General features: G+C 42.2%; 12 protein-coding genes across 16 annotated transcripts; 7 read left to right on the top strand and 5 right to left on the bottom strand.

The window, feature by feature from the left end:
* The first annotated feature begins 2,501 nt into the window (after positions 1-2,501).
* On the top strand, positions 2,502-11,282 carry scrn2 (secernin 2). Its single transcript, XM_078793083.1, has 9 exons — positions 2,502-2,631; positions 4,873-5,035; positions 5,295-5,476; positions 7,572-7,771; positions 7,896-8,111; positions 8,200-8,365; positions 9,421-9,601; positions 10,669-10,870; positions 10,985-11,282. The coding sequence occupies exons 2-8, from the start codon at positions 4,874-4,876 to the stop codon at positions 10,819-10,821; spliced, it is 1,260 nt and encodes a 419-aa protein (XP_078649209.1). The 5' UTR covers positions 2,502-2,631; position 4,873; the 3' UTR covers positions 10,822-10,870; positions 10,985-11,282.
* A 435-nt stretch (positions 11,283-11,717) lies between these two features.
* Positions 11,718-18,363, top strand: LOC131136396 (uncharacterized). The gene is made up of 4 exons (XM_058083158.2): positions 11,718-11,905; positions 12,971-13,613; positions 13,703-13,795; positions 14,369-18,363. Exons 2-4 carry the CDS (start codon positions 13,011-13,013, stop codon positions 15,518-15,520), a joined length of 1,848 nt encoding a protein of 615 aa, XP_057939141.2. The 5' UTR covers positions 11,718-11,905; positions 12,971-13,010; the 3' UTR covers positions 15,521-18,363.
* A 697-nt stretch (positions 18,364-19,060) lies between these two features.
* LOC131136360 (uncharacterized) lies at positions 19,061-27,069 on the top strand. 5 transcript variants are annotated; one of them, XR_013628123.1, is made up of 7 exons: positions 19,200-19,735; positions 19,807-20,162; positions 20,246-20,386; positions 20,585-22,015; positions 23,003-23,060; positions 25,967-26,320; positions 26,402-27,069. XR_013628123.1 is itself a non-coding variant. In XM_058083156.2 (6 exons), exons 3-6 carry the CDS (start codon positions 19,827-19,829, stop codon positions 23,051-23,053), a joined length of 1,959 nt encoding a protein of 652 aa, XP_057939139.2. In that variant the 5' UTR covers positions 19,061-19,084; positions 19,618-19,735; positions 19,807-19,826; the 3' UTR covers positions 23,054-24,826. The 5 variants fall into 5 exon arrangements, 4 of the variants coding, with proteins under 4 accessions (XP_057939139.2, XP_078649583.1, XP_057939138.2 ...); XM_058083156.2 differs by lacking the exons at positions 25,967-26,320; positions 26,402-27,069 and adding an exon at positions 19,061-19,084 and having other exon boundaries at positions 19,618-19,735; positions 23,003-24,826; XM_078793457.1 differs by lacking the exon at positions 25,967-26,320.
* LOC131136409 (group XIIB secretory phospholipase A2-like protein) lies at positions 22,766-26,707 on the bottom strand. The gene is made up of 4 exons (XM_058083166.2): positions 26,391-26,707; positions 25,974-26,062; positions 24,524-24,689; positions 22,766-24,455 (listed from the first exon to the last, which is right to left on the bottom strand). Exons 1-4 carry the CDS (start codon positions 26,632-26,634, stop codon positions 24,337-24,339), a joined length of 618 nt encoding a protein of 205 aa, XP_057939149.2. The 5' UTR covers positions 26,635-26,707; the 3' UTR covers positions 22,766-24,336.
* A 117-nt stretch (positions 27,070-27,186) lies between the features above and the next one.
* LOC144894415 (uncharacterized) lies at positions 27,187-32,376 on the top strand. The gene is made up of 9 exons (XM_078793455.1): positions 27,187-27,459; positions 27,568-27,640; positions 27,746-28,054; positions 28,114-28,218; positions 28,298-28,412; positions 29,275-29,384; positions 29,469-29,617; positions 30,616-31,901; positions 31,977-32,376. The coding sequence occupies exons 1-9, from the start codon at positions 27,383-27,385 to the stop codon at positions 32,057-32,059; spliced, it is 2,307 nt and encodes a 768-aa protein (XP_078649581.1). The 5' UTR covers positions 27,187-27,382; the 3' UTR covers positions 32,060-32,376.
* A 212-nt stretch (positions 32,377-32,588) lies between these two features.
* LOC144899790 (sodium channel and clathrin linker 1-like) lies at positions 32,589-44,228 on the top strand. Its single transcript, XM_078793217.1, has 7 exons — positions 32,589-34,160; positions 34,894-34,999; positions 35,168-35,290; positions 39,255-39,320; positions 42,384-42,454; positions 43,323-43,413; positions 44,157-44,228. The coding sequence occupies exons 1-7, from the start codon at positions 34,075-34,077 to the stop codon at positions 44,226-44,228; spliced, it is 615 nt and encodes a 204-aa protein (XP_078649343.1). The 5' UTR covers positions 32,589-34,074.
* Positions 44,229-45,312: 1,084 nt separating this feature from the next.
* On the top strand, positions 45,313-48,378 carry LOC131126530 (sodium channel and clathrin linker 1-like). Its single transcript, XM_078793458.1, has 8 exons — positions 45,313-45,516; positions 45,976-46,050; positions 46,530-46,669; positions 46,881-47,073; positions 47,139-47,335; positions 47,667-47,745; positions 48,027-48,122; positions 48,313-48,378. The coding sequence occupies exons 1-8, from the start codon at positions 45,508-45,510 to the stop codon at positions 48,376-48,378; spliced, it is 855 nt and encodes a 284-aa protein (XP_078649584.1). The 5' UTR covers positions 45,313-45,507.
* A 1,080-nt stretch (positions 48,379-49,458) lies between these two features.
* On the bottom strand, positions 49,459-74,455 carry LOC131126519 (integrin alpha-X). Its single transcript, XM_058069150.2, has 30 exons — positions 74,353-74,455; positions 71,286-71,403; positions 71,088-71,179; positions 70,819-70,901; positions 67,803-67,917; positions 65,223-65,353; positions 64,982-65,124; positions 62,453-62,600; positions 62,159-62,371; positions 59,860-59,977; positions 59,641-59,783; positions 59,385-59,531; positions 59,117-59,314; positions 58,505-58,635; positions 58,238-58,395; positions 56,971-57,131; positions 56,784-56,900; positions 56,632-56,702; positions 55,305-55,452; positions 54,880-54,978; positions 54,611-54,690; positions 54,443-54,520; positions 53,271-53,346; positions 52,238-52,345; positions 52,123-52,164; positions 51,923-52,048; positions 51,746-51,856; positions 50,355-50,417; positions 50,183-50,293; positions 49,459-50,102 (listed from the first exon to the last, which is right to left on the bottom strand). The coding sequence occupies exons 1-30, from the start codon at positions 74,393-74,395 to the stop codon at positions 49,917-49,919; spliced, it is 3,558 nt and encodes a 1,185-aa protein (XP_057925133.2). The 5' UTR covers positions 74,396-74,455; the 3' UTR covers positions 49,459-49,916.
* A 1,029-nt stretch (positions 74,456-75,484) lies between these two features.
* On the bottom strand, positions 75,485-79,994 carry LOC131120991 (nicotinate-nucleotide pyrophosphorylase [carboxylating]-like). The gene is made up of 5 exons (XM_078793459.1): positions 79,691-79,994; positions 79,051-79,307; positions 78,585-78,895; positions 76,998-77,129; positions 75,485-76,921 (listed from the first exon to the last, which is right to left on the bottom strand). The coding sequence occupies exons 2-5, from the start codon at positions 79,304-79,306 to the stop codon at positions 76,700-76,702; spliced, it is 921 nt and encodes a 306-aa protein (XP_078649585.1). The 5' UTR covers position 79,307; positions 79,691-79,994; the 3' UTR covers positions 75,485-76,699.
* Positions 79,995-81,635: 1,641 nt separating this feature from the next.
* On the top strand, positions 81,636-95,332 carry ppp1r12c (protein phosphatase 1, regulatory subunit 12C). Its single transcript, XM_058065269.2, has 20 exons — positions 81,636-81,996; positions 82,775-82,949; positions 83,026-83,156; positions 88,403-88,521; positions 88,594-88,753; positions 88,932-89,076; positions 89,158-89,232; positions 89,296-89,375; positions 89,575-89,687; positions 89,765-89,832; positions 90,616-90,752; positions 90,895-90,982; positions 91,080-91,197; positions 91,618-91,730; positions 91,863-91,915; positions 93,001-93,034; positions 93,134-93,238; positions 93,345-93,395; positions 94,007-94,057; positions 94,697-95,332. The coding sequence occupies exons 1-20, from the start codon at positions 81,788-81,790 to the stop codon at positions 94,781-94,783; spliced, it is 2,112 nt and encodes a 703-aa protein (XP_057921252.2). The 5' UTR covers positions 81,636-81,787; the 3' UTR covers positions 94,784-95,332.
* Positions 95,333-95,606: 274 nt separating this feature from the next.
* On the bottom strand, positions 95,607-110,039 carry LOC131121017 (rho GDP-dissociation inhibitor 1-like). The gene is made up of 6 exons (XM_058065272.2): positions 109,923-110,039; positions 105,262-105,450; positions 104,088-104,171; positions 99,700-99,776; positions 98,858-98,921; positions 95,607-97,540 (listed from the first exon to the last, which is right to left on the bottom strand). The coding sequence occupies exons 2-6, from the start codon at positions 105,446-105,448 to the stop codon at positions 97,341-97,343; spliced, it is 612 nt and encodes a 203-aa protein (XP_057921255.2). The 5' UTR covers positions 105,449-105,450; positions 109,923-110,039; the 3' UTR covers positions 95,607-97,340.
* A 2,089-nt stretch (positions 110,040-112,128) lies between these two features.
* LOC131139821 (THO complex subunit 4-like) lies at positions 112,129-116,190 on the bottom strand. The gene is made up of 6 exons (XM_058089727.2): positions 115,869-116,190; positions 114,776-114,934; positions 114,553-114,700; positions 112,775-112,838; positions 112,523-112,700; positions 112,129-112,446 (listed from the first exon to the last, which is right to left on the bottom strand). Exons 1-6 carry the CDS (start codon positions 116,052-116,054, stop codon positions 112,432-112,434), a joined length of 750 nt encoding a protein of 249 aa, XP_057945710.2. The 5' UTR covers positions 116,055-116,190; the 3' UTR covers positions 112,129-112,431.
* Positions 116,191-117,501: the final 1,311 nt, after the last annotated feature.

The following is a 117,501-nucleotide window of genomic DNA, read 5'->3' on the forward strand; positions in this document are numbered from 1 at the left end:
CTTATCCTCAAGAGGGTCGCGGGGGTGCTGGAGCCTATCCCAGCTGTCTTCTGGCGAGAGACGGGGTACACCCTGGACTGGTAGCCAGCCAATCACAGGGCACATACAGACAAACAACCATTCCCACCCACATTCATACCTATGGACACTTTGGAGTGGCCAATTAACCTAGCATGTTTTTGGAATGGGGTAGGAAACCGGAGTACCCGGAGAAAACCCACGCATGCACGGGGAGAACATGCAAACGGCGCACAGAGATGAGTGGAATTGAACTCAGGTCTTGTAGCTGTGAGGTATGCACGCTAACCACTTGACCGCCGTGCAGCCTAGTTACCAATTATACGCATTTCAAATTGTTTTCCATCCGTCAAACTATAGTTGCAAACTACAAAAATGTGAGGATTAATTGTAGGGATGTCTGCTAATTATCGGTACCGATAATTATCGGCCTGATATCAGCATAAAAATGCGTTATTGGTTGATATTGGGATCTGATTTTGAGAGCTAAGTTGATACTAATAATTGGCTTTTTCACCTATACCATCAAGCTGAGATGCATATATTGTGGCCCTTGGGCCCTTTCATTGTTCACTATGTGGCCCTTGCTGGAAAAAGTTTGGACACACTTGATGTGGATATACAGTGCAGTTCTTGGCGATTTCCTTTGTTGTTTCTTGGTTTTAGCAGGGGCTTTCTAGTCTTTGTTGGTGAACTTGATGTTGCTGTTGTTGTTTCTGCCATCCCTTTTGTCAATGTTTGTGGCTTCAACACAAAATGTGCATCTTTGTTCAACGCATCGGTGGATTTGCGTGTTTGCTAGTGTTGTGCGTTCCTGCGTGTGTGCGTGATCTCATCGAGGCGTGTTTGCGCCTCGACTCAGGTGGGTGTTTACTTCCCATGGTGTTTTTGACTGTTTGTGTGTACGAACAGACAGGATGTGTGGTGTCTGTCAGCACACTCCAGCAGATGAAAGGCCGACAGGGGCGTGTAAGTGGCTGAGCGCCATTCAGGTAACACGTTGTCTCCTCAAAAACCTCTCAAGAATTCATTTCAGTTGCCTCCAGCATTCCGAATGTGCCAACAATCTGGAAACAAAAGACTGTACCAAATGTACACGTCATATGTGTCATTCGGCTTCTCATAAACTGACTAATAAGTGAAGCGTGAGTCACCATTTTAAATGTGTCTATTCACTTCAATGCATTCTGGTTTGGACGGCGACAAGGACATACAGAGAATGCTGCAATGCAGTCGGACAGGTAGATGCGATTACACGTGGAATTCTTTTTCTCTTTTCTATTGTCAGCACAGATTGAATTATTGTTTGGAACCTCACGCATAAAGAAAATCCACTTCACATCCTCTCCTCTGTATCTTCTATTTGTCTGTTTTACTCATCTTAGTTTCAGCTTATTGTTTCATCTTATTGCTTTTACTATTTTATTATTTATAAACACTGTTTGTAAAATGTGCTATATAAATAATATGGATTGCATTGAAAACATATTTACAACCTTCTAAATAGGGTTTTATTAGAGCCCTGTTATTAGAGCAATATTAGAGCCCTCTAGACATGAAATAACACCCATATAGTCACTCTTACACTTGGATACCCAATATGTGTATAAGTATAATATAAGTAGACATAATAATCGAAAATATGACATAACATGAGGCTGCATGGCGGTCGAGTGGTTACCTCACAGCTAGGAGACCTGAGTTCAATCCCACCCTCGGCAATCTCTGTGTGGATTTTGCATGTTCTCCCCGTGCATATGTGGGTTTTCTCCGGGTACTCCGGTTTCCTCCTCCTCCAAAACATGCTAGGTTAATGGGCCACTCCAAATTGTCCATAGGTATGAATGTGAGTGTGAATGGTTGTTTGTCTATATGTGCCCTGTGATTGGCTGGCCACCAGTCCAGGGTGTACCCCGCCTCTCGCCCAAAGAAAGCTGGGATAGGCTCCAGCACCCCCGTGACCCTCATGAGGATAAGCGGTAGAAAATGAATGAATGAATGAATGAATGACATAACATTGACTCACACATGTTACTATTGGGAGAATTCCTTCTCATTGTTCCTTTTTTACTTCCTGTTTCTGGACAGTACTTCCTGTGGTGGCTATTGTCTCAACAATGTAACATTGCAGCCACCTAGCGACCAGTGTAGAGTACTACATGTCATCACAAGGTCTTTCAATGGGTCCTCTGAATGCTTTACATTTGTATTTTTTATGCTTTCATATGTTACCTCAATTTCTGCACAATAAACTACTTTTTTCACAGGCTTTGGAAATATCCCATGTTACAACTTGGACGTGTGTGGCCTCTTGACAAGTATGACCTATGACCTTCAGCTTTGCATTACATGTCACTGCTTGGCTATTGTTGTTTTGAGTCCACATTTTCGTTTTTTCTCAGCTCTTTTACTCATTTCTTCATTTCATTCTATTGCTGTTGTTTTTCAGTGTTGCATTCTTTAGAATAAAAAAAATTGTTGCGGGCTGTAAACGGCCCCCGGGCCGCACTTGGGACACCCCTGCCTTGCTTGAGGATTTCCCGGTCACGTGACAGACGTGTGTTGAACCTGCCCTCTCCCGGCTGACTGTCAGCGACTGTCAATAACGGAAAGGTAAATAAATGCTTTATGTAGTAATATTCATAGTGTAGCTATAGTTTGCATACTCTTTGGAACTGGGAATGTGTCACTCTCACCGAAAAATGGCGAGGTGACATGAGGCGACAGTTCCAGCTCGATAAAGACGAGGAACCAGAGAGGAACCGAACGTTTGTTCTTGAACCTTCTTACAAACATTCATGCGTTACATGTGTGCCATGCAGCCACATTTCGCTCATTGTATTGACGATTTAAAAAGCTCTTCGTTGACGCAAATGAGACAACGAGGACGTCGGATTTGTGCAGATTACAGTCAATAAAGTGCACAAGACTGCCTCCTAATCCTGAGTGTGTGCTGTGAAAGACATGCTCTGCGTTCTGCTCTCATGGTAATCTTGTGGAATCTTTTCTTCTAGCAGTACTTGACGAATATTAGCAGTGTGTCGTGGAAACTCGCATATCACTCAGCAAGGCGAAGAGGATTGAACAGCCGGTGTTGGCAACCCGTGTTGCCAGGTGTGAAATGGCAAATTATTGAACCAGAACCTTAAAACGGTCGTATTTTGAGACATCATACACAGCCGATAAGACACCCCCCAGGACCGTCTTCTACAGTATTGCCGCATGTCATGTGTAGTGTAGTTTATAATTTAGTTTTACCATTAAATAAACGCGTCGTTCAGAGGAAGAAAAGCAGCCACTGGCAGAACAGCACCCCCAGCTGGCTGTATCCTGTTTGTGTTTGCTAGCAGCCATATATTGAAGGACTATTGTCCAACGTGTCCTAACGTCGTGAGATTTGTATTGATTGGGTGAAATTACGATACAAATAGGATCGTTATGGCAACGCTTAAGCTCAAATATGACTCGGCAATGCATGAGCGAGTTTTTAAAAACTTTTTTATCCTGGCGTTTCACCGACTCACAGGTACTCGACGAAGACTCGTGTGTCAGTGAGTCATGGGTACTCGCAGACCTTGCTTTGTGTGACCAGTGAATCGAGGGAGTGGCTCATAAAAACTCGAGTCAGTCAAAGGAATGGAGTTTCCCACCGTACTTACTGTTTGAAGGCTAGCAGGATTCAATCACACGCCTCCTTGTTTTCATTAATATTAGTTCCAACACTCCTCCTCTCTCTTTAATGACCATAGTTTACTCGTGACGAAGGATGCTAACAAGCTAATACCTTGCTGAGTTGACTCTACCGAAAACAGCACTAGCGTTTCAGTAGAGAACTGCAGGGGACTACATGGACATATAATCCTAGTTTAAGCATGATTTCATGTTTTGGCACTAGAGGGGTCTGAATACTCTCTAATATACACCATTAATAGCTAGTAAGGCGTGGGCGACACCGCAAACTTAAAGGATGTTCAAATGAAGGATGTCATTTTGCCTTGAATTTGTTGAATATGATTACATGTTTACAGTAATCCCTCTCCACTATCATTCATTTATTCATTCTCCCGCTTATCCTCACGAGGATCGCGGGGATGCTGGAACTTATCCCAGCTGTCTTCGGGCGAGAGGCGGGGTACACCCTGGACTGGTCGCCAGCCAATCATGTTTTTCAAAAATATATTAATAAATCACGTTGTTTTGTGGTCAGATATGAGCTATTATTAGTCATAAATGATGCACAATCAAGAAGATGTTAAATATTTTGTGCCTAAATTAAGCAATTTCAAGCATAAAAATGTCCAAATGACCTAAAATACTAATATAGGGCATAGAAGGCACAATGATCCGTAACACAGGCTGCTGTTGCAGCCGTGACTCATGCCGAGCTAAAAGCAATATTGGGTCATAGGTGTCTAAAGGCGACTATAGGGGTGTTGTTTCATGTCTAGACATCTCTAATAATGTTAAAAACAATATAGAAGGCTGTAAAGGTTTTGCATGCTGTAACTATGAAATATTCCATTTATAAATGAGGAGTCCTACTTTGCGGTCGGGTCTGGAACCAATTAACTGCAATAAATGAAGGATAAGTCTAAAACCAAAATAAAAGACAGGGGAGAGATTATAATGTATATAAATACCTCAATATAAAACAATTTAACAATATCAATCAATAATACAAATATTCCCTATTATTACATACAATGGGCTGTACTACAAGTATATAGTATTTATCTGATACTGAAAATGCCCTTGGTATTGATACTATGTCCCCCTAGAGTGGACATAACAATGTCCATGAAAGACACACCAAGAAAATTGCAGATATTGAATTTTGGGTTGTTTTGTTTACAGCATGGCAGAGGACCCCATGTCATGTGACTGCTTTGTTTCCTTGCCCCCCGGCTCCCGTGACGACCACGTCATTTTTGGCAAGAACTCTGACCGTCCCCGAGATGAGGTGCAGGAGGTGGTCCACTATCCTGCAGTGTCTCACCCTGCAGGCACCATGCTGGAGGTAAGACCTTTGTGGATGACTGACAGCCGTCAATCATCCCTCCAGTGTGAAGGTTCCCCTCCCCAGTATTATTATATATATTCATATAATACTATATAACGCTGTATAACATTATTATCAATATATATAATAATACTGGGGAGGGGAACCTTTACACTGGAGGGATGATTGACGGCTGTCAGTATAACAGTATAGCTATATAACATCGTCATCACGTCTGCGTCTCTTTCTGATCTGGTGCTTTCCTTGTCACATGTAGTGTACCTACATCCAGATCCCTCAGGTGGAGCAGACCCACGCCGTCATCCTTAGCAAACCGGCGTGGTTATGGGGGGCTGAAATGGGAGCCAATGACCAGGGAGTTTGTATTGGGAACGAGGCCGTCTGGACTCGGGAGGATGTTACTCCTGTGGAGGCTTTGTTGGGCATGGACCTTGTGAGGTAAGTGCTAATAATCAGTATTAGTATTAGGGGTAGTATTTTGTGTGTGGGACATAGACTTGAACAAGCACTCATCTAACTCAGGGGTGTCCAAACTTTTTCCATCGAGGGCCATGTACTGAAAAATGAAAAGATGCAAGGGCTGTTTTTTTAATAGTTTTACCATTTAAACATTCTTTCTTCTCAAATGATCTTTATTAATGTTATTTTCATGATATTTTGACTGTATTTCCATAATATTTTGACTTTATTCAATAAAGTTTTCCGCAACCGACTTTTCCCAACATTTTTCTCGACTATAAGCTGCAAAAATTATTTTATATTTTATCTTGTACAATTACAGCTGTTTTTTGTTGCTTTTTTTTTGTTTTGTTTTTTTACATTTTCCAATGACTTTCTTCTTGTAAATCTTCTTCATCATAGTATTTTGACTTTATTTTCATAACATTATTACTCTGGATTTCAAAGCCACCCTCAGCTATCTCTGTGTGGAGTTTGCATGTTCTCCCCGTGCATACGTGGGTTTTCTCCGGGTACTCCGATTTCCTCCTCCATTCCAAAAACATGCTAGGTTAATTGGCCACTCCAAATTGTCCATAGGTATGAATGTGGGTGGGAATGGTTGTTTGTCTATATGTGCCCTGTGATTGGCTGGCTATCAGTCCAGGGTGGACTGAGCCTCTCGCCCCAAGACAGCTGGGATAGGCTACAGCACCCACCACGACCCTCGTGAGGATAAGCGTTAGAAAATGAATGAATGAATATTACTAGGGATGTCCAATATTGGCTTTTATGCAGAAAACCGATATCGTCCAACTCTAAATTTCCAATACTGATATAAGCTGATTTTGATACTGATATGTGTAACATGACATATCTCCTGTGGTGGAATGAACACAAATATGTTGTGTTCAGAATTTTTTTTTAAGTATCAGTTTTCATGATTGGGAAAAAAATCTGATACCGATATTGCATTTTTTATGCTGATATCAGGTCTGATATCCCTAATTATCACATACTACAGTATTAATTGGCCCTGTACCCTAGAAACCGCCCATGAATGATACGGGAAAAGGCCGAAACAATACTGTGTCAAAGCCCAGGGCAGTGATACTGATAAACTATAGAGTTTAACCATGTCAGTATCAGCCCCCGTAGCTGTCCACTCAGAGCGCGCTGCTCTGGTATCGTGCCCGTGAAACAACCAATCAGACAACAGCGCACGAGCGTGAACACACAGTGTTTGTTTTGCTGCCGTCTGTGCTCTGTCAACATGTCAGTGGTTGACACTCCCGGCGAAAGACAAATAGGGAAAATAGCAAACAGAATATTAGAAATGGAACGTTTTATCACCATTAATGAGGAGGACAGATATTGATAAGATAAGACTGTTGATAAAATATTATTGTTGAAATATTTTTGCAATTATTGTGTTTACACTGTTTAGATATAATACATGTAAGAAACTGAAAATTTTCTGGAAACAAAATGGTCTTTTGATTAAATAGTACGTGATAATAAGCTCATGATTAAATAGTATAGTATAATAAAATCATCACATGGTTTGTCTGGTATCAGGCCAGGTATCATGCCCCCAAGTGTCAGTATCAGCCCGAGACCGAGACCCCTTATCGATAACATATAATTATTACCTATAACCTATAACCTATAATTATTACTTTTTCCGCAATCAAATTTCCTTCATTTTCATGAAATTATTGCTGATTTTTCTATTTTTATAATTATTTTTTAAGCTTTTTTGTTAAATTATATTTTTACAATGTAACTTAAATGAAAATAAAAAAAACAGCCGCGGGCTGGGAATGGCCCCCGTGCCACACCATCTAACTGAAAGGCGCACAGCTTTACACCTTGATGTGAAAAAAATATGTTGCAAGTGGCTGTGTTTATAGGGAGCTTTTCTCCCTTAACTAGACAAGGGTTATGATGCCACCTACTGTCCTGAGTTTTTACTAAAAGCTACATTCACAGATAGTCCCATAATAATGAGTTTCCAAGCAAGACTGGTGTTGTAGTACGGTGTTTTGCTGGTGTTATTTCCAAGCAAACATCAACCGTCATTTTGGCTTCTCAGGCTGGGTCTGGAGCGTGGTGACAGTGCCTGGATGGCCCTCACTGTCATCGCTGGTTTGCTCGAGGAACACGGCCAAGGAGGTCCGTGCAGGGAGGACCCAGAACCCTTCAGCTACCACAACACCTTTCTTCTGGTGGACCGGAATGAAGCCTGGGTGCTGGAAACCGCTGGCAGGCTCTGGGTCGCACAGAAAATCTCAGGTGAGGATTGAGGGTGCAGGATGAAACATCTGTGAAATTGAACTTTTGTTGCTATTTCTGTACTCAAATGTTCACTTTTAACATTGTGAACCATTGTTACCCTTTCGTGTTGGTTTCTTCTCAGAGGGAGTGAAGAACATTTCCAACCAATTGACCATCGGCACCGAGATCTCGGCTGAGCATCCGGAGCTGCGGAGCGTGGCCCAGACAGAGGGCTGGTGGGACGGTGAAGCCGAGTTCAACTTCTCTCGAGTGTTCAGCCCTGAAAAGCCGCCCGCCAGGATGGAGCTAGCCAAACAGCGCTACAACGGGGGCATACAGCTACTGGAGCAACATGATGGTGGGGCTTTCTCCAGAATATTGCCAAACATCCAGTACATACCGATTAGATTCTGCAGGAACAATCACATCCATCCTGTCTCGTCCAGGGACCATGACGGCAGAGGTGATGATGACTATTCTGAGGGACAAGCCCAGCGGCATCTGCATGGACTCTGGAGGTTTCTGCACCACAGGCAGCATGGTGTCTATCCTTCCCCGGGATCCTAGCCTGCCCTGCATCCATTTCTTCACTGCTACTCCGGACCCCTCTAGGTTGGTCACTAATACAGTAGATTCTCGCTTTTCATGAAGGTTATGTTCACTGCCAGTAACCCCTTTTAACACTCATGCTAGCTTGATGTTGACGTTCTCCTCTGACGTTTGTGATTACAGTCGTCCCGTTTATGGGGGTTAGTTGGTTCCAGACGCGACCGTGATGAGTGAATTTCTGCAAAGTAGGATTGCAGGATGCAATACTTTTGTAGTTATAACATAGAAAACCTGTTTACAATCTGGATTTAACATATTAGAGCCCTCTAGACATGAAATAACATATGTATTCCCCAATATTGTAGATATTATCAGAGAAAATAGGACTCACATGTTAACGGTTGGTTTTATATGGACAGTTACTTCCCGTTGTAGCTGTTGTCTCATCCGTGTAATGTATTGGATGCTTTAAATAGCTTTACACTCAAATTACCCAATAGTAGTGTGGGCCGCGTCCCAGTACTGCAAGTGGGCCATGAGAGGTCATTAAAAATATGATTCGTTTGTGCAAATATTATTTTTAAAATTATTGTTATTTTAAATATTTATTGCACGATATAAAAAAAATATTTATAGGCCTAAGTAATAACCTATTGAGTGCTAATGACCTGTCACAATATTTTAGGAACCTTATACAGTTAATAATAATAATAATAATAATAATCATAATTTAAGTGCTTTGAGAGTGCAGCTTTTTGCCTGTACTGTACTTTTGCCATGTACTGTTTATAGGACAAAGGTGGGCTGCGGACATTTTTTCAATTTTCAAGGGGGCCTTGAATTGGTAAAGTTTGGGAATCCCTGGAGTAGACATAATAAGCCCATCAAGAAGTAAATAAAACTCCTGCTTGTGTGTGACGACCTTAGCAAACAGACGTGTAGGGACAGGAAGTACATTGGAGAGTTGAGTTTTAGCTTTTTGGGCGTTATAGCTCTAACTGTAGCTCGTGTTATGGTTACGATTATTAGCAATTTCATGTAGCGGAAGCCGTGCATTCTTTCTCTGATGAAAATCATCTCCTTTCTTTTTATCACCCCACCCTCTTTTGCTCTTTCAGGTCTATATTCAAGCCTTACATCTTCTCTGAGGATTACACCCCAGTCCCCAGTGTAGTGTCCCCGCAGTTTGGCCCTGACGATCCTGTGAGGAAGCAGCCACGTTTTCAGGGCCGAGTGGACCGCAGACATGACCTGTATAAGGCCCACCAGGAGGCACTAAACACCATGAAGACCGACCCGGTGGGTGGATTGATGTATGGTAGTTGGGAAAAGCAGGCAAGGACATAATTAACCTCTTTGTATCAAGTAACACTAAATACAGCTTTACACTGACAATAAAATACATTGCTCTAATGTACAGTAAACTTAAGGTTCTGCTGTTCAATGTTGATCAATGCGGGATCTGTTCAGCTACAAATTGCACTGAAATACCAAATTTCACACTTGAGATGAGAAACACTATTGAATTCAAGAAATAACTCACGGCAAAACATGAAGGTGGCGTCCGTCACTGCCACACTTTGTGTAACTCCCTTGGATGTGCAATGATCAGACAGCAATTAGTTCTTGTGTTTTACTGATGGATTTATTGCAAAAACAATGTGAAAACCAAAAGGGGTCCGAACAGATACAAAATACAATAAATCACTGGTCACATACACGAATAGACACAAACATTATATCTACAAATTTGTTTTCTTATCATGAAACCTTTTTCTTTACAGTAGTGCAAATACACTTGCCACATTACATACATTTCCATCAACAAACAACTATCACATGTGCAACACAATGCATGATTAACATTAGCTGGCACAGCAAACTGTAAACTAAGACACTAAGAGACTGAAATGAATATAATACAAAACACATATACTGGACCTTAGTGGCTGCACACATGCCTTAGGAGGGAATTATAGAGATGATCTTTAACTTTTAGCACCTATTAGCTTTTGAGCTCTGAATAGTGTGGCAAACAACTGAGCTTATTTTTTATGGGTGTAACGATTAAACGTGTATGTGCGGAAATGACGATTTTACAGACAATTAGTTAGCCTCATTAACTTGCATGCAGCTAGGTAGGAACCAAAAATGAAAATAGGTAGGAACTCAAAACCGACAGCATGCACTGACCCAGAGGCAGTTACACTTTGTGTCTCGTCTTTGCAATTGTAAAACCATAAAAACATGTTGAGTGTTAACATTTTTGGCTTTCTAGCACAGCTGAATTGGACTCACATGATTTCTTATGTGAAAAATATTTTTCCCCCCAATTTTGCTGTTGTTTTACCACCATTTTTTTCCAGGACAAGGGCTCTGCTGTCTATGAGATTTTGAGGGACCTGGAGTCGCAGTGTCTGAGCGAGATCGCAGACATGTTGAATGGAGACATACCAGCCGACGAATTGGGAAACCTGTTTTTCGACTGTGTGGACACAGAAATCAAGTTCTACCAATGAGGAGTTGGGCGTTAAAGTGATAACACAAGCAAATCAAAAGACCGATGTAGTAAGAAAGAAATATATTTGCCATTTTCACTGTCTTTCCACAATTATTCAACCCCTTAATCACTGATCGTTTTGATGCACCTGTATGTATGTTGATACTGTCTTGTTCTTACAGCGCCCTCATTCCTGCGCATTCCTAGCAAAGGTGCACAGCTTCAAGGATCACAGGACGGGAATGGTTGAATCTTCATCCTCCAACCTGCCTCTGCCTCACAGCACACATCCCTAACACGGCTCCATCGTTCATTTAGACTGCATGTCTAACATGCATCTGATATGGCATCACTTGGGAACAATGACTGCACCTTTTAGTGTAAAAACCCACATAGAGGTAGACTGCACTAGCACTAATGTAGTGGCAGGATCTTGCACAACTACTGGAAGTATGAAATATGATTAAAGTGCGACTTTGTGGAAAAGAATGGGGTGTCATTCCATATAAGACAGTTTGCAATGAATGTTTCGAATGTACGTACATGTGGGTCACAAATGACATCAGGGCCATACTTTGGACACCGCCTGGATAAAAAGAGTACACTCTTTAGTTATATTTCCTATTTGAAGTGAAGTGTTTTTAATTATTATGGCCAGAGCACCTTTTTCAGCTCTTCTTTTGTCACCACAGTCAAATATTTTCCCTACGTAGATTCTTAATCTCAATTAGATTTTTCTTGTTAAATTAAAAATCAATAGTAATAGGAGATTCTAAAGCAGGGATTGGGAATTTAAAATTCGGGCTACACTCCAATCAACCTTGGTCACTTCTGTTCATTTGTATCAATTTTGTGTTCCAGTACTTGATCTGAATCCGCCAAGCAGGCGGGCAGACGCTATTCACCCTCCGACCGACAGAGGGCGACGCAGCAAGAATCTCTTCAACTGATGGAGACCAGAGTATAAACTATCGTGCCGGGGTGTATTTCAGTGCTTACTTGATAACCTGCCTCTTTGGATGCAAATAAGTTCTTTGTTCAATAACACCGTAGTACCGCGGCCGAAAAGATTCCGTCTCCAAGAGTAGTCACCTGTTGGAAAGGTAACCATAACGTGACTTGACCCGACTAGGAGTTGAGTGTTGCTAGCCAAGGCTAACGGCTTTCAGTCACGTCTGTACTAGCATCTCACCTTTCAATGCTACCAGGCTGTTTTTGATGGACACGACAGTCATAACCGAGTTGCGACTTTGGTCTCAAACTAATTCTTTTGAACCAAAGAATGTTTGTCACAGGAACTATATTAGACCCGCAAATGTTTTGGGTTTTTTGAACATGTTATAAAAATAACCCATTGTCAAAGATAAATATGATCAGATATGACACTAATTTGCTTTGGTACCTGCAGCTGGCGAGGCTACAATGTGTAGTTTAATTGAGTTAGCATATATTTAGCTTAGCATATATTGACCTACAGACTACAAAGCCTTGGACGCCCCTACATTAGATGTACCTAAAGTAATCCACTGCAATTCTCCGTATCAGTAGGTGTTTCCACTATAAACACAAGGTGTTCAGCATGACATAACGTAAAATAAAGTCACAGTCTTAAGTAGTAGTAGTAGTCTTAGTACAGCAATCCTATCCCTCGCCGCTTCAAATTCCGCGACTTCACGCTCTTCGTGGTTTTCAAAAACAATGAATTATAGCAATTTCGTGGTCGAATATGACGTGTTATTTATCAAAGAGATATGCATATTTAAGCAAATTAGATATTCTTTTTGCCTCATATTAAGCATTTTCAATCATAAAATGAAAAACAAACTGAACTAAAATACCTATAACATTCAGATGATGCCTTCAAAGACCCGATAATACTCTAAACTGGTCACTAGTTGTTGCATTGATGAGACAGTAGACACCACAGGAATTACTTTACAGAATAGGAAGTACCTAAAGAACAAGGAACTATCCCAATGCTAATGTGTGAGTCTATATTATGTCTTATTTATGTCATACTAGCTCTTATGTGAACTATATTGTGCAAAGCAAGTGTATGGGTGACTATTGGGTGTTATTTCATGTCCAGAAGGCTCTAATAATGTGAATTTAGAAGGTCGTAAACAGGTTTTCAGTTTTAATGCCGCTTTACCCTTCTTTCCTCACAGTGTTTACCATTGAATCACATGCTGGGTTTGATGTGTGAAGATGCACTCGGAAAGGCCTGACTATGGCGGTCAAAGGCGGCACCACGGCGACAGAGACACAAGACACAGGGACGACTACAACGACAGATGGCAAGACCATCAGACTATGCCGTGGTATTCCTATTATACACATGGCAGAGCACAGAGGAGCAGTCGAAGTACAAACTACAGTGACTCGCCACTAAGGCTGTACACTAAAGAGTCCCTAGACAGAGGGGGCAGAGATAGAGACATGGCTAGGAAGAGCCCCAAGAGGAGACTGCAGTCTGCCCCTGACTGGAGTGAAAGGAAAAGGGGACGGTTTACAGACGACAGCCACGGTGACAACAGATATAGACCTGGTGGCAAAAAGTACACACCGTCACTGGACAACTTTTCCCATGTGCACGAACCTAAAGACTTGAAACCCAGATCACCACAGGAGGATGTCAGATACCGGAAGGATGCACAAGAGTCCAGAAACTGGCATAGAACAGAAGAATCGGCTTTCCGGCTCCAACATCCGGACGATTCCACACGCAGACGACAAGATAGACACGGTCAAGGAAGCAACCACCGTTACTCACCTGAGACCAGACCATGTCCACAAGATGATTCTTCAAAGGTAAAGCGCTTACATCACAAGTTGGTCGTGCTTTGTAATGTGAATTATGTTACAATTGTGTAAAAATTAATAATTTTCCACATGTATAGAGAGATGCCAAATCCAGAGAAAGGAAAAACAGCTGTCCGAAAGATCATCTTCAGACTCCAGCAAGAAACTTGTTTGATGGATCTATGAAACAGGTGGGTGTAACTTGCACGTAAAGATGAAACAATGTCACTTTTTCAAAAGTATATTCATAAATAATGTGGTTTTATGCTTGAATATGGCCTGTTGTTTAAAAGCTAACTTAACAAATACTATGCCCAAGTTAAACATTTCCAAGCATGAAACTGGCTAAACAAAGTAAGATAAAGGCAAGGAAGATTCGCCAGCCAATCACAGGGCACATATAGACAAACAACCATTCCACACCTATGGACAATTTGGAGTGGCCAATTAACCTAGTATGTTTTTGGAATGGGGGAGGAACATGCAAACTCCACACAGAGATGGCCGAAGGTGGAATTGAACTCAGGTCTCCTAGCTGTGAGGTCTGCGCGCTAACCACTCGACCGCCGTGCAGCTGCCCCCTAAACTACATCTTTATTATTTATACATTTAAAGTAACTTCAATTTTGACTGATAGCGTTTGCACTGCCTGGGTGTTAGATTGTGTAAGTCGTCCAAATGAGGTGTTGGAGTGTAAAGTGCATGTCCAATCAAGTGCTGGTAAAAGTAGCATGAACTGCTTGCCTCTGTCCATTTTCCATCAGTCTTTTGAGCGTGAGACCAAGCCTTGCGAGGACGCACCCAAGGAGGAGAAGCTGACCAACGGTTTCCAACGTTTCCTTGATGTGCTCAATAAAGGCGTGGATGTGGACATGCTCAGCAAGATTGTTACGCGGGGCCCTGCACGAGGCCCTGCTCAACCACAGTCCTCAGCATCTTTTCAGAATGTAGTACGACATCCATGTTTTCCAGACCGAGAGCAGGGAGCACAGCTAAACATAAGGAGCTGGAAAGGAGACGTGGCAAGAGAAAAATGCTACATGCTACCTTCTCCGCAGCGGCGTCTCAGGTCCTGCAGCCCACAGGAAAGCTCTCTGTCTCGTGACGTAGCGCGGAGGCATGATGGAGGACAGGACTACAACAGCAGTAGGTTGCCTCCTGCGTTGGAGACAAAAGCACTCACACATGATGAGCACAAGCAAATGCGGGACGTTTTGCAGGCCATTGGGATGGATTTGGGATTTGAGGAACTTGGTCAAATGTCGCATCGGATCCAGGAGCGCTTATACGGGAAGAAGAATAGCGACTGGAGCTACCAGAGTCAAGGAAGCAGACAAAGGGTCACAAGGCCAGCCTATTCTCCAAGGCGTCACAGCCGGTCTTCATCATCATCATCATCATCCTCCTCATCAAGACGATCTAGTTGTAACCCGTCATGGAGGAACCACTCCTCGAACAGGGACTCGTACAGCGCTCAGAGCGATCCAAAGGTGGATGAAGCCCAGGTCCGTACAAGCTCTGGGTCTTTACCAGATGACCAGAAATATGAAATCCAAGAACGGAATTCCTCAAATATCACAGCCAGTATGCCGCCAAGGCCAGGCTGTCCTCCAGTGAATTACCCCGCAATGCGGTACCCAACTCCCAATGTTTCCAACACGGGGTTGAGGCCTCTACTGCCTCCCCGACTCTCTTTGCCTTTACAACCTCCCCTGGTCCCTCTCACGTGTCGACCTCCTTTCCTGCCTTACACTTACCCCCCCCCTTACACTTTGCCCTTTGCTCATATGAATAACATTCAGCCGCTGCATGTACACCTGCCACATTTTCAAGTTCTGCCTGTAAACACTCCACCCAAGTCCAAAAAGCAGTCAAGGCCTCGTTGTTTGCAGGTAATTCCAACAAAAAAGTCCTGATAAAGAATGCTAAAATTGGATGCTGTGGAACTTTATATACAAATGAATGTGTCACTGACTAAAAAATACACACTGTGTATATATGTATGTATATATACACTACCGCTCAAAAGTTTGGGATAACTTGGACATTTTTTGGGCCAGTCTAAGATATGGCCTTCTCTTGGCAAGCCTGCCATGAAGTCCAGCATCCTGAAGTCGCGGCTTCACTGTTGATACTGACCCTGGTGTTTGACAGGTACTCTTTAGTGCAGCTGCCAGGTGACGACCTGTGAGGCATCTCTGTCTTAAACGGCACACTCAGATATTTGTCTTCTTGCACAGTTGTGCATCGGTTTTCTGTCCTTGTTAGACCCAGTTTGTGCTGCTCTCTGAAGGGAGTAGTTAACAGCATGGTAAGAGATTTTAGTTTTAGTTTAGATTTTTAGATGGCTTTTCTCATAATCTATTAGCCTTATAAAATGATTAACTTGGATTGGCAGCTATATGAGGAGATTGATGCAGAGGACTGACAGTTGTTGATAGTAGGCCTCTGTGCAAAAATGTAGATCCTTCTTTGAAAATCACGTGATTAATTTTCATTGTTTGTGAAATGGATAAAATTTGTTGTGAAATGCATGAAATGTGTTTTTCTTTGGAAAACAAAGAAATTTGCAAGTGATCCCAAACTTTTGAGCGGTAGTGTATGTATGTATACTAGATGAAGAGCTTGCAACCAAAAGGCGCTAAATCCAATTTTCACTAAGTTGCATGTTTTTCATGAGTATAATAGACATCTGTCATGTGTATCCAAATCACATATTTTGGTCTTGAAATCATTTTTAAAAATATGAAAAAAAGTGATATGAAATTTATGCTTTCAACCAAAAGGCGCTATTTCCATTTCAGATTTCAACCAAAAGGAGCTAAAATCCTTTCTTTATTTTTTTATTCTGATTGGCCCAAGTTTCCCATCGGCACTGCACATACAGAAAGCCAGTATCAGTGCGCATCCTGTTTTGTTTGTGTACATTAAGTACACGTATGATAGTTACAATATGTTATGCAATTCAGGAGAACACAAATTGTGTTTTTACAGTATTCTGTAACATGGAAGTTTTTTTTACGCCATAAAAGGCATGTCTCTACCTTGACACCTCCAACTTTCATGAGAAACATTATTTTACTTGTACTAAAAACATACAATGTAAAGAGTTTGTAATGAGATGATTTTTGTCACTGTCACCTTCATGGTGCAGTCAAATATGAGCACTGCTTTTAATAAATTTTTTATTATTGTCTGCAAATTGATATTTTTCATGTGTCGCTCTACTGCAGCCTACAAGTTGAATGCACCTGCAATGTATGACATGTCTTGTACCATTGTCTTGTATAATTGGGTATGTTGAGTTGTGTTAAAGTTGATAATCATGGAATGTGGATGATGTTAATGTGTGCTATAATATCTTAACAAAATTAGTAACAGTGTACTAGTGGTAGGTTATAACATTTTGTTTCTGTAATGTGTGAAGGTGAACGAGTGCATGTGTGTGTGTGGGGGGGGGTGTATTGTATGTTGAGAATGGCTTCTGTGTTGTAATTATTTTATTAGCATAGCACATTAAAGCACCTTACATTCTTTTACAACAATGCCATTGAAGAAGTTAAAGGTGACTTCAAATTTATTTCAGCCAAAAGGCGCTAAATCCGAAAAAAAATAATTAAAAAATATATATAAAATACATGGCGTGTGCAGGATTTTTATAGCATGCATTTTTATGACCTATATTGATAGCTCTTTCATTTGCAATATAGACTTGATGACCAAATAGATTGATATGTGCGTAAGTAAAAATCATTGATTTTCTCGAGGGAGGCACGGCGGTCTAATGGTTAGCGCGCAGACCTCACAGCTAGGAGACCAGGGTTTAATTCCACCCTTGGGCATCTCTGTGTGGAGTTTGCATGTTCTCCCCGTGCAAGCGTGGGTTTTCTCCGGTTTCCTCCCACATTCCAAAAACATGCTAGGTTAATTGAATGGTTGTTTGTCTATATGTGCCCTGTGATTGGCTGGCGACCAGTCCAGGGTGTACCCCGCCTCTCGCCCGAAGACAGCTGGGATAGGCTCCAGCACCCCCCGCGACCCTCGTGAGGAAAAAGCGGTTGAGAATGAATGAATGATTTTCTCGAAATCAGTCAAAATGGATTTAGCGCCTTTTGGTTGCAACCTCTTCATATGTACGTGTGCGTATATGTACACACACAGTATATGTATATACACGTATATGTTAAACACTGAAATGATACTTGACATTAGCTACGGTTACACGCACTTCAAACATATCTGCAAAACACCTTGACAAGGTCATGTTCTGTCTGACTTCAGGCATTGGGTGAGGACGATTATTTTCTGAGTCAAATCGTCTGAAGCTTGATGTGTCGATTAATCGAAATTGGCCCTAGACGACCAAATCAATTTAAGCTAAACACAAGCAGTTGGCGGTTAGGCATGCAACGTAAAAGAAAAGACGCAAACATGTTGATCACTGGTTTCCAAAGTCAAAGCTGTTGGGTGCGAAGATGTTGTTTTTCCCAAAACACAAAGGTAGTAGGTCTGCTTTCATGGATTGTGAAGGAAATAGATATGCATTTACATAAAAATTGATGTAGTTATTTCCACATTTAATTTTCCACTCTTCTATCATGGTGCCTAAAAGTTTCCTGTCCCCAGTTTGACAATGGATTACACTGCTAACATGGCCTTTTACCTCCCAGGTCAGAAAATCCAACTGTTGGACTTCATGTAAACGTATTGAATGTGATACATTATGATATCAACATTTTGGGCACTGTTTTTTTTTTTTATAAAAGCACACAGAAAACTGCTGTAAATAATATGTATGTTATACATTTTCTGAAACTAAATGGTTTGAAATTGTCTTTGTGGCAACATGACCCCCCCCCCCCCCCCCCCCCCCAACATGTAGCAAAAAAAATCAGCGCATTAATTCGCCTGCATTTCCTCACACCGTTTTCTATGTTGGGGTGCTCTTTTTGTTTGTGGCTTTTTATTCATTACAGTGGTTTAAACGCATACAGGAAGTAAATTACATTTCACTAAATGGATGGAGTCCAATACAGAAAATGACAACAAAGTTCATTATTTCTTCTTTAATGTTGAAAGATACATAGAGATCATAAGCCAGACATCATATGACAGTATCACAAGCTTGTTCATGCAGTGTAGTGAGTTTGTGAGTTGGTTTGACTATTCATGTAAAGGACATAACGATAAATGTATGAACATTTAGTATATTCATAGAGGATGTGTGGCGAGTGGGTGCTAGGTTAATTGGTGACTCCAAATTGTCCATAGGTATGAATGTCAGTATGAATGGTTGTTTGTCTATATGTGCCCTGTGATTGGCTGTCCACCAGTCCGGGGTGTACCCCACCTCTCACCCAAATACAACCCTAGTGACGATAAGCGGTATAGAAATGGATAGATGGATGGATTTGAGATGGAAAAACACGGACCAACTTTTGTTGTGCTTTAGTTTGGTTGAGTCACATCTGTCATTATGGGTAAGTGGATTAATGTGTTTTTGAGTGGAAATAGACATCCATCTTCTAAGCTGTCTCTGGGCTAGAGGTGGGGTACACCTCTACACCCGCCGTGCAGCGGAAATAGACATACCAGCGTTTATTTTTGCTTTAACAAGTCATCTGCAGTGAAAAGAACTACGCATATAAATACAAAGGCAGATGCCATTTTCTCCTCCGCCCAGTAGGGGCGCTGTGACCTAGTAACCCTCCAAATGGACCGTCATAGAAGTATTTTGTTGGTTGTAACCATACACTGTATCAAGCTATTTTCCTCGACCGAGATTTTTTGCCAATGCAAAGTTCCCATTTCACATTTTTCCATTTAATTTAATTCCATTTAGTATTTTTTCAGAAACATATTTTCTTTCCGGAATACGAACCAGGACGTCTGACGTGCGTTCACGGTCAGATATAACGTGTTTGCTACCAAGTAAGCTAATCGAGCTTTACCTTGGCTGGATACTCGTACCCGCGGTACTTTTTACTGTACTGTTCGTTTATTTGCGATACAGTTGTATTGGCTGCAGCGTCGAGTCGTTGCTCTCTGAAAGGAGAACAGTCTGCCTGAAAATGTCGGGTTCAACGTAGCACGGTGGGGGTGTGCACAGATATCGCTAGTACTTAACGAAGGTAAGTACGGGGGACATTTTGCATGTTAACGTGCTTTATTGTCACGGCTCATCTGTAGTCCCACTTCTTAGGACGGGGGTTTGGCTAAAGAATGGATCGGCCTGATTGGGAAGATTTTGCACACTACCAACAGAGGAATGTGAATCCAGATTACCGGAGAGTGAACGATCCGCGCAGTTTTTCCAGCCAGGATGCACATTCTGGGGAACCTCTGGAAAATGATGACGATAATGCAGAGCTGGCCAGAAAAAGGAGTATGCTTCGACACATAGAAGTTCAGATCCTGCAAAAGAAAACTGCCATTGCTCAGATGAAAATTGAACAGATTGATACGGAACTACCATCACTGGACTGTATGAGTGCACCCCTTAAGGACAGGGTAACTACAATTTTGCAGCGGCAACATTCTCCCAGCTTCCTGTCAAAGGTAAGAAGCAAACAATGACCAACCTATCTATCAGCTGTTTACATTTCTTGTGATGATTCATGTTGATTTCCATTTGCCTCTAGTGCAAGATGTTCAAGATGACGCCCAGTCACAGCAAAGAGCGGGTGCTGCTGGAAGATCATCACTTCCTGAAGCTGAGAGTGAAAGCTCTAATGAGGCGGCATCGAAGTGATCATCCCAGTAAAACTCCATCAAAGAACCCGGTTAGTACTTTTGTCAACATCATACAACACATTTTTAGTATTTCTTTTCAGTACATAAATGTTTCAGATAAATATTAGTCAATGGCAACATAACTGAACACTTTTTAGATGAAACTTTTTTATTATAAAGGGCTTTGTGTGGAAAAGTGATTGCAGGTTTGATGGAGTTACCCATCTTTCGTTTTGATCTTCTGCCAGGTGTCTAATCACAGGGCCGCCACACCGCCTGTTCCACCATCCCCTCCCCGTCAAAGTGTTACTTCTGCAGCCCGAGAGGAGAGCGTCGCCAACAAAGGCTTTGAGCGCTTCCTCAGCTTGCTCAACAAAGGAGTCGACCTTGACCTGCTCAATAGGATCGTCAACGATGACAGCGAAGATTTTCATTTAAAACACCAACTCTTCAACATTCAGCCCTGTGGTGTCAAGGAGGTTCTGGGTACGCCCATCGGCAAGAGTGGAACGTTGCCACCAGAGAGGACGCAGCAGTCCACTTGCCAGCACTCCCCAGGCCAGAGATGCCCTCTCTCTGATGACAAGCACAGAAAAGACAGAAGAGAGAGTTTTGGATCCACATCTACTCCAACAGTAGAGAAGAAAAAAGTAGCAGAGGTTGATGAGAGGTGTGAACAGCTCCAGAACATCCTCAACACTCTGGGCTTGAGCCTGGAAGTGGAAGAGATGAGCCAACTAACAGACCGGACTCAAGAGAGGCTGTATGGGAGAAGGAACGAGAGCAGGCAGGTGGCCTCAAGGGGCTCCTGTGAAACCAGCAGGAAGTCATCTTCTCGGAGCCGGAGTCGCAGTCCCTCCGGCGGATGGAGCTCCAACAGCAGAAACTCTATGGATCGCCGCAAGGAAAAGTCTTTTTCTGAGTGCAGTGAATCTGCTCTCAACCAAGATGGCGCAGAAGCACAGACACGCTTTGCTGGCAACAATGAAGACGGGATGGCCTTGGTCAAACCCCCTCACCCACATTCCCATCCAGATTGTGATACTTTTCCTGCTTACAGTGTGCCTCAGTATCCACAATGCAATGCTCCTTTCAACGGGGACATGATTTGTGGCTGGACGCCCGCTCAGGGTGCCAGTTGCACTTTAAATTACCCCGTCAGTTCTCCTTACTCATCGGGCCCCTACCACTTCGACCCCACTGCTGTTTCCGTAGACCCTAGATTAAGATACCAGGACCACCATTCCCTTCCAGATGTATTCTTGATTAATCCAGACCTGTCTTTGAGTGAATGTCAGTTTGGCCCAAATACTGGCCTGCCGCGGTTTCTAAAGCCGGTTGCCAAACAGCAGCCTGCTACGAAAAGGTGGAAAAAGAAGAGTATCCAGAAAAGGCAAGCTGAGAGAGAGAAATGGCTCAGATGGAAGGCAAAACGGCAAGGCGTGTTGTCCCTGCAGGCTCCAAAGGCCAGTACAAATACGGAAATTAAACCGGCGACAAATGTGTCGTCTCTGTGGGCTCCAAAGGCCAGTACAAATATCATCGAAATGAAACGGACAAGTGAGCCTCCGAAGACAGTGGAGCCTACGCATGGGCAGAAATGCCCAGAAGTCGAGCTGTCAAAAGAGGGAAAACGACTACTTACAGATGAGGAAATTAAGGCGAACCTGAGAAAAAAGGTTGGTAAAACATGCTCATTCTGCTCTTTTCATTACATATTCCAATTCTAATGTTTCAGTACGGTAATTGGTTCCAGAAGGTTTCCTTATTTAGTTAGACACAGAAAACCTGTGTACGGCCTTTTAAAATACGGTTTTGAACATAATCAGAGCCCTATATACATGAAATAACAAACCTATTGTCACACTTCTATTACCCAATATGGTAGACATATTAAGAGGAAATAAGACTTGTTGTTATAAATGTGTTTCGGTTCCAAGGTACCAGAGTGGGGTGTGTGTAGGAAGTGATGTCAGGGGTTCTTTGTGTGGAGTTTGCATGTTCTCCTCGTGTATGCGTGGGTTTCCTCCGGGTACTCCGGTTTCCTCCCCCATTCCAAAAACATGCTAGGTTAATTGCCCACTCCAAATTGTCCATAGGTATGAATGTGGGTGGGAATGGTTGTTTGTCTATATGTGCCCTGTGATTGGCTGGCCACCAGTCCAGGGTGTACCCCGCCTCTCGCCCAAAAACAGCTGGGATAGGCTATAGCACCCCCACAACCCTCGTGAGGATAAGCGGTAGAAAATGAATGAATGAATGTTTTGAATTGTGGACTCCTAAAGAGCAGCTCCACACAATAACCCATGCCGAAAGCTTTTTAGGTCTTCCAGAATCTGCACCTATTCCAGCTGGATTTCCTTGGCTTTCCAAAACAGTCCGTTTGAATTGATTCCACCCAAGTATATATCACAATTGTAGATGTCATTGACATTTAATCCAGCAATGAAAAATAATTCAGGATGTAGCAGACAGCTTGTATCGTCACGTGACATTTCAGACTGTAGTCTACGCACGTTAGCCATTTGGTGATGCACCAAATACTTCCTAACGTTCAGAATTCAATCGGTGAAGACAAACCTTTTATTACAACAAGCTATTGTAGCCTGCAGGATGTACTTAATCAATGGACATACATTTTATTGTTTGTGTGCATTTTCTTTTAGTTGGAAGCGTTTAACCAGAAGAACAAGTCTCACACCAAGGCAAAATCCTGACACACAAGTAAGTAGCTTGCTACCTACTGTTCCGTTTGAATCAGGGATGGGCATGATCATCAGCCGATTAAGGGTTGGCCATTGTGTGACATTGATGAATTGATGATTAGCTCCTGCTTCACGGCTGCAAACACGAGGAGACACAGTTCAGTGTCATAAACATTGTGATATATGACTGTAAAAATATGAATGAAATTGGTCATTAAGGAGTTGTTGTGTATATGGTAAAACTTGCCAATCATTTGAAGTATTTTTAACATTTTATTATTAGAAATGTGTGATGTATGAGGACTTTGAATCCTGATTGGTGAATGTGATATTTACACATTAAAATGATTTTCCAAATTTGGACTAAATTATCAGTCCATCAGGGGTATTCTAAAAAAATATATATTTCCATCATTCATTGTTGTCAAACATTTTTCTCATCTGTCTCCCCCTATTGGTGGAAATTGTACATTTAACATTCCAGGCAACATTCTCATGGCTCAGATCGTAGGGCGGTTGTCGCCCGAACTCATTTTTAGGATATCATTCTCCATCCATCCTCCTCCGCTTATCAGGGTACGGGTCACGGGGGCAACATTCCTAGTCGGGAAGCCCAGACTTCCCAGTCATCGGCCACCTCTTCCAGTTCCACCAGGAGGACACCCAAGTCCTTCCCAGCCCAGCAGTGAGACATAATCCCCTCAGTGTGTCCTCTGTCTGATCATGCCTGGAACACCTCCCCAGGGAGGCATCCGGACCAGATGCCCAACCCGCCTCAACTGGCTCCTCTCGATGTGAAGGAGCAGAGGCTCTACTCTGTGCCCCAATGTCCTACTTTCTACTACCGCTTAATCGAGTCATATGTGAACTTTTTGTACTTGTGTTAATGCATATTAGTGCCTTCACTAGTGGCAAGAAGCATCCTCTAGGAACATGTACCAAATTCTTTTTTTTTAATTCAAATATCCAAAGGCTACTTCAATTGAGAATTGTAATATTAACCTTAAAAAATTTGAGACAATAGTGTCTGTTAGATCCATAATAAACCCTGATAGGCTACTGGAATGGCCTGTATCCTAGGCTAATCAAATTCCACTAATACGATGTGTAATCATGTACAACCCCACTCCCAAAATGACAATTGAAGGGCTTCTAAGATCATTGCATCATGTTGCAAAGAGCAAAAACAAACGCTTTTGATGGAACCTGATCAAATCCTCATGTAAAACACAACATCTAACCATAAATATGAACGCCGGACCTCTACTGTGATATAAATACGAATGCAGTTGAGTTTAGAGTTCATCCTTCTCTTCCCCTTGGCAGTAGCATGATGCTCTCTGGCTGTTCATGTAGGGTCTGCAGCCTAGAGTCCACACCGTGTTGAACAAAGTGTCTGCCACCGTTTCACATGCTGGCGAGAGAATGGCATAGGTTACCTCACTGTCGATGTGGGATTGCAGACTGTGTAGTAATACCAACCTTCTACTTTGGACACAAAGCCCAGGCTCTTCTTGAGGTCTGAGCAGATGCTGTGGAGGCACCAGCGGAACTTGGAGTCACAGCGGTACTTGTTAGAACCGCAGGTGTCGTAACATATATCCAGCTGGTTGCAACACTTGGTCATGGCGGGGATCCCCATGTCCATCTGAAGTACAACATACAGTGCTCATTCCCTTATTTTGTTTGATGCCACAAAATACCATTTAAATTACAAGGCCCAAATGTCTGGAGTTTTGTTTAAAGTGGAAAATAAACGTGGGACTACGCTTCCTCTTTCTTCAACTTTTGACTTTTACCTTTCCAATGGCAAAAATGAAGGTAGCAAATTGACGATACGAAACAGTGGTCTGTAGTCTGACCTTACGAAAACAAAATATACAGTCTATTTCTTTCATTTTCTACCGCTTATCCTCACATGCTGGAGCCTATCCCAGGTGTCTTCGGGTGAGAGGCGTTCACACCGCAGTCGCCAATTAACCTAGCATGTTTTTGGAATGTGGGAGGAAACCGGGGTACCCGGAGAAAACCCACGCACGAGGAAGAACATGCAATCGAATCGAACCCAGGTCTCCTAGCTGTGTGGCCTGCACGCTAACCACTAGTCTGCCGCCTAGTCTATATTTTGACTATGAAAAATCAACCTACTGTATAGTCAGACTATACGAAGCCAAACAGTGTATAGTCTGTGAAACAATCTATAAGCTGGTGATATGAAACAAAATAGTCTAAGTCTGACTATATGGACAATAAACAAATCTATTGACAGGCTATAGTCTGTATGAAACAAAATGTGGAATCGCGTCATAAGCCAACGTGTGCACGATGACTTAGCGTTGATTTAACGCACACAGATTTAGCGTGTCCTTTGGCCAATGAAACATACCGTAAATCTATAGTCTGTTTATGGGAAACCAAACCATTGATAGTCTGACTATATGAAACACACTGTAGGTCTATAGTCTGTCTATATGAAACATACCGTAGGTCTATCGTCTGTCTATGGGAAACCAAACCATTGATGGTCTGACTATATGAAACACACTTTAGGTCTGTAGTCTGTCTATGGGAAACCAAACCATTGATAGTCTGACTACAGGAAACAAAACACAATCTATAGTCCGCTGAATCTAAACAGGCAAAAACTAAATATTGTCTGGAGTCTGACCACAAAAGAAAATGTCTAAAGACTACAGTCTACTGACTGACTACGAAACAAACCTGCCAAAGATTACTTGAGTAATGAGTCAGTCAGTTCATGCAATACTGAGATGGACTACACATAATCAGTTCTTGTTTTTTATGTTAGCCTGGTTGTCCCAACCACGACAAGCCAACCAGCGCTAGGAATGTACAGTAGATTCATCTCATTTTCTACCTTTAGAAATACATGAAATTGATTCTTCATTCTTAAACGTTGTGAAGTGCATACCCCCTCTGGAACAGGAAGACCAAAGAAGTAGGAGCTGCACCCATCAGGTTCCGGCATCTGGTACCCAGGACGTGGAAGAGGAGCGTTACCTGACCAAAATGTTGCACAATTGGAGCAGATATTGGTAACTGATACACAATTGTGGTGATTGTAGGCAAGTGTGGGTCATCCTGCTATGGATTTCATTTGCATGTTGTTTTGTGAATTCCTTCGATCAGCAGTACATTCCATGATCATCCATTGATACGGACAAGCATGTAAGCTGAGCTATCTAAAATTCGCGTCCTATCAGGTTTGAGGCCACAGTCCAGATGATAACAACACAATATCAGCCTCTTGGAAAGCCTGTTAGTATCATAGTCTTTAAAAACATGACTGAACATGGAAAGGTTACTTGCTGAATTGTTTCTAAATTACCATATCGACAGCGGTATTGGCAGAGTCCATCCCGTCCGCCCATGAACTCCAGCATTGAGTCAAAGTAGCCGCTGACTGCCTCGAAGCTTCCTCTCAGAGAGTTCAGGCCCCAGTCTGTGTTCTCTTCCTCCACACCATTGGATGCCTCAGGTGGAGGCGATGCCACCCTTTCATCGGGTTCTTGAGCCACAGAGCTGTAGAAGAGCAAGAGCAGGAGGGGCGCGATTCTGGCCCAGCGTCTCATCCTGCAGCTCAGGCGGTTCAGTGCAAATGAACCTTGTCAGAAAGAGGCTGATGAAGGGGGGGGGCACGAATGACAACTACATGACCTGAACTTTGAGCCAGACGTTAGGACAGCCTCACATGTGGAAGAACAAAGTCCACATTTTGTTGATTACCTGTAGAGCTTTAATCATTCTGGATGATTCTTATATGCACTGTAATGAAACCTATTCATTTAAAAAGTAGCTTAAAGGTTATGGGGTGTTATTTTATGTCTAGAGGGCTCTGTTAAAACCTGTATTTGAACAGATTTTCTATGCTCTAACTATGAAAATATTCAATGTATAAGTACTGTCAACAAAAATTAATATTCATGTAAAGGTCTGATCAAGAATGACCAGATCGCAGCCATGTCAATTCTAACTGACAGCCGGAATAAAAAGGCCTTATTCTACAACCTACAACCTACTGTTTTTTCTTATACATTTGCTTGTTTCTTGTATAGCTGTACACATTTTCACAACTACATAATTGTTTACACCCGGCATTTTATAATCTATCTACGGAGTTGTTAGGCTGATTGCAGAGAATGGCGCTAAACTGGGAATGGGAAAATTCCGAGGTACCGCGAACGCGGCAGAGCTTTGTGACGTAATATTCAAGCGACAAGATGGTGACGTCACTGGCGTCACGTTTAAGCGACGGAGAAGCGCTGACTTTAATAAAAAAATTGTGGCGGTCACAATCGGTTGGTTCGTTTTTATGTCCTGATGGCATTCGCCAACCTTTTTTCAAAGCTGTCAGACGTCTGTGTGAAGCGTCCGAGTCAACCACCTAGTACGTTCAGGTAGTTGTTGCTGCTGCTCTTTGATGTTATTGAAATTCCGTTTGAACAATCAATATCAACAATGATTAATTAAGTCTCGCGAATATTAATGTGACTAATATCATTCAGAAACGATACTGGCCATGTTCAAAGCAGCAGGGGAAGAAAGAGGAATAGCGACCAACCTGGTCCCAATACAAAGGTATGAACTATGTTCAAACTCTGTCAGTGGCAGTACACAAAACGTAAATTATGACTTGTATTGTATTTAGCACTGTATAATGTAGCCAATTGATTTATCTTTCAGAGGCAATATCAGCAGGCCCAGGGAACCAATAGCTACCTTGGTACATTTTCCCCAAATGGTGATTCCAAGGGTGTGAAAGTGCACCGTGACCGTGACTATGAACATGCCAGCGGTGGATTCATAAAGCAGACGACGGCATCTAAGAATGCTAAGAAGGTACATTACAGTGGCCAGCATTTTAAAACCAGACTGAATGTGAATGCACCCCAACAGGAAGTCCATCAGGAGGGTCAACGTCGAGGGAACAGGCATCAGACAAGAAACTCACAGAAACATGGCGGAGGCAGTAAAAACAGAAACCATACCCGGGTGAGCTTTCTTGATAGGATTTAGAGGAGCGGTTGCATTATGCTCATTTCTCATCATAGGTGGTCAAAGTCCGACAGTTTACGCCGGAATTTAAAGGGCAGAATACTTTGGATTTTGACGGACAGATCATATGCCGACATTTCCTTTTTGGAAAGTGCATTAAGGTGGGTTATGAAATAAGGACTCTAGAAAGGTGGCTGTCGAAAAAGAAGTGATTTTTTCCCCTCCTTCCCGGCTCTGCAGGGTGACAGCTGCCAAATGAAGCATGTAGAACCTGTCAACGATATCATCAAACAGCATTGCAAGTATTATGTGCAAGGATCCTGCATTCAAGGGAAGAGGTGTCCGTTCATGCACAATATCCTTTGCTTTTTATCAATCACATAGCCCGTAGGCCGTTTTCTCCGGGTACTCCGGTTTCCTCCCCCATTCCAAAAACATGCTAGGTTAATTGGCGACTCCAAATTGTCCATAGGTATGAATGTGAGTGTGAATGGTTGTTTGTCTATATGTGCCCTGTGATTGGCTGATCACCAGTCCAGGGTATACCCTGCCTCTCGCCCGTAGACAGCTGGGATAGGCTCCAGCACCCCTCGTGAGGATAAGCGGTAGAAAATGAATGAATGAATAACCCGTAGGCATATTCTAAATATATGATTATCCAAGAAAAGTAAAAAAAAAAAGTAACAGTTTTTGCGATAAGGATGAAATATTGAGAGTAAAGTCAAAATATAAAAATAGCATCAAATTGAAAAAAGTCACTACGGGAAAAACAAAACAAAGTTATAATATTACATACAATAAAGTAGGAAGAAAGTGATAATATGAAAATGTTTATTATGATAAAGTCTAAATATTATGATAGTCATGATATTCACAGAAAAAAATTAATATATATTTGTAAAGTACAAATGGGGGAAAAAAAGGATAAAAAGTTCATAATATGCTGTGTCACTGATAACACAAAGCTGAGATGCAGTCTTTGTTCTTTTAATATTTAAAGAAAAAAACATCTACATTGGTTTGTTTAAAAATGTAAACATGGCCCTACATCCTATTGATTTTTCAGTATGGAAACCGACATTTGCACACAAACAACATGCAATATAATACTATTTTATACTCATGTCAAACTCACAAGGCATGCAGGGAAGTATACCCTGCAAGCCAAGGATAGGCCACACGCTTCCATTCCAGTTGTATCCTTAATCAGTGTCCACAGTCCTTCCCTTGCAAATTTTTCCATCATAAAGGACGCTGTACCAGAGGAGAGGATTGCATGTTCTCACATGAGTCGCTTGATGACATTACGGCAAAATTGCTGGATGAGGTGAGTCACACGAGTTGATTTAGTTACAAATGTGGAATGTTTCTTTAGGAAATGACAAGGGGCTCCAATGTTTTTTTCCTCCAGGTAATAAAGGGAGACAATGAGCTTGTAAAAAAAGCTGAACCGAAGCCTTCGGTTCAGCCAGCCACGACCGATGAGCCGGACGTCACACAAGTTGTGGATCCAGCTGATGCTCCACGTCATGCTTCTGATCAATTAAAGCAGCCTTTCAGGTGTGTGTTTTAAGCTTATTGTTGAAAATACAGTTGATCCATGCTATTTGGGTTATGTGTTTTTCTCCCCAAATTCTCTTATCAAATGAAACATGAAAATGCAGTCACATTCTCCCGGCAGGTAATTCTCCAATAAATACTATTCTCAATCAAAATATTGATACAGCAAATATACTGACTCAATTTATGCTGAGTTGTGGTTGGCTTAGGCCGAGACCGTATTTTCTGGGCTGTGAGTCACAAAAGGCCAAAATGCATAATTAGGTCGAAAAAACATACATAAGCCACACTGGAGTATAAGTCATATTTTTTGCGGGGAATTTATTTTCCAAACTACTTGACCAAAACAGACATTAACACACACACTGCACTAAATCAATATGCACATGTATATGCTGTACAACATCTCCTGCACAGCAGCACTTGATGGAGGTTTTTGCATTGAATTTTACTTGCTTTGCTATTAATTTTTTTATATTTTTGCACTACTGTTCTTGCTATTTGTACCTTATTTTTTATTTTATTTTACTATACTACTTTACATAGTTCCATTCCTGTATTTTGTTGAACCCTGCATGCCCCCGTGTTGTCCAAATCTGTAAGCTGCTGGATCTGTGAATTTCTCTTGGAGATGAACAAATCGTCCGTTCGTCCATCCGTCGGTGTAAGATATGCTAGCACAATGGTTATTTGGCTACACCAAAAATAAACATGAACAGAAAAGGTGTCCAGTGTTTATGTAACAAACACTTTTTCATTTATAAGCCGCAGGAACAGCCAACCTATGAAAAAAAAGTGTGACTTATATTATATATTTATATTATAAAATGGCTGAATAAAGTAAAATACATCTGGACCAGGAGGTGTAGGGCCTGGCGGACACATAGCTGATGACATCTGGTTGGTCCAGGTTGCCTACTGGAAAATCTACCGGAATGACTCTGTGTAGACTTGGAGATGTGTACAGGTCACAAATGTGTTCTGCTTTCAATCTTCAGGTTAAACTTCTATAACAGTGCAGAATCCAATGCTGGCAAGGAAGGGCTGTGTCGGACCGAGGATGCGACCCCCCCTGAGGAAGATGTTCAACCACATGCACCATCTTGTCTGGTTCCCAAGGCCCCTGTTGGTTATTCCGTGGAAGTGTTGCGAGGACCTCAGTTGTACAATCCATTGTCTAGTTCCGTCCAAACTTCTCCAAGTCAAGATGGCTCTCCTCCTGATATCAGCAGCAGCTCAGGAAATCTTAGCAACGTTCCTTACACCATTGATTCTGTCCTCAGGGTGTCTACCCGACAGCATAACTCTGCTTTGCATCTTATGCCTCATGTCACGGGTGTGTTACCTGCCAAACACGGTGCCGGCAAAGTGCAGGAAAAAACACTCAAACAGACGTTAGCTCGTCAGGAGGTTCGGTATGACAACCAGGAAATGGCTTCTTCTTGCAAAGCATCGCTTGCAGAATACATGACAGCATGTCCTAACACCCCTCGTTGTCCAACTAATGTGGCATCCTCTGCAGACGGGGGTCAAAGTCACAAATCCAGCAAGGATGTTTCTCAAAGCATCTTCTCAAGCCCGCCGACTGCCATATCAACACCGAACCCCCGCACACCGTCAAGGCCACATCGATCACATCTCACAAATAATTCCCAAGCCTCAGGCAAGCCTTTCAATCCCTTCTGTCAGCAGTCAACTCGGTTAGAGGACAATGCTCCTTTCACTCCTTCCACTGAAGTCAAAGATTCTTTAAAGCAACAAAACACCCAGTCTGGGACACCGCTGGAATATTCTTCTGCAGGAATCACAGATTCTCTCGACTCCACACCCTCCAAAACACCATTTAAAAGCCTATTTGCCAACGACATCACCAGCACTTCAACAAAGCCCGTCAGCCCTCATGGCTTGCTTCAGTCGCATGTTCCCAGTGAAAGAACAACTTGTGCCGGGTCTCTCCGCAACCTTTTTGCAACCCCCCTAAGTGAGCTCACCGCTCCTCTGCCGTGTGTTCCACCTCAGCCGCACCATTCAATGAGTTCTTCCACTCCACAGGAGTCACGGCAGCCAGGTAGCAATGCCCCAATCTGGTCAGACGGTGCTCTAAGTCGCATCACAGAGATCCCGCAAGCGACCTCCCATAAAATCACTCCTACAGCAAACAAAGACTGTCGCTTACTAGCCGTCATCGACGGGCCGATGCAAGGGGAGAGCAAATCAGAAACTCCATGCAGCCCACGTGCATCTGCAACCCATCAACAGTTGGGTATCCTGCCAGACCACGTTGGTAAGAACACACCCGCTGCTTACCTTATCAACACCAACGAGGACTCTGAAATGACGTGTCTTTTTCATGATGCAGATTCCTCAACAAAAGCCGCCTCCGGTTCAGTCCTGAAAACGCTCTTCCTGTCCCTCAGCCCCTTTACAAAAGATGGAAAGTAGCTGGATGGAATTCAAAGACTCTTTAATGGCAGTGGCTGTATGCAAGTGGGGGCCGCCCCGCAAGTGTCTGTAGTTATATGAGGACTATTAGAAATATTGCTTGAATGACTCCTGTTTCAATTGGGGAAATCATTTACAGCAGGAGTTTCAAAAGTGTGGCTGGGGGGCCATCAGGGACGTCCTTTTTTTAATTGACCCTGGCCCCTGCAAAAACGGAAAAGTTGAAAACTGAGTTTTAGCTGTTTTTGTTTTTCCCTACACTACTCACAATTTTGGGAGAAATTTTCAATTTACAAGATAACAACAGCAACCCCCCTTCCCCCAACCATGTTTCTTTGCTGTTGTCCAATGAAAAGATGAAAACAATCTGCAGTGTACTCATTTATGTGACATACTGTGTGGAACTTAATAGAACTTTCCTAGGTAGGAAAGGAAAGACACTGTAGGCTGTGTGAACCTTTGGGTTGGCACTGCGGTTGCCAAGCATCCTGCCATTGATTCCTAGCCAACAGCACCATCTCGTGGACAAGTCCTGCAAGCGTGATTGTAGGGTTCGGCGATACTGCAAATTTTCGTAGATACAGGGAAATATTTCCATGTACTATAATTTATTCCCCTTTTAAGTAATGTCAAAATAATAACAATGTAAGACACATAACATAATCTACACTATACTTCCCTATCGATGCTCGTGGTGAGATTTCAACCCGCCGGCCCCGCCCAATGGACCAGTTTGGCCACGTGCAGCGGTTTGACGCTCGCGTTGTTTGGCTTTAAACTCTAAGCCAACGTGACTTCGTGGCGGCTACGTTTGCCGCCTCCACGATGACCGAATAAGTGTTGAGTCATTACGTTGGTTTGATGTATTTTTATCTGGGCAAATGTTGTATGTTATGCCTAAAGTTGGCGAGAGTAACGGCAGTAATAGTATATCACAGTAGTAATTATCTGCATTTTTTGTGCGGGCACCTTTAAACTCTACGGAAGTTATTTTATTTCCCCCGCAGAGAATGTCGCCGTGAAGGTAAATAAGGGGGAAGTACCTCCTGCCGACAGGTTGCATGCCTGTCAAATCTCACATTTATCAAGCTGAAGGGGAAGAACAGGGTCAAGTTTTACCGCTTCCCGTTTCTCACATACAAAGGTCAGATAAAAACAGTTTTATCTACACACTTTCATTCATGCTTTGCGGTCACACTATTACAAATAGTCGCCAAGTAATTACATGTGTCAAGCACAGGTTCCTTACAATTCTCGAACATCGGCTAAAATCAGTGTTAAAACATCAGTGTTAACATTTTAGGAAGTTATTGTGTTTTTATATGCTCTGGTTACTACCGTACAGGCAGAAAAGACAAAACGAAAGACAATTCGGGGAAAATAAACACTTGGCCCGGAGGAACATGTTCTTTTAAAGCGGTGTTTCTCAACCTTTTTTGAGTTCGGGACCCAGTGACGAAGGCTGTGGTCATACCATAGAAGCCGACAGACGCCTGCTCGAGTGGGTTTGTCTACTGCTGCGATACGTCAACGTCGCTGCCATATTGGATGGGTCGATGCTGTGCTATAAATGAATACAAGTCAATGTACTGTAGCGACCCTAACGTAGGCATGTTGACATGTGCTCTTGAGTGTCTGGCTGTTCCGGGTGACTGTGAATGCATCAGGTGTGAGGGGGGCGTGTTGTTGATGAGGAAGCACTGTTGAGTTGCCGGCTGTGGTTTTAGCTGCGTGATTACGGCCGACAGTATCCATTACTGTTGTGCAATAAAAAGCTTGTCATTTCCATAGCGTCGGCAACGACGCTATAGTACTTACTTTCATAAAGCGCTTTTCTACAAATAAATGTAATTCTTCTCGTTTGGATATTCACAAACGCACTACTATACTTGGTGCCCCTTTCCCCAGAAATAGTCATATAATCAATCTTACCGAGATTTTAGAGCAACCCCCCAACAATTTCACTCGCAAAGTTACACAAACAACCGACAAAAAATTAACAAAGAGTAATTCATATGTACAAGAACCTAATGTGCATCTATTTCCAGCCAATGACGGACGTCAAAGTGAAGATGGAGCCTGATATCGAGGAAGATGAAAGGTGCTCTTATTACTGGGAAAAAAAAATCTACATTTGTGTTTAATGCTGTATGCTGTCATATGAGTGCAATCAGCATTTTTAAAATGAAATATACATCGTCACAACTACAGTGTATTACTATTATTCTACGACACTGATTGTTGCTGCATTGTTATGCAATAAAATGAAATACGCTGACAATAAGTTCAGTTGCATGTCCACCAAAGTGGTTGAAGACATAACCTAAACTAGCCATTGCTTGCACATTATGCTTGTCAAGAACGTAGAATGCAAAAAGAAAATGTGTATATGACCTAAATATGATTTGTCATATCATTAGAGCCTTCTTGACATGACATAACACCCCTATAGTCACCTTTACACTTCTTTTTGTCCCTATAGTACACATAACTAGAGAAAATAAGACATAATGTAGACACGCATGCGAGTATTAGGAGAGCTCCTAATATCTGGTAGATATCGTCTCATTAATGTAACATTGCTTAATTTGCTTAATGATTAATTTAGTCCAAAATACGCTGAATATGCTGATTGTTAGACTACCAATAGGTCATATTCCACCACAACAACATGATAATTAACATATTTTTGAAAAACTGATAGACTGAAGCCATAAATTTGTAGAGCAATGAAGCGAGGCATGACTTAGAATTTTGGTTCAGTAATCACTGTGGTCACCCTACATAACGATGTATCGTTTTGTTGTGGTTTGATGAATAAACACTTTGAGCAGTGTCTACACGGAGCTGAGTGAGGACAAGCTGGAGCTCTGCTCAGAAGTGGAGGACGAGGATGCGCTCATTAAAAATTATGAAAGTCAAGTCCAGCTCTTCTTACAGGTCTGTACCGCTTGTTGGCTTGCCATGCAGGCGTTTCAAATGTGCATATGTACTGTATGTGAATTAATAAACTTAACACATCACCTATAGCATGATTCAGTGCAATTGAACACCATTGCAGGTAAAACCACACACAAATACCTTTGCCTGTGCTTTGTATTGGAATAGGAGCGTTGGCGGGCGATGGAGATGTGGCCAATAGCAGTGCTAGAGGAGGACCAACTCAAGGATCTCTACCACAAAGTTTTCACCAATGGACAGAACCCAGACGCCATGACACAGAAGCTCAAGGTTTAATTTGACCTCTTTTCAACATACGTTCTTGCTTTTAATGATTCATCTTGTTATCTTCAGGCTGTAAGCATTTAAAAGCTCTAATAGGTCTGTTTTGTCTGCCTATAACATCAAGATTTAGTTTCTTAGTTTCAGACGAAAATGAACCCCTTCTAAAAAAAAACTTGTTTGAATAATACAAAATTCATTTTTTGTCTTCCTCTCAGACAAGGAGAAACTTGTTTTAAAATAAGACAAAAATTGTCAGACGAGGTGAAACCCCATCTAAAATCCTTGTTTGAAAATAAGAAACTTATTGGTCTTATTTTGTTGATTTTTCAGACAAGGTGAAAGTCCTGTTAAAAATAATAAATGTATTTTTGTTTTATTTTGTCTTATTTGTCATATTTTTGTCTTATTTTCAGACAACGTTAAAACTCCATTTAAAATCTTAACTTTTGTAAATTTAAAAAATATATATATATTTAAAAAAAAATGTCGCCCCAATTGGGTAGAAGCCAGTGCCTTGCTGTGCCGGTCCCAAGTGTGGATGAATCCAGAGGGTTGTGTCAGGAAGGGCATCTCACGTAAAAATGTTGCCAAACCAACTATGCAAATCAACAACACAACTTCCATACTGGATCGGTGGAGGCTGGGGTTAACAACGATCGCCATTGGTGCTGTTCACCTACAGAGTGCGGGTGGAATGTCCTGGAGGTAAAAGAGTGTCAGATAGGGTGATGAGTCTGAAGCTAGAAATTGAAGGTGTATTGTTCAGTGTTGTTAGTGGGTATGCCCCACCTCGATGAAGTGATGCTGAGCACCCCTAGAAGGGAAAGAGTTGTCATTGGGGCAGACTTGAATGGACATTTTGGTGCAGGAAATAGAGATGATGAAGAGGTGATAGGCAGGTTTGGTATTCAGGAGAGGAACACAGAAGAACAGATGGTGGCGGACTTTGCCAGAAGGATGGAAATGGCAGAGGACCAAACGGTGGAAGCTGAAACAAGAGAGTTGTAGGGTCAGGCAGGAGTTGAGACAGGCTCTGGAGGGTCAGGAGGTGCTTCCAGATGACTGGACAACAGATGGGAAGGACGTGCAGCAGGTTAGGGTGATCAAGGATAGGAATGGAAGTGTACTGACAGATGCCAGTAGTGTGATGGGAAGACAGAAAGAGTATTTAAAAGAGTTGATGAATGAGGAAAACGAAAGAGAAGGAAGAGTAGAAGAGGTGTCTGCTGTGGACCAGGAAGTTGCAAAGATTGGTAAACAAGAAGTAGAGCATTAAAGAGCATTGAAAAGGATGAAGAGTGGGAAGGCACTTGGTCCTGATGGTATACCTGTGGAGGTATGGAAGTGTCTAGGAGAGGTAGCAGTAGAGTTCCTAGAGTTGTTCAATAGGATCTTAGGTGGTGAGAAGATGCCTCGGGAATGGAGGAGAAGTGTGTTGGTGCCCATCTTTAAGAACAAGGGTGATGTGCAGAGCTGTGGCAACTATAGAGGTATAAAGCTAGTGGTGCTAGTGCTAGCTACCTGCTAGTGGTGCAGGGCATTTGTGAGGACTGTAAGACGGTGGTAAGATGTGCTGGAGGTGTGACTGCATCAGAGATCAGCTTGGAGCCCCTTCTTGTTTGCTGTGGTGATGGACAGGCTGACAGATGGGCTTAGACAAGAATCTCCATGGACTATGATGTTTGCAGATGACATTGGGATTTGTAGTGAGAGTAGGGAACAGGTGGAGGAGATGCTAGAAGAGTGGAGGTTTGCCCTGGAAAGGAGAGAAATGAAAATTAGCCGCAGCAAGACGGAGTATATGTCTGTGAATGAGAGGGACCCAAGTGGAAGAGTGAGGTTACATGGAGAAGAGATACAGAAGGTGGGGAATTTGAAGTACCTGGGGTCAACAGTCCAGAACAATGGGGATTGTGAAAAGGAGGTGCAGACAAGGAACGGGTGGAGAAAAGGGTCAGGTGTGATGTGATAGAAGAGTTTCAGCTAAAATTAAAGGAAAGGTATACAAAACTGTGGTGAGACCAGCCATGTTGTTTGGTCTAGAGACAGGAAGCAGAACTGGAGGTAGCAGAGATGAGGATGCTGAGGTTGTCATTGGGAGTGACCAGGATGGATAGGATCAAGAAGGGGTACACCAACAACATTACATGTTAGAGGCCATGGAGATAAAGTCAGAGAGGCCAGACTGAGATGGTTGGGGGATGTCCAGAGATGTCCAGAGGGAAGATAGTGAATCGTCCATCTAAAAAAAACTATAAAGAAACTTATATTTGTTCTTTTTTGTCTTATTTGTCATGTATTTCTCCTATTTTCAGACAAGGGGAAACTCCATCTAAAAATCGTGTTTGAAAATAGCAAACTTATTTTTTTTAATCTTATTTTTGTTTTTTTTCCAGACGCAATGAAACACCATCTAAAAATCTTGTTTGAAAATAAACATTATTTTAATTGCCTTATTTTTGTCTTATTTTCAGACAAGTAAAAATCCCAACTAGAATGCTTGTTTGAAAATAAACCTATTTTTGTCGTATTTTCAAACAAAGTGAAAATCCATCAAAAAATATTTTGGAGTTTGGAGAGAAATTTGTTTTGGTTTTCTTGTCAAACAAGGTAAAACCCCATCTAAAAGAATTTTTTCTTACTTTTCTCATATTTGTTTTTTTTTTCAAGGTGACTACATCAAAAACTTAAACTTAAACTTAGACAACCTATTTTTCTCTTCTTTGTCTTATTTTATATTTTTTTCAGACAAAATGAAAAATTTTACAATTATAAATAAATAAATAAATAATTCTCTTGAAATTAAACTTATCAGACAAGGTGAAACCCCCTTCTAAAATCCTTGTTTGAAAATAACAGAAAGTTATTTGTCTTATTTTGTGTTTGTTTTTCCAGACAAGGTGAAAATTCATCTTGTTGAAAAAAAGAAACTCATTTTTGTTTTATTTTTGTCTAATTAAAAAATCTTGTTATATAAAAATATAAATATTAAATATTTGTTGTCTTATTTTTGTATTATTTTCAGACAAGGGGAAAACTCCGCATTGTTCTGAATCCTTGTTTGAAAAAAAGAAACGTCTTTTTGTCTTATTGTCTTATTGTCCATCTGAAAATCAAAAACTAAACATGTACATTGACCAGGACAAATGTAAAACCTTGTGCTGAACTATCTTGCACCGCTTGTGCTAAATGGATTAAAAGGAGTTAAGTTAAGTGTGTTTTAAGTCACAAGAATTTGTAACATTGTTGTAAGTGTCAGATCTGTCAGATGATAAAATGTAGTCAATGGGTTTGGTGTCCACACAAGTAATTACAGTGCTAGTATTGCCGATGCCAATACTGATACTGCTAAAATAGTTACACAGTGGAAACCTCGGTTAGCGTATTCCCCGGTTGGTGTGTGTTTTGTTATTAACGTAAATATTTACACCTCAATTTTGACAAATTTTTTTGGTTAGCGTACAAAATGACACTTGTCGTGATGTTATTAATAGGCTGCATTGGTCCAACTGTGTTCTTGATGTGTTGCTATTGATGTATGCTTGCTACTACATAGAAACAGGCAGCAGAAGTCACCCCTGTCATCCTTCGATGATGACATCAGTGGTTGACTCTGTAGTTCTTTGCTAGCTAACAAGCCACAAGTCTCCAAAATGTTGCCTAAAACAATTTAACGGTGTATACAACATGGATGAAAGGGAAAACTGAACATTTAACGTTTAATATTTAACATTTAATGTTCTTTTTAGTTCACTTTTTGTCATTAGGTCTCCAAGCGTGAGGCAGGCTCTTCAAATGGCAATGTGTCAAAGAAACGGAACATTTAACGTGACTGTTGCTAAAGCGTGATGTGGCAGTGAGATCAATACGGACACCACCTTTGGCTCCATTTTTGGTTATTTTGCAACCGCGGAGAAAGTTGAGACTAAAGAACCTACACGATTCCAAAGATTCTCCTTTTCCTTCACAGGATCAGCTCATTCATTTCACAGAGCAGTCACGTAAACTTCGAGTGGCCAATCAGGAAGTGGAATTGGTAAGGACTATCTTGGTTATGTTACAGTTGGTAAAAAGTTTACAGCCCAACAGGGGCATGAACGTCACATGAATTTTGGGCCCTTGGTGATTGATATGTCACCACCTTGCCAAGGTCTGAGGGTGACAGTCTCGGGTCTTCTTCCAAATAAGGTGCAGTTACTAGGTACCATTGTTTGAACTGATTATACTGGAATCTGCTTCTTTAGAAATGCAGGCTTATGTTTTGTGGTTACGACGCACAACATAGTTCATTAGTTCCAGACCTGACCATGATAAGGGCCATTCAGAGAAGTAGAATATTTTCATACCTCGAGCATTGAAAACCTTGTTACAACCTTCTATACAAGGGGTTTAACATTATTAGAGCCCTCTAGACATGAAATAACACCCCAATAGTGACCTTCACACACCTATTACCCAATATGACATATTACATTTTGGTGTGGGACAACAGTAGCCGTTTTAGGGGTTACTGTGGTAACTGGATTATTGTGAAGTCTGATGCTTGTGTGTCTCACCAAACATTACAGGGGACCCATTCTGATCTACATATGTTGTTAGAATGTTGTATTCTTGTGTTAAATAATGCCAAAGTTTCAGATAATGAGGTTTGCGCATTTGGAAGAGACTTGTGAAAGAAGTTTGGGATGGCTCTGAGCGCTTGCTTTCAGAGACCTGTGATGTCACAAAGAGCTGGGCTTCCTTATATGGGCATGCGCTGTAGGCCAGTTTCCCATTGTTCGCTGTGGCTCCCAGGAAATCTTTCTATGAGGCAAGCTCAGGCAGGTGTGGTGAAGACAAAAACGTTTTAATCCATCAACAGCTTTTCACACTGAATTGTTTTTATGAAATATCTGCCAAACTGTTGCTGAAGCCAGAAGAGTTTGCTCATGCCGGGAAAGACATATTAATGTCAGGCACACTATGCCTACACTCAGTAAACGTGGACACTCCAAAATGCTTTTCAATTGGCTCTCCAAAGGCTTTATTCAGTTATTATCAACTGAAAGTACGGTACTTAAGAGCACTTGACCAATCACAGTGGAGTGGGCGTGCTCAGAGGTGGAATAAAAACAAACTTTTTTTTTTTTTTTTGGAAATACAACAGGAATAGGTGCAGATTCTGGAAGATCTAGAACGTTTTCTGTGAGCACTGTGGTGGTCTCATTATGGACACATACAGTGCATCTGGAAAGTATTCACAGCGCTTCACTTTTTCTACATTTTGTCATGTTACAGCCTCATTCCAAACTGTATTAAATGAATCTCTTACCTCAAAATTCTACACAAAATACTCCATTATGACAATGTGAAAAAAGGGTTTTTTTGACATGTTTTGAATTTATTAAAAATAGAAAACAAAAAAATCACATTTACATAAGTATTCACAGCCTTTGCCATGAAGCTCAAAATTGAGTTCAGGTGCATCTTTTTTCCACTGATCATCCTTGAGATCTTTCTACAGCTTAATTGGAGTCCACCTGCAGTAAATTCAGTTGATTGGACATGTTTTGGAAAGGCACACACCTGTCTATATAAGGTCCCACAGTTGACTGTGCATGTCAGAGCACAAACACCAAGCATGAAGTCAAAAGAACTGTCTGTAGACCTGCGAGACAGGATTGTCTTGAGGCACAAATCTGGGGAAGGATACAGAAAAATTTCTGCTGCTTTGAAGGTCCCAATGAGCACAGTGGCCTCCATTATTCGTAAATGGAAGACGTTTGGAACCACCAGGACTCTTCCTAGAGCTGGCCGGCCTTCTAAACTGAGCGATCGGGGAAGAAGGGCCTTAGTCAGGGAGGTGACCAAGGCCCTGATGGTCACTCTGTCAGAGCTCCAGCGTTACTCTGTGGAGAGAGGAGAGCCTTCCAGAAGGACAACCATCTCTGCAGCAATCCACCAATCAGGCCTGTATGGTAGAGTGGCCAGACGAAAGCCACTCCTTAGTAAAAGGAACATGGCAGCCGGTCTGGAATTTGCCCAAAAGCACCTGAATGACTCTCAGACCATGAGAAACAAAATTCTCTGGTCTGATGGCTTTCGTCTGGCCACTCTACCATAGTTACCATACCATACCATTGGTGGATTGCTGCAGAGATGGTTGTGCCTCAAGACAATCCTGTCTCGCAGGTCTACAGACAGTTCTTTTGACTTCATGCTTGGTGTTTGTGCTCTGACATGCACAGCCAACTGTGGGACCTTATATAGACAGTTATTATATTTCCAAATCATGTCCAATCAACTGAATTTACTGCAGGTGGACTCAAATTAAGCTGTAGAAAGATCTCAAGGATGATCAGTGGAAAAAAGATGCACCTGAGCTCAATTTTGAGCTTCATGGCAAAGGCTGTAAATACTTATGTAAATGTGATTTTTTTCTTTTCTATTTTTAATAAATTCAAAACATGTCAAAAACCTTTTTTCACATTGTCATAATGGAGTATTTTGTGTAGAATTTTGAGGTAAGAAATTAATTTAATTCAGTTTGGAATGAGGCTGTAACATGACAAAATGTAGAAAAAGTGAAGCGCTGTGAATACTTTCCGGATGCACTGTACAACTACAGGGATAAAAGTAAGGAATTGTTCTTGTTTTCATGCCTGTTTGATTTAATTCTTGTTTTTCATCTTTTGATGACTTTTTTAGAGTCCGACTTCGAGTCGGGAGTTCCGACTTAGACTACCTTTTTGAGCCTGTGTAAATGATAGAAAATGTGAAACATAATCATGTGGCACAGGTAGGTCCCTCCTCTCAGAGATTATGATATATACGTATTATGATATATATACCCCCCATGTGCCCTATCCCAAAGTGGCAGTTTGGAAAAGATCTCATTATTTATTTATTATTTATATTTATTTATTTATAAATGTAAGGTTTACAGCATCATCGGTCAGTGCACCCAATGTAAGGTTTACAGCATCGTCGGTCAGTGCACCCAATGTAAGGTTTACAGCATTGTCGGTCAGTGCACCCAACGTAAGGTTTACATTTTCGATTCCAACTGGTTGGAATGATAGCGTGTAGAATATGGTTCTATGTGTTTATTTTCACACAGAGTAACAAGCACCTTTTAAAGACAGTGACAGAGCAGCAAGAAAAGATAGAGGAGCTACACACAGAGCTCAGGTAACTAAATACTACCAAAATGTTCTTTTTAGTTCACTTTCTTTTTAGGTCTCCAAGCGTGGGGCAGGCTCCTCAAATGGCAATGTGTCAAAGAAAGGGAAAGTGAAAGGTAAAGTGAAAGGAAGACACTGGCCAGATGTTTAGTCCAAGCATCAAACACCACCACCATCACGAAAGAATGAAGAAGACATCTTTAAACATGGCAAAGGATCTGCTGCTGTGAAATGGACAGTGATAAGTGAGCAGTGTAGTGGTCTCATTATTGAGATGCCCCCCAAGATGTGGTCTGGGGGCCATTGATGGCCTGGGTGTTTTTTTATATTGGCCTGCGGCACATTCTGAAAGATGTTTTAAAAATGGAAAAAATTTAAAATGAATTCAAAATATGAGAAAATAGTTGTAATCTGACAAGAAAAGGTTTACATTTTATGAGATTAGGGTATAAAGTCAGAATATTATGAAAAAAAAGTTGAAATAGTTGGAATTAAAAAAACAGCAGCAGAAATAGAATAAAACAGCTGTAATTTTCTGAGATTAAACTTGTCATATTGTGACAGAAAAGAATGTAGTAGCAACAAACCCGAGACACACTTTTCTCTTGAACTACATACATATATATAGTGTAACTTCTTAGCACATACTTTATAAAATATTAATGACCCTTTCATTTTTGACTATCTGGCCCCCGCTGGCAAAAGTTTGGACAAACACAATTTAGGTATGAGTTCCGACTTACAGTAAAGTTGGACTGACATTGGCGTCGTAGAAACAGAACCCGTTCGTAGGCGGAGGACCACCAGTTGAGCAGATGTATGATTGTATACTGACTGACAGGAAGCCGTGCTAAGGTGTTGTCCGTGTGTCACAGAAAGACGAGCGATGACCTGAGAACCACCACAGCCAAAACAGGTGACCTGACCCAACAACTCCAAGGTGTTGAGCATCAGCAACAGAGACAGGTCAAGAAGGAAATACATTCTGTGTACTCTACTCGCCTCATTTGGAGGGATCTTATTCAACGTGGAATTGCTCTGTTGTATGAACACATGTAACAGACTGGTTAGACCACTCCAGGATCTTAATCTGATACGTGCTCATGGTCTTGTAGTCCATTCCAGTCTTAAGAAGGCATATGGTCTTGTTGATGCTCATTCCACTCTTGTGAAGTTCTACAATCTAGTTGTTGGTGTTTTAGTCTGTGTCAGTCTTGTGCCGGTCTACAGTCTTGTAGAGCATTCTAATTTTGTACAGGTCTACAGCTTAGTCCATTCCAGTGTTGAGCAGGTCTATAGTCTTGTTGATGGCTTTCAATCTTGTGAAGGTCTACAATCTTTCAGATGGTCTTCTAGTTCATTCCAGTCTTCCAGTGAAGTTTTACGGCTCTGTTGATGGCTTTGTAGACCATTCCAGTCTTGCGCAAGTCTACGGTCTTATTGTTGGTGTTGTAGTCCATTCCAGTCTTGTGCAGGTCTATGGTTTTGTCCCTGAGGTTCTTTGTTAACACTTTGGTCTCGCCCATGGTGATGTGAATGATTCTGTGTTGTGTCTTTTGAGCTAACTTGGGTTACTCCTGGGTCTGTAGTCTGTGGTCTTATATCCCTCAATCAAATCCAAGTTAGAACGTATGTCTTTGTACGGGTAAACATTCAAATGTGTCTTGTTTCGTACGTTGTTCTGCTGTGAAGATCGTGTGTGTGTTTAGGAGGAAGATGTGGGAGAGACTCAGCAACTCCAATCGCTTCAGTGGATTTTCGGCCAACGAGAGGAAAAGTGAGCATGTGACTGTTGATTCACCTGCAAAGTCAACCTCCCGGCTCCTCACTCCTGAAGTATACTAATTCATTGGTGATTATAGAGTTTGACCCATGTGTTTTTACCGGCTTAGACCAAAGGCTTGGCCGGAAACTGCTTGTGAGGAGCAACGTCAGTGGGAGAAAACAGTCAGTGCCCTGCAGGCTCGATGTTCTGTCCTGGAGCAGGAGAAGTATGAGATCCTGACAAAAGTCCATGAGAGTATGCAAATGGCTGATGCCATCGCGCTGCAGGATGTGGCTAAGGTCTGTCTTTGATTTTGTTTGTTTTTCTTGCAATTACTTACAATTACTTGCAGTTGTATACAGTGGACCCCTCCCCCCCACCTTTCCGTTGCAGCATTCACGATTCAGCAAATCCACAAAGTTTTGGCTACATCGTGATGCCGATACCACGTGTTCGTGGATCATCTTCCATTGTCATTCATTCATGGAGAGTTTCTATTTTTATAAATAGTATGTTTCATAAATGTGTCAGGCATACTTAGAGATTCAACCTGGATTGCGTTCTGAATGAACAGTGGCATTTGAAGAGAGACTGGGAGGGTTCAAATAATGACAACAGCCACTTTGATTGCAAATGTTAATCCAAAATCGAAGGAGAATGCCATTGTCAAGCAAGCGGGGGGCTTTGGAGTATGGGATATTTATGAGAGCTATCATTTACTGCCGTTTTTTTTACTTTACCTCCTGCAAAGAGGTGGCTCTACTGTATACTGGTTCAGGTTTTATTATCCTTGAGCTCCGCTTTTGCTTCTTATCTTTCAGACTGTTGGGAGACAGAAGCCAAAGGTAGGCGATTTGGAAAACAAAGATAAGGCCATCCAGCAGCTGATCCAGGAAGCTGCGATGCGCACCAGGAGGGAGGTACTTTCTTTCGTATGTGGTTCTTCGAGGACAGCACGGTGGCCGTGGGGTGGGGTTAGCATGGTCAACGCGTGGTTAGCACATCTGCCTCACCACCTCACACACAATGTGTGTGTTGGTGTCGGTATGCCATCATCATGGCACACTGTTCGGGACCTGCCTCGGTTGTGGTCATGGTTTGGTTCATTTTCAGGCAGGAAGTCAAACAGCAAGTCGATTGCAGTGTTGAGCATCCAATTCCTTTGAGTGGAAGAGACAGCTCACCGGTGAACAACCATCTGACTGTCTGACTGTGTCTTGCCTATTTCACAGGTAGATAATGTACGTGAACAGTGCAACATTGAAATCCATCGACTAGCAGAGGAGCTGTCCCATATGCATATGGTAAATATCCACCCCCTCCATCAGTGGTTCTCTACTTTGGCTGCGGGACCCACCGTCACCCCTCCATGACAAGTGGTGACTCAAAGTGCGGGAGGTTTTCAACTCATACTTCTCATATAGATTATATTTTAAGGGACTGTGCTGTTCTCCGGCAGATATCTGCAACTGTGTGAGGGACCCCATGCCCTTCCTCGCCCAGTCGCTCAGAAACTTGGCATGCACCTTGTGGTGCTATAGCAAGCAAATAGGGTGCATTCACAGACATTGGGTCATTACATTGTTTATTTTGTATTTTTCCCAGGCTGAAAACGGCTCCGCAACCTACTTTTGGGTCCTGACCCACCAGTTGAATACCACCGCTCTAGACCCAATTTCCTCCACTGCTTCCTTTATTGTAGCCTGTGAACAAGCTCCCGTCCGATCTGATTGTGTCTGTTCCTCCTCTCCGTCCATCTCCAGAAGTGTGCGCTCCAAGACTCTCACATGGAGAGGTCCAACCATGAGAAAAAAGCTCTGCGGAAGGAACTGGAGATGGTAGGTCCTATGACAGACACACAACACTTTGGTTTTGCTTTCAGGAGTTCAACTCCAAGATGTTACATTTTTTTTGATGGCCATCTCTGTGTGGAGTTTGCATGTTCTCCCCGTGCATGCGTGGCTTTTCTCTGGGTACTCCGGTTTCCTCCCACATTCCAAAAACATGCTAGGTTAATTGGCCACTCCAAATTGGTTGTTTGTCTATATGTGCCCTGTGATTGGCTGGCCACCAGTCCAGGGTGTACCCTGCCTCTTGCTCCAAGACAGCTGGGATAGGCTCCAGCACCCCCGTGACCCTCGTGAGGATAAGCGGTAGAGAATGAATGAATGAATGAATGGTTTTACATTATTTATTATCAGAACAATTGATTTGGTTAGAGTCGAACCTTCTGGTTTACGTTTATGACGAACCTACGGGTATGACGCTATCCAAGGTTCTTCTGTATTTATTTTATGCTTGGCATTTAATGTTCCAGGTAACAAAGTGCCGGGCAGATGAAGACACGGAAAAGACCAATGCTCTTCACCAGAGGTGTCTAAATGCCGAGAGGATGAGGGATGAAATGAGCATCTCGTTGCAAAGCGCTCAATGTAAACTCCGGAAGTTAGAAATGGAGTAAGTGTAAAAAGTTCAGGTTTGGTGTCATGGCTTTTCGATGTAACGCTCGCAGTTGGCTTTCATCGACAGGAGGGGCGGGGTGATATGAAAATGTAGATCAGTAGTAGTAGATCATTCAACGCTGCAATAGAAGCCTGTTGTTCCGGCAATCAAGTCTGCTGCTTGTGTGTCTTGCGTGCGGTAACACGTCTTTGTTTCCCATCAACAGCAGCAGCGAGGAAGCGCAGCGCAGCCAGGAGGAAGTGCAGCGTCTGCAGGGCTGCTTGGCCACAGCCTGGAAGGACCGCGACAGTATCAGTGAGGATCGACTCCAGTTGCAACAAGAGAACCTGAAGCTACACAGGGAGATGGATGAGCTGCACAGAACGTCCATGATGGCCCAAACCACTTCCAGACAGCAGGTGAGTTAGCTTTCATGTTCTGGCTTTGGTGCGGTTCCATTTCAGTTGGGTGCGGGTTGTTGCAGATGTTGCAGATGGAGCAAGAGACCAAGAGGAAGGTGCAGACATTTCAAGCACAGATGGTGGCGCTGGAAGAGACCAGCCGCAGCTTGAATGCTGATCGGATGCACCTCCTCATGGCACAACAGAAAAGTCTTCAGCTCTCCAAGGAAGAGGCCACCAACATGGCAAAGGCCTTTGAAGCCAGGATCCAACAGCTCATGTAAGAACTGACTCTGGGGGTGTTTCCATTCTACTAGGAATGACCCAGTCCCATTCTAACCAAACTTACCTTTCTGCGATCGGATCGGTCAATGTGTGATGTGGCGTTTCCCTCAGCATCAATTTGCAGTAACACATACTTTTTTAAGATTGTTGAACCACAAGTCACTGATGTACCACCCATTCTGTGCCAAATTAAAGCTATAAATACACAATAAAATGAAGTGTGAAGTCATTCAAGTGATCTCCCTGACTTCCTGACTACAAATGTGTGATGAAAGTTGTGAGCTGTAGAGATAACCTGGGTGTAATTGCGTTGTGCTGCTTTTCAGGACGGAGACGAATCAACACAAACTACGATTGCGGGAGCTGGAGCTGCAGCTCAGAAACAATCACGACACGATGACCGAGGTTTGTGCAACACGACAGCATCGTGTCATGTTCACTGTCCTTCAGTCAAACCTCACTCAGGGACTCATTTTTCTCATACAAAGTACTGAATGTATGGGAGAACATTTTCCTGATTGATGTTTAGCACGCTGGCGTCACAGTCGAAATAAACATAAGCACAAAAGGATGCCACGGAACTGCCGCAGGTTCAAAAACCCGCTGCTTATTATTGCCCAAAGTCACAAGTGAATGTACAAGCAATGGCTAGTTCAAGGGGCCACTGTACATGTTTGTGTGTGCAGTACGAGAGGCAGCTAGCAGAGCATCAAGACAAGTCGGTTTCTCTGCAGAGACGACTGACTCAGGCTGAGCAAAGGGCAGCGACTGCTACACAACAGGTATTGGCTGGCTACACCAGTATTTTATGGGATATGCGATAGCAGGCGACCATATTTGGTTTTCTGTGGTGTTGATCAGTACTACTTCATTTGGAAAGCGGTAAATGTTTTGCCTGATATTTCACATGCAGCAGTCTTAGCCTGATAGACACTACTGTTGTGTGAATGTGCCTCATTGATTTCCTCACAGCTGTCTATGATGACATCCCAGCAAACAGCAGCAAGACTGCAAAATGAAGATTCTGACTGTACGTGAACCCTCATAATTCATAGAGCGACGTTGGAATTTACTTGTCAGGAGAATGTGTGATAATAAAGGATTTTGATTTGTAGACACGTTTTTCCTCCATTTGTGCATATTTCTATTAAGATTTGTGCATTTTCATTTGATATACTGTATTTTCAGGACTATAAGTTGCCCCGGAGTATAAGTCGCACAAGGCCAAAAATGCATCATTAGGTAGAAAAAAACATAAGTCGCACTGGAGTACAAGTCGCGCAAGGCCAAAAATGCATCATTAGGTAGAAAAAAACACAAGTCGCACTGGAGTGCAAGTCGCACAAGGCCAAAATTGCATCATTAGGTAGAAAAAAACATACATAAGTCGCACTGGAGTATAAGTCACACAAGGCCAAAAATGCATCATTGGGTAGAAAAAAAACACAAGTCGCACTGGAGTGCAAGTCGCATAAGGGCAAAAATGCATCATTAGGTAGAAAAAAACACACAAGTCAAACTGGGGTATAAGTCGCACAAGGCCAAAAATGCATCATTAGGTAGAAAAAAACACACATAAGTTGCACTGGAGTATAAGTCACACAAGGCCAAAAATGCATCATTAGGTAGAAAATAAACACATAAGTCGCACAGGAGTATAAGTCGCACAAGGCCAAAAATGCATCATTAGGTAGAAAAAAACACAAGTTGCACTGGAGTATAAGTCGCACAAGGCCAAAAATGCATCATTATGTACAAAAAAACATACATACTTAAGTCGCACTGGAGTACAAGTTACACAAGGCCAAAAATGCATCATTAGGTACAAAAAAACATAGATACGTAAGTCGCACTGGAGTATAAGTCGCACAAGGCCAAAAATGCATCATTAGGTAGAAAAAAACACATAAATCGAACTGGAGTATAAGTCGTATTTTTTGCAGGTAATTTATTTCCCAAACTACTTGACCAAAAGAAGGCAAGTTCCAACAATACAAGAATAGAGAACAGGCTGAATCGGTGTAAGATATGCTAATGGTTATTCAGCTACACCAAAAATAAACATGAACAGAAAAGGTGTTAGTTTTTTTCAGTTATAAGTTGCTCTCGAGTAGTCGCAGGAACAGCAACCTATGAAAAAAAGTGCGACTTGTAGTCTGGAAAATACGGTAATATCCTCTTATCTAACAGCTGCTGCTTTCATTTTGTTGTAGTCTTGTACATGCGCACATCTTTCTTCCAGTCCGTGGCGAGCGGTGCTTTTGGTTCCTGGGCCTTCAGCGGGTGCTCTCACGATGCATCGTGCGATGAGGATCGAACCACCAACCTTGTGGGTTCTGGACGACCTGAATTCAGAAAACGTATTCAAACACCCTGATATGTAGGATTATACGCTGGGGGCAAGGTGTCATTCGTGTTACTGTAATAGTGGGTGAGACACACAAGCACCAGACTTCATGGACCTTGCTTTGTGTACTGGGACGGTCACGCTGGAAGGCAGAAGAACTAACTTTTCCAAAACATCTTTTAAAACAATGTCAATAATCGTCTTGTTCTTGCAGTCCTGTCAATGTCATTTAATCCACTTCTATCTCTGTGTCAGCCGACTGGTCGCCCCCAAGAAGAGTTTTTTCCTCCGCGGGTGGGCCGTCTTCAGGATGGCTGCCGAGGCCGTTGTTCTGCGAGAGGGCTTCCAACTGAAGAGCAGCCACCTCTTCCTGCTGTTGATAATACTGGACCGTTTTTCTCTTGAAGCACCCCAGCTTCGAATCACAAGAAGAATGGAAGTGACCAAAGCACCAATTTGGACGGATATTCAGGGATTAGAACCATCATCGCTCACCTTACACATGATGATGGCGATGATGATCAGAAGCAAAATTCCCAGTGCGGTTCCAGTTGAAATGATCAGGAGTTGATCAGGAGAAATGATGAACTCAACCCGAACGTCAACCTGAAGAAAATAAATATTTCAGGCTAGAGCTTGTTGGTAAAAGTTTGTGTATCAGACGCACCCATTTCGTGGTGGGGTTGTTGTCGTTCCACAAGGCATCCTCCTCCTCGGCCGGTCCTTTATTCTTTGGGTCAATTTGGGTCAACATTTGAATGACAGCATAATGAAAAAGTACTGTACAGCGGAACCTTTTTATGTCGACTCCCCGTCAATGTGGACCAGCTCATCAAGTCCCGGTCCACCGTGTTCTTATAACTAGAAAACTGGTCAGAGAAAGCCATAGTTCCCCCAATATGGTGACTTCCACCATGAATTAGTCTAAATCTACATATTTAGGTTGCTAATGTTAGCATGCTAGTGTCAAGGTGTGAAAAAAACAAAGGAAAAAAATAAATTTAACAGAGATCCCCAATGTTTTTTTGTACATATTGTCAATGGTATCCTCTTTGCATGGCATCTTTATTGTTTTGATTTCATCTACCTGTTATCGTTAGTTCTAAGTAAAGCACTTTTACAACTCGGTGCTGTTACACAGTTACGCCACAGGGGGCGTTGCGGCTTGGTTATTTGGGAAAGCCACGCACAGCAGAGAAGAAGAAAAATAAACCGCTGTGTTGGAAAGACACCAACTTTTCCCGTTCTTGGCTGTGTTTCAGGTTGGTGGAAGAAAAAGAGTTTTAAGTGTTTTTAAGAACCACATTTTGTAGTATTGTCATGTAGAGTTCCTTGATAATGTTTGGAGTTGTTTATGTGGTGTAAGTGGTGTAATTTGGCTAATGCTAACAGGCCTAGCGTGAGAAACAAAGCCTGGCTTGCTAAAGGCATTGCTTAGCACCTGATTGATGAGCAAATACAAAGACAGTGAAGAAGAAAAATAAACTGCTGTGTTGGAAAGACACCAACTGTTCCCGTTCTTTGCTGTGTTTCAGGTCTAGAACGTCTGACAGTTAGGAGAAAATTATAACTGTATTTCCCTGAGGGATATAACACTAGCAACACTAACATGCTAACACATAGCATAATAATGGTGTTTGCATATGTGTTGAGCTATGAAAATGGATATACTAAATGCTACTATGCTAATTTTAGCATGTTAGCAACAATAACATGCTAACACCTGCCACGATAGTTTACATAAGTATCTACCTATGAAAATGGCTTAAAAAATGCTAAGGTTAGCATTCTAGCAGTGCTAACGTGCTAACTTAAGCATGCTCACATGTAGTGTTTATATGTGTGTCCAGCTGTGAAAATGGCTACTAGGCTAATGTTGGCATGCTAGCAATGCTAACTTTAACATGCTAACAGCGAGCAGGTAATTGGCAACTATTAAATAAGAGTGAAACATTAGTATATTGTGCAAATCTAAAAGCGTGCAAACAAGGGCTAGTCTGTGTTATGCCGACAGCGGGATCGACTTTAAACGCGACATTGTGATTGATTTGAATATACCTGTTTATGGGAATCCAGCACGTATCGCTGCTGGTCGAAGTGAACATGTATGGCACTCTTGAAGGTCACCTCTGCACTCTCTCCGGTGTATCTTTTCAGAAAATGATTGTTCTGGAAAGTGGGAATCCATAGGTTTCTCGGTCTAGATCCATGATGAGTACATATTTCCGCACTTACCCGTGCACGCTGCTCAAGCTCCTTGAATTTAATGTCTCCAGACAAAATCATCTCAGTGGAAGATTCTTTGTTCAGCATGAAGGGGTCGCACTGTATGGTTTTGCAGTTTTCTTCTGGGGAGCAATACTTCAAGAAGAAGTATGTGTTAATTGCATTAGTACATGTGGTTATACAAGTGTAATACTTTCTATTTGACTCACTTCTGAAATCATTCCAGCAATGTTCTCACATTGAGTTTGGTTCTTGAAAAAGCAAATAATGCTGAATGGTGAGCGTGCAGGGCGATAGGAGAGTGTTGGAGATGGTCAAAGTTACCTGTTGTACCAAGACTCGATAATTCTCCATTTCAAAATTATACTGCAGTTTCGTTGGGAAGCTGAAGGACACATTGACAGGAAAAGTCTTCCAGCCAGGATTATCTACCTGCCAACAGTAGATAGTCCCTTGATCAATTTTAGGAGTCCATTTTTTCCGAAAGACTTGTCAGATAAGAATGATGTTCTGGACAGTCGCACCTTTGTTGTAAAGTAGCAACCAGCGTACAAACACCCACACAGCATAATAGAACAAAAGGTCATCAGGGCTCTACATTAAAAACAAAAATTACTTGCCCATAGGGAATCCTTAAGGTGAGAACTACTTGCCCAAACTTGCCCCATGTAAAATGAAAAGACTGCCATAATGATATCATCTAATTTTTGTGGCATCACATGAGAATCTCAAATAAAGATGAAATGATTATCATTTCTTGTGGTTGTTTTCCTACATAGATCATGACGTTGTATGGAAATCTGGATTGTCAAGAGAAAATCAGCACTTGGTATTGGATCTAATCGGTGGTGTTTCATTGTGACCACTTCAAATTGTCACAGCAATGCGATTCACTCACCTGTGCCATCATTTGATTTGCTGCCGCTAATGAAATACTTGTTTAGGAGGCACTGTTTCATCAGTTTTTGGTGTTTTCCTTCAGAAGTTGTTGAAGAATTAGACCATGTTGGCAGGGACGCCATGATAGATGTTTTCATAGTCGAACGATCGCTGATTGGTTGATCGCGAACAAATGCGGACTGTAGACTGTGGACCGCGGTCTTAAAAGATTTGCAAGGATTGGTTTGCAAATTACCACCGGAATTACGCAGTCCGTGTTTTACCAACACCCAACAAGAACCGCTTTTAAAAAAACTCTTGGCAGTATGGCATGCCAAAGTGCACTTGCCCGACAGGAATACCACTGATTGGATTTACTTGCCCGAATTTTGTTTTAACTTGCCCCGGGCCATCGGTACATCGTTATTGTCGAGCCCTGGTCATTCCACAGGTAAAGCATACACTTGACAGACTGTACCTTGTATTTAATCATCATTCTTTTCGGGGCTATGTCGTCTTCTGTAAATTTCAAATAAGTAGTGGTCTCCTCGCTCCTAAAAAAAAAACAAAAACAAGAAGTCCAAAACAAGGTATTATAAAATATAGGAAAATATACAGTACATGTATGTATGTTAATATAATCAATGCTAAGTAGCAGTCAAATGTTAATGCGACCATGTGTACATATTTTGTCTGCTGCTGTAAATGAGAGAGTTGCTAAAAGAAGAATAAGTACAAAGATATGAACAGTCATCTATAAACTGTAGTAACTCCAGTGCGACTTATGTACTATGTTCATCTCACTGCAGGTTTTGAGGTCGGATCGACTGTCGAAGCTTGCGCTTCTGTGGTCATACAAATGTTATTGCAGTGGTAACATGCTAACACCTAGCATAATAGTGGTAAGTGTTTACATGAATGTCTAGCCATGAAAATGGCTAAAAATGCTACAATGGCAATGGTATTGTTTAGAGTGGAATTGTTTATATGTGTCTACGAAAATGGCAAAAAATGCTACAACCCTAAAAAACAAAAAAGTGTTATTTTGTTCAGGACATTCAGCCTTCCTGGCGCGTTGAGCTATAATGCCAATGTTAGCCTATATGTTTTATATATGTTTTACATTTGTAAACTTACCACTATCATGCTGGTGTTAACCTACTGTTAGCATGTTAACATTGCAGGCCTCACAGTTAGGAGACCCGAGTTCAATTCCACCCTCGGCCATCTCTGTGTGGACTTTGCATGTTCTCCCCGTGGGTTTTCTCCAGGTAAATCCCAAAAACATGCTACGTTAATTGGCGTATATGGCATAGGTATGAATGTGGGTGGGAATGGTTGTTTGTCTATATGTGCCCTGTGATTGACTGGCCACCAGTCCAGGGTGTACCCCGCCTCTCGCCCGAAGACAACTGGGATATGCTCCAGCACCCCCGCGACCCTCGTGAGGATAAGCGGTTGAAAATGAATGAATGAATGAACTTAAGCAGACACTAACCCATGTTAATATTAGCATGTTAACATTCCTAGCATGTTAAAATCATTGCATTCTATCATTTCTTGTGTTTTCCATGAATATGAGCTCTACAGTGCTAGCATGTTAGCATGCTAACAATTGTACAAATGTTTTCATCATTTTCAGATACTTACACTGATATCGCCATTTTAATTTCAATTTGTACTGGGAGCCTTTTGGTCAGCGCAGCCACGGTGCCATTGTTGTTATCACTGTCAACAAAACATTATGAGGAAATATTATACATGTGTCACATGAAAATGTACACGAGTGTGATGACACATGCGGTGGGTGACCTCTACCTTTCACCAGTGACACCAATCCAAGTTGTGTCATTCCACTCATACTCTGTGATGATGTGGAACAACGTTTGAAATGTTGCCTTGACAGGGTCAAACAGACAAGTAATGATATCATTATGAAGACAACTGTGTTAGATTGATATGGTTTTTATTCAAGCCAGCCAGTATTGTATAATAGGCCTACATGATGATAAATAGATTATGTCTGACAACTGGCTCGGCATGTTGTTCAGTGTCAAGTGTGTCATGAAGATGTAAATATGACTCACTGCTGATCTGCTGCGATACACAGGTAAGTTGATACCACATGTGGTTTTGTCAGTCACTCCTTCCATGTCATCGCAGTTGTAGAGTGTCCGTCTTGTGGTCTGCAACACGAAGAAGACTTCAGGAGCAGTTTGAAATGTGAGAACAAGATGCTGTTTGATTCAACAAGGTAAACCTTTTTGACCATATTTCTCTCTCTGCAATTGAGCTTGTTATTTAATGTCTAGAAGCCTGTAATATTGTTAAAAACTGTATAATTAGAAGATCATAAACAGGTTTTCAAAGTCCTTGAAATGAACTGCAAGGCATGCTGGGTAATTTAAAGCTGGTGAAGGGCCCACATGGGCTTCCCAGCATGCCTTGGCTGTTATACATTTCTGTAAAATTAGAATAAATATTGTTGTATGAGAGTAGTAATGGCAATTACCTGTGTCATAACCTGGTGCATGCTGGAGAAGGAGAGGCCAGGAGGATAGTGGAACGTAAGGCTGGTGTTGTAAGAGTCGTCCCCGTGATTGGATATGGTAACCAACATGTTGAAGTAGAGATCTTCAGCAACCAGTAATGTTGGGCCCCTACGACATCAGCAGTGCTGTATTATTCTGTATTCATCACTCTACATTAGGCGTGAGCCGGCTCGAATGTTCGAATTCACTCCAATTTCAAGTTTTTTCAAAATAAGCAAACAAATTACCACTGTTTCGTGGTTTGATTACGCCCGATAATTTGTCAAAAACATGCCAATCAAATTACATGTTACACATTCTTGGTCTAAATTCAGCATTGTCAAGACAAAAAACGGCTAAATGAGCGAAACCAATAGAAGGGTAGGGCCCATTTGTGACGTCGGCAAGCAAGAACTGACTGTGTTGAGCTGATTGTTGGCAGTGTGGGTGGCGTGAGTGACTGTTGTGGCGGACAGCAGCTCCTGTGTGAATGTGCACTGCATGTGAGTATATGTTATGTCTAATACGTATGTCCTACTTTCTTTTATGATATCTACTATACTGGGTAATACAAGCATAAAAGTGGCTATAGGGGTGTTATTCCAGATTTAGAGGGCTTTAATAATGCACTTCGAAGAATCACTTAGGAGGAACAAGGTTTTTTATGTTCTAACTACAAAAAATATTCTATTTATCAATGTAGAATCCTACTTTGCAGAAATTCACTTATGACGGTTTGTTCTGGAGCCAATTAACTGTGATAAACCGTGAGGCATGACTGTACATGTGTGGCACACTCGAAAATATTGTGTCCACATAGATTTAATTTAGTGCTTATTGAGGTAATATACTATGTGAAAGTGTAGAAATTATTAATATTTCGGAAATGTGATGGCTCGATGTATTGCTGACATTGGTGGAGGTGGATTTGCAGTTTGTGTGGTACGATGTGAGGCGTATCGCTCCAGTTGCAGCCAGACCGCTATACGAAGACACTAGACACGCAATCTGCAAGGGAACGCTACGCGTCGTCCTCATTTTGCTGTTCTGCCTGCATTTCCATTCGGGTCGGTAAATTGTCCATGAACATCAAGATAAGTCCATACAAGTACTTGTGTTCATGTTAGGATGTATATTGTGAAATCAATCGCTGATTTGATTCGGTAAGAGAAGTGAAAGTTATCAAGAAAGTTTTTTGTAAAAACATCAAAGACATAGCCGCTGCTCCGGCTAGTGATATTTTTCCCCTTCAGAACCGGCCCATGCCTACATACCCTGCATGCAAATGTGTATCTGAAAGACACTCACAAAAATTTGAAATCCACCTCAATTTCCGCGATGCAGGTGTCGTTTTTTCGACACTGCTTTTCAAAAGGAACCTACAAGAACAAGTTGGAAACGTGGCACGTAACATAACAGCACCGCTGGTTGACGGGACAATGATGCAACAACGCCAGTACCTCAACAACAGCCTGCGTTTTGCCATCCACATTGAGGACAGCGCCTGCACTCTCACTGTCCTCCTGTGAGAAGTTTAATTTGATGCGGACAGGCGACAGCGTGTCTTTCACACATTTCTACAGGGGACAAGGGAAAATCTTTTTATATCCGTGTTCTATCCCTGATATTAGATGAAGTCATTCATACCGTCATGTTGATGGAGTACTGGAAGCATGTCTCCTCATTCAGCAGTTCAAACGTGAAAGAAAGACTCCTGGTTTTCCTGTCCCTGAAGAAACCTCGATGTGATTGTCTCATTGGATCCACGTTAAGCGTGTATGAAATGTTCAATCCGGTCTTCAGTGCCCCTGCAAGGAAACGCTAAAGGAATTAAGACTCTTAGTTGTTGAGTTTTTTCTAGTACTGTAGTGGCCATATGTACAGTGGTGTGAAAACCATATAATATTTTAGTACTAACACCACAACTGTTTTTAAATGAATCATTTTATTACTAAGGGAGAAAAAAAATCAAAAGTGTGAAAAAGTGATTGCCCCTTGAAGCTAATAACTGGTTGGGCCGCCCTTAGGAGCAACATCGTGGCCATTGTCCTGCCGCACAACCCAAGTTGTTTCAGCCTGAGGTCACCAACAGAAGGCCGGTCATTCTCCTTCAGCAGAATTCATGCTTCCGTTTATCACAGCAAGTCTTCCAGGTCCCGAAGCAGGAAAACAGCTCCAGACCATCACACTACCATAACCATATTTTACTGTTGTTTTTTGTAACTTTTGTCTTGTCAGACCACAGAGTATTGAGGATCATCAAGATATTTTCTGGCATAACCGAGATGAGCCTTAATATTCTTTTTGTTCAGCAGTGGTTTTGGCCTTGGAACTCTGCCATGCAGACTGTTTTTGCCCAGTGTCTTTCTAATGGTGGAATCATGAACACTGACCTTAACTGAGGCAAGGCCTGCAGTTCTTTGGATGTTGTCATGGGGTCTTTTGTGACCTCTTGGACGAGTCATCGCTGCCCTCTTGGGTTTCTTTCTGATTGGCCGGCCTCTGGATAACGGCTCTCACTGTGGTTCGCTGGAGTCCCAAAGCTTTATCAATAGTTTTAAAACCTTTTTGAGACTGCTTTGTCTCAATTAATGGAAGATCATAACAGGGGGGCAATCACTTTTTCACACAGGGCCATCTAAATTTGGATTTTTTTTCTCCCTTAACAAAAAAATATTGTTCTGAAACATTTAAGTGTGAAATTAAAAAAATCACTTTTTCAGACCACTGTATATAGTGTATAACTACAATGTCACTCAGTAGAGTGCAGGTCTGTACATACAGTATGTATATATATATATATATATATATATATATATATATATATATATATATATACCATGTTTTTACTAAAAGCTATGAGTGACTAAATACAGCACTGTAAGAAGAGACATGTACTGTATTTGGGTCCTACCTGCTTTACTCATTGTTGTTTCCATCATATGGAAGCAGACATTTAAGGTAACCATTGGTAAAATAAGGTCTGTGTTGACTGAGCAGTCGATTTGGTCAATGCTGATCTCCTTCGGGTTAAAAGATAGACCAGCAGTCACGCTCAAAACTGGCCTGGACCTGGAAAAACAGGACACATTATACTTCCTTCTTGTTTGCTTTTAGTTTTTCACCTTAGAGTGTCATTGGCAAACTCCTTAACTAAAGTAATTATCTCCCATACTTGTACCTGAGAACAACAGCAGTCCCATATGATCCGATCACCATGTCTGGGAGACCATCCTCGCCGAGGTCTATGCTTCCACTGATGGCCTGTCCAAAGAATCTGATCCCAGGCCTTATATTCTGGCCTGTGATTCTCTGGAATGACAAATACATCACTTGGTACACATGCTTGAGTGTTGAGATTTCGCACTTTGTTTGGCGGTCCTTGAACGCACTATAGTTGCTGTGTATATCTTCTACACTGTCTCTCCAATTCCATCTGTTCATGCATCATCTTCTGTTATCATTCATTAGTGGGGAGCATGTTTACATTTGATACTTGAAATGGGGTTTAGGGGTTTGTGGGGCATATTTAGGGATCGAACCTGGATTGTGACGCTAGTGAATAATTAAAGAGGCAATTAAAGAGAGAAGGGGAGGGTTTTGGAGCTGAAACTAATCTGATTGCAAATGCTGATCTGAAATCGGACGAGAACGTCAACATCAAGGCAATAGGATTGTTTAGAGAGGCAGGAGCAAGCCGCGTGTCAATAATAGACATTTTAATGGATGCATATTCCATTTATAAATAAGGAAATAATCCAGGGGATTACTGTGGATGCAGTCCAAATCTCACCTGACTAAAAATGCTGCGTATCCCTCTTTGCCTGTCCCCAAAAAAGATGTACACTGCCCCTGCATTAGAGTCTTCAAGAGGGGCCCCGACGGCAACATCTCTGAGTCTATCTCCATTGAGATCCGCAAGACTAGCAATGCTGGAACCGAACCTCCCCATGGACTGCGCGGCCATCTTCATTTCCCTTCTCAGCAGCATCTGCAAGGATGAACGCGTGAGTGATCCATTCATGTAAATCCCATTTTGTGAGTGTTTATGGCCATCCCACCTCATCAGTCAGCGTGTAAACGTAGATCTGTCCCTCAGACCTCTCCTGAGGATGGTAAAACAATGGCGCTCCCACCAGGAGGAAGTCACTGTTACCATCCGAGTCCACATCCAGTGTGCACAGCTCGGCCCCAAAGTAGGAACCAATCTGAACATGCGGGGATAAAGCTTCAGTTGTTTTGTTCATTGAGTCACTCGTTACCATACGCTTGAAACTGCAACTTGAATACAACAATCATCTGACTGTCTTTACCAACCTGATCCCCATTTACTCTTTGGCTAGCATCCCAGCTGCTCCCGTTGCGTCTGAAGAGTAGCACTTGTCCTGTGTGCTGAAATCTTGGAGCGCCCGTGAAATACAGGGGAACATTGTTGATCTGTCCCACAGAAACAGCGTATCCTGCAGTGGAGCAGTAGGACATTGAAAAGGTTCCACCGGCATTAATGGCAGTGATATCAAAGAAAAACAAGGATACCCATGTAAGAGTCCATCTCCATGTGTGGATCTTGTATCCGTGTCTCGGTTAGGTTGTGACGCTGGTACAGAGCACCACGCCAGCTATTTGATCCCACTGAACCCAGGATCAAGGTGTCCTGTGATAGAAAAGCATCCGACTACAGTCAAAACCTTGCTTTTCATACACCCATCATGTTTCCTCTCTGTTATTTACAAATATTGTTAAAAACATAATTTTTTCAAGTTAGACGTAGTCATCTGGACACTAGGCGTCAGTAGTATTACACTGATGAGACATGACATTAGATTACCGTCACATTGCATGGAGTCAGCCCCGGCATGTCCGACATAGAGTGGAAGGAAGTTCTCTTCCCATTTGGTGTGGAAGTGGTCAGTTCTTTCTTCCCACTCCATTTTAAACCCTTAAGTTTAGAATACGGCAAATACAGTGCATCCGGAAAGTATTCACAGCACACCACTTTTTCTACATTTTGTCATGTTACAGCCTCATTCCAAACTGAATTAAATTAATCTCTTACCTCAAAATCCTACACAAAATACTCCATTATGACAATGTGAAAAAGGTTGTTTTTTTTTACTTTTTTTGAATTTATTAAAAATAGAAAACAAAAAAATCACATTTACATAAGTATTTACAGCCTTTGCCATGAAGCTCAAAATTGAGCTCAGGTGCATCTTTTTTCCACTGATCATCCTTGAGATCTTTTTACAGCTTAATTGGAGTCCACCTGCAGTAAATTCAGTTGATTGGACATGATTTGGAAATATAATAACTGTCTATATAAGGTCCCACAGTTGACTGTGCATGTCAGAGCACAAACACCAAGCATGAAGTCAAAAGAACTGTCTGTAGACCTGCGAGACAGGATTGTCTTGAGGCACAAATCTGGGGAAGGATACAGAAAAATTTCTGCTGCTTTGAAGGTCCCAATGAGCACAGTGGCCTCCATTATTCGTAAATGGAAGACGTTTGGAACCACCAGGACTCTTCCTAGAGCTGGCCGGCCTTCTAAACTGAGCAATCGGGGAAGAAGGGCCTTAGTCAGGGAGGTGACCAAGGCCCCGATGGTCACTCTGTCAGAGCTCCAGCGTTCCTCTGTGGAGAGAGGAGAGCCTTCCAGAAGGACAACCATCTCTGCAGCAATCCACCAATCAGGCCTGTATGGTAGAGTGGCCAGACGAAAGCCACTCCTTAGTAAAAGGAACATGGCAGCCCGTCTGGAATTTGCCAAAAAGCACCTGAATGACTCTCAGACCATGAGAAACAAAATTCTCTGGTCTGATGAGACAAAGATTGAACTCTTTGGTGTGAATGCCAGACGCCATGTTTGGAGGAAACCAGGCACTGCTCATCACCAGGCCAATACCATCCCTACAGTGAAGCATGGTGGTGGCAGCATCATGCTGTGGGGATGTTTTTCAGCAGCAGGAACTGGCAGACTAGTCAGGATAGAAGGAAAATGAATGCAGCAATATATAGAGATATCCTGGATGAAAATATTGCTGCATTTATTTTTCCTTCTATCCTGACTAATCGAATAATGGAGGCCACTGTGCTCATTGGGACCTTCAAAGCAGCAGAAATTTTTCTGTATCCTTCCCCAGATTTGTGCCTCAAGACAATCCTGTCTCGCAGGTCTACAGACAGTTCTTTTGACTTCATGCTTGGTGTTTGTGCTCTGACATGCACAGCCAACTGTGGGACCTTATATAGACAGTTACGTATTATATTTCCAAATCATGTCCAATCAACTGAATTTACTGCAGGTGGACTCCAATTAAGCTGTAGAAAGATCTCAAGGATGATCAGAGGAAAAAAGATGCACCTGAGCTCAATTTTGAGCTTCATGGCAAAGGCTGTGAATACTTATGTAAATGTGATTTCTTAGTTTTCTATTTTTAATAAATTCAAAAAAAGTAAAAAAAAAAACGTTTTCACATTGTCATAATGGAGTATTTTCTGTAGAATTTTGAGGTAAGAGATTAAATTAATACAATTTGGAATGAGGCTGTAACATGACAAAATGTGGAAAAAGTGAAGCGCTGTGAATACTTTCCGGATGCACTGTAAATTGGAGACTAACCAGTGAGCTCGTGAGCTCGCTGCTGTTGGAAGGATAGTTCCACGTGCCAAGAGCAGGTGATCTCGGAACTCCTGCAAATAGTGAGGATCTAATGTACCTTTTCCACTCTAAACCAGTTAAATCTCCCCTTTACAAATACGATTGTTATTTGCTTTAACCTTTGTTTACGGTAGAAGTCATTTAAAAGTTGTGTGCAGATGTTGCTTAGCTTACTCTGTAGAATGCAGCACTGAATCCACTCTGGGACATCTCATCAGTCATGTCTTCTGCCCGAGCAACTTTGGAGTCTCCTTCCATGCTGAAGATGTGTTTCTGGAAATTTTCCAGTAATCCCGTGAGTCCATCATACTGCTTAATTTTAAAGGCATATTTGTCCTTGGGGTCTGAAGCAATAGACTTGACTTTATCCAGGCTGACGTCTTTCACCTGAAACCACAGTAACTCCTTCAGCAGCACTGTGTCGTGTCTTCACGATGGAAAAATCAGAGGGCACAATTTAGGGCTTACCCCGATGGCGAATCGAATGATGCGTGCTTTATTATAAGCGTCAATAGTCCCACGATCAGTGTCACTGGGCTCGCCGTCTGTGATCAGGACCAGAACTTTCCTGGCATCGGCTGAGGCGCCGGCATGTTTGTTCTCAAAGAGATTTTTCCTGTAAGCAATTAAAAAAAGGAAACATTTGTATTTGTGCTAAGAATTCCTGAAAGTATATGAACTGCTTTCTCAGGGCAGTGAAACCATCACAAATGAAATGTTTGCTTTCACTCCTTTGTGGTGCAAAACGCCAGTCGTTAAAATACATTGGTGTGACGCCTCTGCCACAAAGACAGTCAGTTCATTTCCATTGCAAAAAGAAGTGACATTCTGGATAGAGTGAAAAAAACTGCATCTCAGCTTTAAATAGGAAAAAAAAGAGTATTAGTATATTTGGTACTTTTTTTTCATTGTTCCTGGTTTTTTTTTAATGTTTTGTTTGTTTATTTTGTTTGTTTCAATGTCACTTATCCACACCAGTTTCCGGGTATGCTGGAGCCTATCCCAGCTGACTTTGGGCAGGAGGCAAGGTTCACCCTGGACAGTTGGCCAGCCAGTCACCGGCCACAAATACTGTATTTTTTCATAATATTATGACTGGAAAAAATATTAATTCATTCATTCATTCATTCATTCATCATTAATTCATTTTCTACCGCTTATCCCCACGAGGGATACGGAGGTGCTGGAGCCTATCCCAGCTGTCTCCGGGGGGGGGGGCTCACCCTGGACAGCCAATCACAGGGCACATATCGACAAACAACCATTCCCACCCACATTCATACCTATGGACAATTTGGAGTGGCCAATTAACCTAGCATGTTTTTGGAATGGGGAGGAAACCGGAGTAGGGATCGACCGATATGTTTTTTTTGGGGCCGATGCCAATACTGATTTGCTTGGGCCGATATTTGTGGCCGATACTGCTTTTGCTCCCTCAATTTACATGAAAAAATGACAATGATAACAAATATTACAGGTCTCAAGTTTAAACAAATATTTATTGAAATGTAAACACTGAACACAGTAGAATTCATCTTTCTTAAACATGCATTTAAACGGAATTATCAACTTTAAAAAGAATAAATATTCAACCTTGTGCAAAACATTTGTCGTAGTTTAAGTTTATCTAGTATCAATGTGATGACACATCACACTGACACAATTTAGTACGTTGACATTAACCTGTGTTGGTAACAGCTGTACATATTAGCCTACAACTACATCAACAGCTCCCTAATTCCATCAGTAGGCACCTTTAAAGATGAAGCATTCGGCAGCATTCCTGGTTTTCAGACCCACACACTAAACAATATTTTCAAGCACATATATTGCATGCACTTGGCGTTCATGTTTCCTATTTCAAAGCAGGTGGCAATATTTCAACTAGAGTATAATTAAAAGTTGAAAACGTACCCTTGTTGTGATTCACCACTGTTGCAGTGTGGGAGGGGTACCGCGACTGCGTGTGTTGCAGGTTCCTCCGGCAACACAAAGCTGCCCGGTGGATGCCTGTCTGAAAATAATGCAGCCGAAAAATACATCGGCGAACCCAGCCGCGGATTGGCCGATACCGATTCAAGTAAAGAACGCAAATATTGGCCCGATATATCGGTCGATCTTTAAACCGGAGAAAAGCCACGCATGCACGGGGAGAACATGCAAACTCCTCACAGAGATGGCTGAGGGTGGAATTGAACACGAGTCTCCTAGCGCGCTAACCATTTGTCCATGTAGCCTTGAAAAAATATGTATTTATTCAATATTTGAACTCTATGCTACTGCTGGAACGACATTCTTTTTCCACATATGACATAACTTCAATAAATGAATTACCACTTTTTGACTTTATTCCTGTAAAATTAGATCCTTTGTTTCAATTTCCACTGTGGTGGAAATTGAAACAAAGGTGGATTGTGTGGTGTTTTTTAAATTTTCCAACAATTTCCACTTTCTTCCTGTATTAATATTTTTTTCAGCAACACAATTTTCCACTTGGAAATGACTGCAGATTTTTTTTTTTTGCTTTTTTATAAACGAGACCTATTACGTTCATTTTCAGTGCTTCGTACTGAGTGTATTGAGTATTCATTACTGCTACTACAGCGACACACGATAACCCGCACAGAAATGTTTCTGCACCTCTTTCTGCAGTGTTTCCATTGACTTCCTGCTTCCGACCCAAACGGTGTGGTTAATTCACTAAACTTTCAACTTTTAACTTCATTGAACTTTAGAACAGAAGAGCGTGGTGTAGTGGTTAGCCTTCTGGACCTTGGAGCGGACGCCCACTAGAATCTCCACTAGTAAGTATGATGGGTATTCCGGAAGGGCATCCGGAATAGCAAGGGCTCAAGCCAAAAATCAGTATGTGGATCAAAAAGATCCACTGTGGCCGAAAGACACAAGCAAACTTTAAAAGAGAAGAAGCTTACTAGAGCTGTCCTATCTAGTCATTGAGCATGAACCTGTGAAGCCAAAAGGTCAAATATAACTTACAAGACAAATTCCATGGCACTGTGGGTATTGGTGAGGCTCTCCATGTGAGGCTCCGCGGCAAGTTTTTGCCGAGCCCTCCCATTTTGATAGTCGATGAAATCAAAGACTGTCCTAAAAGATGAAGCGAACTGAACTGCTGCAAACTGAAAAGGACAAAAACATACAGTACAGTATGTAGATGAAAACATCTAGTATGTATCAAATAAACACAGTCAATCCATCACTTCAACAGAGTACTGACCTTGATTGACGTGTTCTTGAGGTTGTCCATGACGTCCATTATAAAATCTTTGTTTTTGGTGAAATCATCCTCAGTCATACTCACAGATCCGTCAAAAAGAAAGACGAGTTCTACGGTCTTCTCTCTGCATTCTGACAGGAGACGTTCATATTTGTACTTACATTTTTCAGCTTCTTTGAAATTTTGTTTCACTAACAATTCAGGTTGGGCGGTACTGCAAATGTGACGTCACAAATTCTTGGTTGTTTGAACAAAACATTATTGTTTTACTCATGGGAAAATCCGTCAATTTGTGCTTACATCTGCTATGATTATTAGGCAGTTGACTAATTGTAACTCTGAAAGGATGTTAGGTGCTCGTGGTTTTAAAAACACAGTTTTACTGTCTGAGGGTTTTGTATTATGTATTTTTTGCCTAAATGAAGCATTGTCAAGCAATAAAAAGTGAAGTAAAACACAAATATAAGGCTTTTAGAAGACCCATTGTTGTGATCATATGTAGTTGTGTACATGGGTCACTAGGTGTCAGTCGTCCTAACGTTATGTGCGGTGAGAAACACAAGGCACAAAGTTGAAACTCAAATCTTCACTTCCTGTCCGCCTCGCTTTCTGGTCCCGTAGGAACCACATTTACAGTAACACACAAGCACAAGTCTTATTTATGTCTTAAAGGGCTTATTCTCTCCCTGCATGTCTACTATGGGGCTGCACGGTGACCGAGTGGTTAGCGCGCAGGCCTCACAGCGAGGAGACTACGGTTCACTTCCACCTTCGGCCATCTCTGTGTGGTATGAATGTGAGTGTGAATGGTTGTTTGTCTATATGTGCCCTGTGATTGGCTGGCCACCAGTCCAGGGTGTACCCCGCCTCTCGCCCCAAGACAGGGGATAGGCTCCAGCACCCCCACGGCCCTCGTGAGGATAAGCGGTAGAAAATGAATGAATGAATGTCTACTATGTTGGGTATCATGAGTGTAAAGATGACCATAGGGGTGTTATTTCATGTCTATTGGGCTCTAATAATATTAAAAGCCAACCTGAGTGAAGTTGGCCCCCCACCTGACTCCCGACTCTTTTTAGAGCTAGGTTAGTGCTGTTTAATGCAGTTAGTGCAGTTAAAGTGAACGTTTGTGCTGCTTTTGTTTTTGAGTTATTAACAATGTAAGTTTTGGCATATTCCATAATCTATTACATAAGCAGCACAAACGTAGCACTAAATAAATAAACTATTTGGTTGCATTCCGAGCATTGGGGGTGCTGGGTGACCTTCGGTCGACCTATGTATTAACTGTAATAATAACTACAAAATGAAAACAGCACAAACATTCATTTTAACTGCACAAAAGAGCACAAACATAGCCCTAAAAAATTTGACTATTTTGGTTGGATTCTGAGCATGTGGGGGGGCTGATTGACCTATGTATTAACTGTAATAACCCAAATATGAAAGAAGCACAAACGCTCATTCCAACTGTACAAAACAGCACAAACGTAGCACTAAATAAATTAGACTATTTTGGTTGCATTCCGAGCATTGGGGGTGCTGGGTGACCTTTGGTCGACCTATGTATGTATTAACTGTAATAACTACAAAATGAAAACAACACAAATGTTCATGTTAACTGCACAAAACAACACAAACAGAACACTGAAAAATGTTACTATTTTGGTTGAATTCCGAGCATGTACTGGGGCTGATTATCTAATTGGCCAAAAACTTAGATTGTTCATAACGCCAAAACTAAAGCAGCTCAAACGCTCATTTTAACAGCACTAAACAGCACAAACGTAGCACTAAATAAATGAGACTATTTTGGTTGCATTCCGAGCATGTGGGCAGCTGGGTGACCTTTTTTGACCTATGTATTAACTGAAATAACTCAAAAATGGAAGCAGCACAAACGTTCATTTTCACTGCACAAAACAGCATGACAGAGCACTAAAAAATGTGACTATTTTGTTTGAATTCTGAGCATGTGGGGGGGCTGGGTGACCTTTGGTTGACCTATGTATTAACTATAATAACTAAAAAACGAAAGAAGCACAAATGCTCATTTCAACTGCCCAAAACAGCACAAAGTAGCTCTAAAAAATTGACTATTTTAGTTGAATTCCGAGCATTTGGATGGGCTGGGTGACCTTTGGTCGACCTACGTATTAACCGTAATGACTACAAAATTAAAACAGCACAAACGTTCATTTAAACTGCACAGAACAGCACAAACGTAGCACTAAAAATTTACTATTTTGATTGAATTCCGAGCATGTATCGGGGCTGATTATCTATTTGGCCAAAAACTTAGATTGTTCATGACTCCAAAACAAAAGCAGCTCAAACGTTTATTTTAACTGTGCGAAACAGCACAAACGCAGCACTAAAAATGAGAGTAAAAATGAGAGTTTTGAGTGACGTGGGGGGCCAACTTCACTCAGGTGAAAAACCCACATTCAGAAGTTGGTAAACAGAAGATTATCTGCTGTAACTATAAAAACATTCTGACAGAATAGACCTTTGTGTAAATAAACAGAAGAGAACTGAAGAACATTGATACAATCCTCAATACAATGTCAATATCTTTACCTTGGAAAATGGGTTTGAAGGAGGAGATTTCCTGAAGATCCTGTGTCATCTTGTAGCACACACTGTTCAGGTAGGAGTTGTCGTAGCATTCATGAGCGACATATGGGCTGCAAACCTTCATGATAACATAAGACACAAAACAACAAAAAGTATCACAAGAGCTCACCCCATTTTATGAATCTTCTGAGTAGATTTGAAAATGTTGCGCATCTGCTGGTTTGTTTGCAGACACGGGAGATACAGAATATTATCAGTACCGGTGGCTTTATAGGTTAAAATAAACACATCAAATCACAGAGGTAATCTGAGACGCTCGATATTGGCTCTCTAACAATATCACTCGCCACTTTGCAGTTCGTATTTTATGGCTTCACTCTATCACGTTTTTTGTTTGAATGAATTAATACATTATTGCTGTTTTGTGCTTGACTACAGCCTATTATTAGTCCAGAAATACAGTGAAGAAAATAAGTATTTGAACACCCTGCTATTTTGCTATTTCTCCCACTTAGAAATCATGGAGGGGTCTGAAATTTTCATCGTAGGTGCATGTCCACTGTGAGAGAGATAAACTAAAAAGAAAAATCCAGAAATCACAATGCATGATTTTTTAACAATTTATTTGTGTGATACAGCTGCTAATAAGTATTTGAACACCTGAGAAAATGAATGTTAATATTTGGTACAGTAGCCTTTGTTTGCTATTACAGAGGTCAAACGTTTCCTGTAGTTTTTCACCAGGTTTGCACACACTGCAGGAGAGATCTTGGCCCACTCCTCCACACAGATCTTCTCTAGATCAGTCAGGTTTCTGGGCTGTCGCTGAGAAACACGGAGTTTGAGCTCCCTCCAAAGATTTTCGATTGGGTTCAGGTCTGGAGACTGGCTGGGCCATGCTAGAACCTTGATATGCTTCTTACGGAGCCACTCCTTGGTTTTCCTGGCTGTGTGCTTCGGGTCGTTGTCGTGTTGGAAGACCCAGCCACGACCCATCTTCAATGCTCTGACAGAGGGAAGGAGGTTGTTCCCCAAAATCTCACAATACACGGCCCCAGTCATCCTCTCTTTAATGCAGTGCACTCGTCCTGTCCCATGTGCAGAAAAACACCCCCAAAGCATGATGCTACCACCCCCATGCTTCACAGTAGGGATGGTGTTCTTCGGATTGTACTCTTCATTCTTCTTCCTCCAAACACGCTTATTGGAATTATGACCAAAAAGTTCTATTTTGGTCTCATCTGACCATAAAACTTTCTCCCATGACTCCTCTGTATCATCCAAATGGTCATATGCAAACTTAAGACGGGCCTTGACATGTGCTGGTTTAAGCAGGGGAACCTTTCGTGCCATGCATGATTTCACATCATGACGTCTTAGTGTATTACCTACAGTAACCTTGGAAACGGTGGTCCCAGCTCTTTTCAGGTCATTGACCAAGTCCTGTCGTGTAGTTCTGGGCTGATTCCTCACCTTTCTTAGAATCATTGAGACCCCACGAGGTGATATCTTGCATGGGGCTCCACTCCGATTGAGATTGACCGTCATGTTTAGCTTCTTCCATTTTCTAATGATAGCTCCAACAGTGGACCTTTTTTCACCAAGCTGCTTGGTAATTGCTCCGTAGCCCTTTCCAGCCTTGTGGAGGTGTACAATTTTGTCTCTGGTGTCTTTGGACAGCTCTTTGGTCTTCGCCATGTTACAAGTTAAAGTCTTACTGATTGTATGGGGTGGACAGGTGTCTTTATGCAGCTAACGACCTCAAACAGGTGCATCTGATTCAGGATGATACATGGAGTGCAGGTGGACTTCTAATGGGCAGACTAACAGGTCTTTCAGGGTCAGAATTCTAGATGATACACAGGTGTTCAAATACTTATTTGCAGCTGTATCACACAAATAAATTGTTAAAAAATCATGCATTGTGATTTCTGGATTTTTCTTTTTAGTTTATCTCTCTCACAGTGGACATGCACCTACGATGAAAATTTCAGACCCCTCCATGATTTCTAAGTGGGAGAAATAGCAAAATAGCAGGGTGTTCAAATACTTATTTTCTTCACTGTATATATGTTTACTCAAATGTCACATATCCTTGGGTTAAATTAAGCATTTTTTAGCATTTGCTAAATTGTTGAATGAATGAAAATACCAACTAAGTCATTGAAACCAATAAGTAGTATTGTACACTTGCCACGAGGTGTCAGTAATGTTGATTTGGGTCAGTGGCAGACAGTGGTTTCATGTTAAAATGTGTAAATGGTTTCATAGTTGGTAATAAATAAGCATATAAACATGCACGTATAGTAAACATGGTTAAAAGCTACAGTTACAAAGTTAAGGTGAGACATCTTCTAAAAAATGGTTTCAGTAAAGAAATTTCCCCTACTTATTATAAGTAGAAACTTATTTTTATGTGTGATTAAAAACAATTAGAGTTAACTACGGAAAAATTAACAGATTAACTATTTTAATCGCTTGACAGCCCTAATATATATACAGTGTATACGTACAGTGTTCAGTGTACAGTGTTATATACTGTATTTTCTGGACTATAAGTCACACTTTTTTCATAGGTTGGCTGTTCCTGCGACTTATAAATGAAAAAACTGTTTGTTACATAAACACTGGACACCTTTTCTGTTCATATTTATTTTTGGTGGAGCTGAATAACCATTGTGTTAGCATATCTTACACCCATTCAGCCTGTTCTCTATTTTTTATTGTTAGAACTTTCCTTCCAAGAGGAAGTAATGTCTGTTTTGGTCAAGTAGTTTATAAAATAAATTACCCCCCAAAAATGCGACTTATACTCCAGTGTGACTTATGTATGTTTTTTTTACCTAATGATGCATTTTTGGCCTTGTGCGATTTATACTCCGGAGCGACTTACAGTCCAGAAAATACGGTATATATAATAGGATAATAGTCGACCACGATTGAAGCTTGGAAATTGGAAGCACAATGTGGTGGGAGATTACCGTATAGTAAATATAGTAAATACATTTTGTAGTCTTACAGCAAATTGGGAGTGTGTAGCGTCTTCAGCGATGGACAGTCCAAGATGCTTGACTTGTACGGCGTCGTCTTTGAGGGAAAGTCCTGCGACAACAGCAGTTCATTGCTAATTATTACCTTTACCAAGTCCAAAATGTGCGCTGCGAGGCTGCGTAGCAGGGTTTGTTACAATATGGATATGGAACTGAGTGAGAACAATTCATTGATGATCAATCGCATACATTGAGTATTTTTTTATTATTATTTTATTTATTATTATGATCATTATACCTGTAGAGTGGAAGCATGTGGTGTCTTGGTTGTGATTTAGTTTGCAAACTCCCCCAGATCCATTGTTCTGCAGCGGTGCGGTGACAAGTATCCTGAGAATGACAGCAACCACCATGTTGACGGTAACGGGAATTTTCTTTCAATCAAGCACAGACAATGTATTCAGTGACAAATTAAAAAACAGACACCCAAACCTACCCCTTCTCAGAGCCAGATGCAAACTGAAGAACCTTGTATCCAAAGAAAGCGTTTTTTTCCCCATTGTAGACGTCAGGATTTGTGGTCTCAACGTTGAAAGCCAAAAACGCAGGGACAGCTGCAATGTGCCAAAAAAAAGTTTAGCCCCCCCCTTTCTGAATTCTTTTTTTTGCATGTTTGTCACCCTGAAAAGGCTGCACCGCGACCGAGTGGTTAGCGCGTGCAATTCCACCCTCGGCCATCTCTGTCTAGAGTCTGCATGTTCTCCCTGGTTTCCTCCCCCATTCCGAAAACATGCTAGGTTAATTGGCGACTCCAAATTGTCCATAGGTAGGAATGTGGGTGGGAATGGTTGTTTGTCTATATGTGCCCTGTGATTGGCTGGCGACCCTTGTGAGGATAAGCGGCACAGAATGAATGAATATCACCCTGAAATGTTTCAGATCATCAAACACATTGAAATATTAATCATTCATTCATTCATTCATTCATTTTCTACTGCTTTTCCTCACGAGGGTCGCGGTGGGTGCTGGAGCCTATCCCAGCTGTCTTTGGGCGAGAGGCGGGGTACACCCTGGACTGGTGGCCAGCCAGTCACAGGGCACATAGTATAGACAAACAACCATTCACACTCACATTCATACCTATGGACAATTTGGAGTGGCCAATTAACCTAGCATGTTTTTGGAATGTGGGAGGAAACCGGAGTACCCGGAGAAAACCCACGCATGCACGGGGAGAACATGCTGTGGAGGAATGTTGGCCCATCATCTTTGCAGAATTGTTGTCATTCAGCCACATTGGAGGCTTTTCCAGCATGAAGCCTTTTGAAGGTCATGCCACAGCATCTCCATGGAACTTTGGCTAGGCCACTCCAAAGTCTTCATTCAGTTTCTCTTCAGCCATTCACAGGTGGACTTGCTGGGTGTTTGGGATCATTGTCCTGCTGGAGAGCCCAAGTTGGTTTCAAGTTTCTTCTTCAGGATGTTTTGATAGACGGCAGAATTCACGCTTCCATTTATCACAGCAAGTCTTCCAGGTCCCGAAGCAGCAAAACAGCACCAGACTATCACACTACCACCACCATATTTTACTGTTGCTATCATGTTCTTTTTCTGAAATGCGGTGGTACTTTCACACCAGATGTAATGGGATACACACCTTCCAAAATGTCCAATTTTTGTCTTGTCAGACCACACAGTATTTTCCCAAAGGTCTTAGGGATCATCAAGAAAATTGAGATGAGTGTTTTTGTTCTGGTCTTGGAACTCTGCCATGCAGGACGTTTTTGTCCAGTGTCTTTCTTATGGTGGAGTCATGAACACTGACCTTGGTTGTTGTTGTGGGGTCTTTTGTGACCTCTTGGATGAATCGTTGCCAAGCTCTTTAAGTCATTTTGGTTGGTCGGCCACTCCTGTGAAGGTTCACCACTGTTCCATGTGTTTGCCATTTGTGGATAATGGCTCTCACTGTGTTTTGCTGCAGTCCCAAAGCTTTATAAATGGCTTTATAACCTTCTCCAGACTGATTGATCTGAATTAATCTCAGTTAAGTTATGTTTTAAAAAGGGGGAAATCACTTTTCCACACAGGGCCATGTCAGTTTACAATTTTTTCTCCCTTAATCATAAAAAGTTTGTATTTTTGTTTAAAGCATTTTGTGTAGAGTAGTGTTGTCATTGACTAACATTTGAATTTGTTTGATGATCTAAGTCTGACAAACTTGCAAAAAATAAGAAATCAGAAAGGGGGCAAACACTTTTTCACATCACTGTACATAACTTCTTAGCATGCCTACATGGGTTGGTTTACAAAATATCGAAGTGGCATCCTGTAAATACAGCAGCTACCCGCACATTTGCTATCTTTGCAGATTACTAGTAGTAGTAGTAGTAGTAGTAGTAGTACTAGTAGTAATTATCCCCAGAAAACAGGGGAGTAGATAATAATATGCGTATTATTTTTTATTGCATCGATAACTCTTTTTCACTTGTAACTACACTGACAAGTCAGGTGGGTATCATTTGTATGTAAGATTGTATGTAATGGTAATGGTAATGGTTTTATTTCATTTGAACATGCATCAGATTACAATTGAGTGCATCCCATAATCAGTTCACAGTTCCACATGTCCAAAAGGAGTAGGAAGAAGCAAAGCTTATTAAATCCTACCCCTCCATCTCGTACTTTTACAATCAGTAACTGTTACATTTGTTCACTTCCTGCTTTTCCTTATATAATATAAGTTGTTTTTTAATTTTATTAATTTTGATTTTTTTTTTTGTCACGTACAGAAGTACGAGGTGATATGACCATACAATGACATAACGGGTACCATAGTAAGTGTCAATATAGTGATATATATAGCACATCATGACTGGTTTAAGACTCTTCATCCTTGTATTTAGCAAACATCAACTGCTTGTATTGTTTCTTGAATTGGCTCATCGTTGTGCATTGTTTGACTTCCTTACTCAATCCATTCCATAGTTTGATTCCACATACTGAAATGCTATGGCTTTTTAACGTAGTCCTAGCATATAAGTGTTTCACATTTAGTTCTTCCCTGATATCATATTTCTCCTCTCTTTTAGAGAAGTATTGGATGACATTTTTAGGTGATTGCTTATTTTTAGCCTTCTGTATTATTTTAGCTGTGTGAAGATGAACTATATCAGCAAGTTTTAGTATTTGTGATTTTAGAAATAAGGAGTTGGTATGTTCTCTATAGGCGGCATTATGAATTATCCTTACTACCCTTTTTTGCAGTACATTTAGCCAGTGAAGATTGCTTTTATAGTTATTAGCCCATATTTCTACACAATGAGTAATATATGGTAGAACCAGAGAGCAATAAAGAGTGTGGAGTGATTTCTGATTGAGAACAAATTTTGCTTTGTTCAATATTGAAATGTTTCTTGCCAAGAAACATGTATAAGATTTAATGTAAGATTTAAAGTCAATCACCCAATAAAAATGTCAGAATTCTCTCCAATGTGGTTCCAACATGATTTCTTGGTCATCTTGCAAAATAAGAGCATAAAAGTAAGATAGCTTTTTGAACTTACCAGATGTCAGCACCAACAGGAAGACGGAAAGCTGAACACACATGTTTCTCACCGCATTTGACAAGGAGAAAGGCGAGTGATGCTGGTGCTGCTCGAAGCACGATCTATGCAACACTTCCGCTCCCAGGGCGTTTCCTTAACAGGTGGTTGTGACACGGACTCCGTCATGGTTCCTTTTTTTGTCAACCCTAAACTCATTTGTCTACTTTGTATATGGATATGACATACAAGGGCCATACATTTACGTGATCACAGCATAGACAAGGGCAAGTCAAATGGAGAGACATCACTGTTTGTGTGTGTGTGGTGTGTGTGAGTGTGTGTGTGTGTGTGTGTGGTTTCTGCACACACCCGCGGATTGGGGCTCATTTTGATCTTAAGGAGATTGAAAGATAAGCTTGAAAGAAGAGAGCTTGAAAATGCAAAAAAAGAAGAACTGGGAGTGAGACCAAAAAATCAGGGTAAGCATTTTATTGTAAAGAAGCATGAGAAGACCACAGTCTTTAAAAGCCCAAATCTTGGCAGAAATGTGGATTCAATGTGATTTCCTGTCAGGCATTCACATGTCATGATCTCTGGATGGCAAAGACAAAAAAGCTTTCTCTCTTTGAACATGGTGGGTATGTTGAACTGCATGAGTAAAGACTTTGCTGCTGAGGTTGGACGCGGTAAAGCTTGGGTTTTGCTTGACTTGTGTATGTGCCGCACGGAATCGAACAATAATACACCGTAGTAGAAGTAGAAAGCGTTGTTGTTTATAAGACTGTGTTTGATAAAGGATGAAAGCCAGCCCATCTCTTTCAGAATTGGTGGGGCCTTCTCGCCTTCTCTTGGATCATCACTGTACCCTCCTGCACCCTTTCCTGCCTTCACAGATCGCTCGACTTCTTGTTTACAGCCTCCTCGTCTCTTCCAAGAGAGGCAGCAGTTTCTCCGCTGCTACCATCCCTCAGCCAGACAATCAAATTGGCTGTCTGTCAAGACACAGGATGATCCTCGGCTCAAATGGAGGTTGTTACTGGTGCTGAGGTCAGTCCAATAGCATCAAAAGGAGCAAACGACTTCTTCAAAGGCTGCAAAATTGCCTGTTTGGAATTCGCACAAGAGTACCAAAGTGGGACATTGAAAGGTGGAAGTTTTATTCTCTCTTGATGGTGCTGATGGCTTCCAGCGTTACTAGCATGACAAGGAGATCCCACCTGAGATGTTTTTCACACGGCACAATGAAGGGGACACCATCATGATCTGGTGTGCTTCTTCCTTCCGTGGAACAATGGAGCTTCCGCTTAGGCCTGGCATCTTTGGCATGCCAATATTTCTGGCAATGACCGTATGCCAGCAAGTAAGAAAGTAGCTAAAGTAGATAAAGTGGAAGCAGGCTAATAATGAAACATTTCCAGACATTTGGTAACTTTGCAACTTTCACTTGACTCTACATGTGCAGAGGGAGGCACATCTTGCCAAATGTTCTTCCTCTTTAGTATTTCAATTTGTCATACCATGATTGTAAGTTGGGGGCCTAGCGGAACAAAACATCCAGTTTCTCTTCTTTTCCCTTCCCCCACTCAAATGCAGAGAACCTTGGTTAGTGTCATTCATCCGTTCCAGAGGGTCTGATACCACCGTCCTGTTTTGCCATGAGTTATTTCTTGAATTCAATAATGTTTCTAACCTCAAGTCTCTACTTACTACTACAAACTACAAAAGGCATCGGAACTGATGTTCATTTTTGGAAACGTCTCTTGCCGTCCGTCCCCAAATTCGGATTGAAATCAGGGGAACATGCAGGACGGTCCAAGAACTTCAGCATTGTCCTGTTGAAAGTCAGTCATTACCACACAGATGTGGTCATGAGGGGGCCGGACTTGTTGCCCCCTGCAATATCTCCATATAGCCAGCTTCCGTTTGACGCCTCTGCACAACCTGCACAAGCTCCATTGTTCCATTGAAAGATCATGATGTGGAAAACTCCTTGTCATGCCAGTAACGTTGGATGCCTACCAGGACCAAAAGTCAAGGTTACATTTTATTTCATCAGAATGTTTAAGTAACAAGTATCACAACCTGGGCTACTGCTGCTGTATTTATTTGCTCTTGGACCAACACCAAATTTGGCAGTATCACCTACTTGGAGCTGTAACGCTAAAGATATACCTGTCCTCCCTCCCTCCTTTTTTTGGGAAAATGTACAAATTCAATGGTTGACAGGATTGTATGTGATGCAGACATCACCGCCAGGGTTGGTCTCAAAGAGAGATGTTCAAGCACTAAGTGACAAATACTTGTTAGTCTTCTCAATCTCATCCGGAAAAACCCATCCATCTCTACCACAAATCAGTATTTCAACTTATGGTGACAATACATCTGCAATACCTGATGGAAAAACAGGTTTTTGAACCTTGAGGGAAAAGTCCACAACCGGGCATCCTTGTGTGATACAGCCCAGGGAGATGATGTCGACATGTGGGCAGAAATACTTTCCAAGGTTTTCTGGTGTTACTCCTCCACTGGCTTCTATCAGCAGAGCTGGGAATCTCGCCTTGAGGGCACCAGCTGCTGTTTGGAGCTCCTATAGAAGTTGATGTTCATTTACCCAAGAAGAACTCCAAACAATGCATGAAGTATCTCCTGTGATGTTTCTATACCTGTGGGTGGAAGTTGTCCAGCATTACAATGTCTGCTCCTGCCCCCGCTGCCTCCATGCCCTCCTCTGTTGAACGACACTCCACCTCGATCTTACTGCTGAAACCACACACTGAGCGAGCAGCTTTCACCGCCTGGAGAGCAGACCATCATTTTAGGAAAGATCACTTATGTTTTTATAAAAGGTAACTTGAATCATGCTTTTCTATGTTCAAGGTACTCAAATCCTGTGTGTCATGTAATCATCCCCCAAAGCTAATAAGTGGTTGGGCCGCCCTTAGCAGCAACAACTGCAATCAAGCGTTTGTGATAACTTGCAATGAGTCTCTTCCAGCTGTGGAGGAATGTTGGCCCATCATCTTTGCAGAATTGTTGTCATTCAGCCACATTGGAGGCTTTTCCAGCATGAAGCCTTTTGAAAGTCATGCCACAGCATCTCCATAGGATTCAGGTAATAATAATAATAATAAATTGAATTTATAACGCACTAACACATCAAATGAATGATCCCAAAATGCAACAGTTACAAAAGAAGAATTAAAGTTAACAGCAAATGTCACAATAACACAATAAGAACAACCAAAATAAGTGGAGGTGGAAATGACCAAAGCCAAACTAACACAACACAGTGAACCAAATACGTTAAATATGCATAAAAATAAGCAAACTATGTAAAAGCTTTTCTAAAAAGATATGTTTTTAATCCTTTTTTAAAACAGTCTAATGCCTGTTGGGCCCTCAGATGATCGGGGAGTCTGTTCCACAGACTTGGGGCAGCTGCGCAAAAGGCGCGATCGCCCATAGTTTTGAGCCTGGTTCTTGGAGGCAGGAGGAGGAGATTGGCCTGCCCTGAGCGGAGGTGGCGTGAGGAGGCTTGTGGGGTGAGGAGTTCTTTGAGGTGGGGGGGCAGTGCCTTAGAGGCACTTATAGTAGGTCAGGAGGGAGACCTGAAACTCAATCCGGTATTTAACAGGGAGCCAGTGAAGGGATTTTTGATGTGACCTTCGAAAGTCAGGTGGGTCCATTTTGACACCGAGGCTGGCAACTTCAGATGAGAGGTAGATATCCTGGCCGGAGAAGGTGATGGTGGTGAGAGTGGATGACCGGGTCTGGTGTGGGGTGCCAACGAGGATAGCTTCCGTTTTGGAACTGTTTAACTGGAGGAAGTTAGCTGTCATCCATGCCTTTATCTCGTCCAGGCAGGGTGAGAGTGTGGACAGAGCTACAGAGGGGGCCGGACTTGTTCTGATGTACAACTGTGAGTTGTCCACGGAGCAATGGAATGATATTCCATGCCGGCTGATGACATGGCCAAGGGGGAGCATGTAGACAGTGAAGAGGGTGGGGCCAAGGACCGATCCTTGAGGGACACCACAAGTGACTGATTTATGGTCTGGTAGGGGGCAGGAAGCAATCAGGAAGGGGGCAAACACTTTTTCACACCACTGGATTCTAAAATGTGAAAAACAGTTTTTTTATCTACAAATGATGTAGATAGGCATTTGTATTAGTCCCCATTTTTTATATTTTTCTTGTATGAGAAAATATATATAGAATATATATTCTAATTCCTAGTATAGCATACCCACCTCTGTTATACTTCCCGAAGCCCAGACATGGTTGTCCTTCAGCATGACCATTCCACTCAGGTCCATCCTGTGCATGGACGTACCCCCCACCAGCATGGCGTACTTCTCCACCAATCGGAAACCAGGGGTGGTTTTACGTGTGCCTGCCACTTCTCCGTGCCATCCGCTCGCTGTTGCCGTTTTCCGGAGCCGATAACATCGAGTGGCGATCCCCGAGGCCCGGGCCAGGCAGTTAAGAGCTGGCCTTTCACCCAAGAGGAGGCATCTGGCCGGACCTCGTACCACAGCAGTAAGTGTCACAGCATCCGGACCTGTGGTTCAGGTGCCATGTACAGTTTAACAGTTCAGAAAACGAAAAACATGGTCGTCCAGAGAGGGGGTTACACCGTACTCTGCATCCTTTCTGCTGGTTAAAACGGGCTGGAATTCGACTTTTAAAGTATATCTGATAAGATGCAGGACTAACCAATTTCATCTCCATCCTGGTACATCCAATCCACGATGCAGCCCAGCTCAGTGAACACGGCGGTAAAGAAAGGACTTCCTGCCAGGACACTGTGTGAACTTTTACACAGCAACCTCGCCTCCACTTCCTGTGAGCCCACACACACCCCAGCCGGGTCCAAGTTTGGCGTGTCCTCTGCAAGCCATTCCTTCACCATGCGAGTCAGAGTGTGTGGGGGGATGGAGTGAGCGAGGATGATGTGTTTGGACGGACTCATTCTGTAATCATTCACAAAACAAAGATTTTATTCTATGGCCTGTTGACAGGGAAGCATTTTGTATACAGTGCCAATGCAAGGATCTATGATACCTTGACATTTTTACCTCACCAAGCCAATATTATCACACATAAAGTCATATATTTGGTCATATGCAGCACGACTGCGCAGTGTAAAGGGAAGGTGGGTGGCAGACGGTCACTACAGGTTGCATCCTGCAATCGGGGGCGGGGTGTTGGCGTTATAAGACGTGTTTTCAATTTGAAAATAGCCTGGAGCCGCAAAACATACATATAAACACATGTGCGTCGCAATCATGAAAGACTGATACCAACATGTAGCTGTCTTTGCAACACACATAACGCCAAAGATAGATTGACTTACTTTCATCTGTGCCTTGCCTTCCTGTCGCTGACACACTTCTGAGAAGCAGCAAAAGTAGAAAACTGCTCCGTGGAATTTGACCTTTTTCTGCGTGTTACGCAATGTTCATCAGCACTGTGGACCAACTGATTGTCATCTTTTACAAACCAGACTTGAGTATTTGCAAACATGGATGGTAATGAAGCAACTTCCACTGTGTCATTGTGGTGTCATTCATGGTCCCCAGCTTGATTTTTTCTACAATTCTAAAAATACAATGAAAGACATGAAGCCCACGTCAGAACATTGCAAAGTAACAGTAATAATGAAAATAAAATAGCGCAGCATATATGCTGTTAAAAGTTTACATTTTGTTGTTATTTGTGAAAAACGTTGATTATTTGTTGATTATTAAGCACAAGAAATAATTTTTAGTTATGCCAGCTACTAGAGATAAGCAGAACAATACCACCCTCTTCCGCTAGATGGCGGAGGTACATATGCACAAACGTGTATCAACCTGTGATTGCAAATTTCTTTCTACACTAAGTAAATACAGCAAAACCTCCTTAGCGTGATTTTTTTATTATCACTGAAAAATGTAGCCTCGGTTTGCATACATTTTCCAGTTAGCATACTATTAATACACTTTGTGAATCCAACTATGACATAAAATGTCCCTGTGAGCTTGCTAACACATGGAAACAGGAAGCGGAAGTCAGCTCCGTCGCCCGTCTAGTTATTGTCTAATACAGGGGTCAGCAACCTGCGGCTCCAGAGCCGCATGTGGCTCTTCAGCCTCTTTATTGTGGCTCCCTTTGCGATGCTTGAATATTTTTAACACCCAAGTGGGGAAAATGCACGTCTTTTGTAATGAGTTTTAAAAAATCCAACTTTGTCTGAGACCATGAATGCATCCTGAGTGAGTTCTGACTGCTATCCAGTTCAGTACATGAAGAAAAACAAGTAATACTTACCTACAAATCTAAAAAATAAATTCGAGATAATTTAAAAACAGCGGCATGGGAACTTGTTTTTACGTTTACAGTAGTTTACACATACATTTATGTAAGTTTATCTCCAAAACTAGCAAGAGTACTCCAACTCGTCTTTTCTTATCTGAACTACTTTGATACCCCCAAATTCCCTCCAATGTTGTTTTAAACATACTATATGTTTTGCGGCTCCAGGCTATTTTTCTTCAGTGGGCATTGGGTAAAATGGCTCTTTTCATAGTAAAGGTTGCCGACCCCTGGTCTAATACTATACAGTACATATTGTAGTTTTACTGTAAAAATGTGTTTTTTGTTAAGATAATTGGCTTTCTGGAACAGATTAATTGGATTTAAATTATTTCATTTCAGAAAAAAATGATTTGGTTAGAGTATGTTTCATGACGCTAACCAAAGTTCCACTTGAAGGCCAGTATTTACCACTGCCAATGCTGATACTTTTCACCTGAAATATTCTTCAGGAATGAAGTTTAAAATGTTTCCAAATAAAAGCTAATTTGCCTTTATTTTGAAAATTATTTCATACAAACAAAGAAATTATTTATTAAAACACTCATTTGTGAACCAATTTCAATACAACAAAAAAAGACAATGTTATACAATTATTCCCTTATTACATACAATTGCTTGAGAAAACTGCCATTGGCTGACGACCAGTCAAGGGTGTACTCCGCCTCTCGCTTAAAAACAGCTGGGATAGGCTCCAGCATACCCCAATTACTACAAAAGAGCAATGGCACACTTGGTGGTGTGATGTCAGGTGTACCTTGGCTCAATAAAGGTGAGGAAACCCTGCCTGTAAGTCTAGGATTTACTGGTGTCAGATTGTGTATTGTAATATTTGAAAAGAAACACAAGTCAGTGTCACAATGACAGGAAGTCAGATGGTTGCTATTTTAGCATTTCCTGTCAGGAGCCTGCAGCTTTTTCAACAGCCACTGTGACGTCACAACAACGAAGCGCGCTCGTCAACGCCGCGTGCACGAGCCGAGGCTTCCTCAACAGCCAGCGGGACCAGGAAGTGAAAGTGTACACATGGAGGGTGTGTCTTTCCCTGTCTCGGTATGTTTTCTTTTTAAAAACACAGTCCTCCTCGGATAAATTCATGGGCGACTCGGCGAGGACCAAGCGGCGGGAGCAACTCAAGCGTTGGGCCGGTTCCTGCACCGACAAAGCTTCGGCCGTGCCCAGGCGGAGATGGCGAGGCGATGCCGAGGAAAGAGGAACCGAGGAGCGGGAGGCCGAGCGGCAGGACCCGCCGAGGGAGCAGTCTTGTTTTGGGGAAGATGAAAGCAGTCCGCTCCTCAAGAGACGGTGAGGAACAAGACGGCTAGCTGCTTGCTAGCATAGCTCAAATGGGGCTTGTGTGGGTGGACCGGAGGACACGGGTGTCCTAAGTGCGGCCCGGGGGCCAATGTCTCCCCGCAGCTTTGATTTTGAATTCTGATCTTTGATTCTGAAAATTAAATTCATTCATTTTTATTCGGTATGACACAAATTTACCTTGTCACCTATCACGCAAAGCTTAGATGTTCTGTCCAGATAACGTATCGTATATTGAGCCACATTTGAGCGTCTTCAATACACAGAATGTACACTGCATGCTCTCCATCCCCATACTCATGGTATATACAGTACTTATACAGTAAATCCCTGCTTTGTGTGGGCTATTTTCCATCAGTGAATGTTAAAAATATCATATCATCTAGAGGCTCAGTCTGGATTCAACAGCTATGATAAAAAAAAAAATCTTTGTAGCAAGTATTCTTTGATTCTTTGGTGAGCTAGACGAGACAGGAGAACCCTGTGATACTCTGACCATCATCAGGCTGGACACCATGTGTTCAAGTACTTTCAAACAGCACACACATATTGCACTTTGAGGACAAGACGTAATGAATATTATGACAAAGTTGTTCAGTGACACTTGGAAATACTGTCTGATAGATCGGCGCACCCATACTTTCTATCAGTGATGTTTCCTCAAGAAGCACAGACAACATTGCGTCTTTTATGAGCGATATTGACAAAAGCTGGACATTCAAAGCCATTCAATTTGTCTCGACTCCTTCTATCTCGCCCACTTATTTAGAAAAAGAGTGAGGTTTGACCGGGCGGCAGAATTCCTAGCTGCGTGTGCAAGTGGGGACACGGAGGAGGCCCAAGTGATGCTGAAGGAGGCCAAAGAAATAACAAGCAGCAACGAGGAGGATGCGGGGGAAATTATTAACTGCTCCAACGCAGACGGAATAACTGCATTGCATCAGGTGAGGCTGCATCACCACCCAAGTTTGCTTTACTGTCCTGTGTTTGTTTGTCTTGCTTTTGTTTTCCTCCACCAAGGCCTGCATCGATGGTAGCATGGAGATGGTGTCCTTCCTCTTGGAACACGGTGCCAATGTGAACCAGGTTGACAGCGAGGGGTGGACGCCGCTGCATGTTGCCGCCTCCTGCGGCTACCGTGATATCGCAGAGTATGTTTTCCACGAACACAACACTGTAACAATTGTATCATGAAACACAGTATGGCTGTCTGACAGTCTGTGGGTGCCAGGCTGTTTCTGATTTCAACAATGCCAACATTGTTGTCATGGTTGGCCCGACAACATGTCCCCTAAAGAATGATCATGCTGGGCTGGCCGCAGCCTCTTCAAACACTTCAAAAGCAGACCAAGCTATTTTGGCCTGACATATCAGTCTTTCCCGTAGGGCCCCAGCTTTGAGGGGGGATCGCTTACAGTGAAGTAAACAGTATTTCATCCCTTGCTGATTTTGTTGGTTGACCCACTAATAAAGACATGATCATTCTATACTTTTAATGGTAGATGTATTCTAACCTGGAGAGACAAAAATACAAAGAAAACCCAGAAAATAACTTTAAGGAATATATTTTAATTCAAGTATTTGATCCCACTAGCCAAAAGCTATGCCTCTGTTTGCAAGCACAGCGGTCAGACGTGTGTTGTAGTTAACCACAAGGTTAGCACACATACTAGGGGGAATTTTGGCCCACTTCTCTTTGCAGATCCTCTCTAAATTATTAAGCTTGGTGGGCTGTCGATTGGCAACTCGGACCTTCAGCTCCCTCCATGGATTTTCCATTGGATTGGGGTCCGGAGACCCAACCACAGCCCATTTTCAGCTTCCTGAGGGGAGGAGCTTGTCCCTCAGGACTGCACGGTACGGTACATGGCTCCATTCGTCTTCCCACTGATGCGGTGAAGTAGCCCTGTGCCCTTGGCAGAGAAACACCCCAAAACAAGCATGTTTCCACCTCCATGCTTGAGGGTGGGCAGCATTTTTCTTCCTCCACACATGAGCGGTTGAGGCCAAATGGTTCAATTTTGGTCTCCTCTGACAACACAACCTTCTCCCAGTCACTTTGTGCAATCTTTGAGGTGATCATTGGTATACTTTAAACGGGTCTCCACATGTGCCTTCTTAAGCAGGGGTACCTTTTGGCCACTGCATGATTTTAATCCAAAGTGTTGCCAATCGTTTTACTGTTGACGGGGGTCCCACTGCTAATATTTGTATAGCCCATCCCAGATTTGTGCAGGTTGACAATCCTGAGCTCTTTGGTCTTACCCATGTTGGAGACTTTGGTATCTGTCTACTTCTGTGAACTGGTGTAATAATAATAATACATTTTATTTATATTGCACTTTACATTACAGAAATCTCAAAGTGCTACAAAGAAAGCATAAAACCTACAGTGAAGCGATAAAACAACACAACAAAAGGTATATATATATTTTAAAAAATGCTAAGAAAAGGCCTTTGTAAAAAGGTAAGTCTTTAGGCTCCGTTTAATGGAGCCCACAGTCTGTGGTGCTCTCAGATGGTCGGGAAGAGCATTCCACAGACTGGGAGCAGCCGAGCAGAAGGCTCGACCGCCCATGCTGTGCAGCTTGGTTCTGGGGACCCTGAGGAGGTTGGCTGTGCTCGAGCGAAGGGTGCGTGAGGAAGTCTGGGGGAGGAGGAGTTCCTTTAGGTAGGCTGGAGCGTCACCGATCTTATATTGAATCCTCAGTTCCACAGGGAGCCAGTGCAGTGATTCCAGGATGGCATTTGGTGTCTTTCATACATGTGATTTGTAAGGGTTATTGGCGTAAGAGTTATGGGTGATTTAGTAAGGGTTATTGGTGATTAGTAAGGATTATTGGTGTAAGAGTAAGAGTTATGGGTGATTTAGTAAAGGTTATTGGTTATTTGTAAGAGTTATGGCTGATTAGTAAGGGTTATTGGTGATTAATAAGAGTTATTGGTGATTAGTAAGGGCTATTAGTGTACGAGTAAGAGTTATGAGTGAGTGGTCACACTCGCAATTCAGTGAACAAGTTCATTGGGAGTGTCTAAGTCGTCTGTGAAAGCCAGAATTCCTAATGCATACCAGAGCAGTGTTTTTCAACCTTTTTTGAGCCATGGCACGTTTTTTACATTCGTAAAATCTTGCGGCACGCCACTAACCACTAGGGCTGGGTTAAACGATTATTTTGTAATCGATTATTCGAGAAAATTATCTCCCCGTAATTTGACCTATACAGCAATTAAGGCTAATTTATCTCCATTAACAAAACACAAGCTTCTTCTTTCCAATATATATTTATTAACAATTTAAAAAATGAATTGTGGGGCTGCACAGCAGACGAGTGGTTATACCCGAGTTCAATTCCATCTCTGTGTGGAGTTTGCATGTTCTCCCCGTGCATGTGTGGGTTTTCTCCGGGTACTCCAGCTTCATCCCACATTCCAAAAACATACTAGGTTAATTGGCCACTCCAAATTGTCCATAGGTATGAATGTGGGTGGGAATGGTTGTTTGTTTTTATGTGCCCTGTGATTGGCTGGCCACTAGTCCAGGGTGGACCCCGCCTCTTGCCCCAAGACAGCTGGGATAGGCTCTAGCACCCCGCGACCCTCGTGAGGATAAGCGGTAGAAAATGAATGAAAATGAATTGTATTGAACAATACAACAAAGTGCACAATGGAATCCTATAATAACAAAACTAATAAATTAAACTTTCTTTCAAAAACAAAACTGTTGAAACTATAAATAACACAATGTGAATAAAAATCTAAAAATAAAATAAAAAATAACAGCAGCTGTATGCGTGTTCCTCCGAGAGCACTTTATCTTTCCCTCTTGCTTTCCACCACCACTCTCACTCCGTGTGTCGAGTGGCCACATGCTCTGTGTGGGAGAGCCTCGAGCACAAGTTATGTGGTGTGGTTTGGATGAATGACGGGGTTAATCATTGCAAACAAGGAAAGAAAAAACGTACAGTGTCTTCACCACCACACAAGCAGTTACTAGGTGCTAGTGCATCGCGGTAGTGCTTTTATAGTACGCTATCTCTATTTTGCACAGACCACCCAATCGTTACCTTTTAAGTGTAAAGTACTCCAATACTTTTGACATCGTATTGCGAGATCTTTTCTTTTCCCTTGACTCGCTGCTACCTGATGCCACGGCCGCCGCCATTGTTTGATTCTGGGTGAATTTTATGACGTTGACGCATGGTCCCAGCACTACTAACCACCTCACACGCATCGCTATCACTGTCTATTGATCATCACTAAGTCTATTGGGGGAACGAGGCAATAGTTTGCCACACGGACGAATATTACATCGCTCCGCCAGTCTTTACACCACAGACACTCGACAATGACATTAATATTTGCAGAAAATGATTAATAAATGTTTTTTTTTTTTTAATGACGGCACACCTGATGATTTTCTCGTCGGCACAGTGTTTGACAATCACTATACTAGAGGATCAAATACTATTTCCCTCAGTGAAATACATCAATCCATCCATTTTCTGTACCGCTTATTCTCACGAGGGTTGCGGGCATGCTGGAGCCTCCACACTGGTACACCCTGGACTGGTCGCAATGAAATCCAAATGAATTAAAATATATTCTTTAAAGTTATTTTCTGGATTTTCCTTTTGATATTTTGTCTCTCCAAGTTAGAATACATCTACCATTAAAATTATAGAATGCAGGGCTCGACAATAATGATGCACCAATGGCCCGGGGCAAGTTAAAACTAAATTCGGGCGAGTAAATCCAATCAGTGATATTCCTGTCAGGCAAGTGCACTTTGGCATGCCATACTGCAAAAAGTTTTTTTAAAGCGGTTCTTGTTGGGTGTTGGTAAAACACAGACTGCGTAATTCCGGTGGTAATTTGCAAACCAATCCTTGCAAATCTTGAAATGGACCAATCAGAATTGTTTATTTAGACCGCGGTCCATAGTCCACAGTCCGCGTTTTACCCACACCCATTCTTGTTCGGATCAACCAATCAGCGATCGTTTGACTACGAAAACATCTATCATGGCGTCCCTGCCAACATGGTCTAATTCTTCAACAACTTCTGAAGGAAAACAGTAAAAAGTGATGAACCAGTGCCTCCTAAACAAGTATTTTATTAGCGGCAGCAAATCAAATGATGGCACAGGTGAGTGAATCACATTGCTGTGACAATTTGAAGTGGTCACAATGAAACACCACCGATTAGATCCAATACCAAGTGCTGATTTTGCACAAGCTACAAAATCTAGTGGTTCCATTTCTCTGTGGATTTTTCTCACCTTTTCTTCACAAATTATTGTTTGACCATTGAGCATTTCTTTCTGGATTAAAAACACTTTACTAGTACACAAATGTGTCTATTCAATAATGTTTCATTGTGGTGCACAACTTATAAAAGGCAAAGTGCCTAGAAGTCTCTTGACAATCCAGATTTCCATGCAACGTCCTGATCTATGTAGGAATGCCACAAAAATTTGATGATATCATTATGGCAGACTTTTCATTTTACATGGGGCAAGTTCGGGCAAGTAGTTCTCACCTTAAGGATTCCCCATGGGCAAGTAATTTTTGTTTTTAATGTAGAGCCCTGTTATGATCACGTCTTTGTTAGTGGGCAGACCAACTAAATCAGCAAGGGATCAAATACCTTTTCTCTCTCTGTACATTTCACATATGATTGAAAAACTTCCAATTCGTCCACTAAAAACAAAGATCATTTCATTGAGCTGATGGCTCAGACAGTTAAAATAATGAGTGAAATAATTCTGATTATATAATCACGATTATAACTTTTTACAAGAAATTAGGTGATATTTTAATGAATGACACATTTAAGTGATTATTTAATGCTGTATTTATTTAGTTTTGTCCCATTTGAACCTCCATAAATGAGACCATGCTGTCATTCACTGTAAATAAGTTTTTTATGTGTTTATTTCATTCATTCGTTTATTTTCTACCGCTCACGGGAGTCGTGGGGGTGCTGGAGCCTATCCCAGCTAGAGGCGGGGTCCACTCTGGACTAGTGGCCAGCCAATCACATGGCACATATAGACAAACAACCATTCACACTCACATTCATACCTATGGACAATTTGGAGTCTCCAATTAACCTAGCATGTTTTTGGAATGTGGGAGGAAACCGGAGTACCCGGAGAAAAGCCACGCATGCACGGGGAGAACATGCAGCGAGCTCCACACAGAGATGGCCAAGGGTGGGATTGAACCCTGGTCTCCTAGCTGTGAGGTTGCATTTATTTCAGATGTACAATTTTTTAGTTGTTTACTGTTACTGTTTGTAAATGGCCCGGGGCCGCACTTGGGACACCCCTGCCCTACGTAATTTACAGAGAAGCCCAAGTGTTAGCATAACAGTCTCTCTGTGGCTGTTTGGGCAGTTTCCTTCTGCGCAACGGGGCTTCTCTCTCTGCTGTCAACTGTGACGGAGACGTTCCTGTGGACATCGCTCTGGATGAAATCACTGAGGCGCTTCTGCAGGACTACACTCTGAGACAAGGTGAACATTCTTTCGAGCGACTAAACAACTCATCGTGTTGCCTGTTTGATGAATAAGCCTGCTTGGGTTCAGGTGTGGACTTGGAGGCGGTAAAACGGTTAGAGGAGGAGCAGATCACAACAGATGCTCAGACCTGGCTGGCCGAGGGACCACCCGCTGACGTACGACACCAAAGGACTGGAGCCACCCCTCTACACGTGGCTGCAGCCAAAGGCTACCTGGAAGCTCTCAAGTTAGCATCTATTGTAATGTGTTTGGGCCCAATCTATCTGTGGCGGTCCAACTGTATTTGTGGCAGGCATATTAAGCATTGTTACGGCCATAAGCTGCAGAATCGTGCCTCCCTTTCGACGGCACGGTGTGAGTATGCCATGGCTCACTTGGATGCGTGCTGCTCTTGTGGTGTCCAGGTTACTGTGCCAGTGTGGACTGGATGTGTCCGCTATGGACTTTGACGGGTGGACTCCTCTTCACGCCGCTGCACACTGGGGTCAGGGAGAGGCCTGTTGCATTCTGGCAGAACACATGTGCAACATGGAGGCCCGCAGCAACGCGGTGAGGCCTGCATGTGTATTTTTTGATGTTGTATTGTGAAGTGTTTCCGTGTTTGATGAAACATTGTTCAATAAACTGCAGGGCCAGACGCCACTGGATGTAGCAGATGAAAGTGTGGAGGACCTCCTGGAGGAGCTAGCTCAGAAACAAGCCAATGTGAGAACTTGTTGGTTGCCAGTTGTTGTATTACAATCCACTGATGAGCGTGTGACTTCACAGTGGCGCAACGAGCAGTCCGTACGAGACAGACAAAACCAACAAGGCGCTCCCGCTGCAAGTACACAAAGTAAACGAAGGAGGTGAGAATTAGGGATGCTTCACAGTACCAGTAGCGCAACATTGTATACTGACTAAATATAGGCATTACAATGTCACCACATTCAAACTGCAACAAATATTCTAAACCGACTATCCCTTGTATTCATGCAATATTTGATACCACTGGCATCACAATATTTCGATATATTTCAATATTTTCTTCACTCTCACATTGTCCAGGAGCTCAGTGTGTAGGATGAGCAGTAAAGACAAGATGAACGTGCAGGACCAGTCTAAGGAGAGGGGCATCTCAGGAAGCCTGGAGCTGAGCGAGGACAAGGAGAGCAGCCCCGGTAAAGCAACTGCTGGGATGTTCCATTCATTTTCTGCCAATGCATGTTTTGGCTCATTCTTGTTGTTCTTTCTCCAGAGAGCTCCACCGTGTCCAGTCCTGACACCGAGAGCGTGACCGCATCTGCTGCCAGTCCAGCTGACAAGGTGATGCTTAAGAAATGTCCGCTTTGCTGCGGTCAGACGTTAACTAAATGAACAAGCCAGTTCGACATTCTAGTCAGACATTTTTTTCATTGATATATTAGTCACTGACAAGACAGCTGAATAGGTTTGAAATCTTGGGCCACCCTTAGCAGCAACAACTGCAATCAAGCGTTTGTGATAACTTGCAATGAGTCTCTTCCGGTGCTTCCAACCTTTTGAAGGTCATGCCACAGCATCTCAATAGGGTACAGGTCAGGACTTTGACTAGGCCACTCCAAAGTCTTCATTCGGTTTTTCTTCAGCCATTCAGAGGTGGACTTGCTGGGTGTTTGGGATCATTGTCCTGCTGCAGAACCCAAGTTGGTTTCAGCTTGAGGTCACCAACAGATGGCCGGACATTCTCCTTCAGGATGTTTTGGTAGACGGCAGAATTCATGCTTCCATTTATTCCAGCAAGTCTTCCGGGTCCTGAAACAGTAAAACGGCCCAAGACCATCACACTACCGCCACCATATTTTACTGTTGCTATCATGTTCTTTTTCAAATGCAGTGGTACTTTTACTCCAGATGTAATGGGATACACACCTTCCAAACACAGTATTTTTCAAAGGTCTTAGGGATCATCAATGTGTTTTCTGGCTAAATTGAAACAAGCCTTAACGTTCTTTTTGTTCAGCGGTGTTCAGTGTTCAGTCTTGGAACTCTGCCTGGATTTTGATTATTTTTAGAATAGAATCCATTTGTTGCTCCATTTGATATTGAGGCCTTGTGTCCTTTTTGTAGACCTCGGAGGAGAGAGATGAGGAGGAAGAGGAGAAGGAACAGGACAAGGTGATCCGCACTGCGAGGGTCCATCCCACCCCTCATACGAGGGACGTTCCGTCTGAGAGCTCCAACACACCCGCAGCTGACCGACGCAAGTAAGAAACACACATTCACGACTCACCAAAGGTCAGGGATGTTTGGCTTTGGGGTGAACTTCTCTTTGTGTTTCCGTACTTGCTGTTCTCTAACAAGGAATCCGTGCCATTTCTGTGTGGGTATTCCCCTTTGCACGCTCAGGTATCAGGCTCCAGTCAGAGATGAGGAGTCAGAATCTCAGAGGAAAGCTCGTTCCCGACTCTTGCGCCAGTCACGCCGCTCCACTCAGGTATTCCAAGTGCATCTTTTCAGTATTTGTGCAGACATGCCTGTTTTTTTTATTTTGACGAGCCTCTTGCTAGCATTTGGCTGTCCCATGCCCACAGGGTGTGACCTTAACAGACCTGAAGGAAGCAGAGAAGACCGTCTCCAAAGCTGCCGATTCTCTGCCTCGCAACATTCAGCCTGTCAGCCCCATCATTACTCTCACGCCTGCTGAGAGGGGTGAGTTATACCGTACGCCATTTTATGGCCATATTTAGGCAGTCACCAGAGCCCGGAGATACGCTTTTTCAAAAAAAAAAGGGGGGGGGGGTCTGTTTGAGGCGGGCCTTTTATGAAGCCACCAGCATACTGGCTCGTTCTTGTTGATGGGCCCACCTTGCTCATGATTCCTATTCCCACACGGGGGCTGCCGCTTTGGCTTTGCAAGCATCTTTTTCCATCCTTACCTTGCGTTACCTTGCATCGCCTTCACAAACTGACGCTTGTACACTGGAGGCCAGAGACAAGGAAAACCGACACGTATATATATATTTTTGTCATTTTTGTTTGGTATAATATACGCACTTTTGCCATGTGTTCAGACTTTAGGGGCACCCTGTATATTTCTGTATGCTTTCTGACCATCCCTGTGTGCTCCAGATACAGACCCAGTAAAGCAGGAGTCAGAAGGAGACAAGCGTCTAGGAGTCAAGGACAGGAGGCGTGCGAGGAAGGAAAGGCGCTCCACTGGTGTCATTCAGCGGGATGGAGAGGTAAGAAATACTCTCCCATTTTATTGATTGTAAACATCACATGTACATAAGTATTCACAGCCATAAGAAGGCATCTTGCATGACAAATGTCCTACAGTGATAAAATCATGAAGTTGGGCTGTTGGGTTTCAGAATGAAGATGACGACGCTCATTTGGATGATCAGATCAGGAAGTCCGAACTCAAGTGAGTCTGCCCTTTTTTCCATTTCATGTATTCATAATCAGCTTCAGCAGCAGCGATATGATAAATACATTTATCATTGGTGTGTATATGATATTTTGTGTGTTAGTTATGCAATGTCTGGTAACGATAAAATTAGTATGACCTTGGCTGCTCATAACAGGTAAGAGCTACGTATGCTTTCATATTTATGGAAATGGTACACCATATGCTTTCATATTTCTGGATGGGGTTTGGACACCCCTGCTTTATGTATTTCTTTTCCCAAGTGAAACTAGCCATTGCTGAGCATTGACTTGTGGCTTCTTTGTCCAGACAGCCAAGTGGAAAGGATTTTCCTCCCATTTGTCCCCATTTCGATTTTACTTGTTTCAAACATGCATACACTGTAACATGGAAATCCATCTCATCCTCCCAATTCACTGTCCAAAAAGGAGCAGGAAGAACAGCCACTAAAGCCGACCCCCTCTCTAGATTTCTTCATGCTCTGTGTCCATATACACTCATTACAACCCATTACAAAGACAGTAACAGTCCTCCATCAGGCCACCGACATGTCAGCAACATTGATATGTGTTTGAGTGCGGGCAAAAAGGTAGCTCCAAAATGTATCTGTGGCGGGCCGCCAGGAATAACTTGGGAAAACACAAGAATGCTATTCTGCTTATCCTCACCAGGGTTGCACGTATGCTGGAGCCTATCCCAGCTGTCTTGGGGCAAGAGGCGGGGTACACCCTGGACTGGTGGCCAGCCAATCACAGGGCACATATAGACAAACAACCATTCACACTCACATTCATACCTATGGACAATTTGGAGTCTCCAATTAACCTAGCATGTTTTTGGAATGTGTGAGGAAACTGGAGTACCCGGACAAAAGCCACGCATGCAAAGGGAGAACATGCAGACTCCACACGGGTGTTTGCATGTTCCCCAGGCCACCGTGCAGCCCGAAAAAGCGAAACTGAAAACCATGATAAGAAACAAAACTTGTTCATCGTCAGTTATACGTGACATAAACCTCTTCCATTGGAGTAGAAAAATGCTTATTTAAATCGTTATACCTCGTATTTGCTGTTTGTGTGCAGTTCTAGTGGATTGGGAGACGGCGACTACAGGATGGTACGTGTCTGAGCCTCGACGTAGAGGAGCTGCTGGGTAGATGGACCATCAGCCGTGTTATTTGCATGAACTTCTGAGGTGTTCCTCCCCCTCCCCCAGCTCTACTTCCAGGTACTACAGCAGAACCTGGCACTGAAGGACAAGCTGCAGGAGATGGAACTGCTGCTCAGTCAGAACAAAGTGGAGCTGGAGAGACTCCGACAGGTTGGGCTCGAACTTGTCCTTCGGAAGCATAAGGATGTGATGATGTAGTAGCAGCTAGACAGCTTGAAGAGCGTCTGTAAAATCTATCAATGCTTGTCTGTGACAGAGTCAAGAGAGCACCACAAACAGGCCCGCCTTGTTGGAGCTGGAAAGATTTGTAAGTCAACTTGATGGACACATGCTCTACGGCTGCTCTAGTAGGAAAACACATACAGCTGTACAGGTGCCCCCACGGCAAAGTAAATAGCGGAGAAACAAAGACTAGAGTTGCATTTTTTGTCAAATTGGAAAATTACATGTCAACTGTCAAACTATTAGAATAAATATAAAAATAAATCTTCTGAATTATGTTAAATATAATTCATATTTGTTAAAATAGAAATGTTCCAAGTGGTCAAAATATTATAATAAATATTAAAATAAAATGTAGAATTACAATGAATATCAAATATACTATATGTATATATTTCTAAAAATATATAACAAATTACAAGATAGTGTGTACAATACAAAAAGAGAAACAAAGTTGAAAATAGTTGCATTTCTTAACAAAACTTCCAAATATGAGAATAAAGTCAACATATAAACTATATTAATATGTTGAATTATATTTATTATAATATACACAAGAAAGTTGAAATGCTTGTAAAATAAAACAGTAAAAATGGAAATAAAGGACCAAAAGTGTATAAATTCTATATGAAAAATGGTTTCTCAGTAATAATTGCTCTCTACCTCAGTCAGTTTGTGGTCTTGTTTTCTTTTCAGGAGAAGTTGGCCCTCCAGAGGAGAGCAGTGGAACTGGAAGATGAGCTGAAGGTTGTGACTGATTACACACTGAATTACCGCTCCGCAGTAACGTACAACCACTGGATGCTCGCATGTTCAAACACTACACACGTGCCAGTCGTGAAATCCATGATGTATTCATGGAATGCTTACTTCAATGACTTGAGATGGAATCTCAGACTCACGGGTGCTTGACAAATACTCGTGTTCACCGACAAGTTGAAAAGGTTTGACTGACTGACTGGTTTGAAGACTCAGATTTCACCCACTCAGGTGCTTGATGAAGACTCAAAGTTCACTGACTCATGGGTACTCAAGGAAAGCTCAAGGTTCTCATGGGTGCAACATGTAGGATTGACAATGACTCACTGGCGGGTGGTGAAGAAAGACCCTTTCACTGACTCATAGGGGGTCGACAAAGACTCAAGTTTCACTGACTCATGGGTTCACAACAGAGACTTGAAAGACTCACCTTTCACTGACTCACAGGTACTCTTGTTGTGTTGCTAAAGACTCACGGTTCCCTGACTCAAGTCACTGACTCGCGTTTTGTCAAAGACACCAGATTCACTGACTCACAGGTGCTCAACAAAAGCTCGAGTTTCACCGACTCCCAGGCAGAGGAAAGCTTGAGCTTCATAGATTCAGAGTTGATTTGTTTTTCTGTAGGTTCTTGGGGACCTGAAAGCAGACAACCAGCGGCTGAAAGATGAAAACGCTGCCCTCATTCGAGTCATCAGCAAACTGTCCAGATGAAGCCGGAAAAAACACAGCTTCCATCGACCATTCTACCACCTTCCATTTTGGACTGTCGCCGATGTACTGGAGGACAAGCTCAGGCGCACCTTTTAGTGGACTCTTCACCTTTTCTTTTATGGATATTGTTGTTTTTTATTGGCATTTTTTTAACTGGAAGATTTTAAGTCATTCCCGTCCCTGCTTTGTATGAAATCTGTACTAAGAAACTAAAAGCCATGCAATAGTTTGGATCTTAAAAAAAGGGAGAGGAAAAAGAAGTGCAGTCTGTGACCAGGAAAAGACCAAATGTGCCAAATCCTGCTCAGATCGAATGCATGTTCTGAGGCCATCTTTGTAATTTAGCCTGTCCTTGTAGCGGCCCCCGCCTGTAACATGTTCATCTCAGTTTAACCTGCGTACAAAAACCTGTGGCGGATCTCGATAGCTGCCAAGTCTGCAGACGCGTCACATGGTCACCTTCTCGGTGTTTACCCAAGATGTTGTTGCAATGCTGTGCCTTTTCTGTAATTCTATTTTATTATGGCAAATGAATACTGTTAACATGCAGCACCAAGAGCCAGTTTTTCTTAGTCTCTCACACTTTTTACCCCAAAAATGCACAAAACACCTATTCAGAATGATTAGCACAGCAGTCAAATATTATGCATTTCAAAATAAGGGCATTCTTTTCAGAAAATGAGTGAAATTCTGGTCTTTGCTGCAGAACACCACCCCCCCCCCCAGATGGATTTTTATTTTGGCAGCTTGAAAAAAAAAGTGTCTCATTAGTAAAAAGTTGTATCCTGACAGGAACGGATTACTGGAGTACACGAGACAGAACCACGTGACAAACGTCACTTTATTGACCAATCAGAACGATCACAAATGATAACATGTACAACCCCACCAGCATGCCAGCGATTTCATAGAAACTATTACAATATGATGGAATGTAAGGCGTAGGAATACATTTCACAACCAAAACACAAAAGGCTCTACATCCCCGTGACCTAGCACAGTACATGTTTTCTTTAGGCTGTTACTTTCCTGTTTTAACGGATCGTCATCAGCGTATGTATAATTAAACAGTGTACTTAGTTCCTGAGTGCACTAATCAAGTGTAGCGCTGTCCCAAATCAACTAAGGTCGTTGCGCACTTACCGGAAATGACGACCGCACTACTTACTCGCTATATCCCACTAGTAGTTGGTGACTGTCGGGTACTGCCATTTGAGTGTTAACACACCGTGCAAGGTGGTGGTGAACAGGAGGCGAAAAAGCGGGCAAAGACAACAATGGATTTGGGCCAGCACGCCACTGGCAGGACCTAAGTACACAGTGCAGACTGCGCGTGTGCGTTTTCGACTGTATAGTGACATAAGTCTTCCATCTGACCCTCCTGAAGCTGTAACAACCGTCTTGAGGGGGGAGGGGGCACGTACATGAAAGCAAAAGCATAACAGCGAAACGCAAAAGGAGCAAACTAAAGGCATTGGTTGCCGCTGTGGCTGTGATAGAAGGCGATAAGGCCTGAAGGCTTCTTTTCCTCTGCAATGAACATTCACTAAGTTAGGCATGTGGTTCCCACATAGGAGGAGGGCTGCCGGCGATGGCAGAGTCAGCCCTTCAAGTCCAGGCAGGCTGTGACAAAAACACCTTGAAAGAATAAATAAGGCAGTTTCTCGTGAGCATGGATGGAGAAGAGGAAGAAAAGGCAGCAAGCAGGAGCGCCAGCAAAGCAAAGGGCGAATGCGGGGGTGCTGGGCGCGGTGGGGCCTGATTACCAGTGAATACGGTCACGTGACAAACCAGTGATACAACTACATAGAAAGGCAAACACAAGTTGATTGTACACTTGCTTTTCCGCATGTACTTCACACTGAGAGGAAGACGGCATCGTGGGGAACCGATGGGCAGGAGACCAAGGATGCTGTGATGGCTGCTACCTCTGCTGCTACTGAAACGTTCGGGCTTTCGCTTCGTCAGTTCATGTCCATACGGGCAGAGCTGTCCTATCTGGTCTTTGAGCACGGATGACAGTCGAAACTTTCCTTGCGATTTGCTCACTTTGTGCTAAAAGAGTAGATAGGGCATTTCTAGTCTAGGATTGTCCCATGACACAGGTGGGACACCTCTTCTCTAGAGATGTCTGAACATGAACTGATAAAGCTTGCCTGGATATAAGGCAAAACGTATAAGATATAAACTAGATCGCCTAGAGGTGTCCTATCTAGTCTTTGAGCTACATTGGAGGACTAGGACTAGAGGACTAGATTGGACATCTCTGATCCTGAGGTGTCCTAGGTAGTCTTCAGCATGAAGTGATGAGAGGCAACACGCCTAAGATAGCTCAATGACTCGGTAGAACAGCAGTAGGCTAGAGCTGTCCTACCCAGTCAGTTGGGATGGATTCAATGACCTGTATGAATGAGAATATGCGCAGGCAGGAGAAGGAATATGATGGACCATCAGAAGACAAAAGGCGTGAGCACATGACATGACGGTAAAAAACACCAGAAGGGTGAACAGCAGGTTTGGGCGGGGCGCGTACGGACAGCCGCCGAAAAGGCCTTGCTTAGTCGTCCCAGTCTTTCTTGATGTTGAGGTTCCACTCCCAGGACAGGTGGTCGTAGTTGTCGTCGTCCATGAACCTGGATTTGATGACATACTGGCCTCGGGCCAGCATGCCCTTCGGGGCCTCCTCTGTCGTGGAAATAAATTCGTGTGCAGAGGGGCGGGGCCCGTAGCTGCCCACCATGTAGCAGGAGCTGTCAACTGTGGCCAAGGATGAAAGTGCATTAGAGGACATTAGAAGACGTCTACCATTGCTTCCATGCAGGGAGACAACAGCGTAGCCACGGGAATCCTCAACTGCTATCCTGTTAGTTAACCTGTTATCCTGGTAGTTATCCTGGTAGTTACCCAGTTAGCTATCCTGTTAGCCATCATGGTAGCTATCCTGTTAGCCATCATGGTAGCCATCTTGGTAGCCATCCTGGTAGACATGCTGGTAATTATCCAGTTAGTTATCCTGTTATCCTGTTAGTAATCCTGGTAGTAATCCTGTTATCCTGGTAGTTATCTAGTTAGCTATCCTGGTAGTTATCCTGGTAGCCATCCTGGTAACTATCCTGTTAGTTATCCTGTTATCCAGTTACTTATCCAGTTAGTAATCCAGTTAGTAATCCAGTTAGTAATCCTGGTACACTCAAGATTATGAAGAGGAAACACAAAATATCTGACCACAGCGGCAGACAGACGCACGACGAAGTCCACCAATTGTATTCTTATCCATCTAAATGCAATCAACTGTTTGTGTAAGCTTGATCACATCACTTTGCAATTGCCACTTCCCTGTCCTTTAGGGCTGCATTTTCACCCCAAGAAAATACAAAGGGAGGCAACGGAGAGTGTACTCAGAGCGGTTATAGATTGTATGCAGAGTACATCTGTTCCGTTCTCCTCGCGAGTCCGAGTACATCTCAACCGTTCTCTTCGCGAGTAAGATTGATAACTGTTGTCTTCTTTCTTCCGTTTCATTGTTTACAAATGTTGAAGGTGCTTAGACCTGACATTATCCTGTTAGCTAGCCTGGTAGTTAGCCTGTTGGTTATCCTGTCATCCTGGTAGCTATCCTGGTAGCTATCCTGGTAGCTATCCTGTTGGTTATCCCGGCCCAACTATAAGCCACGATTTCTTGTCAAAAAGTTAAACCATAAAAATGAGCCGTTTTTCCTGCAATCTCATTCACCCCGAGTTTATAAACGTGATAGTACAGGTAAAATGTACACATCACAACCTGATTTTCCTATTGTTGCTGCTGCTTGGGTTTTTTTTTTATTGTATTTTAAGAATATACGGTGGGCCGATAAAAACTGAGCTATGGGCCGAAGATGCCCCGCGTGCTGCGTTTTAGACCCCCCCTCCCCTTTGACTCTGTACATACAGAGGTTCTTCTGTACATGCAGATGTTCTTCTGTACATGCAGATGTTCTTCTGGACATACAGAGGTTCTTCTGGACATACAGATGTTCTTCTGTACATGCAGATGTTCTTCTGTCCATACAGAGTCAACGCTAGGTGCTCACTCACCTTTTATTCCTTTCCTGGATGTCACCTGCAAATATCGCAGACCCGAAACGATCTCCTTGTTTACCTGAGGGAAAAAAAACGTGGTGGAAGTCAGTAAACATTGGCTTCATGCAATATCTGTGCAATAATATATATATGTAATATATGTACATTTACAAAACAATCCCTCCTTGATCGCAGTTTATTGGTTCCAGACTTGATTCCTATTTGATCAATGGAATACTTTTATGGAAACCCGTTCGTAACATGATTAGAGCCCTCTAGACATGAAATAGCACCCCTATAAGTCACTTTTACACTTTGTTACCTACTACAGTAGACATAATAGGAGTAAATAAACTCAAGTAATGCTCCTGATATTGATTGTGACACACGGGGAACATAGCAGATCCCAACACGGTCCATCTAGCCCTGTCTAAACAAAATATGGAACGGGGGCTAATACTTTACAATCACTTGGTGGTCTATTGGTAGTTGTTTATGTATTGCTCCTATTTCCTGGTAAGTTTTTGGAGTGGGCATGTTACGTGGCGTCACTACTCCATAAAAATAGTTCTTGGTGCTCACTAGTACAGCCTAGCTTATATACAGGTCAGTTAAGTAAATGCAACATTGCTGCCGTTTTTGGGAGTTTTTTTTTAGCGATTGATAGTCCAAATAGGTGAGTCCCGTTATGTGCGTTGTTAGCGCCCACATGCTAGCTGTTTTTCTCTCTTTAGAGCACACAGAACAGAGAGATTTGTGGTCGTGTCTCACATGAGGATCGTGTACTTCCTTGAACTCAATATTTGGCTAGGGTATGAACACATAGTATGGGACCATACTACTGTAAGTGCTCTTACCTTAAAACTGATCTTTATTTTGTATTCAACACCCTCCTTCAGAATAAAGGCCTCATTCTTTAGGGCATCCAAGTTTCCTGTGGAAATGAAGAGAGAGAAAATGAACAAGTATGAACATGCTCGTCATGTTTCATATCCTCATATTCGAGCAGTATTATTATGAGGACATATTCTAAAAGGGCCCATACTACCAGATTTTCTTTAACAATTTCAATTCCGAGAGGTCCCATAATAGCGGGTTCTCATTAATCATTTAATAGTGGCACTTTAAACAAGCTTCCTACGGATTTCATATTTCAAAATTCCATACTTTCTCCAGACTCGGGAAACAGATGTGTATCATTAAAGCTGCAACAATTAATCTTGGAATAATCGATTATCCAATTCATCGACAACTATTTTGGTATTTGATTGATGTAAGTATCCTCTAATTTCGAACTCTGAATATTTCCTTAGCCATCCATGCAAGCAGACCCAAAAGCTTCACAATTAATCTATGAAGAAACATGATTAAATTAATTGACAACTATTTCGGGATTGGGTTCATGTTTTTATTGAAATATCCTCAGTCATCCATGAAAGCAGACCTATTTTGTTTGTGGGGGAGAGCGGACCGTATGTGTGTTACGTAGGTTCGCTGGAGCACCTCATCCACACCAGAACTCCGCTCCGAGAGTGAGTCCGGACGCAGTAGCAGAACTGTGTGAACTTTATTACTTTACAGTGCAATTTGCATCCAACAGATTAATTTGTGAGTAGTACAGTGCATCCGGAAAGTATTCACAGCGCTTCACTTTTTCTACATTTTGTCATGTTACAGCCTCATTCCAAACTGAATTAAATTAATATCTTACCTCAAAATTCTACACAAAATACTCCATTATGACAATGTGAAAAAAGTTTTTTTTGACATGTTTTGAATTTATTAAAAATAGAAAACAAAAAAATCACATTTACATAAGTATTCACAGCCTTTGCTTAATACTTTGTTGATCCACCTTTGGCAGCAATTACAGCCTCAAGTCTTTTTGAATATGATCCCACAAGTTTAGCACACCTATCTTTAGGCAGTTTTGCCCATTCTTCTTTGCAATAAGTCTCAAGCTCCATCAGGTTGGATGGGAGACGTCTGTGCACAGCCATTTTCAGATCTCTCCAGAGATGTTCGATCGGATTCAACTCTGGACTCTGGCTGGGCCACTCCAGGACTTTGAGATCTTGGCTATGTGCTTTGGGTCATTGTCCTGCTGAAAAATGAACCTTCGCCCCAGCCTGAGGTCAAGAGCGCTCTGGAGCAGGTTTTCATCCAGGATATCTCTATATATTGCTGCATTCATTTTCCTTCTATCCTGACTAGTCTGCCAGTTCCTGCTGCTGAAAAACATCCCCACAGCATGATGCTGCCACCACCATGCTTCACTGTAGGGATGGTATTGGCCTGGTGATGAGCAGTACCTGGTTTCCTCCAAACATGGCGCCTGGCATTCACACCAAAGAGTTCAATCTTTGTCTCATCAGACCAGAGAATTTTGTTTCTCATGGTCTGAGAGTCATTCAGGTGCTTTTTGGCAAATTCCAGACGGGCTGCCATGTTCCTTTTACTAAGGAGTGGCTTTCGTCTGGCCACTCTACCATACAGGCCTGATTGGTGGATTGCTGCAGAGATGGTTGTCCTTCTGGAAGGCTCTCCTCTCTCCACAGAGGAACGCTGGAGCTCTGACAGAGTGACCATCGGGGCCTTGGTCACCTCCCTGACTAAGGCCCTTCTTCCCCGATCGCTCATTTAGAAGGCCGGCCAGCTCTAGGAAGAGTCCTGGTGGTTCCAAACGTCTTCCATTTACGAATAATGGAGGCCACTGTGCTCATTGGGACCTTCAAAGCAGCAGAAATTTTTCTGTATCCTTCCCCAGATTTGTGCCTCAAGACAATCCTGTCTCGCAGGTCTACAGACAGTTCTTTTGACCTGTCATGTCCAATCAACTTTACTGCAGGTGGACTCCAATTAAGCTGTAGAAAGATCTCAAGGATGATCAGTGGAAAAAAGATGCACCTGAGCTCAATTTTGAGCTTCATGGCAAAGGCTGTGAATACTTATGTAAATGTGATTTCTTAGTTTTCTATTTTTAATAAATTCAAAACATGTCAAAAAAACCTTTTTTCACATTGTCATAATGGAGTATTTTGTGTAGAATTTTGAGGTAAGAGATTAATTTAATACAGTTTGGAATGAGGCTGTAACATGACAAAATGTAGAAAAAGTGAAGCGCTGTGAATACTTTCCGGATGCACTGTATGTCTTAATGGGTCTGGTTTCTGTAATGAATGAACATTAACATAAATGCAAGTCACAAGCTTATAACAGCACATGCTAATTTACACATACACATATACTGTATTTGGAAAGGGCGGCGACAGGTTAGCTAGCACTTGAACTCAGTACAATACACTGGCACACACAAAACAATGGGCGATATTCGCCATCTCATTTGCATATAAACAAGGGTCCGGACGATGGTTAACAGGCCAATAACTTACCTTTATCACAAATGCAGACAGGCATATACAGTACAAGAGCAAGCTTTCTGACGTACCGAATGGCTAGCTGTGGTCCTACTGAGGACCCCTTAGTTGCCTGGTACAAACCCAAGTCTGCCCTGAACAGTGCATGTACTAAACATTACATTAACAATGTTTGTGTTTTAGACAAAACAACATGCTCACACACATCAGCTTAACTTTGGAAAACACTCATGGACATTTTTTCTATAATGTTGCAGACATGAGGGTGCTGTTTAATTCCATATATTGGCCCAGGCAGAAGGGTGGTAAGTTTATTATTACTAAAAACTTAACAAGGGTCGAACAACTGGGCTCACTTGATTTTTAACTCCTTGTTTCACTTCCCCTGCAATTGGCTGGCGACCAGACCAGGGCGCACCCCGCCTCTCGCCCGTAGTGAGATAGGGATAGGCTCCCGAGTGAGGATAAGCAGCATGGAAAATGAACGGATGCATCATGTTGGAATTTGTGGATAAAAATGTATTCTTACAGAGTGTTATATTCCTCCATACCTCCAATTCAAACTGTACTTGAATGTCTTTTCATGACAGGGACTGTTTGATGAAATGACAGCGCCAGCACTTAGCAATGAGCTTGCCTGGGGCACAGCTAGCATGCATGAATACATTTTACATGAATGCATGTTGCCCTCCAGGCCGCCTCGTAATCATAGCAGTCAGGCTTTACATTTAAATATTGAAATAATAAAAGCCAGCTTGCTCCAAACACAGACAGTGAGAAAAGACACCACAATTCCACAGCTTCACTGAGTAAAAGGTGACATAATCAAAGGAAATATTGCATTATTATTTCAATTTGTGGGAAAATAAACATTTGAAAACCCATCTGCATTGTTTTGTGACTCAGTTAAATCAACATATTTGTATTTGTCTGGTCATATTTATATCTTACAATGAACATTAAAATCTCATATGGGCTCATTCTCAGGGACCCAATCTCATGTATTTTCTCGTCTTGGAAGCTGGGTGACTTGTGACACCTCTGTAGGGGCTGTCTGTATTGGGCGGGTGCCAAGAAACCACTGCTATGATAATATATAATAAATGATAATATCAAGTAAATATGCCATGTTTCCTTGAAGATGCCATCTTTCACTCTGAACGAGCATTTGTGACATGTATTTTCTCAAACTCGCAGATAGTAGATAATAGCAGTACAAGCGGTATAGGGGTGTTATTTCATGTCTAGAGGGCTCTAAAACCATGTTAAAAACTAGGGATGTCATGAGATCCCACTGGATTAAAATGTGACAAGATTCTTGTTCAGGGAAAAAACAGGCATTGGTTTGTGCACCTCAGTATATTTGTTCCATTGAACAACGGCATGAATGGAGGGAGCCCTTTTGGTGGGTGGAGGCGGGGATGCTAGCATACACAGAGTGCAGAAGAGCATATCCTCGTGAGGAGATATGTAAGGTAACATAGTATAAATACTATAAATTAAATTAGTCATATATTTGTAATATTTCTACCCCTACTAAAAAACATATTTAGAAGATAAACATGCTCCAACCACAAAATGACTCCATTAATAAATAAGGAATCCTACACGGGATTACTGTATTATTTTTTGTTGGATTGCTTAACTCGATTCCACCCTCGGGCATCTCTGTGTGCATTTTGCATGTTCTCCCCGTGCATGCGTGGCTTTTCTCCGGCTACTCCGGTTTCCTCCCTCATTCCAAAAACATGCTAGGTTAATTGATGACTCCAAATTTTCCATAGGTATGAATGTGGGTGGGAACGTCTACACAAAAATTATTATTGTTATTTCTGTATGAAGAATCTTACAGTCCAACAGAGACCCACCTTGCAAGTCCAGCTCCAAAGGATATGGGGCACTTTCACATATCAGAGCCATTTGCGTCACTTGGACATTGGGAAGACTCGGATCTGACGACAGGACCACAAGAGACAATTTAACATGAGACATTACACATGAACTTTAGCACGGAAGTGAATGGTGTTCACCCCCAGTAAGCCATGTTCATACAATAAGACATTGACTTGCGCTATCTTTAAGTTTTTTTTGGCGCCAACTAATGGCCACAATAATTCATTGAGTTGAGCTTGTGACGCAGCAAGGCACACAAATTGGACCATCCAGACCATACCGGACACTTTTAATTGCGGAAAGCTTTCTAATACGCTTCTGCCTTGAAGACAACATGTCTGTAGGTAATGTGCAACAATGGTGATATGATACTGGAGATACGCTTGGCACATACAGACGTATGATTTCCAGTCTAACGTCATTCATTTTATGAATACAAAAAGGACGTTAAAGTAGGGTGTTAAAGGGGGGCTGTTGGATGCCTCTGGGTGTCTTCTTCCAGAACATTCTGACATTTATTAAACAGGTATGTTTTTATTGCATCTACATATTTACATATAGGATTTATTAAAGCTTCTGGAGCATTAATTGTCTCCTTGCTGACATGAGGGGTGTCCAAAGCACCCAGGGGGCCTTGTACAGTCCACAGTTTATTTGTTTTTTGGCACACTGCACAGAGAAAACGACAAAAAAAATTGACAAAAAGGGAAAAATCTGCAGTAATATGAAGAGCAAAAGGTCCCATTCTAACACGAAAAATGTTTTAGAAAAATGATAATGGCAGTAATATTATGAAGATATTTGATTATTTTAACAGCATTATGACAAACACAAAAAAATGTAAATAATTTTTTGGGTGAAATTAAGCTGGGGAACAAGTTTATAATATAATAGTTTTATATATTATAATATAATATAAAGTCATAATATTACGAGAGTGAAATTTATGAAGAAAGTTTTAAAAAATTGAAAAGTGAGCAAAATGGCTGTAAGAGCGAGTGGGCTGGGGACATGAAGTACAGGGATTGCATAAGGACTGTCGTCAGGGCATCCAGTTCAGGTTGTCTTAGAAGACTTGAGTGAGCGCCCTGAGAACACAATGACCTGCACGGATGAGAATATTCACAGGCATATTTAGGACTGAATTACCAGTGTCGACGGCTCCGGAGCCGAGGAGGGTTTCCTTGTATTTACGAAGGCTGTCGTCATCCTTATCCAGCTCTTGAATCTCTTGCACAGTCTTTTGGGCGGGGGGCTTGTAGTTGACAGGCTCTGGCTCTTCGTTCTCGGCGGCAATGGCTGCGAGCTGCTCTGGAGTCACGTCATCCTCAGCCATGTCTGTAAAGAGGCAGGGTGCAAAACATGGGTCGAGCAAAACCAGAATGGAAGCAAAAGACAACCAGATGAACCTCAAGCTGGAGCTCCCCCGGAGAAGCAGATGAGCGTGGTGGGAGGCGGGTGTGGAGCTGCTGTGAGTGTGCCACGGTGGCAGCTCCTGTCTTTTATTGCAGATGCTGACCTAACTCTGTCTGCCCTGTGACATCACCCCCACTCACTTCTCTGAAATCACCTCACCACCGTGTGAGCGTCGTGAAAAGGAAAGAGGCACAATCCACACCATCTCTGACTTCCTTCTATAATGGCCTTCTACCTATGGCTCCCAAATGGGTTCACGGACCCAATGAAGTTAACATTACCAAGCATTTCACAGACTGCAAACAGTCAAATGGGTCTAAACCAGGAGAGTCCACCCGGGGCCATTTGATTTTTTGGGAATATATGTTCAATATATGCCCATTTCATCTCTGCAATCTCGCCTGTTTATTAGTACCAACGTCTCTCTTTTGTCCAAATATTTACACTTTCTATCTAAATAATTTGATACATTTTCTTTTCAACCATGTGACTTTATTCCCATTATATTTTTTACATTATTCCCATATATGTTTCTACTTTATTTCTATTTATTGCCACTGGTTTTGTCAGGTTTGCTGTTGGTTTGTTTTTGTTTAAATTGTAGGCCCCGGGCCGCACTTTGGGCACCCCAGGTCTAAACCCCGCACTACACAGGCGTATGTGTCTGTGTTCATCCGTCACCGACTCAAGGTCAGTGAAAGTGCAGGTGATGGTGACATGTATAGGCCTTTTATTGTGGCCAGTATTGGTATGCTACACTTATGAGAAGGAGCAAAAACCAAAGTGGTTATGTTTCTGTTGAGTGTGCTTTGTTGATGCATCCGTTCTCTAACAGCTAGCTGTTATTGGGGGATAGAAAAAAAACACACATTTCAAAGCTATTACTCACTCCTCTCTCTATTTTTGTTTCATTTTAGCACGCCAGCATCACAGTCAGGAGATGGAGGATTTGAACATCTCTGTGTAGAGCTTGCATGTTTTCTGGGTAGGTACTTTAATTTGCAAGCGATAGCCAACAGCCAACTAGCACTAGCACACTTGACAACACACTGAAAACGTACCATCATCATACACAGCATCAGTCTCAACGTCACACTGAGAAGGTTGCACATTTACAACAATAGAGGCGGGTACGCAGGCACTGCATGAGACAGCTATGGAAAGGGGCATAAATGGGTAAGGAAGGCGGATGTGGGAAGGGCATGCTAATCTGTTTGTGTTCAGATGCTCTGTTTTGCTGCCACGTTAGAAATTAAATAAATAATCTAATATTACCACTTTACGAAATTATTCTTGTTAATTTACGACTTTATTCTTGTAATAATACAACTTTTTCATCATAAATGTGCAACGTTTTCTCATAAACTGACGACTTTGTTCTGCTTTTTTCTTGTTAAGAATCAAACTGTAAATTCATGGCAATAAAGTAAAAAATGTACAAGAATAAATTCATAAATTTAAGACATTTTCCTCTTTTAGGTTTACAACTTTTTCTCATCAATTTATGACTTTATTCTCGGAAGTTTATAAACTTTTCTCGTAAGTTTATGACTTTAGTGTAGTAAATTTATTAAGGAATTATTTAATTTATTCTTATAATATCAGGGCTCGACAATAACGATGTACCGATGGCCCGGGGCAAGCTCAAACAAAATTTGGGCAAGTAAATCCAATCAGTGATATTCCCGTCGGGCAAGTGCACTTTGGCATGCCATACTGCAAAGAGTTTTTTTTTTTTAAAAGCGGTTCTTGTTGGGTGCTGGTAAAACACGGACTGCATAATTCCGGTGGTAATTTGTAAACAAATCCTTGCAAATCTTGAAATGGACCAATCAGAATCGTTTATTTAGACCGCGGTCCGAATTCCGCGTTTTACCCACACCTGTTCTTGTTCACGATCAACCAATCAGTGATCGTTTGACTAGGAAAACATCTATCATGGCATCCCTGCCAACATGGTCTAATTCTTCAACAAGTTCTGAAGGAAAACAGCAAAAAGTGATGAACCAGTGCCTCCTAAACAAGTATTTTATTAGCGGCAGCAAATCAAATGATGGCACAGGTGAGTGAATCACATTGCTGTGACAATTTGAAGTGGTCACAATGAAACACCACCGATTAGATCCAATACAAAGTGCTGATTTTGCACAAGCTACAAAATCTAGCGCTTCCATTTCTCTGTGTATTTTTCTCACCTTTGCCTCAAAAAATTATTGTTTGAGCATTTTTTTCTGGATTAAAAAACACTTTACTAGTACACAAATGTGTCTATTCAATAATGTTTCATTGTGGTGCACAACTTATAAATATCACTGCTTACTACGACTACCATGTGTAAGGTAGTATGGCATGCCATGTTAACATACATTTCAGACATTCCTCCAAATACAATGCATCAGTACTATTATCTGATTAATTATCAGCATATTCGGGCAAGTTCGGGCAAGTAGTTCTCACCTTAAGGATTCCCCATGGACAAGTAATTTTTGTTTTTAATGTAGAGCCCTGAATATTATGATTTTTTCGTCACAAATTTATGACTTTTCTCTGAAATTTTCAACTTTGATTATTACATAATAAGTGATAATTATTTCACAGACGGGGGGCCCCTAGAATAAGTATGAGGGAAGTCTTTTAATCTAATTATGAACGAGGAAGTATCGGAGCCACATAAAAAAAAATCAGAGATTTCGAGAAAAAAGCTGTAAATTTACAAGAATAAAGTCATAAATGAATATTAAAAATGTTGCAACCCTATGAGATAAAAAGTCATAAATATAGGACAAGAAAGTCTGAATATTGCATGTCAGAGATTAATAGAGCATAGCGCTGAAATTTACGAGAAAAAAAATCATAAGCTACAAGCAAAACGTCAGAAATGTATAACAAAAAAGTCAGAATATTATGTGTCAGAGGGAAAACAGAGCACAGCGCTCCAGGAAGGAAACTTCTTCTTGCGTCGGGTAAGCTTTTATTCATAACGTGGACCTAATACTCCATGGTAAAGGACTGAAAAACAAAAATCTCTCATCTGGGCCCCTCTTTTGGCCTGCCCAAACTAGCAGCAATCAGAGGAATGTCGGCAAGCTGCAAGGAGAAAAGCCACAACTGCGGGGCCGAAGGTGTGCGAACATGTCAGCACACAAACCGACCACACATTCCGAATCATACATTTTTTCCATCCTATAATTCTGACACCATACTGCCATTTCCAACAGCTCATTCACTTCCCATACTTTCAAATCATTATTCTGTCACTCGAGAAAATGCAGACCTGTTTGATGGTGGTGGGTGGGGGTAAGCCACAGTCTATATGAATGCATTATGAAACTTCAACCTAAGAAAAAACACCTCCAAATTGTCATTTCTACTTCCCTTGAAGAAATTTGTGTGCATTCAAGGGCGAACGGTAGAAAGTATTCATGATTTGCAGATTAAGTTGGGACTGGACCCCAATGGGGGCTGCATGTCGGTCAAGTGGTTAGCGTGCAGACCTCACAGCTAGGAGACCATGGTTCAATCCCACCTCGGCCATCTGTGGAGTTTGCATGTTCTCCCCGTGCATGCGTGGGTTTTCTCTGGGTACTCCGGTTTCCTCCCACATTCCAAAAACATGCTAGGTTAATTGGCCACTCCAAATTGTCCATAGGTATGAATGTGGGTGGGAATGGTTCTCTATATGTGCCCTGTGATTGGCTGGCGACCAGTCCAGGGTGTACCCCGCCTCTCGCCCCAAGACAGCTGGGATAGGCTCCAGCACCCCCGCGACCCTCGTGAGGATACGCGGTAGAAAATGAATGAATGGACCCCAATGGCAACCATCCATCAATGCAGTATTCGTCATTAGGCAGAAAAACACACGATATAAGGCCCACAAGTGGACAAAAAGTTACTGTAAAATGTCATAATAGGTATATAAATGTGTTGTGTAAGGTTTGTAGGATTCGGTGTGTGGTTAGAAATTCAAATCGTGGACAAGAAGACACTACGATGACATGGTGACATTTCAAATAAAAGACTAGTGTCAAGTTAACGTCTTATATTTTCAGGTGCAACTAAACAAAACCCTACCGAGACTGCGATGTCTTTCTGCGGCTTTTTTTATCTGCCATATAATGAATTCATGACACGACGGAAGCATCCTGCAAAGTACTAAAATGGACGAGTGATTGAACTGTAAACACTGCAACTTTTTTCCCTTGAATCCATTGCCGACAGGGTGGGGCTGATGAGGGGGACAAGTGGCCGCTAGCTGCTGTGGACAATTCAGACAAGCTAACCAATGCTAACGCTAACATACACAAACATAGTTTCAGCGAACTGTGCTCGTCGATAAGTCCGCAGACAAAACGTGTTCATTTCCCCCCAAAAACAAAGACGTAGAGCACACAAACCTTTACGTTCAACGCGGTGGCGCTTCCAGGTGCCCGGCGGAAAGTGCGTCTGTTGTTGTGTGCGGCAATGCAAGTATGGCGAATAACCCGACGACGCCGCCCGGTGCGCCTCCTGCGCAGCATTTCCGGGAATAAAACTACGGCAAGCTAAAAAGACCATTTACCTGCGTGCCGATTCCTAACAATGTCGGTTTATTTGCATTTCGGATAGAAACACATTATTCCTTAACCCATAACTAGCACTTATTTGTGTTTTAAATGCAATATATATTTACATGTTCATCCCAAATGTTATGTTTTATTTATTAATTAAATATATTATCTTTACTTTTGTAACATACTTTTTGTTTTTATCACTGCATAAGCTAAAGCTATTTTAACCATATGTTCTTATTTTGTTGTAGTCCTAGTTATCCCATAACCTTTAAGATTGTGGATTGTGATAAGCCTCCCTGGGAAAGTCTATTCCAGGGTGCTGGAGAGAAGGGTACGACCGTTGGTCGAACCTTTGCTACAAGAGGTCCAATGTGGTTTTCGTCCTGGTCACGGATCACTGGACCAGCTCTACACCCTCACGAGGGTGCTGGAGTGTGCACGGGAGTTTGCCCAACCAGTCTACATGTGCTTTGTGGACTTGGAAAAGGCATTTGACTGTGTCCCTCGCGACGTCCTTTGGGGGAGCTCGGGGAGTACGGGATTGGTGGTTTACTTGGACGGTTTGCATCAAGCGTCTGGGATGAGACTCAGCACCTCCAAATCAGAGGCCATGGTTCGGAAAAGGGTGGAGTGCTCCCTCCGGGTTGGGAATGAGGTCCTGCCCCAGGTGGAGCAGTTAAAGTATCTCGGGGTCTTGTTCACGAGTGAGGGAAGGTGGGGGCGTGGGGTGAGCTGAGCCAGAAGGCAAAGCTCTCAATCTACATTCCCACCCTCACCTATGGTCATGAGCTTTGGGTCATGACCGAAAGAATGAGATTGGAGATACAGGTGGCTGAAATGAGTTTTCTCCATAGGGTAGCTGGACTCACACTAAGAGATGGGGTGAGGAGCTCAGTCATCTGGGAGGGGCTCAGAGTAGAGCCGCTTCTCCTTCACATCGAGAGGAGTCAGTTGAGGTGACTCTGGCATCGAGTTCAGATGCCTCCAGGACGCCTGCCTGGTGAGGTGTACCGGGCATGCCCAGCCGGGAAAAGGCCCCGGGGCAGACCTAGGCCTTCGCTGGAGGGATTACTACTCACAGCTGGCCTGGGAACACCTTGGTGTCCTTCCGGTGGAGCTGGAGGAGGTGGCCGGGGACCGGGAAGTGTGGGCTTCCCTCCTGAGACTGCTGCCCCCACGACCCGGATAAGTGGAAGAAAATGGCTGGATGGATGGATAGCTGATAAGTTATACAGGGCAGCATCCATCCATTCATTTTTTCCCACTTATCCTCACAAGGATCATGGGGGCTATGCTGGAGCCTATCCCAGCTGTCATCGGGCAAGAGGTGGGGTACACCCTGAACTGGTTGCCAGCCATGGCAAGGCACATATAGACAAACAACCATTCACATTCATTATGTTATTTCTATATATTCCATCCGTATAGATTGATGCCACCGATCTTCGCTAGGGTCACCGTGGTATGCTGGAGCCTACCCCAACTGCCTTCGGTTGAGAGGTGGGGTAAACACTGGATGGCTTGCCAGCCAATGGCAGGTCACATATTGTAGACAATAATTCACATTCAAACCTACGAATAATTTAGTCACCAATAAGGCAAACATGCATTTTTTTTAATGTGGGAGCAAAATGGAGCACCCAGAGAAAACCACAAATGCACGAGAACATGCAAACTTCACAGAAGTTAATTTAAAGCAAATTCAGCAATTTGTCATCTTCCTCCTTGGTGTTTGTTCATTGCGGAGCAATAAGTACAATGTGTGATTTTGTGGACTTAATCAAATTTGATAGTTCATGTCCATGCATATTTCATGTATGTTCTTCCTCATTTCCTTGGCAAACCGCCTTATAAATGCCCCTGAAACACACTAATGCGTACACAGTACTGTGTATTAATCATTCAAAAAACATCAAGTGACTTAAAAGAAATAATTTTTTCTCAACAAGTATTGATGAATGAAATCCGTTTTGCGTCATACTACTCGGGCAACAATTTTGAGCGAGGCATCACTAGGCTGCATTTCCAAATGAACATACAAACACAAAAATACTGTTGAGTATTTTATGTACAAAAGACCCGGGGTATTCACATGTCAAGTATACAGTATCAAGTGATAGAACTGATGAACACTTTCAACATAAAAATGGCATTGAAGCACTTAATCAGTTTGTAATACAACAAAAAACACCCGAAAGAGAAACCTTTTCATAATTACAGCAAGAGCAAGTGAGGAAAAAAATAAATCCAACATCAACATGAAGTGAAAACACTGTAAAATATCTAAAAAGACATGGCTTCTAAAATAAATCGGCTCCATCGTGGAAATAAAATGAAGAGTGGAATGTATGCTTTATCTGTTGTCCGCCTGCAACAAAAAGAAAATAAGTGACTTTTCAGTAGCAGTGACAGCAGTAGAGATGTCAACAAAAGCAGAGTAATACCATAGCATTGTAGGCATCTAACTGGGCATCCAACTCTTCCGCAGAGAGCTGGGGTCTGCTGCCTCTCCCCCTGCCCCTTCCGTATCCCCTGGAGCCTCCACTGCTGCTGCCTTGCCTTCTTTCGCTTCTTTCAAAGGTGGGCTGGCCGAGCCGGCTCCTGTCAAAGCCTCTGTTGGAACTGTTGTCACAGCAAAGAGCATCTTGCGGTAAGAAACGCGATAAAACAGTCACAGATGAGTCCACTCCACCAACCTTTGCATCAACGGTCGACTTTGTGCGTCATCTGATGTCGCTTGCACGATTTTCATGGGGCGGCCTATAAGGGGTGCATATGAGAGAGAAGATTTAGTAGATGTGGATGCATGGCGGCCGCATTTTAAAGCGTGGTTTATAGTAGAAGTGACAAGTGACTCCAGCTCGCACCTCCTCCTCGCGTGATGAGACATGCAATCCAAAAAAATATATAACCTGCCGTCATGCACTGGAATGTCTGTGATTGGCTGACTTTCGCTACATTTGAATTTGCACACGTCCCCATTTACCCTTAGATATGTAGAATAATCCCTCATTTATCGCAGTTAATTGGCTCCACACCCAAACATGACAGGTACATTTCTGCATTATTTACACATTTACGATCTTAATAGTTTATTTTAAACATCATTACAGCCCTCTAGGCATGAAATAACACCCCATAGTAACCTTTGCGCTTCTATTACTCAATATAGTAGTATAAAGAAAAGCAGACATAAATAAATGTCTTCCAGTGCTTAGTGGGGGATGGACAGGAAGTGACATGGGGGGTTCAGAGTTGAGTTTTATCTTGGTGTGGGTTTAAGTGGCAGCAGTAGCCCATCTTAGGGATTATTGCGGCTGGTGTGACATCATTCCAATCTGCAATAAAGGCCTTTAGTTTCCGGCATCCAGGTCTGGTGCTTGTGTGTCTCACCAAACATTACAGTGCCATTACTGATACCAAGTGACCAGCGTAGAACACTATGTGTCACCACGACATCTTTGAATTAATCTCCTGGATGCCTTATATTTGCACTTTACTTTATGTAGCCACTTTTATGCTCGGAAATGCTTCATCCGGGCAAAAAGTTCACAAGATTTGCTTAAATTGATGCATTTTTGATGAATAGTAGGACATACTCAACCATAAACGACCATGATGTACTTATTTTTGAAAAGAAAAAAAAACATAGAATGACAGCACAAAATTAGAAAGCCTTTCTGTACATTTATTTATCAACATATAACAGCCTACCACAAATAAAAGCGGGCATATTGACCTGTTGGTACTTTTAACAATTACTTTGTTCAAAAAAATCTTTTCAAATTGATTTTTTGTGTCCCGTTTATTGGCAAAAATGGGACTACATAACTTGCAGTGCTACTGTGGCACGCTTGAGTCACTGAAATACCTCCTGCAAAAAAAGCATCAACACAAGACATAGTAATGGACCTACGTACTTCACCATGTGGGCATTCAAACAAATATCTATGCACAATACACATACCAAAAAAACATCCATGTCTTGCTGTCACAAGGCATGCTGGGTAGCTTGTGGCATTAATTTCCCCCGTTTTTTTCCTGTTTGACGCATTTTTGCTTGATTAAAAAAATATGCTGAGGTTGCCAAAGTAAAGATGTGGTCTAAGCGGAGGCTGTCATTTTGAAACCTTTTACATTGAAAGTGTCCCTTCCACTTTTGCCTGTGTTACAATTGGCAATGCCCGTCTCCCTGCTGTTCTCTAATGCATTGATATATTTGAAGCATTAAGGGAGGAATTTCCCCAATTTTCCAGGACATCGCTTATTTTCAGTTGACACGTATGGCCATAACATCCACAAAAATTACACACATGCATGTCATGGCCAGTTATTTGAATCAATGGTGACTATATTGCAGTTCCATAGAAAACACTGTAGTATATTATGTACTTGAAGTATGAATACCATTCTTTTAGACTCTGATTCCACTGTGATTTACTTTCCATTGTTATTATTGTCAATAAATACTCACCATCAAGAGGGACGCCATTATAGTGCTTCATGGCTTTGACTGCATCCGCCGTCTTTTCAAAGCAGATGTCTGCACTTCCTTTGCTGCGACCAGATCTGTCATAGTGCACTGATACTTTCCTCAGTGGTCCAAAGTCTTCAAACAGCTCCTGGTCGAGAAAAGCCAAGTCAGTCAGTGTTTGTATAAAACAAGCACAAAGATTTTTTAGGCTTTTGTGAAGTACCTTGATATCCGCATCGGACACTCCGAAGTCGAGATTGGAAATGAGCAGCTTGGCACTACTTTCTGCACCTTTGTCTGCTCCTGTGCTCAGACCTCTGTATTGTTCCCCAGCGTGCTGCTCAAACATGTCATGCTGCCATACGTCTGGCAACTCTCTGGGCTGGTAAAAGGAAAGACCACAGAGTTTGTAAATTGTTTTGGAACTTTTTTTTTTTTTTAAATAACGTCACAGGCAAGACAGAGCTACTTGTAGGTGCTTTTACAAGCGGGACCAGTGATACATGCTTTCATGTTAGTCTCTCCAAAATTGCCCAGTAAGAACAGAAACGGCCGTGAGATTTGTCGCTTCTATCTTTTTGGGAAAAACAGAACCTATAGTGGTCTACCAACTTAACAACAAACAGCCCCAATCCCCCCCATGAGGTGTGTTCAGAAGCAGCGCTACGATGCCACTTACTGGACGGAGTTGGAATGACAAGCACAGATGTAACGTGCTTACTAGACGTAGCGCCAAATTGATTTGTGGCAGCCACAATCAGTTAGCTTGTTAGACTGTGACAAATGAGCTTGTTGTTATAAAAACGGCATAAACCATGTCTTCATGCCAAATGGTTCAAGGACAGCTTTCTATTCATATGGGTACGTCTTTAAATACTGGAGGACTCCGAATGCTAATAAGGCTAACCGTTCTTTTGAGTAAAACTACTTAAAACATAATTTGAAAATAACCCTAAAGTTTAAATTAACGCTTATGTTATTACTAATTTGTGTAAAAAATACCATAAGTGGAAAGTGATTGTGTGGGCGCATTGTTCGCCGAACAAAGGCGACGACAAGAAACAACGGCAGCCCCAACTAAAGAGCTACATCGAGCAGCCATCTTGTTAACACCATAACTCCCAACAATTAACTAAAGACCACTGATGGGATGTGACCCCTTACGGTGGCTTAGGTGAGTCTAGTTTATTGGCAATTACAGCATATGTGGGTAATAAGAGCCCCGGTAATTAGGCTAGGACAATATGTTCTTTGCCCAACAGCGTTATCTGGCGCGTGCTGCTTCACGTTGTGTAGGTATAGAATGTGCTACATACCCTGGTGTAAGGTGCGGGGCGATTGTCTCTCCCACGGCTGAAATTATTCGGTCGACTCCGCGTCGACCTCGAGGACCCAACGGCGGAATCTGTACGTTTACCTGTCCGGTAGGAAGAAAAACTATCGCGGCCTTCTTTGTTCATCTTGATAATATCGTCGAGAGACATGCTCATTTTGTCGACCATGGTGGCGTTTGTTGGCTATTTTCAGACAACAAAGAAATACACTCGATAAGGACTCGAAATCGTTTGCCAAAGTTTCTCCGGTGGCGCCGCGTTAAGGCTAGCGGAAATGCGTAAGCGGTTTACGGAAGTGATGTGAAAAGTACAGCCCACCTCCCCACCGCAAACTTTAGTGAAAAAAATACTTATTAACATGAACAAAACATTAACAATATAGTGCGAAAATATGTGGCGTTTCCGTAATTTCCGTAATTATGAGTGCATAACTGCATTCAAAAGAGACGTATTAGATGATAATACAGTGAGCCGACGGTAACCGGATGTTTCACTCAACGCGCCACAAATGGTGGACGTCATCATTTCCTTCACAGAAGGGGTGGGGGTAATTCGAGTGGTTTCATATTGCAGTATGTGGCTCTCAATAGAAAAAAGTTTGGACACCCCTGGTCTCGAAAAAAAAATAATCGAAACAACAAGCTTGATATTAATTCATCCATTTTCTGTACTGCTTGTACTACAACTGTTGTTCATTCATTCATTCATTTTCTACCGCTTATCCTCACGAGGGTAACAGGGGTGCTGGAGCCTATCCCAGCTGTCTTGGGCCGAGAGGCGGGGTACACCCTGGACTGGTGGCCAGCCAATCACAGGGCACATAAAAACAAACAACTATTCCCACCCACATTCATAACTATGGACAATTTGGAGTGGCCAATTAAACGAGCATGTTTTTGGAACGGGGGAGGAAACCGGAGTTTTTGTCATGCATGTATTAGGAGGCCCATGGAAGCTGTACAATGAGACTGAGGCATCTGCCAATTGGTTGCTAATTGTTGCACTGATGTGGAAGAATCTCAAATATTCATGTACACATTGTACACGTACACACTGGTGCTTACCACTACAGATGTGGAGTAGAAAATATGCCTCATATGACAACCTCTGAGTCATGGATGTGACAAGTAACATGTGATCCATACCACTCATCAAGTGCAACTTCCAGGAAGTGAGAGGCAGCTGCTTTGTTTCCATGGTTACCCTCAACAGCCAATAATATCGCAGCAGGCGTGCCGAAACCTTTTCTATGGATGGCTGCATCCAGAAAAATATTAGAATGTGTGGAACCACTTTGATATTCACACTTGTATTCATGAAACACACTTAAACGTAACACAATGTAGGTAAACGTATGCAAAGTAGTTCAACATAGCATACGCTACTTAACAACATGGACGCCAACACATTTTGGCTTACAGTATATGGTATCATTAGGAATAATTCATGACTTTATATATGAATTCAATAAAGCACTTCATTTAGGTAAGAGCACTCGTTATATGGAGGATCTTTGACAAGTATTTTTACAGTTGTAAGAGAACTCCTGTTGTGTTGATCTTTGACTAGCGTTTTTTCAGTAGGAGTTTAAAAGCAGCAGTCATGTCATCTAGAG

This window comes from Doryrhamphus excisus, linkage group LG9 (genome assembly GCF_037039965.1).
Source record: "Doryrhamphus excisus strain RoL-2023G ecotype Guam linkage group LG9, RoL_Dexc_Guam_v1.1, whole genome shotgun sequence".
NCBI lineage: Eukaryota > Metazoa > Chordata > Actinopteri > Syngnathiformes > Syngnathidae > Doryrhamphus > Doryrhamphus excisus.

Excerpts from the sequence above, each read along its gene's own strand:
- LOC131121017 (XM_058065272.2), bottom strand. The coding sequence starts at position 105,448 with ATGGCTGAGGATGACGTGACTCCAGAGCAGCTCGCAGCCATTGCCGCC. Across the intron at positions 99,777-104,087 it reads TTTGGAGCTGGACTTGCAAG|GAAACTTGGATGCCCTAAAG; the intron begins GTGGGTCTCTGT and ends TCATTTCCACAG. Across the intron at positions 97,541-98,857 it reads ATCCAGGAAAGGAATAAAAG|TTGACAGCTCCTGCTACATG; the intron begins GTGAGTGAGCAC and ends CCTTGGCCACAG.
- ppp1r12c (XM_058065269.2), top strand. The coding sequence starts at position 81,788 with ATGGGCGACTCGGCGAGGACCAAGCGGCGGGAGCAACTCAAGCGTTGG. Across the intron at positions 88,522-88,593 it reads GGACTACACTCTGAGACAAG|GTGTGGACTTGGAGGCGGTA; the intron begins GTGAACATTCTT and ends GCTTGGGTTCAG. Across the intron at positions 88,754-88,931 it reads GGCTACCTGGAAGCTCTCAA|GTTACTGTGCCAGTGTGGAC; the intron begins GTTAGCATCTAT and ends TGTGGTGTCCAG.
- LOC131126530 (XM_078793458.1), top strand. Across the intron at positions 46,051-46,529 it reads TGCGGAAGGAACTGGAGATG|GTAACAAAGTGCCGGGCAGA; the intron begins GTAGGTCCTATG and ends TTAATGTTCCAG. Across the intron at positions 48,123-48,312 it reads CAGCGACTGCTACACAACAG|CTGTCTATGATGACATCCCA; the intron begins GTATTGGCTGGC and ends ATTTCCTCACAG.
- LOC131120991 (XM_078793459.1), bottom strand. The coding sequence starts at position 79,306 with ATGAGTCCGTCCAAACACATCATCCTCGCTCACTCCATCCCCCCACAC. Across the intron at positions 77,130-78,584 it reads CTTCGGGAAGTATAACAGAG|GCGGTGAAAGCTGCTCGCTC; the intron begins GTGGGTATGCTA and ends TCTGCTCTCCAG. Across the intron at positions 76,922-76,997 it reads TGGACAACTTCCACCCACAG|GAGCTCCAAACAGCAGCTGG; the intron begins GTATAGAAACAT and ends CAACTTCTATAG.
- scrn2 (XM_078793083.1), top strand. The coding sequence starts at position 4,874 with ATGGCAGAGGACCCCATGTCATGTGACTGCTTTGTTTCCTTGCCCCCC. Across the intron at positions 5,036-5,294 it reads CTGCAGGCACCATGCTGGAG|TGTACCTACATCCAGATCCC; the intron begins GTAAGACCTTTG and ends TGTCACATGTAG. Across the intron at positions 5,477-7,571 it reads TTGGGCATGGACCTTGTGAG|GCTGGGTCTGGAGCGTGGTG; the intron begins GTAAGTGCTAAT and ends TTGGCTTCTCAG.
- LOC144894415 (XM_078793455.1), top strand. The coding sequence starts at position 27,383 with ATGGCATTCGCCAACCTTTTTTCAAAGCTGTCAGACGTCTGTGTGAAG. Across the intron at positions 27,460-27,567 it reads CAACCACCTAGTACGTTCAG|AAACGATACTGGCCATGTTC; the intron begins GTAGTTGTTGCT and ends AATATCATTCAG. Across the intron at positions 29,618-30,615 it reads CAATTAAAGCAGCCTTTCAG|GTTAAACTTCTATAACAGTG; the intron begins GTGTGTGTTTTA and ends TTCAATCTTCAG.
- LOC131126519 (XM_058069150.2), bottom strand. The coding sequence starts at position 74,395 with ATGTGTGTTCAGCTTTCCGTCTTCCTGTTGGTGCTGACATCTG. Across the intron at positions 58,636-59,116 it reads TACGCAGCATTTTTAGTCAG|AGAATCACAGGCCAGAATAT; the intron begins GTGAGATTTGGA and ends TTGTCATTCCAG. Across the intron at positions 57,132-58,237 it reads AACAACAATGAGTAAAGCAG|GGGCACTGAAGACCGGATTG; the intron begins GTAGGACCCAAA and ends GTTTCCTTGCAG.
- LOC144899790 (XM_078793217.1), top strand. The coding sequence starts at position 34,075 with ATGTACAAGAACCTAATGTGCATCTATTTCCAGCCAATGACGGACGTC. Across the intron at positions 35,000-35,167 it reads AAGTCCAGCTCTTCTTACAG|GAGCGTTGGCGGGCGATGGA; the intron begins GTCTGTACCGCT and ends GTATTGGAATAG. Across the intron at positions 35,291-39,254 it reads CCATGACACAGAAGCTCAAG|GATCAGCTCATTCATTTCAC; the intron begins GTTTAATTTGAC and ends TTTCCTTCACAG.
- LOC131136360 (XM_058083156.2), top strand. The coding sequence starts at position 19,827 with ATGGATCGGCCTGATTGGGAAGATTTTGCACACTACCAACAGAGGAAT. Across the intron at positions 20,163-20,245 it reads CTCCCAGCTTCCTGTCAAAG|TGCAAGATGTTCAAGATGAC; the intron begins GTAAGAAGCAAA and ends ATTTGCCTCTAG. Across the intron at positions 20,387-20,584 it reads AAACTCCATCAAAGAACCCG|GTGTCTAATCACAGGGCCGC; the intron begins GTTAGTACTTTT and ends ATCTTCTGCCAG.
- LOC131139821 (XM_058089727.2), bottom strand. The coding sequence starts at position 116,054 with ATGGTCGACAAAATGAGCATGTCTCTCGACGATATTATCAAGATGAAC. Across the intron at positions 114,701-114,775 it reads TGTCCGATGCGGATATCAAG|GAGCTGTTTGAAGACTTTGG; the intron begins GTACTTCACAAA and ends TTTCTCGACCAG. Across the intron at positions 112,701-112,774 it reads AGTCGACCGTTGATGCAAAG|TTCCAACAGAGGCTTTGACA; the intron begins GTTGGTGGAGTG and ends CTGTGACAACAG.
- LOC131136409 (XM_058083166.2), bottom strand. The coding sequence starts at position 26,634 with ATGAGACGCTGGGCCAGAATCGCGCCCCTCCTGCTCTTGCTCTTCTAC. Across the intron at positions 26,063-26,390 it reads CCAATACCGCTGTCGATATG|GTAACGCTCCTCTTCCACGT; the intron begins GTAATTTAGAAA and ends CATTTTGGTCAG. Across the intron at positions 24,690-25,973 it reads GTCTTCCTGTTCCAGAGGGG|ATGGACATGGGGATCCCCGC; the intron begins GTATGCACTTCA and ends GTTGTACTTCAG.
- LOC131136396 (XM_058083158.2), top strand. The coding sequence starts at position 13,011 with ATGCACTCGGAAAGGCCTGACTATGGCGGTCAAAGGCGGCACCACGGC. Across the intron at positions 13,614-13,702 it reads CACAAGATGATTCTTCAAAG|AGAGATGCCAAATCCAGAGA; the intron begins GTAAAGCGCTTA and ends CCACATGTATAG. Across the intron at positions 13,796-14,368 it reads TTGATGGATCTATGAAACAG|TCTTTTGAGCGTGAGACCAA; the intron begins GTGGGTGTAACT and ends ATTTTCCATCAG.